Source organism: Dermacentor variabilis, chromosome 6 (assembly GCF_050947875.1).
Source record: "Dermacentor variabilis isolate Ectoservices chromosome 6, ASM5094787v1, whole genome shotgun sequence".
NCBI lineage: Eukaryota > Metazoa > Arthropoda > Arachnida > Ixodida > Ixodidae > Dermacentor > Dermacentor variabilis.
This window is the reverse complement of record NC_134573.1, coordinates 100,306,855-100,451,033: the sequence shown is the minus strand read 5'-3', so window position 1 is coordinate 100,451,033 and position 144,179 is coordinate 100,306,855. Positions and strand designations below refer to the sequence as shown.

The 144,179-nt window shown below is 45.1% G+C and overlaps 3 protein-coding genes, 1 non-coding gene and 1 pseudogene across 10 annotated transcripts; 3 read left to right on the top strand and 2 right to left on the bottom strand.

Moving 5' to 3' along the window:
- Positions 1–5,424: 5,424 nt before the first annotated feature.
- Positions 5,425–20,166, top strand: LOC142584291 (uncharacterized). 5 transcript variants are annotated; one of them, XM_075694432.1, is made up of 7 exons: positions 5,427–5,566; positions 5,642–5,820; positions 6,884–7,122; positions 9,729–9,823; positions 11,514–11,534; positions 18,948–19,001; positions 19,707–20,166. In XM_075694432.1, exons 2-7 carry the CDS (start codon positions 5,785–5,787, stop codon positions 19,769–19,771), a joined length of 510 nt encoding a protein of 169 aa, XP_075550547.1. In that variant the 5' UTR covers positions 5,427–5,566; positions 5,642–5,784; the 3' UTR covers positions 19,772–20,166. The 5 variants fall into 5 exon arrangements, with proteins under 5 accessions (XP_075550546.1, XP_075550545.1, XP_075550550.1 ...); XM_075694433.1 differs by lacking the exon at positions 11,514–11,534; XM_075694435.1 differs by lacking the exons at positions 11,514–11,534; positions 18,948–19,001 and having other exon boundaries at positions 5,426–5,566.
- On the top strand, positions 8,859–9,051 carry LOC142586416 (U2 spliceosomal RNA). Its single transcript, XR_012829215.1, has one exon. It is a non-coding gene; the product is annotated as a U2 spliceosomal RNA (small nuclear RNA).
- Positions 20,167–57,420: 37,254 nt separating the features above from the next.
- On the top strand, positions 57,421–118,228 carry LOC142584949 (DCC-interacting protein 13-alpha-like). Of its 2 annotated transcripts, none has more exons than XM_075695317.1 (21): positions 57,421–57,837; positions 59,836–59,934; positions 61,914–61,973; positions 62,846–62,920; positions 64,146–64,233; positions 66,715–66,756; positions 68,224–68,336; positions 73,833–74,011; positions 75,308–75,466; positions 80,304–80,388; positions 80,508–80,605; positions 84,497–84,626; positions 85,646–85,722; positions 87,172–87,306; positions 89,938–90,065; positions 100,582–100,690; positions 102,375–102,461; positions 105,102–105,189; positions 106,753–106,803; positions 109,511–109,564; positions 113,528–118,228. In XM_075695317.1, exons 1-21 carry the CDS (start codon positions 57,784–57,786, stop codon positions 113,672–113,674), a joined length of 2,058 nt encoding a protein of 685 aa, XP_075551432.1. In that variant the 5' UTR covers positions 57,421–57,783; the 3' UTR covers positions 113,675–118,228. The 2 variants fall into 2 exon arrangements, with proteins under 2 accessions (XP_075551432.1, XP_075551431.1); XM_075695316.1 differs by having other exon boundaries at positions 113,525–118,228.
- A 9,618-nt stretch (positions 118,229–127,846) lies between these two features.
- Positions 127,847–130,232, bottom strand: LOC142586233 (uncharacterized; annotated as a pseudogene).
- On the bottom strand, positions 127,847–134,162 carry LOC142584951 (uncharacterized). 2 transcript variants are annotated; one of them, XM_075695319.1, is made up of 5 exons: positions 133,882–134,156; positions 133,609–133,788; positions 133,167–133,293; positions 131,745–131,975; positions 127,847–130,407 (listed from the first exon to the last, which is right to left on the bottom strand). In XM_075695319.1, the coding sequence occupies exons 1-5, from the start codon at positions 134,073–134,075 to the stop codon at positions 130,396–130,398; spliced, it is 744 nt and encodes a 247-aa protein (XP_075551434.1). In that variant the 5' UTR covers positions 134,076–134,156; the 3' UTR covers positions 127,847–130,395. The 2 variants fall into 2 exon arrangements, with proteins under 2 accessions (XP_075551434.1, XP_075551433.1); XM_075695318.1 differs by lacking the exon at positions 127,847–130,407 and having other exon boundaries at positions 131,305–131,975; positions 133,882–134,162.
- Between the last annotated feature and the right edge of the window lie 10,017 nt (positions 134,163–144,179).

Sequence of the window (144,179 nt, the reverse complement as noted above, 5' to 3'; positions counted from 1 at the left end):
TCGGCGTATAGGTACCCATGCACATACTGATGCAAAGGTACAGTACTCAGTAAAACATTAAACAGCAATGGCGATAGGACTGATCCCTGTGGTAGACCGCTTGACTGTTGATAAGTTAATGAAGACAAACCGCGCAGAGAGCAGCAATGTTCCCTGCCGTTTAAAGATTCATAAACCCACGCGACAAAATATTTTGGCAGACTATCATTCTGAATCACGTTTATTAGGCTTACATCATCTGCGCTGTCATATGCCTTAGTGATATACAAAGTGACTAAGGCTGCACATTTTTTCTGACATCGAGCTAGTTGAATACGACTTTCTAGGTCGACATTGGCACACCAAATCGAGCACCCACATCTGAAGCCAATTGGGCACGGGCTCAAAATCATGTTCTTTATCAGCCAACTATCTATGCGGTCGTGTAAGATTCTTTCGACGAGTTTTACTAGGTTAGATGTAAGAGATATTGGCCAAATGTTATCTAATTCGTAACCGGCACCTTGCTTTTTTTAATAATGGGGTAACTTTAGCAACTCTCCGTTCCGGGAGAATCCACGAATTTTGATAGAATGGTTTTACCCTGGTAAGTAATGCGTGTGGTGATATCTTAAATAAAGCTTTTATTATTGCCGTGCTAATGCCACCGGGGCCTGGCGCTCAATTAGACAGCTGGCTTAGTGCATTGTCCAGCTCCGAAATCGTAACTTGCTAGAAGTCTTCATCATGAGTAGGCGACGTAGCATGATTGGGCAAAATCAACTTAAAGCGACATTCTAGACCTTCAGCAGTATCTTTCAGCAATATGGCCAATTCTCAGGGTGTTGGAACGACAGAGTCGACGCTTATTTGTGCTGGAAGGACCGTTTTATTTCTTGGAAATCGAAAGAGTGCTTTTTTGTCGGTGACCTTTCAAAGAAATTCGAAGGGCTCACAATCAAAGGTATCTTTCGCATTTGCAACCGTTCTTTCAAATGTTGCTGCCGCGAACTATGCAATTGCTAGAACACTGGTTATGAAGTTAGTCTTACAACGCTGCTTTTCTTATCCTGTAAATGTGGGAGCACTCTGCGTTCCACCAAGGGGTAGAAGATCCACTTTTAGTGGAGCGCACAATGAATTGTAATTTTTTTACGGAATCTTTTAAAACAGACAATAAATCTATGGCCTTTTCTTCTTCATTATCCAATTGCTGATTCGATAAGGGCATGTGTAAGTGAATGTGCTGAAATTAACAAAAATAGTTGAATGCATAGTAATTTGAGTCAATGGGCATGCAATCTCAAAAAGAACAGGAAGATGGTCACTACTAGTGCCCCAGTTTATAGGAGACCGAGTGGAGATAAATTAGTACTAGCGAAGGTGAGATCTATTGCGGAAAGTGACCTACTACAAATAAGTGTGGGTGTTCGTGCGTTTATGCGTAATAACTTATTGGTCGCGGCTCAATCCCACAAACGTTTACCACTCATATCGGTATTCTACACCTACGAAGTATGGTGGGAGTTAAAGTCTCCGACAAAACTTATTTTCTGCAGGACGTAATTACTGTATGTAGGACACCAGTATACAGAATACCTCCTGGGGAATGAACACTAACCGTTGCTCAACGGATGTTTCGCTTCTTTTCCTTCTATTAAAATGTGTGTTGGTTTGTTAACACAAGACAGTTACCCACTAGTGGGCTGAAAGAAACCTAAAGAAGCACTAACAATGATCTGAAAATTGTAATCTTTTGCGAAATTAGATAAGTTTCTGCAATTCTGCTGAGAAGAGTTCCCTTCACCCGCTGTGGTGGCGTAGTTGCCTCAGCATTGTTCTGGGAAGCCCGAGGGCGCAGCATCAAATCCAGGCCGCGGCGGCCGCATATCGATGGGGGCGGAATGCAGAAAACGCCCGTGTACCGCGAAGGTGGTACACGTTGAAGAACTCCAGGTGGTCAAAATTAACCCCCGAGTCCCCCCACTACGGCATGTCTCATAATTATATCGTGGTTCGGGCTCATAAAACACCATAATTTGTTTTCTTTTTTTTTTTTTACTTTCGTTCTAGTTCTCGCCAACAAATTTTATTCTATTTGTTTTCCACATTGATGTAGGTCGTCACTTCCCCACTAATGAAGAAATTGAAAGCGCGATTAAAATTTTTGCGAAACTAGAAAAGCTGCTACAAATCTGCTCGCAACAATTTTCTTTTCTGCTTTTCGCTTACAACCTATACACTAGTTCTGTTCCGCGTAGATGTTGGTCATGCTGTATTTAGTATGCAATTACTACAGTTATCTTTAGTTACAAGTAAAAAAAAATGATGCTTCCAAAGCATAACTTACTGACCGACTGCCCTTATAACGATTGCATTCGCAAAATCGTACATTGAAGGACGATATCAAAAGACCGACTTGTATGTTTCCGTGAAACGGACTGATACAGGTAGCGGCTTCGTGAAACGCCAAATGGCTTTCGTGTGTATAGATAAGTTCGCAATTGTCATTTGGTCGCTGAAGACACCTCCGCTACCTTGCGTGGAACTGGACACCTGTGCGATAAAGTCGAGAGCCTCACAAAATCTACTCTGTTCGGGAAGAATCGTGGCGAGAAAGAAAACAGACGCCGACCAAGGTGAAAATAACAATCGAGAACTTGATGCTCCGGCCCACACAGAGAAGCCTTGCTCCCAATGAAGGTTTTGAACAAGGCAACACGATAAGAAGATTGTGACTGATTGTGAACAGGGCTGCCATGTTGGGATCGAAACGTCAGGTTTTAGTTCATCTTTTCACCTTCGACGGCGTCTGTTTTCTTTCTTTCTCGGCGCGGACATGTGCGTTTACGCTACAGCTAGCAGGCACTCGAATGTTGTTCGAATCTCGCTTTTGGGAGAGTGGCACCCCAATGAGGACTTCATTCAAGGTAACTAAAGAGGTTGACTGGTGGGCATCTGCACGGGGGGGGGGGGGGGGGCGCTGTAGAGAATGTGAGAAAACGGAGGGCAGCTTCGATACACACAAAACGAACTTATAAATACGAAAGAAAGGCAAAATAAATAGAGAAAATCATCAACGAATAGTAACTCGAAATTAACTGGAAGAGCATTCACGAGAGTCGACTTGCAATCTAAACCAACGGTAATCGACCGCATTCTTCTTGAGCTGCTGTACCAGAGGCTTAAGTAGTCTACCGTGCAGCCTGCATCATCCTGAACTTCTTCATAGCCCCCTTCTCCCTGTTCACATTTGCCTCCCGTCTTCCCCGAAAGCCCTTCCCTAGAGTGTAGTAGCAGCCTAGAGGTAATTCACGCCGGCGACAACTCCAGTTTTCTGCCATTAACTATCTGTCGCTCTCACTCCCGAAATGTGCTCTGCGTTGCTCTCAACACATGACGTGAAATGGGCCAAACAAGAAGTTACGCTGCAATCCGAGCCCTCGTTTACAGATGACTAACATTTCAGGCAGACAGTCCCTTCCGTCGAGTCCTCACCTCTGCCTTTCCCTGTTTTGCGCTGCTTGCCGCAATAAGGTGCCCTGTAATTTTGAAAGAAGGTCTCATCGGCATAGGCCTCGACAACGTTTGATCCCTACAAGCGTATGTAAACGAAATTGATTGCGAATGACCCAGCAATGTCTATAATTTTAGTGCCACTAATACAGATTAAAATGGCATGTATCTACATTCCGATCGCTTTACCTTCCTCTTCCTCTGCTCTTCTCAGAAGATTATGACGCATGCCCCGAGCAAGAGAATAACCAAGCGTTATAATTTACGCATTCATAAAACCATTAAAGAAGGACAAGTGGGAATGGTATTGCTTTGTTGATATAAGCGTTAGTGCTTTGATTAATATGGCTTCTGGTTTGATGCCTACAATACCTCATAATATAAGGAGGAGGAGGAAAAACTTTATTTGCTCTAATTGGTTAGAAATTAGCGGTGGCAGATGCGGTCGGCCGTCTTCACGGTCTTCTTCCCCATCTGCGCAGGGTCGACGCCCCTATTCCAGGGCACCACTGAGGGTGGCTACTCGGCGAGCGTGCCTTACTAGTCCATGCTGGACTTTCGGGTCGCTGCTGGAGAGCACCCTCTCCCACTGCTCCGCACTGGGGTCTTTTATTTGAAGGAATTGTTGATTCTGAACGCATTCCCATGTAATGTGATATAAGGTGGGCTTGGCGCCGCACCAGGTGCAAATGTCTCTATACTGGGTGGGAAACATCTTGCTTAGTGTGTTTAGGTTTGGATATGTTCCTGTCTGCAGCCTCCTCCAAGAGGTTGCTTCATACTGATTTAGGCTGTTGTGGGGTGGAGGGTATTTGATTCGGACCCCCTTATAGTAATTCAAAATGTCTGAGTAGCTTGGGTTGACTGGTATGGGTTCCTCAGGGTCGGTGCTTGTGGCCGCTCGGTTTGTGTGCTCTCGAGCTGCCTTGTCCGCCCTTAGGTTCCCTTCTATTCCAGCGTGTCCCGGTACCCAGAAAATTGTATGCCTGACTTTGTTGTTAGCCCTGCAGGAGCGGAGGATGTGAAGCGCTCTGCGTCCTATTCTGCCGTTCATGTAATTCCGACACGTAGTTTGCGAGTCGGTGAGTATTGTTAAAGACCTTTCGGATCGGTAGCCCTCCACTGCCGCTAGAGCTACGGCTATTTCCTCAGCTTCCGTTACCGAGCAGTCCTTCATTGACGCGCTGCTGATCTCTTTGTAGTCCTGGCTTATTACTATCGCAGCTGTCTTTACTATGTTTGTGCCTCTTTGCTTGGCGTATACTGCAGCATCTGTGTATACTTAAAACAATAAGGCCATACACCGCCTGGTACACCAATTCGAGGCACCGGACTCGGAACTGCTAGAGCAGGTCAGAGTCAAATGTTTCGGACATGACCACCCGGCGTCCTACACACAACAATACAAAGGGAAAGAAAACGAGCTGCTGGACAGGCCAATCACAAAAGAAGAGGTGTACGCGGCCATAAGAAGCGTAAAAAAGAATACAGCAGCGGGCGCGGACAAAATCAGAAATTCACTTATTCGAAACCTAGGGGACGAACAGGTGGAACAACTCACCGCCTTCCTCAACCAACACTGGGCTGCGGAAACGGTACCAGAGGAATGGAAACACGCCGAGATTGTAATGATTCCCAAACCAGGTAAAAAGCTACAGGTAACAAACTTACGACCAATCTCCCTGACCTCATAATATAATCTACCCTGCAACTTCCTCGTCTACCTCCACACACTTGCCGAGAAATCGTCGGCTACTAACCTAGTTCTGTCCATCCCACTGATCTGTACCATGCCCCTTGCAATAGAGATCCATACCCCGTGAGATTCGTCACTGTACTGAGTATGCTTAGAGCCAAGCCATACGGGGACACGAGCCCACCTACGCGCTCACGAGAGCGCGCGCTTACGTTGCCAAACCGACTTGCTCGAGCAACTGCTACGGTCGAGCAAAGAGGACGACAAAGAAGTGCGTTCGGTGGCGTTCTTTCCTGTCGGGGCGGCTTCTGCAACCAGGGAACAGCGTTTTCTTTTAGTAGCAAGTCCTGGGGAGAACAGAGTCGAGTTCGGTCGGTGAGCAGACATTGCCCGTTTACGGCAACGTGCCGCCGCGTCCAACGACATTCGCTTCGTTTTTTTTGAACGCAGGGGAAGCAGCCGGACGAGCCGCTCGCTGAGCCAGCTCCACTCGAACGAGTCGTTCCAAGGCGGCAACAGGAAACGGCCGCCGACCGAAGTGAACTCTTAACTGACGTTTGGGAGTCCACGCGGGTGCCTTGTTCACGGGAGTCATGTCAGTCGATTTAAAACCAGGGACTTCTAGCGTGGTGAGTACGGATCCAGGCACGTTGCGACGTTGTTTCATGCGCATTCTTGAGGATCGTGCTATTTGAGCCATCGCTATTATTTGAGTGAACGTTTACTTCCTGGCAATACTTAATGTACGTTGCGTAACGCATAGTGATAGGTTTGAATTTGATGTGGTACGCACCAGCGAGTGTCTTCTCAGGCAATATAAAAAAAACGTAAAACTACTTTAAAAACGCCCTGCTACGTAAACGTACGTGACTCAATTATCACAATTATAATTATATATCACAATTATAGCGATAGCAATGATATGGACATACCGAGCAAATTCTTCGCCGTCGGCGTTGGCGTCGCCGACGGCGAAAGGTGTATGTATGCTGCATTAAGGTGTATGTATGCTGCATGCATATTCATGCCGTATTTGAGAGTTATATTGATACACTATTCAGTCACTAATGTTACTAATACTCATACCATACCATGCTCATACCAGGTCTTACGTTCTTGACTTTGATTTTGATAATGGCAGTCCGCAAACAATAGTAATAAAAAAAACAGCATTCTACGCGCATACCTTTTAAGTCTTCTCAGATTGGCAAATATTAAGAAAATTCCATACCAGTGTAAATTTCTTGCTGTTTTTATTTTTCACGGTGGCATTACTCATGCGAACATATTTGTAAGATATTCCTTGTCATTCTTGTTCTGCTGTCCTATTTTCAGTATGATTACACTTTGCGCATTTGTCAATATGAGTGAATTGTATGTAGTTTGCAACGTCAGGTATCCTTCAACATCTGTGTGCCCTGATGCTGATACCTGTCCGAGATGCACAGCGTGATAGCTTCGCCAAGCTGTCCAAAAGCAGCTTTTTCTCTCAGTCTTAACGTTCTTTATTGCGCGTCAAAGAACGAAGTTCTACTTCTAGCGAAACTGTTGATACAGTAAAAGCGACCATTATTTGGCATTGTAGAAGCCTAAACAACAAATACACGTCAAACCTATTATGCGCCTATATTGGCCCTTCAATCACGCGGAAGGAAGCTTTTTCTATCCTTCTCAATATATCCTCGTTCGCAGTCAAGCACACGCTCCGAAGATTGGCCCAGCCGTAGGACTTCCGACACTCAAAGTCGAACGGAAACGACGTCCGGCACCACGACCAGCAGCGCATCCTCCGTTTCGTCTCGCAAACCGTCCGGCACCTCGCCCGCAAATCCGCCCAGCGCTCCCATGTTTTCGGGCACCACGCCAAAGTCTCAGTCCTTGCTCGTCACGGACAAATCAAAGACCTCGGATTTGAAAGAGCGCTTCGAGCCGTGAGTTCAACTTGACAGCAAACTTTTAGCACGCGAAATAGAGATCCTGCATATATATCCGCAACGCAGGCAGTGTGTCATATACTAGGCGCATGAAATGCGTCAGTGGCACAAGGAAACTAATCATCGTTGTCATAGCCACAGTGGTCCAGTTCTCCTTGACGTTGCACTGGTACGGTAAACTGCCAGTACAACGCACGTGTGTGGATAAACAAAAAGCACCAAGCCTTTGAAATGTATCGACAGTGGTACTCCGCAGCAGTGGATAGCGGAGGTGTGTACCCCGTCGTTATGGGCCTCCTATAACCGTGGTTGAAAAAGGAGGAAAGAAACTTCGTGTTGTGACGTCATCCGTTCATTGGCTTGCCTGCACATCAGAGCAACTTGAAACGTTTTTCACAATTTCGACAGAATATGGCCGCTCAGGGACTACCAGAATCCTTGTCAGCTATGAAACAACGGCGGATGCAGCTAAGACGGCAGATAAAGGTGCTGCGCAGGCACCTTGCTTGTATGGAGGCGAAATGGGTCGCTGTGGTAACACCAGGCTAACAGTCTTTGGCGGCGTTCTATGGCGGTAGCATTGTTTTGGAGGTAACTCTACTCATTTGAAACGTACAGTGCCATACGCAACGTCTAGGGGATGCTGCGTCCTCACGAGCTTATTGGAGGCCAAAAAGACTATACAGTATCCCACTAAATTTGCTAAAGAGAAGCCTGTCGTTCAGACCATTGAGCTAACATGAGAGCATTCAGTAGTAGATAGAGTTGCCTAATCTTGGTGCCTGCGACTCCAAACGTTCTCGTGACCTTGCCTATCACGTTTTATCTTTTTAATTGAGCAAGCAAAAGAAAACCCATGATGAAAATTACTTTTCGCTGCACATGCAGACGAATTAGAAAGTACCGTTTCAGCTATGTGAATCTTTTGAATACACATGCCACGCATTTATTTTTTATCACGTAAATAAAATTAGACTTGATCTGACGGCATTTCAGTTCTATTTATAGCGCAACATCTTGTTGAAATTGATCGGTCAGCACAGTGAGAAAGTCATTTGAATCCACGAGCACCAAGTTTATTCAATTCCAACTATTAAGCATTATTCCCTAGCTGCAGCTGAACGACGCTTGTGGCTGCCATGGACACCAGTGCTAAATATCTCTCGTAAATTGTAAAAAGCACTACAGCATATGCTATGAGGTACTTGGCAGTCAGCCACAAACATTACTCTCTCTGGTATGTGTTGTACGACAAGTTGGTGGTGGCCTACATAGCGCTGCATAATCCCCACATGTGTTCGGTATACACTGAAGAGCTCGGCGCTCTAGGCCGGGCGGGGACGTAAAGAAGTTCTGTTACCCCACTGACTTGAGAGAACCAGCAGGAGTGTCTGTAGAACGGTGAGGATCGGCTATGACAGTCACGATAGCGGTGTCACCCATTTTATCTCGACGGCCACATACACTTATCTTCAATGTTGGAGAATTGCATAGGCGCTGAACACAAAAAAGCGCCCTTAATTGCTTCAATTTTGGTTTACAGCGGCAGGCTTTCGCTCTTTCTGTTGATTTCGACATGTACAAGTGTGGCATCTCAATTATCGCCAGCAACGTGGTGTTACAAGGATGGCCGTCGCGGTGGTTTCCGGGGGCGTTTATCGCTCCTGCTCCAAGCCACGAGTCCTTTCTTTCCGAATAATGTCTTAGACTGCGGCAGTGGTTCGTAGACACGTATACATGGCCGACGCGGCCGGGTCAAAGTGTATACTATAATATCTGTTCTTATCAGCTTAATATCTGATACTCGTTCTATTTAGACCCACGATATTACTTATTTTGACAAGTTGCTTGAGTGCTTGAAGCCTGCTTCACCACCGCCACGGGTAGGCCCGGTATTGCACTATCTCTGGAATCGGCCCACGGTTTTTGGTCTATGGACATAGATCCGCTGGAAACTAGCCATATGCAGCTTTGCTGTAAAAACGCTCGTGTCCTTACACTTAGATGCTCCTTAGAGAACCCATTTGGTCGAAATAAATCCGGAGTTCCTCATTCTGGCGCACTTAATGATAGTACAGTGGTTTTGGCAAGTAAACCCGCATAATTTAAGTTCAAGGTTAGCATACAAAAATCTTTCTTAGTCTCGGAATTTGCGCATACGTCAATTGCTTACGGTAACTGGGGAATCTATTAAATGAATAAATAAATGAATAGTGGGCTTTTACGAAGCAAAACCACGATTTGATTGTGAAGCACGCCGTAGTGGCGGAGTCCGAATAAAGTTTGACCACCAGAGGATCTTTAACGTACCCCCACTACACGAGAAAATGGTGGTTTCGTTCTTTCTTTCTTTTTTTCTTGCTTTTTTTTTGCATTTCGCCCCTATCGCAATGCGGCCGCCGCGGTCGGGATATGTTACGGTGACCTCGTGCTTGGCAGCGCAACACCACAACCGCTAAGGCACCGCGGCGGGTGAATCTAGGAAAGAGTTGACCATCAATCAATATCTGTCACGGGAAAAAGTTGTGAATGTGCAAAGTTAAATAATGAAAGCGATTCTGTCACCTCACCGCCTTGCGATTTCTCTCTCTCTCTCTCTACAGAAGAGGAGGGGAAGGCGCGCTGTTGCCATACTGCGGGTGCATCCTGGCCCCCCTGGTTTCGCACATCCTTCTCTTGCTCATACTGACGGCTACTTGTAAGCATCAAATATTCCTGCTCATTACTTCCGCTGCTTAATGAGCGAATAGTGAGCTTCGCCGCGATGCCGAAACCAACTTTGGCTCACCGTACTGCCATCTTACGGACAAATAACTGTAAACGCCACATATAAGTGGTGGCACTTAGTGTGACTTCGTGTTTGACAAAAGTCAGTTTCCTGCTAAGTCAAATCTGTGCTCAAGCAATATCTCAGACGAGAAAAGAAGGAAAAAACTTCATATTAATGTAGGTTTCTTTTCACAGAAGTTCTTGGTGGGGTAATATCTTGGCATTACAATGCGCAAAGTCATTTTAGAACTTTTGCTTCAGCGGACTTGTACCTTAACCACGTCGCGAATATTCATTTGGCGTGTTTTCTGTCCTCAGACAGTCAGCTCGGGCCTGGAACAGCAAGTCGCTGCCCTTCGTGTTAATATATAGATAAAGCGCCCCTCATTTCTTGCTTCAACAGCGCCGCTTTTCCGCGGAATAAAACGCGATGGTGTAACAAACCACCTCCTTGATTCCTGCACCACGGAGAAGTTTCTGAAGCAAGCCCTCACTCCAGTGTATTTAAAATATCGCCAGAATGCAAGGGTAAGAGGTATTTCCCGGAAGGCTTATCGTTTGGTGTCGAGGCATAGTGACTACTTCAGCCGATTATCGGCGCTGTCATTCACCCTGAGTCGAGGTTGAAGATCTAGTGGAGTAATCGTGCTGAAATCGCGGATTAAAACTGGGACCTCATTGAAAGACAAAAGTCGCGTAATTGGGGAAATACCTGTCGCTCAGTGCTCTTGGATGAACGAGCAGTCTTTCGGTTGTCATTACATTATGGTCAGGCTAAGAAGATATTTCTTTTCAACTGAGCTAAGAAAAAATTGTTATGTATGCTTTTCCTGCATTTCTTTATTGTAGCGTACACTGTACTACTAATAATAAATTACGATTGATCTGTGAGCGTTAAGATGATTTCAATTTCCGACACTGATAAGCATCCGGCAATATCGCGATCAGTTTGAGTGACGCTATGGAAAAGGGTAGTTTAATTTTTACCTGTTTACGTCACTCTTAGCGCTTTTATTTCAAGCAGTGCCACTTGCGGGAAGCATTTAGTGTCTTGTCTTTTTTCTAAGCTTTATCTCTGATGTCGCACAACAGTTATTATATGTGAGCCTTTTCGTACTGCTTTTTCTCACTGATAATTATACTTATATTATAATTATAATTATAATTAATTGCGAGTCACTGCGGCTGTCATGCCCTACCTGATGAATTCCTATTCTTGAGGCAACTAGTTTCTCTATTATTATTGGCTCGTCGTTATTGAAGTGTACATTTTATTGGATGAATGAATCCAATAAACGAACGCCCACACTTAAAAATGTGTCAGGCATGCATTGGCACCTTAAATTTAAAAACTAGAAACTATCCCAATAATTGTTTCATATTGACCTACAATAAACACTGGCTCAATGAAAATGTTTACTTATGTCAGATGCTATGCGGCAAGATTAGGATCCTGGAAAAAAGATATAAAAATTGCTTGTTTTCGCTCAAACGTAACGCGCGAAAATTGCAAAGGAGAATTATAAACGAAAGCTTAAGATATGCATTGCCTTGCTGTAATTTTTACCTGAGCTGCCACTAATTAGGTTGTGCTTTATTTGCCTCGTGTCTCCCTCCAGATCCTACTCCACTTCACGTCTGTAAGTATGATGCTGCATGAAAATGGTTAAGTCTTGCAGACTTTATGCCCCAATGAATGGTCGCCTTGTTCAGCCTAAACCCTCAACATGTAGATTTACAAGGGCCGTTTTCTATAAATGTAAGATGCCTCAATGACTGTAATTATGACTGCCACATCGTGAAACAGCACTAAGCACAGCCGTATTGCTGTGCTGGGTTGTGATATTTCCAAGGCGTTTCCGGACGGTAACGTTATTATTTCGAATATTATCCCCAATTTTTTTAATTGTTAAAAGGGCCTCCTTAACGCAGCAGTCGCCATTTTGAGAATTATGGTTGGGCCCGTTGCATAAAGAAGCGAAATTGCTTTAGTGTGATCAAGCAATGCTTTATGAATGGCCGTAATAAAGGCGCTCTGCAATTCACTCATTGGAAGCAATTCTCTTATAGCATGAATACCATGTCATGCTCATGCCAAATACTGGGAAAATCATTTATAGTTCGTTGCGTTTCTGCTGACTTTCTGATGCATACAACAAAAAAGTGTTGGGATGCCCACTTGAATGTCAGTCATTATTGTTAAAAGGGAAGTTTGACATTAGGCCTATGGTCTTGACGTAAGACAAAGTGATCCGAGATCAGAACAAGTTTTAATAACAAAGATACGGATCTATAAAGGGACGCTGACGGTAACTATTAGGTGAAGCTAGATTGAAATATATAGACTTTCGTAATAATAAAGTCATTATTAACTGCGATAACACAGCCTTTGCAAGCAGGAAAAAGACAAGTAGGAAAAAATATAACGAAGGGGGACACCGATTTTTTGGCTACAGCACCTCTCATCTAACATCAGCATTGGCGAATTCACAGAGTCGCAGAGAGAGAGGTCACGTGAGGATTACGTCAACTGATCCGTTTAGATGGCGGGGAATCATATTGAGGAGCAGGAGCAGGAAGTTGTGAGTAATTTTCTACGCGAGAAAGTAATTTAATCGCACACAGAAAACTATGATACACTTCTAAATTATTTATCTAACTGGGCACCATAGTTCCTTTATGCTTCCTTTAAGTGTTTCGGCACAGAATTAACGTTACTGATACGTTCTGCCGCTTATTGTACGTCCGTGAAGTTCACCGTGCAAGCAAAGTTGTCTGGAAATGATAGCATTAACGAAAACGGTAATAGGGTAATGTTACGCTAATAAGCTTTATTATGATGGATCTCACTTGAAGGTCACAACTTGTCTAGTAAAGAGTAACGTTCTATGTAATTCGTATGACCCGCCGCGATTGCTTAGTGGCTTTGGTGTTGCACTGCTAAGCACAAGAGGACGGGATCAAATCCCGGCCACGGCGCCCGCATTTCGATAGGATTGAAATGCAAAAGTACCCATCCAGATATCATCATCATCATCATCATCAGCCTAGTTACGCCCACTGCAGGGCAAAGGCCTCTCCCATACTTCTCCAACTACCCCGGTCATGTACTAATTGTGGCCATGTTGTCCCTGCAAACGTCTTAATGTCATCCGCCCACCTAACTTTCTGCCGCCCCCTGCTACGCATCCCTTCCCTTGGAATCCAGTCCGTAACCCTTAGTGACCATCGGTTATCTTCCCTCCTCATTACATGTCCGGCCCATGCCCATTTCTTTTTCTTGATTTCAACTAAGATGTCGTTTACCCGCGTTTGTTGCCTCACCCAATCTGCTCTTTTCTTATCCCTTAACGTCACACCCATCATTCTTCTTTCCATAGCTCGTTGCGTCGTCCTCAATTTCAGCAGAACCCTTTTCGTAAGTCTCCAGGTTTCTGCCCCATATGTGAGTACTGGTAACACACAGCTGTTATACACTTTCCTTTTGAGGGATAGTGGCAACCTGCTGTTCATGATTTGAGAATGCCTCCCAAACGCACCCCAGCCCATTCTTATTCTTCTGGTTATTTCAGTCTCATGATCCGGATCCGTGGTCACTACCTGCCCTAAGTAGATGTAGTCCCTTACTCCTTCCAGTGCTTCGCTACCTATCGTAAACTGCTGTTCTCTTCCGAGCCTGTTAAACATTACTTTAGTTTTCTGCAGATTAATTTTCAGACCCACCCTTCTGCTTTGCCTCTCCAGGTCAGTGAGCATGCATTGCAATTGGTCTCCTGAGTTACTAAGCAAGGCAATATCATCAGCGAATCGCAAGTTGCTAAGGTATTCTCCATCAACTTTTATCCCCAATTCTTCCCACTCCAGGCCTCTGAATACCTCCTGTAAACATGCTGTGAATAGCATTGGAGATATCGTATCTCCCTGTCTGACGCCTTTCTTTATAGGGATTTTGTTGTTTTCTTTGTGGAGGACTACGGTGGCTGTGGAGCCGCTATAGATATCTTCCAGTATCTTTACATATGGCTCATCTACACCCTGATTCCGTAATGCCTCCATGACTGCTGAGGTTTCGACTGAATCAAACGCTTTCTCGTAATCAATGAAAGCTATATATAAGGGTTGGTTATATTCTGCACATTTCTCTATCACTTGATTGATAGTGTGAATATGGTCTATTGTTGAGCAGCCTTTACGGAATCCTGCCTGGTCCTTTGGTTGACAGAAGTCTAAGGTGTTCCTGATTCTATTTGCGATTACCTTAGTAAATACTTTGTAGGCAACGGACAGTAAGCTGATCAGTCTATAATTTTTCAAGTCTTTGGCGTCCCCTTTCTTATGGATTAGGATTATGTTAGCGTTCTTCCAAGATTCCGGTACGCTCGAGGTTATGAGGCATTGCGTATACAGGGTGGCCAGTTTCTCTAGAACAATCTGACCACCATCCTTCAACAAATCTGCTGTTACCTGATCCTCCCCGGCTGCCTTCCCCCTTTGCATAGCTCCTAAGGCTTTCTTTACTTCTTCTGGCGTTACCTGTGGGATTTCGAATTCCTCTAGGCTATTCTCTCTTCCACTATCGTCGTGGGTGCCACTGGTACTGTATAAATCTCTATAGAACTCCTCAGCCACTTGAACTATCTCATCCATATTAGTAACGATATTGCCGGCTTTGTCTCTTAACGCACACATCTGATTCTTGCCTATTCCTAGTTTCTTCTTCACTGTTTTTAGGCTTCCTCCGTTCCTGAGAGCCTGTTCAATTCTATCCATATTATAGTTCCTGATGTCCGCTGTCTTACGCTTGTTGATTAACTTAGAAAGTTCTGCCAGTTCTATTCTAGCTGTAGGGTTAGAGGCTTTCATACATTGGCGTTTCTTGATCAGATCTTTCGTCTCCTGCGATAGCTTACTGGTTTCCTGTCTAACGGAGTTACCACCGACTTCTATTGCGCACTCCTTAATGGTTCCCATGAGATAGTCGTTCATTGCTTCAACACTAAGGTCCTCTTCCTGAGTTAAAGCCGAATACCTGTTCTGTAGCTTGATCCGGAATTCCTCTAGTTTCCCTCTTACCGCTAACTCATTGATTGGCTTCTTGCGTACCAGTTTCTTCCGTTCCCTCCTCAAGTCTAGGCTAATTCGAGTTCTTACCATCCTATGGTCACTGCAGCGTACCTTGCCGAGTACGTATACATCTTGTATGATGCCAGGGTTCGCGCAGAGTATGAAGTCGATTTCATTTCTAGTCTCACCATTCGGGCTCCTCCACGTCCACTTTCGACTAACCCGCTTGCGGAAAAAGGTGTTCATTATCCGCATATTATTCTGTTCTGCAAACTCTACTAATAATTCTCCTCTGCTATTCCTAGAGCCTATGCCATATTCCCCCACTGACTTGTCTCCAGCCTGCTTCTTGCCTACCCTGGCATTGAAGTCGCCCATCAGTATAGTGTATTTTGTTTTGACTTTACCCATCGCCGATTCCACGTCTTCATAAAAGCTTTCGACTTCCTGGTCATCATGACTGCATGTAGGGGCATAGACTTGTACCACCTTCAATTTGTACCTCTTATTAAGTTTCACAACAAGACCTGCCACACTCTCGTTAATGCTATAGAATTCCTGTATGTTACCAGCTATTTCCTTATTAATCAGGAATCCGACTCCTAGTTCTCGCCTCTCCGCTAAGCCCCGGTAACACAGTACATGCCCGCTTTTTAGCACTGTATATGCTTCTTTTGTCCTCCTAACCTCACTGAGCCCTATTATATCCCATTTACTACCGTCTAATTCCTCCAATAATACTGCTAGACTCGCCTCACTAGATAGCGTTCTAACGTTAAACGTTGCCAGGTTCAGATTCCAATGGCGGCCTGTCCGGAGCCAGGTATTCTTAGCACCCTCTGCAGCGTTACAGATCTGACCGCCGCCGTGGTCAGTTGCTTCGCGGCTGCTGGGGACTGAGGGCCGGGGTTTGATTGTTTTATTCATATAGGAGGTTGTGGCCAAGTACTGCACCAGGGTGGCCAATCCTGCTCTGGTGAGAGAGTGCGTTACCGGTTCTGGTCACCGGGATCAGGCCGCACTCCAGGCCTGTTTGTGCAATTTCTCAACACACGGTTTCTTCTTTCTTTTTTTTTTTTGTATTTCCCGGAGGAGAATTGCGCGGCACCGGGATTTGAATCACGGTCCCCTTGCACTGGAGACGGATACTCTACCGTCCCCGCAGGAGTTAAATTAAAATTTGAATTATGGTGTTTTGCGTGACAAAAACCACTTTCTGATTATGCACGCCGTAGTGGAGGACTCCGAAAATTTCGACCACCTGGGGTTCTTTAACGTGCACCTAATTCTAAGTACACGGGTGTTTTCGCATTTCGCCCCCATCGAAATGCGGCCGCCGTGGCCGGGGTCCGATCCCGCGACCTCGTGCTCAGCAGTCTAACACCATGACCACTGAGCAACCACGGCGGGTCCCGCAGGAGTTGTACGCCTCTTTTAACCTACAGTGGTGCCCTATTTGATCAGTCAAGGTGGACCAATCTGAGCTCGGTTATACCGCATGGATGGCACTCGGCTAGAGAACCTGGTATTTATGACCTGCACATGTGTGGCCACACATAATTGAGAATATAGAATTTTTTTTTTTAGGAGGGTTTCCGTACTGTGATAAAAGGAAGGAAAATACCTTTAAAAAAAAAAGGGAACATAACATGTGATTTGAACTCGTGATCCTTCAATGTTGCCCGGAAAGGTAGCTCAGTCGGTTGGTTCGTCAAGCCAGCGGTTACTTTCAAGCGCTATAGCTCCTGCTCCGAGCCTCATACTTATGTGGAAAGGGGCTGGTGTTGTCCGCGACAGTGGTTGGAAGGCATAATTTCTTGGAAAAATGGCCGCCAGAGGAGCAGCGTGAACTCGAGCGGCTTTAGAGACTAGGAAAACTGCCTTAAGGTATTTAGAATTGAGGGGTAGTTTCGTTAACAAACTATAACACGGCAATCAGCACTTGAATATAATTATAACCCTAATAATAATTGTAAATATTCATCTCATCTATAGTATCTAAAGCGCGCGTTGTTTCTTGCCTCTGCGTGTAGTAGTTAAGAGAGCCAGTTTAAGGGCGGAGAAGAGGGAAGGAAAAGAAAGCAAACTTGCAGCGCCGTGGTTTTAAAGCGCAACCGTGGTAGAGAAACGGAAAGGCGATATAAGCATGCGTGGCCATGATACGCACACGACAAACTGCCTTACAATATTTAGACTTGAGGGGAAGCTTCGTTAACAAACTATAACACGGCAATGAGCACTCGAATACGACGAGAGAAATAATTGAGACGTGGAAAATTCCCTTGAAATAAATCTGGTTTGCGAGACAAATGCTTGTATGTATTGAATCTCTTAAAAGATGAGGGGGGAAATATGCGCTCACCGAGAGGGCATCGTCCGCACGAGACCACCGCCAGGCTCCTTACGGGGATGTGGAGAGCTTCGCGGCCGGAACGAAGCCCCCCCTCTCCGCTCCAGATATAGGTACACATTAAATAACCAGAGGTGATCAAAATTAACCTGAAGTCCTACGACGTGCCTCATAATCAGATTGTGGGTTTGGCACATCAAAACCACATAATTCTATTTAAAAATCTTATGCTTCGTGTCACTTCGTAATAATTTGTTATCAGAATAACAAAAAATAAGTCTTAGAACACTGATACGGTTATATTGCTAAAGTCATTACTCCCTAATAGAATGATACGAAGGTAATGATATAGAAGAATAACGAAAACCGCTCTCTGCATAACGAGGCTCTCGACTTTGGCAACCTCCATGCAATTCAATTTATTGACCATTTTCCTTTTCTTAAGTTGATGTACTATGCGTGACGCATACTATCTAAAGTATAATAATATTGACACGTGTACCTGTTTGTCTTTATTGGGTGACACGTTTCACCGCCTAACAAATATCGCACAGGGCAAGACGCGCTTGCATGTGTGGGAAGTTTCTGGAATGTTATCGATGGTTCCATCCACTGACTGTCTGTCTGTAACCGAAACTTGTGTAATCTGATTGCATGTGTGCGCGACGCGAATAGTGTAGAACTTTAATAATATTTGGGGTTTTACGTGCCAAAACCACTTTCTGATTATGAGGCACGCCGTAGTGGAGGACTCCGGAAATTTTGACCACCTGGGGTTCTTTAACGTGCACCTAAATCTAAGCACACGGGTGTTTTCGCATTTCGCCCCCATCGAAATGCGGCCGCCGTGGCCGGGATTCGATCCCGCGACCTCGTGCTCAGCAGCCCAACACCATAGCCACTGAGCAACCACGGCGGGTGGTGTAGAACTTTGTGGAAGGCGCGCGGGTCCCAGCGATTAGTCTGGAACATTCGACGATTGATGTATGAAAGCCAACGCGCTTGACCCGTTGATCAGATTTTCGACGATCGCCGACCGTGCTCATCACCACGATCATGTGACAATATTGTCACGTGATCACCACCACGTGACAATATTGCACTCCAGTCTTACAGAAGCGTTCAACAGTTTGAACGGCTGTGAGCGGCGGTGACCAACGCTTGCAAGTATAGACCTATAGTAAACGTGAACAAATACTCATGCTTCCGATGGCTTCACTGTTAACTTCGTGAAGGTATTTCGACAATATGGAGCTGTCAGTTTAACAGCTATTCACTCCAGTGGCGCCGCTTAATCGGTGTGATAGAAAACACATTGCCGCCATCTGCGTCACCGCCTTTACGTCGCCAATGGTGATTACACCAGGCTTAACGTCACCTTTTGAGATCGCCGGCGTACCGCTGTAGTCATACGCGCAGGCTTAAGGATAAGCCACCCTGTACCGTTTGGGAAACTCATTTGGCCCACGAAAGGGCCGATGCATGCTTCCCTTCGCTGGCGGCATATTTCGCGAGCAAGCCGTCTCTTGGCGCATATGGAGCGCTCGGATATTTCCGGGCGCATAAGCTATATCAATGCAGCTAGAATAAAAACTTGCTACTATTCTGTCTATCGCTTACGTCCGGACTTTATTTGCAGACGCTGAAACTCCTCGACCTACTGACATTTCCGAGCGCACTCAGAAGCCGAATCGTAAGTCGCCTTGCTTTTGGAAGAAAGGTTGCTTTGCTCACGAAGATAACTTCCGCGCTGGAAGCGCTGCTGCTGCTGCTCAGTGTCCAGAACATACTGCCGAGTGCGATTCGAGGCCGCAGCGTCTGAATTGCGTCTGTCACCTTTATCCCGAGTATACACGCGTTAACTCAATATACCATTATGTGCACTTCAGCCAAAGAAGCACACCATAAAGCCCTACGTCGCTCCAACTTGAGATTAAACAGGGAGATTTTAGCGCAATGATAAAACCTGCTGGTTCATCCATCCTCTAAAGATCACTTGCGACCTTAATGCAATTAGCGATCTATGTTGTGGTTGATGCATTATTATAGATGGCTTGTTTTAAATAATGGTTATAAAGGCGTCGCATACCCGTTGACACATACACTGCGATCCAAGTTGGCATCAGATTTGCTTATTGAAGAGCAGCACATTGCCCGGCATTTTATACCCAGGGGCTCAAATTGACCGGACAGATGGTTTTTGAAGCTGATTGCCTCTGCACCGCAGCCCGACACTCTGCCCATTTGACCAAGGGCTACCCAGTGACTCAAGTTAAAGGGAAGCAGTTTAGACGTGGGCGTTCATGCATACACACAACTAGATATAACGCAAGCACAATTAAGTTCCCAAAGAAATTCTTAATAGCGATAATATATTCCTTGTCACTTGGTCTTGCAGGGGTTCAAGCGCGAAGACCCTCCCATCGACGGTGCGGCTCTCGTTCGTGCGTACCGTACGTCTAGGCACCACTCCGACTAATACCGAGACTGTGGCCGCGTCCGTGACCACAGAAGACGACGTCGGTCTGAACACCTCGGAGACGGACGGGAGTGCCCGAAATGGGAGGACTCGCGTGGCACCATGGCGCCGAATGTCACTGCCCAATGGGATGAGGAGGAAGCGGTGCAGAAGCGTGAAGCCCGAGCGGAATAGACATTTGCCAGGGACAGTTCAATTCGGCCACTTATAACGCGCGCGAATTTGTGACCGCCAAAATGTTGTAGAATTTAAGTTGTATAGCATATTTGTAAGTTTTTCGCTTTTATTTTTTTGTAACTGGATCAAAGATCTGTTTCTGTCGCAGGTCTTGATTCAGTTTCTGTCGCAGGTCTCGCAATAAAGATTAATTTTGTCGAAATCTCGGACTTTTCTTCTACAGTGGTAAAGTGCTTGAATCACGAACGACAACAATAGCTGCAACAACAACCAGTTGACTTGTGCATTGCCCTTGCATGTTACCGTGATTGCTTTTGGCGTATTACCACGATAGTGTTAAGAGCCCCGTGTCGCAGAAAAGCCGGCGTCTGAGTCCCGTATCCAGCCTCAAACGCCATCTCGGCAAAAAAAATATAAAAAATAAAAATAATAATTGCATTACGCATGCCTAATCACGCAGGCGTTCCGTGTGGCACAATGAAGTGACTGAACTAATTGAATTTCTCAAGGTAAAATACGTAGAAAAAATCTAAGTACGACTTACATACAACCTACAGACATGATAGCATATGATTGTATATGTTGAATATACGAGAAAACACAATTCTGTAATGCGAAAACTAAACGTTTGGCTTACGTTTAGTACGTGGTAGGCATCTAAATCAGAACTCATGGCGTCCGCATTGACATCGAAAAGTTAATTTTAACTGCTTGCAACGGTAATATTTAGAAGGTGTAGCTTTGTGGGGTACGCCCCACTCCGCCGTAGCCTTCGCAGTGCAAGGCATTGAAGGAGCGGCGACACAGCAGAGGATGTGTTTTATTGCCAATACCTGCGCTTCTGCTGAACGCGTTGAAGTATTTCTTGTGGCAAAGTATTTCATAAATGGCTTAATTTCACTTCAAATTCCTTTCTTCACTTCCATAAGAAGTGGTTCAGGGCCCCTTTAATATGCGGTTATACTGCACGAGGCGACTTTTTAATGCGTTAGCATTGTAAGGGTACTTTACACACTCTCCGAGGCTACCTACCTACCTACCTACCTACAATACCTCTACAGTTGTTTCTAACCATTTTTTCCGCATACCTTTGTCACTGGGTAGTCAGGGATAGGGTTGGCTGGTTAGTTGGAGTTTAATGGCACAAAGGCAACTAAGGCCATGCTGCGCCAGTCACAAGACAAAAGGAAACGAAAGGTTAAAGCAGGCAAACCTGCATTGCATTATAGTTCGCGTAAATAACCAGTTGTCTCTAAAAAGTGGAATAGGTTAATAAATGGCACTAGTGGGTCATCTGCCAGTAATAGGGAAGGGTGTAAAGGCATATTTAAATTATATAGGTTGTGTAAAAGCTTCCGTCGCTGTGTTTCAAACTGTGGACATGTTATAAGGATATGTATTACTGTAAGAGGTTGATTGCATTTTTCGCAAGTCGGCGGGTTTTCTTTACGGAGGAGAAAGTTGTGTGTTAAATGTGTGTGTCCGATCCGAAGTTGACACAGGATAACCTCATAGAACCGTTGCTGGTGAGTGCATGACTTCCACTCACCAATTACGGGTTTAGTAAGATGTAGCTTTTTGCTTAAGCAATGGTCCCATTTCTGTTGCCATTTGGACGTCAAGGCCTTCCTAATAGCCGTGATACTATCCCGATATGGAAGCGCCGTGTCTGTTGTGTATTTGTGCACTGCCATTGATGCACACCTATCCGCTGCTTCATTTCCCGGTATACCGACATGGCTTGGTACCCAGCAAAACCTAATTGACCGGCCGTATTTGTTTAATGTTACCATGTTTAAAATGTCCCCTATCAGGGGTTCACATTCGGATATCGCGTGTAGAGCCTTCAGAGTGCTTAATGAATCAGTGTATATTACTGTGTTTTCGTGTTTGTCAGCGATGCTCTTTTTAACTACAGTCCATATTGCGCATACTTCGGCTGTGTAGACAGAGGCATGTTGTGGTAATCGAATTCTTGTTTCCCAATTTTCCGTCACGGCCCCCACACCCACGTGATCTTTTGTTTTCGAGCCATCAGTGTAATATTGCATGTTATTTTGATATTTGTCCTGAAGTGCACGGAATTCTTGTATAATGTGTTCGTGTGGGATGTCTCTTTTCTTTAGCTGTGTTAACGTCCAATCACATAAGTGTGTGAAATCGTACCACGGGGCCAACCGTTGTGGTTTCTTGGCAACCTGGAGGACTTCGTGGGGAATGTCATAGTCCCGACAGTATTGCTCATACCGCAGGACAAGTGGCCTAATCGTGTTCGGTTTATTTGTGTAGTGTAAGCGTGTGTTGCATTGTGTGAGGATGTTGTAGCATATGTGTTGTGGTGAAGACTGAATTCTGAGTACGTAGGAAAAAGTGAGGAATGCTCTGCGCTGCTGTAAGGAGGGTTCTTACACTCGACGTATAAACTTGGAATAGGTGAAGTTCGGTAGGCACCACTTGCCAGTCGCAGTCCAAGGTTATGTACCGGATCAAGTCGAGTCGTCGGATGTAGGACTGTCTGGCTGAGCCGTAAACCACGGAGCCGTAGTCTAAAAGGCTGCGCACAAGAGACCGGTAAACACGTAAAACGCACGTTCGGTCGGATCCCCAGTGCTTATGAGACAAAATTTTAAGGATATTTAGAGCTTTATTTGCTTTAATCTTTAGTGCTTTTATGTGAGTTAGGAAGTTAAGTTTGGTGTCAAAGGTTACTCCTAAAAACTTATGGTCTTGTTTCACCGGCAGTATGGTGTCGTTCAGTTTTAGGACTGGATCGCTGTGTAGCCCTCGTTTCTGAGAGAACAAAACAGTAACTGTTTTCTGTGTGGAGAAGCGGAAGCTATTTTTGTTAGCCCATTGTGTAAGTTTATTTATTGTCGTTTGAAGCTGTCTCTCACAGGTTGGCAAATTTGAGGCACGGCAAGCCACTTGGAGATCGTCTACGTAAACAGAGTGCATAAGAGACGGCGGTATAATCTTATTAACTGAGTTCATTTTCACTATAAACAGTGTCGTGCTGAGAACACAGCCTTGCGGAACGCCATTTTCCTGAGTAAATGTATGAGAATGTACTGTACCCAGACGTACATGAAATGTTCTGTTAGACATAAAATCAGCTAGGCAATTTAGCAATTTACCACGGATGCCGAGGTCAGCCAGGTCTCTTAAGATTCCATATCTCTATGTGGTATCATAGGCTTTTTCTAAATCGAAGAAAACTGCAAGACAGTGTTGTTTGTATAAAAATGCATACCAAATTTCATGTTCTAGACGGACAAGATGGTCAGTGGTTGAACAACCCTTTCTATATCCACACTGATGGGGGTCAATAAGGTTTCTTGATTCTAAAATAAATGAAAGTCTTACATTGATTATGCTTTCATATGATTTTGCCAAACAGCTTGTGAGGGCAATAGGTCTGTAGTTGCTTGCTGATGTGGGGAATTTATCGGCTTTTAGAAATGGAACTACTATTGCCTTTTTCCATTCTTCCGGCATTATGCCAGATTCCCAGATTAAGTTAAAAAATTTAAGGAGAGCGTTTACAGATGCTTGAGATAGATGAGCCAGCATGGCGTAGTGAATACGGTCGTGACCTGGCGCTGTGTTTTTCCCTGCAGAAAGAACTGTTTATTTCTTGTTGTGTGAGGGGGGAATTGTACGGTTCATTTGATGCACCAGTAGTGGGCAGCTTCTGTTTTTCAGCAGACTGTTTGTATTGCAAAAATTCCTTTGTATAATTCCCTGAACTGGATACATCGCGCTAATGTTCTCCAAGTATATCTGCCTGTTCTTGTATTGTTGTTTGTGTGCCTGGACTTGTAAGTAACGGTATTGTGTAAGATGAGTATTGTCCTCTAAATTTCCTAACATGGTCCCACATTCGTTTCGACGTTACCGTACTATTAATTGAAGAGATGTATTTTTGCCATGATGATTTTTCAGCATGTCTTCGAATGAAACGTGCTTTGGCTTTGGCTCGTTTGAAGTTTACCATGTTGCTATAGGTGGGGTACCTCCGTAGGATTCCCCAGGCCTTATTTTGCTCTTTTTTAGCGTCGGTACACTCCTTCGTCCACCAGGGGTTTAGCTTTTTGTGCACTGTACCCGATGACAGGGGTATCGCCTTTTCTGCCGCTGTGATTATGACTTCAGTGATTTTTTATTAAGTTCATCAATATTAAGCTCTGGCGAAAAGACATTTTCCAGTTTCGCGTTCTCCATAAAAACCTGCCAGTCAGCGAGCTGTAATTTCCATCGGCGTGGTCTAGTTACTAAAGTTTGTGGTGATGGTAGGAGTTTGATGAGTGCGGGTAAGTGGTCGCTACCATATGACGTGTCGAGAGCTTCCCATTTAAAATCAGTAATAAGAGAGGGCGAACAAAAAGCTGAATCTAAACAACTAACTGCGCGGGAAGTCGGTGAGAAATAAGTTGGCGCACCTGAGTTTAAAAGACAGATATCATTTGATAGAATAAAATCTTCAACGAGTTGTCCTCTTTGGTCAGTCTTGACACTGCCCCAAAGAGTAACATGAGCATTAAAATCTCCTACTAGGACGAATGGCTCCGGCAACTGATCTGTTAGTTTTTCTAAGTCTTTAATAGTAAAATGTGTGTGGGGTGGAATATATAGTGAGCAAATGGTGATTGTTTTGTAGGATAGAATGGTGACAGCTACGGCTTCTAAAGATGTATTTAATTGGACATTTCGGGTGGGAGTGCCGCCCTGTACGACTATAGCCACTCCTCCCGACAAACGGCTGGAACATTCGCGGTCCCTTCGGACAACGGTGAAGCCTCTAAGGAATTGACTGTGTTTAGGGCCTAAGTTTGTTTCTTGTAGGCAAAATGCGATTGGCGAAAAGTTATTTGTTATGTCTTTAATGTCACCTAAATTGCGAATCAGTCCTCTACAATTCCAATGCACGATAAAAGCCATAGTGGCAGAATTGAGAATGGTAATTTATATATATGTACTAAGTAACTGTAGGTGACATTTGTTAGTGGGAATGTACTATTGGAAGAACGGTAACCGTTCAGGTTACCGGTCCCTTTGTTCGCGTAGTTATTGTGAGCTTGTCTTTCTTAGTGCGCTCCAGGGAGCGCTGATGTTTTGGCGTCGATGACGCAGGAGTTTTGGTGTCGACATCCATAACCTTCTCCGAGGCGCTGGATTATCGAGAACCAGGCGCTGAGACGCGCGTCTCAGGCCTGGGAGTTCGATTTAGCCTGCTGCCCTGGGGAACCGGGGTCTGCAGGCCTGTCTGTGATGATGATGATGGAGCCGCACTGGCTGCTGCCACCAAGGGGACGGATGGAGTTACTACTGGGCCACTGACTGCGGTCCCTGTAGACTCCTGAGACCACTGCGGTGCTGTCCCCTGCCGCACCGCACTGGCGTAGGTTGTTTGAGGTAAGTATGCTAGTTTCTTTCTAGCTTCATAAAAAGAAATCTTCTCTTTCACTGTAAGTGCAATTATCTCTTTCTCTTTCTTCCAGCAGGGGCAAGATCGTGAATATGCTGGATGATCTCATTTGCAGTTTGTACAGTGTGGAGCAGCATTACAGTTTTCCGACTGATGGTCATTGGCACTACACCTTGCACATGTCGATTTACCTCTGCATGATTGCGATGCATGTCCGAATCTCTGGCACTTGAAACCGCCTCGGGTTTGGGATATACGGTCTTACGTTGATCTTGAGATAGCCTGCATCAAGTGTAGTAGGTACAATACTGGTACCAAAGGTAAGTATAACGTGTTTGGTCAGGATTTGTTCGTCATTTCTTCGGAGAGTTATTCTTTGAACTTTGATTACATTTTGTTCTTGGAAACCTTCCAGGAGTTCTTCATCGCTTAGGTTTAAGAAATCTTCTTCTGATATTACACCCCTGCTTGTCTTGAGAGAACGGTGAGCTGAGATTGTGACTTTGGTGTTACCGACACTGGTGAGATCAGCGAGCTTTGCGACTTGGTCTTTTGTTTTGAGTTCAAGGAGGAGGTCCCCACTTGACATCTTTGCAGCTTTGTATCGCTTTCCGATTTTCTCTACTAGACATTTTGCTATTAGGAATGGCGATAGTTTTCTCATTGGCAGAGATCCTTCACTGTGGATCACATGGTAGCGTGGGAACATTTCTCCGTTGGTTTTCAAAGTGAAATCGAAAATTGCTTCGGTGCGCCCTCTTTTGTTAGGACGATCTGCAAGGAGAGGGAATGCATTTGCCATGTATTCTTAGAATATTCAGCGGCGATGGCAGCCACCCACCACCGAGGGGACGCTACGAGGTTAGGAACATACCTGTATACGTCAGCTATACAACGCCGCTATAACCTAATATATGTACCCAGGGTTGGGTAGATACACACGGTTAACCCTTGCTGCCTGGAAAATGAGAAGTAAACTGAAGTGAGCAGAAGACAGGAAAGATTCAAAGTGAGAGAGAAAGATGAAGAGTGGAGAGGGGGACAGGAAAAGGCAACTACCGATTTCCTCCGGGTGGGTCAGTCCGGGGGTGCCGTCTACGTGAAGCCGAGGCCAAAGAGGTGTGTTGCCGCCGCCGGGGGGCCGTATAGGTCCAAACACCCGGCATTTGCTCAACCCCCAGGATCCCCTTTTCCCCGGACACGACTAAGCCGCGCACGGCTACACGCGGGAGGGTCTAACCCTCGTGTGCTCGGGTACGTGGTGTCGCAACACACCAAACGCCTGCTCACGCAGACGCCCCTGCGGGGCAGGGATAGGGGTCGAATGGATAGCGCATGGGGCTGGTGCGCTGAGTTAAGAGAGTTTGAGACCAGCTATCGGACCAGCTTGAGTCACTGAGTATGTGCTAACGTGTACATACGTGCCTCCACTCAAAAGAGCTCTTTCACGCCCACATGGGTCACTGAAGATCTGGGACAGGGTAGGCACTGCTGTTCGAACTCTTTGACGCCGACTTGGAGCGCTGGATATGTCCCATTCGGTCTGCGCTGGTCGTCAGTTAACGTATTTCGTGCCAACTTGGGTCACTACGGCTATGTGCCAGTAGATGTGTGCCACACTATATACAGTGAATGTGCTTGACGCCAACTTCGGTAACTATAGGTATGTGCCATTGGGAATATGCCGCGCTACAAGAACGAAAAATGTACCTGAGATTCCTTCGATGCGGACCGGAATCGAGCCCGCGTCACAATGGTTCCTCAAGGACCGCAGCCCGACGCATCAGCAGACTGCGCTACAAATGTACTGGGTGTGTGCCATTTTTTTCAATGAACTTGTCGCCAAGATGGCTCACTGAGTATGTGCCACGGAATGTGCGGAAAACGAGGGAGCCATTGTAAGGGTTTGCACTCACCGGTGCGACATGCATTTCAAAGGCCAGGCGTAGACTTCGCAATGACGGCGCTGCTGGCGCCGAGTTATCTTAGGGATTATAATTATTATTTGATTTGAAAACATATATACACACGGCAGGACAGGGAATTCGCGAAAGAGGAATCCCGTTGCAGTACACGCCTCGTACACAACTCGTTTCGACGGTGGCAATACGTTGTGTCGCTATATTGATTCAATGCTAAATGCAGTACGGTAAACAGTCGACGTGAGAAAGCGTTCTGTCGCAATTTATTCCTTGCCTCAGAGTATCCAAACGTACTTATCCTCTCATCACACCACTTGCAATCACCACAAGACTCGTCGTGCGGCGAATGTTCGAGGCCTGGCTTCTGGGAAGTGGTGGGTCTAACTCTGGCGGGTCAAAGTGTGGCCCCTGTTGGACGGGGTCACGTGCACTTTCGTGTCGAGAATGAGTGCACTGCCGGTGCGGTTGTGGGCTTAATTGTAAGATGGGCGAGTCTTTCGAGGGAGAGGCAGTACGCGGCTGGCTCCGAGCCGTAAGCGCTTTCGTGCTTCGCGGATCTCGGGTAGGTGAGGAGCCAACACAGCACACTACCACTCAAGTTCTTTTGTTTAATAGCATGACTTCTTCCAAAATCGACTTTCCATCTGCGCCGCCATGCCATGAATGGATCGCGACCAGAGACTAAAACTAGAATCAGTGGTGCAACAGGCAGTGCCGCGTTGCTTTGTGCTACAACAGTCACATACGTGAAAGAAAAACGTAAAAGCCCGTAATACGATATCAATCATCAGAAGGAAGGCGAAAGAAAATAGGACAATCATACCAAACAGGTGTCTTGGACACCGCATCGGCTACTTTTTGCGACGTAATAAAGTGAGGAACAATACTCAGCGTTCGCAGGCACTTGTGCACCACACTTTTCGTCTTGTAAACCACGCGTGGACTTCTTGGCGGCGCCACTAGATGGCACAGCGCGTCCAAAGGGTCCGCGAGAGAGGAGCGTGGTTGCCGCAATGCGCGTTTCTCAGCCGTCACGCGCACCGGCGCGCCATGCATTTCGCAGACCACGTGCAGGCTTCGAGGCGGCTCCGCGAGATGGCGCCGAGCGTTCTTAAAGGTACTCTGAAACGATTTTGACTATTTTCTACAAACGTACTGAGTGATTTGAGTAGGTCCTTCTGATCATTAATTGACGATCTAAGTGCTCCGCGTAAAGCGTGTAATTTATTATAAGGCCTTAAATATATACATCGCTGCTGATCGCAGCACACTGCTCGGCAGAATTTTCAGCCGCCCCTACCCATATGGCGTAAATCACCCATGTGATGTCATGTCGGTGAGCTATACGAGTGCCTGCCCAAGGCGCTCCATCGATAATTTTTCCGCCTATATGGTGAACAAATGATGTTCGTAGTAGTTGGAATGTTAGTTAATTTGTTTCTATAAAAAGAAAGTAACAGAAATAATGCACAAGAACAATTTCTCACTACACTGCAGGCGCCACCCGCACATTGCCACTATAACCTAATATATTATACCCAAGGGAGGGCACATACACAAGGTTAACCCTAGCCGCCTAGGAAAATTGGGAAGTGACGGAAGAGAAGAGATGAAAGGGCAGTAAAAGAAAGAAGATAGGAAATAAAATGGTTGAAGAGGTGGACAGGAAAAGGCGACTGCCGATTTCCCCCGGGTGGGTCAGTCCGGAGGGGCCGTCTAAGTGAAGCAGAGGCCAAAGAGGTGTGTTGCCTCCGCCGGGGGGCCTTAAAGGTCCGAACACCCGGCATTGGCACAGCCTCCGGGATCCCCCTTTCCCCGGACACGGCTAAGCCGCGCACGGTTAGACGCGTGAGGGTTCAACCCCCATGTGCTCGGGTACGTGGTGTCGCAACACACCAAACGCCTGCTGACGCAGACGCCCCTGCGGGGACAATTGAGTTAAAACTTCTGTTAGTGCCTGTAGGTTTCGTGACGGGTCGTCTTTCCTTTGCTTGTAGTCTGTTGTATTCACATTGCAGGTACAAAAAATGCAGCCTTCAGTCTGCATTCATTCTGACAAAAAACGTCACATACCTGAACCAGTGAAGAGTGAAACCATTCCTGAACACTTCCAGAAATAGATGTCATGCATTTTACAAGGCGTCAGTAGGGTTGTCTGTCACATGGACGACATCCTTTTTTGGGGTTCGAATCAGCATGAGCACAATTAGTTCCACCTCTTAGTTCCACCAAGCTGACATCCCTACTGCCGGATCAAGAGAGCCTTCGGAAGTTCGAGGAACAGTACCGGAAACGTCAAAGGAAAGACTTCGACAGACGTCACGGAGTCCGCGACCTGCCGGAGATATCCTACGGAGACGACGTCTGGTTGACAGACCTCAAGAGCAAAGCGACGGTACAAGCCCCAGCGGATGAGCCTCGGTCGTACTGTGTTTACACCGACACTGGTGCTGTACGCAGGAACAGGACCCAGCTAGTTCGCTATTTTCCTGCTAAAACCAACGCAGAAAATGTTTGTATCAGTGACGGTGTAGCAGACGCCCGTTCGTGTTGCAGTGCCGCCTTCTGCAGTGAACTTCGCTTGCTCTGTTGGGATGGATGGATGAATGGATCCCCGTGACTGCACGTGGCCGGCAATCTGGCAGCGCGTGCTCTTCTTGATATAGAAAGTCTGAGAGACCATTAAAGGGACCCTAAAGGTTACGATTAAATCAACGTGGACTGTTGAAATATCATCCCAGAAACTTCGAAAGGCTTGTTTCGTGCCCAAGAAGAGACTTATTTTAAGAGAAAATGCGATCTGAAGCGTCCGCGTACATCTAGCGCAGTTCAAATCACCCGCTCTCCGATTTAGGAGTGATGACGTCATGGTCTCATAGTGACGTTGCGCTGTCAGTGAGTCAAACGGCGCCCGCAGACGGCGCTAGGGCTTTTCTGCGCAAGACGCAAACGCGTGGCCAGAAACAGAGCCGAGACAGAGCCAACAGCAGCGCGAAAGCGGGACTATGGTGGCTAGCGGAAGGAAAAACGCGCGACGATAAGCTGGTTATTTTATGACGCCAACTTCGACGCTCGTTGCAATGGACGACCCTGAGAACGACACATTGGCTCGCGATACTGGGCTCGACTTCAGCGATTTAAGCACCAATGAACGTGACCTGCTGCTGAGGGCTCGCGCTGCCGACGTCGTTGCGTACTACTGCGACGGCAACTGTATGTCATGGCTGTACATATTCGCACATTTGTATCTTTTCCTTCGTGAAAACCAAATGTCGCACTCACCCGCCTTCACCCCGTCTTCGACCTGCAGTTGTTCTTGCACTTCGGAGAATGCAGGCAAGACCGACGGAACAGCGCTACGGGAAAGCATTGCTTTGAAATGTACTCCACACGACTTGAGTAAGTCGGTGTATAGAACTCGTAATCCTCTGAACGAAAGTGCAGCGAGCACACTATGCGATTTTTCGGCTCTTTGCCAACGCGCTGTGGCAGAGGTATGGCACTTAACCACTTCGAACGGAGAAGTTCTCTCGTTGGCACAGAGTGATAAGTAACGTTTTATTCGCCGCTGCAACTGCCCTTGGCCAAGTTCCGCCGACCGTTCGCGCATGCCACGACATCACATGGACGTGGCATTCTCGCTGCTTGTTCCAAATGCAAGTTTCGCGAGCCAGCAGAACCAGCGCAGCACGACGCGATAACAAAACAATTGAAACTCCAAAGCGCGCGCGGCGCAGAGTCGAGCGAAAACGAGACCTTTCGACCACCCATACTACTCACGAGTAACGTCGAAACGTTATTTCTTAGAATCGTATTGTAGTAGAATAGTAGCATTTTCTTCCGTATTATAATCTCATGAAATGATCTTTTTAATATGAGTAGTAGAGTACTAATCACATAAGTTATGATGGGGAGTGCCTTCGTCATCGGGCTAGTACCAGAATGTCGCTGGAGGGTCTCAAATCGTGCCATGCTTTTACCTCAATTTCTCGGTTACTAAAGCTCTGTTCGCGATTATATTGACGCCTTAGGCGTTCTAGAGCATTGCTTTATCACTTTAACTTGACTTCATAGTAACCTTTAGTGCCCCTTTAAACGTGTGCGTATGCGACTCCTCGTCTGGCCGTCTCGCTGTTCCTTCCTGGCTACAACACATTGTGTCGCCGAACAACTCAAGATTTCATCAAGAATTATCAGGTGGAAATTCTCTCCGGAAAACGCACCGTGTGGGAGCGGTTTCTACGAAAGGCTCAACCGTAGTTTTCAAGTCAACTGTGAAAAGCGATCGTGCGATATGCACTGCATAATGGAGAACTATATACCTTAATATGCAAAGTAGGCCGTATCATAAACAACCAATCGTTAACAAAAGTTTACGAAGGACCTGGAGAACCCACTCCTTTTAACTCCTGCGGACCCGGCGGGCCCAAACAGAAAACTGAGAGAAGACATTAAAGAATAAAACGGCAATCATCGACAAAAGTGGAGACTACGTGAAGTTACAAAGGCACGGTGAAAAATATGGCACTCCGAGTAGACGAAAGAAATCAGGGATGCGGAAAGGAAATCAGCCAGGAAATATATCACCAGGAACTGAATAAATGCAACGTCGCCTTACTCGGAGAGTGACATTTAAGCGACTTTTGGAAAATCTGCGTGGCGAAGGGAGTTTTCCGAAGCATGGACCAAACCTCGAGTCTCCGCATAGGAAATACATTCGACAGCAAATTTCTTCGGAAGCCCATGAAGTTTATTTACTAGTGGCACAGGGAAGATGTAGCAACAGGATTAAGAGCACTGAGAGAACACGAACAGGAACTGTCATTGGAAAAACTCCATCTTCAAACAAGGCTTCATTCAAAAGCAGACGCTCAGAACCTTAAATGCCACAGGGCTTGTACACCACACAAGAACACATCCGTAGTGCAATTAGAGTCTACATGGAACTTGCCAGAAGTATTGCAGGAAGTCGAACGACACCGTCTCCGGCCACCGGCGACAAAAATGCACACGTAACACAGCCGGCCATAGGACGAGTAGAGCTCACAGAGTTGACCTCTGTACCGTAGACCGAAGACTAGATGTGCAGAAGCGCGCGCTGGATATGATTGTGAATATCCGCAATGGAAAGCAGACGGCAGGAACCGGAAATCACGCAGAGGTTGGTAACACTTGAGAACACAGCCGTAGTATGATTCTAGTACACATGGTATTTGCCAGTAGTAGTGCCGGGTGAGGAACGAAGTCCAGTCCACCAGCAATACTTCACCGACGAGGGAATGCCAAGGAGTAAGCCCTGTCGGTGACGCCACGAGTGGTGCTCAAGGTCATCCTCTGCAACGCAAGGAGGAAAGTACACAAAGCTAAAAGCTGGAATCGCAAAGAAATTGACCACTTACTGTAGCTGCTGCACGGCCCAGACCGTAGGCGACGTAAGGTCGCCGCAATAGCTAAAAGCTGGTGAGGCAATTTCTGAATGCCGTTTGCCTCCGTGATTCCACATTTCGCTCGATAGCACTGATGCGCCCGGGCTACCTTGTCACGAAATAGTGGGGTCGAGTCGCAAGGCAATTTAGAAGGGTCCATGTCCCTGACGCAGTCGTAAGAGGACGGCTGTCAGCTAGCCTGCCTAGTGTGAGCTAAGCCTTGTGTCAGCTAAGCCTGGAGCTAGGCACGCCGCCACCCCGCACACGTGGCCCGTCCTCTTCGATTCCGGCACGGAGAAGACCCATGTGGCCGCAAGCCATGCCCACGAAGCCTCGAGCTTACAGCTAAGCAACGAAATTTTACGTAACTTCTAATGTAGCTATACAATTCTAGTACGTGCTAACTAGTGGAACTGAACGAACAGTTAACTGATCTAACGCGTGCTCCACCCTCGCCAGCTAGACCATCTAGAATATGCACAAAGTGCACCTGATGAGCGTTTACGACGCTCGATGCGAAGCTCGCAGAGTCGACGCTCGCCGTGACGAGGGACTGCCGCGCAGGTAGTGGGTTAGCGGCCACGGTCAGAGTTCCTCATCCACAGTTCGATAGTACAGGTGTGACCGACAAGTGGGAACGCACACAAACAAAAACGAGTACTCGGCAGGGACGGCTTGCGACATACGCTGCGCCGGCTCGACCGGAGTGTCGTTGGCGTATAGTAACGTAGCATACGCCCCAAGGGGTGTAATGCGGCCTGGCCGTCACATACACTCCGGGAGCTTGAAAGCGGGGCGAGGAATCGCCGAGACGGAGACTGCAGGTGGGCCGGGCAACAAGACTCTCGAAGCGCGCCTCACATTTTGCAGAGCCGGGGTCTAGGGCCGGGGCATGAAGCCAGTGCTTCCAGAGTTAAGGCGGGAACACGAGTAGCGTGCAACTTCGTCAAGCACTGCCACTGTTAGCGCGTAATCAGGACCAGCAGGACCTCGGGGTATGGTGCGACGCAGAAGGCAGCCGACCCGAGGCACGCCGAAGTGGACAGAAAATGCAAAATGGCGGCACAAGCCCCCGGATGCTCACTATACGCCCACGACGACCACTCTTCGGCGCATGCGTTGATACGCCGGGCATTTCTTTTCTTCTCGCATTGGTCTATACGTCACTGGCTCGATAGCCACCGCACAGCCGTTATAACAGCGATCGGCGCGAGGGGATGACGGTAAACCAAAAGAATAAAAAGACAAAAAAAAATGTCGTAGCTTGCGTAGAGTTGCCGAGCTCGGAATGTTCTAGAAGCTTCCACATGCTTGCACTGTGTTCTTGGGCAGCAATGGCGTTAGCGCTGCCGCCGTCGTTTTATCGATGTGTACACAACACACACGCACACGCGCACATATAACCCGCCGACGGAACATTTGCGGTTCCTTGGCCGCCTTCGCATCCGTGTTGGCCTCTGGCCTCGAGCATGACTTGCAACTCACGCGCACGCGTCGCAACATGTTTCGAGTTCTCTGTACACGTCGTCGCCCGCTCCTGCCGCCCCTCCCCCTGTCTTGTCGAACTAAAAGGAAAAATCTAGGCGTCGAGCCTATCGCTTATCAGGGACGACGGCGCTTCCTTTCCGTGTGCCACCATGGTGCCACCGCCAAAGGTGCTCCTCAGTTAGCCTATGACTAGAGCCACGGCCGCTCACTTAGGCACGGTCCGCACACGCGGTTCTTTCGCACGAACCGCGATTGGGAGCGCTGCAATACGATAGCGCACGAGCGCAGTCGCGTCGTTTTATATTTCGCGGGCTTTAAAAGCCGAAAAAAATCGTCACGCAGCATGTATACGTTGCCACAAAAAAAATGGATCGGTTGTTTCTGAACCCCTTCTCCAACGTAATAAAACACACTTGGCCCTAAAGTTAATATTAAAAATTTTGCATAATTCACCTTCGTTAACTAACTAATTAAGCGGAATACGAGAAAAGATACTCTAATTAAGGAGCGCCACATGGCGGCAAACCATATGTCGTTGGTTTGATTCGGCTGCGACTAACCACTTTTCTTTTTTATCCTTGGCACAAGTTACGTGAAACACCGTGTATAGAGTTATCCGAGGAGACTAGCAAGAGCTGCTGAAAACCGCCCTATGGGCCTTTTCACGATGCTCTTCTTTTTTTTTCATAAAGAATTGTTTGTAAAAGCCTCAAACACCTGATGCTCTTAAATCTGTGCCCGCTCGTCACACATAGTATGCCCCCCCCCTTTTTTTTTCTACAAATGCCTATTCCGTGACAAGCTTACTTCACTCGGGCAAACAAACTTCGAAGGTGGTTTGCAAAGTACGCTCCTAACGCTCTGAAACGCTCGCATCAACAGTTTTCTACAAGTAACTAGCCAACAAAGTTTGAACTTCGATCCTATATCACCCACAACATGTGCCCCTTCTCCATGGTAACTGGATTCTGCTGCCACGTTTAGTTCTCCCGAGTACACCGAACAGCATGTGCACCTTCTTAATATACCTGAACATATATGCAGAAAACGAATGTTCAGCAATTATTTGAAACGCTCCTAATTAAACTGCACCCTTGAAACCTTCGGTACGCACATAAACTTTAACACTGTGCCTATTCTCTCCGAACATAAATTTGCTGCAGCTTTTTTTGTTTCTGTCGGGGCAGTGGCGAATCGTGTAGGCTTTTCGTACACCGCCACACAAAAACAAGCAGGAAACGGGTGGGAGCAATTTTCGGTTATTTAGCATCCATTTAACCCGCAGGCCTTTGCTTGCACGTCACAGCTAACATACCGCGATGTGCGACCGCCTGCGATGCGCCATCGCGCAGTGCGCGCACCGCATCAATCACTACTGCACACCGCGCGAACACACTCCACCAAATAATGCACCACAGAAAGACTATAGCGCGAATTGGAGGCACGGCAGTTACGAAGGGAGCGGGAAGCATCGGCCACAAACAACGATCTTAAATTAATCAAACAGCGGAGTTCAATTATTCATTTCTTATTAGTTAATTTAGGGCAAATATGCAAATGTGCAAACCGCACTCGAAGTAGTCCAGAGCTGCTACGTTCTTTTTCGCAAGATCTTGCCTATGGAGCCGTAAAGTTTTCTTCGAAAATGCTATTTATATTCATCTGGCGAGAAAAGGTCTAATGTTATTGTAGAAAAAAAAAATGGCTGTGGCTTAGCTAAGGTTAAGCCCAGGATGCGAAGCATACTAGCCTTTATTTTAGTTGTTGAACCACTGTTTAGACTGGTGAACTGCTGTTGCTTGGCTATATTTGTTTCGGCTAGACGAAGAAACAACTCATGCGTTACTCTGCTTCGCCTTCAAGAGTGGAGCGCGACAGCGTTCCCGTCGACCCGCCAAGGGGTGTAAGACAATGGGCTACGGCGCAGCGACTACGCGCCCCGCATTGGACGCGGTGAGCGTCGAGCAACGCAGCGTTCGGCGCGGCAACGAAATGTGCGCCCGAGCAAGCGACGCACGCCTGAGCCTTAGAAACAGCTCGTTTCTAAGGCAACACCGCATTCACTAAAGGCGCTTTTGTACCGCTTTGAAGCATCGTACTCGTGGCTCAGTGGTAGCGTCTCCGTCTCACACTCCGGAGACCCTGGTTCGATTCCCACCCAGCCCATCTTTCAAGAGTTGAGCCAAAGCCACCTAGAAACAAGCGCAGCTGCTTATATACCGCCGCGACGGCGCGAGTTGGAGCCCCGTTTCTCCTCTGTCGTGACGTTATGGTGTCACGTGGTCAGCCTTGAAGGCGACGCCGCGAGCGACGGCGCGAGTTGGAGCCCCGTTTCTCCTCTGTCGTGACGTCACGGTGCCACGTGGTATTGAAGGCGACACCGCCGCGCCTGAGGAGCTGGGTTGAGCTCTAGTAATATGCTTCGCATAAAAGGACGGCAGACTTATGCGACCTCGCTGAATCACGACCCAATTTTCAGATAAGCTGCTTATTTCGAGCAGTAGCAACAAGAATATGAGATGCCTGTAATCAAATCACATAATTTAGAATGTTGCCCCTACATGACTCGTCCGTTTGAAACCTTGATTGCTTGTAACGCTTTCGAACACTCGTTGATTTTTTTTTTTTTTTTTTACGAGAACAGTCATTCAGCCATGGCACACTTAGTGAGAACATTGAGCACAGTTTTATCTCAATTTTTGCTAGGTGGGATCTTGGTGGCATATATAGTTACCCGGTGGCAGGAAGGTTAATTTCGAGCTGTTTGTAAAAACACACTTTTAACGCTTCGTGTAACTTGTATACGTAATTTGTTGCTAGTAATTTGTCCACCCACTTTGAACTTTCTCTACACGTTACCCATAACCTTTCCTCATCTTAAAGAAATACAAACAAGCTTCTTTTTTTCTTTTTTTTTTAGTTCATCGAGGACACAGGAGAAACGTGCTTTGAACGTCGCATAAGAAAGCGCAGAAAAAAAGACGGACTCACTAATTATTTGCAACACTTCTAATCGAGCCAGGAATTTTTAACTTTCCAATAAATACTGCACGTAGCATTACCCTCATTTCCACCGAACGTCATATAGACGTTAGAGAGTTTTAGAATAGGGGCCCCAAAAGTTTTGGGGCCCCGAAGAAATAGCGCCGAAGCCACTGCGCATGCGCGAGACGCGAACTGCGTTTGGGTTTTGCGTTGGGAACGCTATTTCACCGATTTAGCGGAAGCCAAACCAGCGGCCCCAAAAGCTTCGCGTCAGCAAACATGGCGGCACCCATCGAAGCGACGGCTCTAACCTAGCACCAAACTGGGTTCGATTCGTGGTAACGCGTGAAGTTCGCAAGCTTGGAAAAGTGACTGCGGTTATCGCTTTTTCTCAACTAGCGTGTGTTATGAAGATTGATTCCTTAGATGCCGCTGATTCTGAATTCGATTCCCCTTGTGTTCTTCTCCACTTGCTCAGAACATTCGGTGTAATAGATGCCTCAGCGCTTGCTTTGTGGATGAGAACCTGGGCTGTTCTAGGGAGGCGAGTGGGAATGGGAGGAAGGATGCTAGGAATGGACTCCCGTAGTAGAGCCTTCCTCTCATGTTTCAACCGGGCAATCTGGAGGTGTGGTCCAGCAGGGACGGGCTTACTTCACGGCTGCGATGGCGGTCTTCTCTAATTTTCTCGCCTGCAGCTTCACAGGCCGCCCTGTTCCCCGCTCCCCTCATGTTGTGACCAGGTGATGATGATGATGATGTTTGAGGATTAATGGCGCAAGGGCCAGGTATGGCCAAAGAGTGCCATGCTAGTGGTAATGAATATGTCGTGGTCTGATGGGCTCTGTGAATTTAATGTGACTTGGCTGTAGAGGGGCCTAAAAGAGTTTGTGTAAATTGCATAAAAATTACCCGTAATAAAATTATGGCAATGATTAAAGACATGTACTGTGATCACTAAAATACATTAAAAAGAATGATGCATTATATAAAATATGCGAGAGACTAAAATTGTCTAAGAGCACTACTGCCTCGCCAGAGCCCTTGAAACGCAAGGGCCGAGAGGCATGTGCTATACAAAATAGCTATCACAGCGGCTTCCTCTGGAGAGAGGAGACGCTATGAACGTAAAGGGCTAATTACATGTAACACAACATCTTTCAGGAAGTCTAGTACTGCGTTAGTGTCAAAGAGTGGTTCTGGGCCGAGTAACATTACAGGATGAAGGGGAATGCGCTGCCGGTATGCTAATGGAAAATGTTTCTTTCTCTCAGATTCGGCTTTCCGACACTCCAGGAGGACATGGAGAACGGTCAGCCTCTCCCCGCATCTCCCACAGGTTGGGGGCTCATTTCCAGTAAGTAAAAAGTTATGCGTGCCAAAAGTGTGTCCTATTCTTAGACGACAGAATAGGACATCTGTCCGGCGTGATTTTGTTACAGGAGGCCAGAAACCTAGTTGTGGCTTTATTACATGCAGCTTATTATTTGTTTCCAGGTCCCACAAGCGCTGCCAGTAGTTTCGCAGTTTCCTTCTTAGGAAAGGCTTCAGGTCTGCGACAGGGACTGTAGCGGCAGAATTAACAGTGTGTGATGCAATTGATGTGGCCATTTGGTCCACTAACACGTTACCCTGGATGCCCCTATGTCCAGGCACCCAGCATATTATCACATGCTGGTTAGATACATATGCTTTACTTAGGGCGGAATAGAGTTCAATGATTATAGGATTTTTGTGCTTACAGAACGATATCAAAGACTTCACCACACTTAGGGAGTCCGTATATATAATTGATTTTTTGAGTTTTGATTTCCTTATATGCTTCACGGTCGACAGTATTGCGTAGGCCTCAGCCGTGAAGATACTAGTTTCCGGATGCAGTAAATCGGATTCCGAGAAGGATGGACCGGCGGCTGCATAGGACACCCCGTCGCGTGACTTCGATGCATCTGTGTAGAACTCAGTGCAGGAGTATTTGTACTGGAGTTCCCGGAAATGCATTTGGATTTCGATCTCTGGAGCATGCTTTGTGACTTCCACGAAAGATATATCACATTGTATGAGCTGCCACTCCCACGGAGGCAGCAGCTTGGCTGGATGCATTAGGGGAAGCTCGAGGAGTGGAACGTGCATTTCTTCACTAAGCTCCCTCACACGCAGCGAGAAAGGCTGTCTTACGGAGGGACGATTGCGAAAGAGTGTAGCATATGTCATGTCATTAATGGTATTAAAACAGGGATGTTGTGGATTTGAGTGGACATTCAGAAAATATGTTTGGCTGATGTATGTTCTCTGCAGATGAAGTGACCACTCATTTGATTCTACATATAAACTTTGTATGGGACTCGTTCTGAAAGCGCCAGTGGCCAGTCGGATTCCTTGATGGTGGACCGGATCTAGCATCTTTAGCGCGCTCGGGGCTGCAGAATGATAGATCACGGTACCATAGTCTAGTCGTGATCGAATGAGGCTGTTATAGATATTCATTAAACACTTTCTGTCACTACCCCATGTAGTCTGGGATAGAAGTTTGATTATGTTCATTGTTTTCAGACATTTTTCTTTAAGATATTTAATGTGGGGGACGAAAGTGAGTCTGTAGTCAAGTATGATACCTAGGAATTTGTGCTCTTTGCTGATAGGTATTCGTTGTCCACACAGTTCTAAGGAAGGATCCGGAACCAGTCCTCTCTTTCGTGTAAAAAGAACGCAAGAGCTTTTGTTAGGATTGATCTTAAATCCATTCTTGTCTGCCCACACTGAGACTTTGTTCAGGCCATGCTGTACCTGTCTCTCGCAGACTGCGAGGTTACACGATTTGAAAGCTATTTGAATGTCGTCCACGTAGACAGAGTAAAAGATGGCGGGTGGTAATGAAACACGAAGCGTGTTCATCTTCACGATAAAGAGCGTGCAGCTCAGCACGCCTCCTTGGGGTACACCCGTTTCTTGCGTAAAAGGGCGTGAGAATGCATTGCCGACTTTTACCCGGAAGGTACGATTTGACAGATAGCTTTCTATTATATTATGCATATTACCGTGGATGCCCATTTCTGACAAGTCTCTTAAGATTCCGTAACGCCACGTGGTGTCATACGCCTTTTCCATATCGAGAAATATCGATAGGAAGAACTGTTTATGTATAAATGCGTCCCGGATATTCCCTTCAACACGCACGAGATGATCGGTTGTGGAGCGCCCTTCTCGGAAGCCGCACTGATAGGGATCAAGGATTTTGCTCAGTTCAAGGAAATGAATGAGTCGCCGATTAATCATTTTTTCAAACACCTTACAAATGCAACTTGTGAGGGCTATCGGGCGGTAACTTGCCACTGAGGAAGGGTCCTTGCCTTGTTTCAAAACAGGGACCACAATGGCTTCCTTCCATGCAGTTGGAAGGTACCCTGCATCCCAAATGGTGTTGAAAAGTGTGAGTAGTGTATCCTGCGTGTCATTGTGTAAGTTTTTGAGCATTTCATACATGATTCTATCAGATCCTGGTGCGGAGCTGTTGCATGCGCTCAAGGCAGCTCTCAATTCGGCAATACAAAAAGGACGGTTGTACGGCTCATTCTCTCGACCTTTTCTTGTTAATGGCTTACGTTCTTCTGTTTGTTTGTATTTGAGAAAGGATTCTGTATAATTTGTTTGACTTGACACGCTCTCAAAATATTCCCCAAGTGAGTCTGCCTGGTCTTGCAGTGTATCGCCCTGTGTGTTTACCAGGGGGAGCGAATGTGTTTCCCGCCCTCTAATCCTATTAACTCGGTTCCAGGCTTTGGCCTCATCCCTAAACGAGTTAATACTCGATAAAAACTTGTGCCAGCTTTCTCTTCTGGCCTGTCGGCGGGTTCGCCTGCCTTGGGATTTTACTTGCTTAAAGTTGACTAGATTCTCTGCAGTGGGAGAAGCGCGTAGCAACCCCCACGCTTTGTTTTGTTTCTTACGAGCGATCCTGCAGTCTTCGTTCCACCACGGGACCCGCCGTTTACATGCCAAGCCATTTACTTCTGATATGCATTTAGATGCAATATCTATAATGAAGGCTGTGAGATACTGCACAGCAGCATCAATTCCTAAACAAGACATGTCATTCCATGAGATATTAGTTAAGTTTCGGAACTTCTCCCAGTCGGCTGTATCGGTATTCCACCTAGGAGCCTGTGGTAGACATTCTTTTTCTTTATGTGTTTTTAGCAGTATGGGGAAGTGGTCGCTTCCGTAAGGATTCTTGGTGACTTCCCATTCGAGTTCAGACAGTATACAAGGGGAAACTAGGCTGAGGTCAATTGAAGAAAATGTTCTGTTTGCGAGAGAATAATATGTGGGTGTCTTCTTATTCAGCAGACACGCACCGGACGAAAAAAGAAATTGTTCAACGAGGCGACCTCGCGCATCGATACGAGAGTCTCCCCACAGGCTGCTGTGCGCATTGAGATCGCCAAGAACAACATAGGGTTCTGGCAATTGATCTATCAAGGACTGAAATTCATGTTTGTTTAGTTGGTAATGCGGGGGTATGTAAAGCGAGCAAATGGTTATGAGTTTGTTTAGTAGGACAGCTCGAACCGCCACTGCTTCAAGGGGCGTTTGTAGCTGTAAAGGTTGGCACGCTATATTTCTATGAATGACTATGGCAACACCGCCCGATGATGCGACGGCATCATCGCGATCTTTGCGAAAAGTTAGATACTGTCGTAGAAAGTTTTTGTGTTTGTTTTTTTAAATGTGTTTCCTGTAAACACAGCACTTTTGGATTGTGTTTTTGTATAAGTTCCTGCACATCATCAAGGTTTCTGAGAAGACCTCTGACGTTCCATTGAATTATTTGTGTATCCATATTGGGAGTTAATATGTGCTGTGTGTACAGAAACAGAAGTAGTGATTATGGAAATTACAGTGATTAAATTACAGAGCCCTTTCGAGGCCCTGTAACGGGAGTTTTGCTCTTTCTGGAGCGTTCGAGGGAGCCTCGCCGCTCCTTAGGCGCTTGGCGCGCCGTGGGGATAGGTGTTGTGTCCATTGTCTCTTGTGAGGCGCCGGACACGTGCTCTTGCGAGCGAGAAGTTATCAGGGAGAGTCCCGCCTTGGAGGGCAAGACCGCTGCGCCCACCAGCCCGGGGGTCGTTGGGGCTCCCTGGGGGATTTGGCTGCGCCGGCCGTTGCCAGCGCTGGAAGGGACCTGGGAGGTTGAGGCAGCCTCGGCTGCGCCCACCTTCGGGATCGATGGTCCCTTCTCGACGGTTGACGGAGCAGCGCTAGCTGCAACCGCCGCAGGGGCAGACGGCGTAACTGCCGACTCACTGCTTGTGGGTCGGACAGCCGCCGGAGGCCGTTGTGACGCTGCCCCCTGACGCGCCACTTCGGCAAAGCTTTTCTTGGGCAGGTATGAAACCCGCCTGCGTGCCTCTTTGAAAGTGATATTTTCCTTGACTTTAATTGTAACAATTTCCTTTTCTTTCTTCCAGGATGGGCACGACCGCGAGTACGCGGCGTGCTCCCCATCGCAGTTTACACAGCGGAGAGGGTTCTCACAGGTTTCAGTGGTGTGTTCTTTGGCACTGCATTTAGCACAAGTTTGGCGGCCTCGGCAGCTCTGCGAGCTGTGGCCGAAGCGCTGGCATTTGAAACATCGGAGTGGATTAGGCACGTAAGGCCTGACACGGAGCTTTATGTACCCGGCCTCGATTGATTCGGGCAGGACACTTGAATTGAAGGTGAGAATTAGGTGTTTGGTTGCAATTTCTTTACCATCGCGCCTCATTTTTATTCTTTTCACATTAACAACATTTTGCTCATTGAAGCCCTCTAGGAGCTCTTCCTCTGTCAGCTGAAGCAGGTCATCATCTGAGACAACGCCGCGTGTAGTGTTCATAGTGCGGTGTGGAGTCACTGTCACTTGAAAGTCACCAAAAGACACTAGATTAGGTAGCTTTTCGTATTGTTTCAGGTCACGGAGCTCCAAAAGGAGATCTCCACTTGCCATCCTTGATGCCTTGTAACCTGGACCAAGAGCCTCAGTTAAAGACTTAGAAACTAGAAATGGGGAGATTGTGCGTACTTGTTTATCTGGCTTTTCTGAATGAACGACGTGAAATCGTGGGAAGTTGGGCCTTTGTCGTCCAAAAAACTGAAATACATCTTCGGTGCGCCCTCTTTTCTGAGGGCGATCAGGAAGCGGAGGGAAAGAGGTTGCCATAAAGGAATTGAATTTTCGGCAATAACGCCAGCCACCCACCGGGGAGTCCTACAAGGGGACGCTACAGGGACTGTAAGGACAGGTCCTGCAAACGCCAGCTGTACGTTATCACTATAACCAAATATGAGATAACCTAGGTTGGTTATTCACACAAGGTTAACCCTTGCTGCCTGGAAAATTGGAAGTGAGAGGAAGATAGGAGAAGACAGGAAAGATGGAAAGTAAGAAAAAGACGAAGGTTGGAGGGAGAGCGAGAGACAGGAAAAGGCAACTACCGATTTCCCCCGGGTGGGTCAGTCCGGGGGTGCCGTCTACGTGAAGCAGAGGCCAAAGAGGTGTGTTGCCTCCGCCGGGGGGCCTTAAAGGTCCTAACACCCGGCATCGGCTCAACCTCCAGGATCCCCTTTTCCCCGGACACGGCTAAGCCGCGCACGGCTACACGCGGGAGGGTCCAACCCTCGTGTGCTCGGGTACGTGGTGTCGCAACACACCAAACGCCTGCTTGCGCAGACGCCCCTGCGGGGATGTGACCAGGTGTCCAGTGTGCGAAAATGCGTGCATGTCTATTGTCCCGCAGGTGGCGGCAGGCTTGTTTTATGCGGTGCGCTATGGTGGTCGTGTAGGATCGGGAGTTCATTTGCTTGACGGCCTCTTGGCTGTCGGTGTAAATGTGAACCGTGTCTTCGGTGCGCGCCTCACAGAGTTGAATGGCTTCTTCGATGGCCAGTAGTTCAAGATCGGTGGCTGTCCAGGAAGCATAGCCGCTGTGGCTCACGGCGTGTGCTTGCCCGTTTTCTCTGTAAAAAGCGGGAGCAGCATACGTTTTTCCTGAATGTTCACGAGGAGGAGAGCGGCGCGGCGCGCTGGTTCAACCCCTCCTGTCTAGGTGTTGTTGGCTGGTTCGAGACTACGTTCCTCCTCGCCAATAGAGAGCGTCCCCTAAACTAAAACTCTCTTATAAAACGGTCACTACGAACACAACAGCGCTTTACGTGCGTCTGGGGAGGCGCTGTTCCCTTTTGTTTCATTGCTGTCGCTGTCATAGTGTACCAGATATATAAATGAAAGCAGTTTGCTCATTTAGTAGCTCCTCAGACGACCGAACATCTTGTTGCGAACGGCATTACAGGATGAGGCCAGACGGCGTACACACAAAATGTTAAATAGTGTAAAAGTAAATCGTAGAACCGCCACTAGCTAGCTGTAACACAAGTTAAGCATGTAAGCTAATTTCTAATGCGTGGATATATGTGCATAACTTGTGTATTTTGTTACGTCCATTTCTGTACCATATTGCCCATGCACACTTTCAGCGCGCGAGAGACGCTTCGCGTAACCCCACTGCGGCGGCGTCCCTGGTACAGCCTACCCATTTTTTTTTCTTATTCATTTCTTTTCTTTCACGAAAAGGACCGCTTTGTTTATAAAGGGAAAAAAATTGATTAGATTTCCACGGACAAAAGTTGTTGCAGAAACCATCGAAGATGATTTTCAATGTACGCGAATGGCTGCATGGTAGGACCGCAGAAATCCAATGGAAACTAACTATACCAATGCTTCTGAAGGATATTGCTGACGTGGATAACACTATCTGATACAAGCCGCGGTAGCTCAGTGGCTATGACGTTACTCTGATCAACGCGAAGTCCGGATCACACAGGGCAGTTGCCCCCCTCCCCTATTACTTATATATATATATATATATATATATATATATATATATATATATATATATATATATATATATAGACGAGAAGAAAGGGGGTTAACCGAGGGTCCCGATTTTATTAGTCATATCATAAAAAGCCAACAAACATCGATACCAAGGACAACATAGGGGAAATTACTTGTGCTTAATAAATGAAAATAAAGAAACTGTAGCGAAGAGATTGTAGAAGAGACGCTAGTGGGTTCAGCGCTACTGGCTCTAAACGCTAGTGGGTCGAGCGCTCCTGCTCAGCAACGGCTCTCGTGCTTGGAAGCTGTGACTGCCCTGCCCGTCGACGTTGCGCTGCTCCCGAACTCTGCCAAATAAACACCTTTAGAATTGGTGGAGGTGCGGGGTAACCTCAGACGATCATCCTGGAACTCCGGTCCCGTACCCTACCATCTACCATGCCCCAAGACGCCTCCCAGCAAACGCCTCCTCCTGCACCCACTGCGTGTCCCGGGGTGCCTCGTCATCGCGACCCTCCTATCTACACTGGAGCGGACGACACTGACGTGGACGAATGGCTCACGGCGTACGACAGGGTAGGCGACCATAACAAGTGGGATGAAGCAGCCAAATTGAGCCATGTTCTGTTCTACCTCGCTGGAGTGGCCAGCCTGTGGTATAACAACCATCAAGCAGATTTCCAGACATGGTCGGAATTTAAGACTTCCCTCGCCGATGTATTTGGTCGCCCTGCTGTTCGCAAGCTGCGTGCCGAGCAACGTTTGCGAGAACGAGCTCAACAGCCAGGCGAAACATTCACCAGTTATATCGAAGATGTCCTGGATCTATGCAGGAAAGTCGATTCGACCATGGCGGAGTCTGATCGAATCCGAAACATACTGAAGGGCATAGAAGACGACGCCTTTAACATGTTGCTGGCCAAAAGTCCACGCTCTGTGGCTGAAATTGTCACGCTGTGCCAGAGCTATGAAGAACTCCGCAGGCAGCGGTCACTGACCCGTCGATCTCTACCGCGTGACGAACACCTCGCTGGTTTGGCTGCCATGTCCACCCAGGCAGCGTTGCTCGCAGAAATGGAGGCGTTCGTCTTGCGTGCGGCTATGCAGGCCACGTCGCACGCTACTGTAGTCGCGTGCAGTCACCTAGCGCTACACCTTATGGGCCAAGTTCTATGGCGGGTTCTCCGCGCCCTTATTACGACGAAGAACCTCGGGCTGCGTCACCACCATTCCGCCGGTCCGCCAACATCCGCCGCTCAACTTCTCCACGCCGACGCTCCCCATCACCGATGCGGCCTCGTCCCGAAGCTCGGGATGAGGAAAACTAATTGTCGCAGTCCATGAGGCAAGGGCTGCGACGCCGTCGAAACGCGGAAGTCCTCAACGTAGCCCGACCAATGTGATAGACGTGTTAGTTGACGGTGTGCGCACATATGCCCTCGTGGATACCGGAGCCGCTGTATCAGTTATGGACGCAAAGCTTTGTCGCTTCCTTCGAAAGGTTACGACGCCCATTACTGGATTCGCCCTCCGCACAGCAGGCGCACAGCGTATTCACCCGATTGCGGCGTGCACCGCTCGTGTTCTCATCGAGGACGTTGTATACGCCGTCGAATTTATTGTGATTTCCTCGTGCTCCCACGAAGTTATCCTGGGGTGGGACTTTCTCGCCCGCCACGATGCCGTCATTCATTGCGCACGGGCCGAACTAGAACTGTCGCCGATCTCAGATAAGACGCTTGCCGAAAATGCTTCTTTTGCAAACAAACTACTCGTCAGACACGACACCAACGTTCCTCCCAACTCGTCAGTGATTGTATCAATGCATTGCAGCAGCCTCTCTGACGCCATCGCACTACTTTCTCCATCAGGCCGCTTTTACACTCGAAAACGTCTGCTGCTGCCTTTTGCGACTGTGAACGTCAAACAGGGCTCCACAGCTATTTTTGTCTATAACCCCTTCTCATACCCTGTGATGCTGCTTCAAGGCGAATGTCTTGGCCACGTGGAAGTGATCGACGCCGTACAAATTACGGATGTTCCCGAAGACACGTCCTGCGCCTTTTACAACACGCTCGGTTCTCTCGCGACGTCCGACCCTTTGCCCACAGGTGTGTTCGATTCATCTATTGCCGATGGCCTCACCCCACCTCAGCGTTCGCAGCTTCTGCGCATCTTAGAAGAATTTCGTTCTTCTTTTGATGTCGAGCAACCTTGCTTGGGCCGGGCGTCTGCTGTCACGCACCATATTGACACTGGCTCCCAACCGCCATTGCGGCAACGACCATATCGCGTCTCGGCCACGGAACGTCGTGTGATTAATGAGCAAGTGGACGATATGCTTCGCCGCGAAGTGATCCGACCCTCGAACAGTCCATGGGCATCCCCTGTCGTCCTTGTTACGAAAAAAGACGGCTCGGTACGGTTCTGTGTAGACTATCGCCGCCTGAACAAGATCACTCGCAAAGATGTATACCCGCTGCCGCGAATTGATGACGCCATCGATAGCCTACAAGGAGCAGAATTCTTTTCATCTCTAGATTTACGCTCCGGCTATTGGCAAGTACCCATGGCTGACGTCGATAGGCCGAAGACAGCCTTTGTCACACCCGACGGCTTATACGAATTTAACGTCATGCCGTTTGGACTTTGTAATGCGCCAGCAACTTTTGAACGCATGATGGACACAGTGCTCCGCGGTTTGAAGTGGCACACGTGCTTATGTTATCTCGACGACGTTGTTGTTTTTGCCTCTGACTTCACCACGCACCTTCAACGCCTACGGCATGTTTTGACTTGCTTAGCGAACGCTGGCCTTCAACTGAACCTAAAGAAGTGCCGATTTGCAACGCGGCAGCTCATGATACTAGGTTATGTCGTCTCGAAGGATGGAATCCTCCCCGATCCAGCCAAACTTCGTGCCGTAGCTGAATTTCCTAAACCGACGTCCGTCAAAGAACTGCGCAGTTTTGTAGGTTTGTGTTCCTATTTCAGGCGCTTCATTCGCAATTTCGCCGCCGTCATATCACCCCTGACGAAGCTCCTTGGCAGCAACGGACCTCTCCATTCGTGGTCGTCCGAGTGCGACGAGGCGTTCACTAAGCTCCGTCGTTTGCTGACGTCTCCTCCCATTTTGCGCCACTACGATCCAACGGCACCTATTGAGGTACACACAGATGCCAGCGGTGTTGGCCTCGGCGCTGTCTTAGCCCAGCGCAAAGAAGGGTTTCCTGAATATGTTGTGGCATATGCCAGCCGTATGCTTACTAAAGCCGAGACCAATTACACCGTCACGGAAAAAGAATGTCTGGCGATCATCTGGGCGCTTACCAAGTTCCGGCCCTATTTGTATGGTCGCCAATTTGATGTCGTCACGGACCACCATGCACTATGCTGGCTGTCGTCATTGAAGGATCCCTCAGGCCGTCTCGCCCGCTGGGCGCTTCGCTTACAGGATTACGATATCCGCGTACTGTACCGCAACGGACGCCAGCATGCTGATGCTGACGCCCTCTCACGTTCTCCCTTGCCAGACGACAATGCCTGCTGCGCAATATCCCAGCTTGACGTCTCTTCCGTCGACATTGGGACCATCGCTTCTGAGCAGCGCAAGGACCCCTGGATTGCCTCCATCATAGACTGCCTTGCTGATCCGTCATCGCAGCCAACCACTCGTGCACTGCGCCGTCAAGCTCGCCATTTCGCCATTCGCGACGACCTGCTTCATCGACGCAATTACACCTCTGACGGCCGCCAGTGGTTATTAGTTGTACCTCGAACCCTGCGTTCTGAAATCTGCGCATCGTTCCACTCTGATCCACAGTGTGCGCATTCGGGACTTTTCAAAACCTACCAGCGCCTCCGACGACGCTACTACTGGCGAGGAATGTACAACTACATTCAAAAGTTTGTTCGTTCATGCCCCGACTGCCAGCGCCGAAAATCTCCACCCCACCTCTCGCCAGCTGGCCTGCAGCCTCTACCCTGCCCTACCCAACCGTTCGGGCGCGTTGGCATCGATTTGTATGGACCACTTCCCCTGACGTCGGCTGGTAACCGCTGGGCCATTGTGGCAGTAGATCACTTTACCCGATACGCTGAAACCGCCGCTCTCCCAGCAGCTACAGCGCGCGATGTTGCATCATTCCTGCTTCGCCGATTCATCCTGCGGCATGGTCCACCCCAAGAATTGCTCAGCGATCGCGGACGCGTCTTCCTGTCGGAGGTAGTTGAAGCGATTCTCAAAGAGTGCCACGTTGTTCATCGTACGACTACGGCGTACCACCCTCAAACGAATGGCCTCACAGAACGCTTCAACCGTACGCTCGGCGACATGCTTTCAATGTACGTTGCCTCCGACCACACGAACTGGGACGCCATTCTGCCATTCGTCACCTACGCGTATAATACCGCTACGCAGAGCACCACTGGATTTTCCCCCTATTTCTTGCTGTATGGTCGACACCCTTCGCACACCATCGACACCATTCTTCCGTACCGGCCGGATGCATCCGAGTACGTCCCTATTTCTGACACGGTCCGACATGCAGAAGAGTGCCGCGACCTCGCACGGGCCTTTACTTCCGATGATCAAGAGCGCCGGCGGAGCACTCGCGGTGACGCCACTGCCACGGTCACCTTCGATCCGGGAGCGCTCGTATGGCTCTCCGTCCCTTTAACTGCCCCTGGCCTCTCATCAAAACTGGTCCCTAAGTATGAAGGCCCTTATCGTGTTCTCGAACGCGCATCTCCTGTAAACTATGTCATCGAACCAGTTGAGCCATCTGAAGACATGCGCCGCCGTGGACGAGACATTGTCCATGTCGACCGTTTAAAGCCTTACTACGACCCGCTCATAGTGACGAGCTCTTAGGTCGCCGGACGGCTCCCTTCTCGCTCCCGGGGGGTGGTTGTAGCGAAGAGATTGTAGAAGAGACGCTAGTGGGTTCAGCGCTACTGGCTCTAAACGCTAGTGGGTCGAGCGCTCCTGCTCAGCAACGGCTCTCGTGCTTGGAAGCTGTGACTGCCCTGCCCGTCGACGTTGCGCTGCTCCCGAGCTCTGCCAAATAAACACCTTTAGAAAACGAAGAATTAATGGAAATTAAAGTGAATGAAAAAACAACTTGCCGCAGGTGGGAACCGAACCCACAACCTTCGCATTTCGCGTGCGTGCGCGCGTGCATTTCGCGTGCGATATATATATATATATATATATATATATATATATATATATATATATATATATATATATATATATATATATAGCGGAGCTGTCTATGGAAACCGGAATTTTTCGCGCCCATCACGTCGATAGAACATGTAGTGGGCCTATCGGGGCCGCAGTGCAGGGCCAGGAGCAATGGCTGAGGCGCGAAGCGAACGTGCAGCACAGCTTTCGTTTCAATACGAAACGCACAAATGAATACAGCCGTCAAACCACGTGATTGATGACGAGGCACGCGCATTTCCGCGTTGATCGACGCACGTTGCGTCCAAAATCACTCGCCGCGGTGGTCGTTGTCGGAGACATTCTCCAAACCGGAAACAAAGCAGAGCTACACCAACTTCGTGGAAGAGTTCGGCCTCGCGGTTGCTTCAACTATCCGATTCAACCAACTACAGCAAACGGGGCATGCATCGATTTAACTTCGGCGAAAAACATTTCTCAAATAACAACGGGAAATGTACGTGTCATAGCGACCACAAAGCAGTTATAGCAGTAATTTCAAGGTAATAAATAAAAGAAAGGTTGTGTAAACTTCATTGAAACGTGTTTTTTTCATGTGTCACCTTCAAGAGCAACGTGCGTAATGGGCACACATCATGGGATCGGCGTTTGACAAGTTGCCCTACATTAGGCGCAACATACATCTGCCGCTTCGATAACGAACCACTTCCACAAGAATGGATTGACGGTGATTTTCGTTTATCAGGGTGCCTGAGCATAAAATGATATGCGAAAAAAAAGATACCCGCGAATACGCAGATATGCAGCGGCTAGGACTCCATATGCAGCAAGATCACATACGTTGTGTGTACACGTATGTGTATACAGGCGGGAGCAAACGTCGAAGTGCATGCAGCAGGCATGTACCCAGGATTTTTTTTCAGAGGGGGGGGGGGGGGGGGTGATAGCCCCAAGGTAACTTTTCTGTGCACATGAGGGGGAGGGGTGGGTGTACTTTTACTAGTATAAACGTTAATAATGCCCACCCTTCGCTATAAAACCGCGTGAACCCGCAAAATAGAAATTAAATAAGGTGTATCTCACAAGTACGCCTATGATGTACACGTATCCTTTACTTGGTAAACCAGGAATCACATCAGACTGACTCGCGCAGGAAAGAAACGCAGGAAGGACACAGACAAGAACAAGTAAACAAACGAAAGCATAAAATGAAGATAAATGAAGAAAGCATAAATGAAGCATAAATGAAGTAGTGTTTCTTCTAATTAGCTCTGGAATAATTATCGAGAAAGATATATTTGCGGAATAATCACAGTTCTTTTGTATCCATCGTTTACTGCTCTACCAAGTTAGGTGCCAAAACCGACTCGTATTGTTATTTGGGAACTTGCGTAATGAAGCGTGGCCGCCAGTCCCGTAGAACCGCGCACAGCGCAGGACGCTGCGGTTCTATACGTACTGCGCCCACCGCGGAAGGTTAGAAAAACACCTACATAAGCACAGCAGAGAAGTGACTACGTCAGGCGGCTCGAATGATAACTGTAGAAGCGTCATTCAAAATACAGGGAACCATTCTCCACTTCCGGCGGCGTTTTAAAAGGATTCCCGTGCATAAATATTTTCACAAACAATGGTTAAATTCGTTAATTTTTGCTTTTCCTTCCTGTTTGGCTGTTGTCTCTCCATTAGTAGATCGCTTAACTTTTCAAGTTCTTGCGGCTCTTTTCTGCCGTGGCCAATTTTGCACGGAAAGCGCTGTGTAATTAAGGGGGAAAACAAGAAGAGGTAACGGGTGACATTCATATTGCTTATGGTTTCAACGGTTATTGCTGGGTTTGATTGGAATTATGAATTTTGGGGGGATGGCTGTGAAACGTAGATCGTTGAAAATATATCTGTGGGGCCTTTCCAGCGGCAGCACTTTGAGATTTCGAAATAAACATTGAAATAATGAGAAAGGCGAGAACATTCCGCCATCTTTTAGCCGCGAGAATATTTCACGCCCTCAATTAAGTAGCCTTTCCCTCGACCCGATGAGCGATCGCTCGAGCGACTCGGCCGTGATAATATTGTAACAGCAGTCCATTGTTATTTATTTATTTTTATTTTATTGTACCCTCAAGACCGAAGTATTACAGACGGGAGTGGGTAAGAAACATATACATAAGTAAATAACAAAGACAGCAAAAGGTGTTTAGCTATTACAGCAAAATTGATTAGTTATTTGCATCCGGGAATGATGATGTCTGATATGGCCGAACGAAACTTTGACTTGTTCTTGATTGCGACATGCCTGGCATGCAGTGTACGCTTCCTTCCAGGCTTTCCGCCATGCGCAAGTGGTTGAACCATGTGAAGTCTTCAAGTTAAATTGCGCTAAAAAAAAAGATAAAGAAAACGCTAGGCAGCTGCAAGATGTACGCTTGAGCGGCAAACGTATTACATGCTCGGCTTAATTGCAATGCGAAAAACGTGATTCTGCCACGAGAAAACTGAAAGTAGTAGCCTCTGGCATTACCAAACCACGTGCGGGCCGAAAGAAAGGTCCAGATACAATATACTTCGGACGTACGTCCTCGATAGGATATTCGAAGTTGCATGTCCTGCGGATTTACTATTTGTCTCCAAAACAGCGCAGTGGAGAAATTGGGACACGATGTGAATGCCTTGCGGACAGTGTGTTGTCACTGGTGTATTGGTACGCATTAGAACTTAAAGGGACTGACAACTGGCCAGAATGTGTTGTGAGACGTTGATGGAAATTAAATGACCATGATTTATAGTGATAGAATCCAGCACCCTGTTCGCGATTTAAGCAGTAATTATAATTTTAAATTGGCAAAGAAAATCTCGAAAACCGGTAAGTAGCGAGGCCTGGCGGTGAAATCTTGGTACTTCGAATGTAGTCTATGAGATTACGTAAGTCGGCTGTTATTAAGTACAACATAATTGTTCCTTAATATTGACGCCGCTATATTATTATACACTTGTGCTTTATCCTATGCTTCGGAAATCAAAAGCGCACGCATGGCTGCAGCAAAACGTTGGCGCTGAACTGCGTATCACGTGTAAAAGCGCCGTTTCGTTTTTGATCCGATTGGTTTCGTTTTTACTGGTTAAATAACAAAGCAGTATTATAGGAAACCACGAAAACACGTAGATATTATTGCAGAGATACTTTATCACTTGGCAAAACATTAATCGCAGGAACATCGGCTTTATAAACAAAATAATACTTTATCACAGATGCGGCTACACTTGTCGTCTGCCTCTCACTAATGCCGGCGTATAATCGCTACGGCGCTCATATCACCTATCACTGTTTTCAGCATGCTTCCAGTGAACGACTACATCCTCACTGCAGGTCGAAAAATTATGATAAAAAATGTTCGACAGCATTTTCCGCGTTACCACTTAATGATTAGGCACTCTGACCGGTAAGCATTCCATTGCTTTAAAAAGATATAGAGGCACCATGAAAATTGCTTGTCAGTCCCTTTAATATATTCGATTTATAAAGTCGCAATCACAGAGCCTTCACACGTAGTTTTCTACTGATCCACTGATTCTAAAGCCACACTCGTTTACGACCGCTTTGGGACTCCTCTCTTTCCACGGCGTGTCGTTGCTTTTAATTATTGGCGGGGAGGAGTTACGGTGTCGCCAGCTATCGGAAGCGCCTCGCTGGCGTAGTATGAGGAATCACGGGGCGCTCCTTATAGGTTTTGCTGTCAGCGCTCACTGAAAACACCACGCACGAGCTCTTCCGGACATTTCTGTACGTACTTTCGAAACGAGAGAAGTTTTTTACTGTCTAAATAATAATCTTGGGCAAACTGAAAGCACAGAATCGTTTACAGGCGCTATCTCTTTACCGAATACGTACAGTGAACGCCACTGCGCGCTGTCGCCGCGATGGAGTCTCCCGAACCTCCTCCTTGCGTGGAAGGTAGGTAAGCGCTGAGAGCAAACTATGTGAAATACGTTCTTATAGTGTTTGTATAACTAAATGGAGCGTAATAGAATGAAGCCTCAATGTAGCGGTAGCACAGATTCGCAGCGACCGACTGCGCATCTGCATGCTTGTCCGTGCACTGTTTCGCTTTGGCCGCGTGCGCGTTTTTGCACCGTGTCATGAGCTTTAGGCCGCAGAATATGAGCATTTCACAGTATACAAGCAACCATTGTTGCGTGGGCGCTATCGGAGCTGTTCAAAAATAATTTCATTGTAGAGACTTCGACGCCTACGGGGACTGTGACGTGCCGTCGCGACGATTCAATCTTCTTTTTTTTTCTAAGTTCTTGGACGTTTCAATATTATTTCTCGAGTTGCGTCGCACTATATATTTATTGGTGTTCTCAGCCAGCGATTTCCCGCGGCTTCTTTTTTGTTATCCAGTGCATTAATTCATAACACAAACATGACCATATGCCATACTTTTTTTTTAATGTGCTTCTTACCGCTCCCTCTCCACTCCAGTGAACTTGCCAGTATCTACAGCATCGACAAGTTGATAGACCAAACCGTCAGTCGGGCAGCGGACTCGGGCGAGCGTCTCAGTGCGCGTTTTTCGAGCATCGCAGACCCGGCACCGTAGCAGAAGTCTTTCTCGTGTCTGTGCTTGCTGCATACGCGAGTTGTAGCTGATGACTGTTTGCCGGTTTTATGTTTCGCGAGCCACGCTTCACGCAGCTTCTTGTCCTGCGGCTACGTATGAACAAGGCTGACACCGGGCTCCATTGCGTACGTGCGGCACTGCGGCACCGAGCAGTAGTCTACCATGTTCATCATCATCATCATCATCATCAGCCTGGTTACGCCCACTGCAGGGCAAAGGCCTCTCCCATACTTCTCCAACAACCCCGGTCATGTACTAATTGTGGCCATGCCGTCCCTGCAAACTTCTTAATCTCATCCGCCCACCTAACTTTCTGCCGCCCCCTGCTACGCTTCCCTTCCCTTGGGATCCAGTCCGTAACCCTTAATGACCATCGGTTATCTTCCCTCCTCATTACATGTCCTGCCCATGCCCATTTCTTTTTCTTGATTTGAACTAAGATGTCATTAACTCGCGTTTGTTCCCTCACCCAATCTGCTCTTTTCTTATCCCTTAACGTTACACCTATCATTCTTCTTTCCATAGCTCGTTGTGTCGTCCTCAATTTGAGTAGAACCCTTTTCGTAAGCCTCCAGGTTTCTGCCCCGTAGGTGAGTACTGGTAAGACACAGCTATTATATACTTTTCTCTTGAGGGATAACGGCAACCTGCTGTTCATGATTTGGGAATGCCTGCCAAACGCACTCCAGCCCATTCTTATTCTTCTGATTATTTCCGTCTCATGATCCGGATCCGCCGTCACTACCTGCCCTAAGTAGATGTATTCCCTTACGACTTCCAGTGCCTCGCTGCCTATTGTAAATGGCTGTTCTCTCCCGAGACTGTTAAGCATTACTTTAGTTTTCTGCATATTAATTTTTAGACCCACTCTTCTGCTTTGCCTCTCCAGGTCAGTGAGCATGCATTGCAATTGGTCCCCTGAGTTACTAAGCAAGGCAATATCATCAGCGAATCGCAAGTTACTAAGGTATTCTCCATTAACTTTTATCCCCAATTCTTCCCAATCCAGGTCTCTGAATACCTCCTGTAAACACGCTGTGAATAGCATTGGAGATATCGTATCTCCCTGCCTGACGCCTTTCTTTATTGGGATTCGGTTGCTTGCTTTATGGAGGACTACGGTGGCTGTGGAGCCGCTATAGATATCTTCCAGTATTTTTACATATGGCTCATCTACACCCTGATTCCGTAATGCCTCCATGACTGCTGAGGTTTCGACTGAATCAAACGCTTTCTCGTAATCAATGAAAGCTATATATAACGGTTGCTTATATTCTGCACATTTCTCTATCACTTGATTGATAGTGTGAATATGGTCTATTGTTGAGTAGCCTTTACGGAATCCTGCCTGGTCCTTTGGTTGACAGAAGTCTAAGGTGTTCCTGATTCTATTTGCAATTACCTTAGTAAATACTTTGTAGGCAACAGACAGTAAGCTGATCGGTCTATAATTTTTCAAGTCTTTGGCGTCCCCTTTCTTATGGATTAGGATTATGTTAGCGTTCTTCCAAGATTCCGGTACGCTCGAGGTCATGAGGCATTGCGTATACAGGGTGGCCAGTTTCTCTAGAACAATCTGTCCACCATCCTTCAACAAATCTGCTGTTACCTGATCCTCCCCAGCTGCCTTCCCCCTTTGCATATCTCCTAAGGCTTTCTTTACCTCTTCCGGCGTTACCTTCGGGATTTCGAATTCCTCTAGACTATTTTCTCTTCCATTATCGTCGTGGGTGCCACTAGTACTGTATAAATCTCTATAAAACTCCTCCACCACTTCAACTATCTCATCCATATTAGTAATGATATTGCCGGCTTTGTCTCTTAACGCATACATCTGATTCTTGCCAATTCCTAGTTTCTTCTTCACTGTTTCTAGGCTTCCTCCGTTCCTGAGAGCGTGTTCAATTCTATCCATATTATACTTCCTTATGTCAGCTGTCTTACGCTTGTTGATTAACTTCGAAAGTTCTGCCAGTTCTATTCTAGCTGTAGGGTTAGATGCTTTCTACCATGTTGCGCGCCTTCAAAGGCAGCCACTACCTATTGTGCTTTCAAGCGTTGTAAAGAAGACACTCGAAGCGGGAAAATCTCGCCACTAAATGATGACCGCAGCGTACGAATTTAAACCCTCGTCTTCAGCTCGCTTCGGCGCTCCCGAAGCAGCCGACGCGGCCGCTATGTCCACGTGATCCCTAATAGGACGTCACGCCGACGGTGACGCCAGCCTTTCCAGTGGTGGAGCTCAAGGCCAATAGTGCCGCAACGTCCGTAAGCGGACCTTCCGTAGATAGAAAATTAGGTAAACGACTGAGGGATTAGTCATTTTCGACAATATTAGTTGGCCGTTCCTAATCAAAGCCAAACGGTTCTACCTCTTCCGGTTCAATTTTACTGCAACAAGCACCGCAGCACGTGAAAAAACGTCGCAAACCGCTCGGCGAGCACTTTCCAAAGCAAAACCGAAACTAGCGCGTTGTCGAAAGTTAATACGAATGTTCGTTCAATCCAATCCGTTCGATGAGCCAGCTGTTGTCAGTGGCTGCTCTGCGAGGATGCTGCTTGTCGGCAGGGGCGAAGCAGTGAAATCTGTGTGCGCAATTCCGTAAACAAGTTTCGCTGTGCAAAGCCAGGGTGAAGGGGGCAATTGCTCCGAACCCGCCGTCACTCGGAGCTGCGCGCCGCTTCGACAGCAGCTGTACGGGGATTCGTTCTGTCACCAATGGGTGGCGACCCTGCGCGGTGATCGAGCCCCTCGTCGACAAGCAGGTGTGCGCGTGTGTGCCAACATTCGCGAGAGCCCGGCAACATCACGGTGTCCCGTGAGAAAGATCCATATCGTCGCTGGCGCCCACCACGCTGCCGCTAGTGTTTTCTTTCATTTACCGCCAAGATGCAGGGACCAGAAGCTCTTCATCTGGAAGACGCGCTGGAGGATAATCCGCAGGTTGGTGATTGCTAATCGGCAATCTTCCCGAGCCTTAGCGATTTTAATATCTCGTGGGCGTGCCCGCCAGTAGCATCGTTTTTATCTTAATCCCTAGCCTTTTCTGTCTCAGTGTGATTCCCGCATATTTTCTCGCGAGCTCATAACAGCTTGCCAGCTCGGTCACCCTGTACTTTCGCTTCTGCCTGGCGCGCACGCATTTCTAGTTCGTGCCAAGCCCACTCGCCTTTATTTACGCGCCGTGTCCTTCGCTTTGGCGCCGAAGAGGACGACGTGATTGGCCTCGGCATCACATCTACAGTAGCTTTCGCAAAGACTTTTCTGCGTGCAAGGAATAGGCAGGGTAGTCGACAACAAACGCGTGATTGTAGGGTAAAAAAAACGAAAAAAACATATTGTTATCGTATTTGCATTGTTCAGGCTTGGCAGGAAGTGCCGCACTTCGCGCTTTGCTTGTCAGCGCTACGGTTCCTGTGTAGATCTCCGCTACAATAGGGAACGTTGTAATTACTTGCGATAATATCTAATAATGGTTGCAGCAGAGAAGGAGGAAGAGCTGTGCGTCAACTAAGTAAACTAACAGTAAATAATGCTTTTGCTGTGAAGGAACGCAATAACATGCAGATGGTTACACCATCGCTAACATTCGTTCAAGTTTGTAGCTCGAAGTCCCGGCATTTGCAGGTTTAGGAAAACACGTAAATGCACCACTTTATCATGCTTTAGACAGTAAACAAGTCCTTTCATCATTGACGATCTTTGCTTTGCAAGTGTACTTAAGAAGTGACTTCTGAGAGGCCAGGGTCATAGATCTGGTGCTAAGGTTATCAACAGTTGACATTTCAAACTGCACTTTGCCCAGATTATGGAGCTTGAAAATGATAGCAATGTTTTTCTTGTACTTGCACACAAAAATATATATTGCACATGGTGCCTAATGGTTAGCATTCATGAGTGAACCGACAGGTTACCATCCAGAATTCATATGAGTTACATTTGAAGCAATTGATTTTGCTAAATTTTCCACAGCAATATCCGGACCATAAATTTGTGTTGAAATTGCAGCCCGAAAAGTAGACAACAACAGAATTAAAGACCACACGACACAAGGGCTGACTATCATTTAATGCAGAAAATTTAAACGTGGAGGAACTGAAGCCGCAAGTATCCATTACTGGCTTCACGACAGTTTAGCTATAAATGTTTTGTTTCACAGAACAAGGTACATAACAGCTCTTTTTTTCACCGCTATCCATGTTCATGGGAAGCTCCTTTGTCTTGCCTGAGGCGACAGCTTCCAATGGATTGTAGATGTTCTGCACCGAGCACCTGAGTGAGCTGCATATGGTTTTACTCAGTACATATGTGCTCGTTGTTGCCTTGAAAAAAAAAAGGAAAAAAAAAGCAATGTACAAGCTAGTACATCACTGCATCTAACAGCTGTGTTGAAAAGATATGAACGAAACCAAAAATGGTTACAATAGAAGGTTTGAAACATCTACATGGAATATGCTCTTCTTGTTTATATTTAATTTCATGTCCTTGTATATCAGTGATGTACAAATCAAAGTATTGCAGGAGTAGGTTTTGTCGTAAAATCTACCAGCCTGGAAGTACATATATACATAAAGAAATGTGAACAAAGTAAGCCAGTTCATGTTATGTCAGGTGTAACAAAATGCATAGTGATACACAGTAGCATACAATCCAAGTTGACCAGCCAACAATCCAGAATTACACATATGGTAAAAATAAATGAATTATTATAGATAATACAGGTAATTTAACAATTTGTAGCAGAAAAATTGCTGATGTTAAATGCATAACATTTTACGCATCAGGTTAATAGCAAACACGTCGCGGAACAGGCGCTACAAGATTTAAATTTCATCAGCAAGCATATGTTAACCTGTCATACTGCTCGATGCTCTACCTATAGGCCACAGAACTTTTTGCATTCTTTCATGGTGGTTACTTTTGCATTCATGGCTTGTGCAGACGCGGTCTCTGGTCCATCTCTTCGAGCAAGATGCTCACCACCTTGACAAATACGTCAGAGTGATGTACGAGCATGCCAACCGCATATGGAACGCCGAGGTGAGTGTCTGTTGCATTTTAAATTCGAGAGTATCTCTTTAGCTACCCTACCTTGTTTTGGTCTATCTGGCCTCGATATGATGACCACATAAAAATACTGAATAAAATCTGGTCCCTACAAAAAATCGACTTTGGGCCTGCAGCATTATAAGCAAGTGCCTAGCCTTGGTGTTGTGTCAATGGTTGAGAAGGCGTGCACAATACATGCAACCGTAGAGCGGAATAACACTGCCACCATCATACCATCACAATATCGACACACAATGTGTTTGGCTGCAAAAGCAACAAAGCCAAATGCCTTGCTCCTCTCAGTCGGCTGTAATCGAAGTTGAATAAAGTGTTTGTTTGTTGTGTGAATGGGGCTCTTGCATAACTTAGCCTTAGACAATTATTGTAGCTGGTTTCTGCCAGAAATTTTCTTTAATTTTTTTCATTTTTTTTTTCATAACTCGTATAGGCTGTGTTCACATTGAATGTAGAGTGGAACTGCACTGGAGATGAGAAACTAGAGCATTGAGTCTCTTTCACCAACCTATATTTATGTGTGTGATGATCACTGTTCATTAGGTTACCTTTCTCCAAAAATTGTAGTGTCCATCAATCAAGTTTGTGCCAATGGACTTCATATCTGATATGCTGTTTTTACATTGTATTGAAGGTTTTACTGTTAGAATACAATTTCTACAATGTAGATTCAACACTGAAATATAGCTCTACATAGATGTTTAGGCTCTATCATCATCAAAAATCACGCTCTTCTTATGTTTAGTGATGAAAGTGCTGGAAAAGAACATTACTCTCAAGTAGCCTACAACTATTCTTCAGCTGCTGTTTTAACTTTAATCACAGTGACAACCATTGTGAAAGCATTATGTGTAGCTTGCACTTTACCTCTTGGTGTTTCCGTTTTAAGCAGATTTTATGGCATAAGGTCTGAAGGACAAATTGAACATAGCAGTAACAGATCCCGCTTAGCTGCTGCCTTATTGAAAAATCCTTCAATTAGAGCAGATGTATTGTTAAAATTCAGGTTTAAAAACCAGGCTTATGCAGACTGTCTGTATGTATCAACAGTCACATAAGTTGCATGTGCTTTCAATATATGAAATATTTTTCAAGTTCTTGAAGTACGGGGGGAGGAGGGGGAAATGTTGCATTTCTTCAGCTGGCAAGGCTATCACCCACCAATTACAAGAGAAGCTGTACAAACAGCACACACAGTTTCACACAGTAAAATAATTCAACACTTTATGTGAATAGCTCCACAGTCGACAAGACAACAATGACAGAGTTAGAGTTATGCACCAGTGCTAAGTCTTCTTTATGTCGACCTTGAAAATATAGCAAGCAACAAACTCAAAATTGTAAAAGTTATTTATTAATCCTTTTTACATGAAGCACTCAATGTTGCAGTGTTCCCTAATATGGAAGTTTAGTATGAAAGCTTAAAATGTAATTACTGGATTTTGTCCTCAAACATGTGTTCACCATATTTGGTTCTGTCAACAGGCCTACTATTGAAGTGCTGTGAACATCACATAATGTGCATGTGCTCATTAGGAAGCAAATGTGCAAGTTTTCTTCACAAGTAATGTAATTTTTACACTTTGTGCACAGCACTTCATATAAATCACTCATACTGATCTGTTAAAATTTTCTTGCCAGAACATAAATTTTTGCTTTGAATAGGCAAAAATGAATGATTAAAAGGTTTCTTCATGAATGTAGTTTACTGCGGAGTCATCAGCTGTCTTTTGTGTATGTGTACGTCCATGTGTATGGTATTGCACTTTTTAAATTGTTTTTGTTTTTGTGTTTTACTTCTTGTGTTTCAAGAACACCCTTGTGTCACTCATTTTCGTTATGCGCTGCTGTTCCTGTCACGCTAATGCGTGCGGTTTTTTTCATCTACTTATATGGTGGCTTACGTGCTCTTGTACATGTCTTGATTCTTTTGGCAACTGCTTCATAACTTGCAGAAGGAACTGGCTGATGCCACAGCAAGCTTGGCGTTCCATATGAGGCAGTATGACTCTCAGGTGAGGGCGCAACATGAGTCTCTTCTATAGTAGGCACATAGCAGCTTTGCTTAGCAGCCAAGCACAGGCACGTTCATACTCACGACTACTCGCACACTTCGTCACTCACTCATACTTATGCATTTGAGATGAGTATGAGTGGGTATGCCAACCTGTGCAGCCATGAACCGATAGTGTGATACCTTACACTAGCTCAGGAGGTGGGACATTGTGCATACGTGTGTGTGTGCATATGTGATTGCGTGCGTGCAATGCCACTCTTGCCTTCTCTTTCTTCCAGTAATTCTACTAAAAACAAATTCAATACCTAATAAACATTACCGCAGATTCACCAAAAGTTCACTAAAAAGCTTCGACAAGAATTAAGATCAAATGTAGTAGAAAAGCTCTTTTAAGTAATTTTTGAATAGCTTAGCTAGCAGACCCACAAATGCTGAAAAGAGTTCAAAAGACACATCTAAGACCTGTCAACTTTGTTATGCTGCATCATTTACTTGTGCCAAATGTGAAATGCCAGTTGGACACCTTTCACGAAACACTCTTTGTCTTGTAGAATAAAAATTTACCAACAGACATTTTACTGCAGCATTTAAGGCATTGACTGCAGGTACTGGGAAAGATTGTCAGCGTTGTTGTTTTCTTGTAAACAGGCAACCAAAAATAACAGAATGTTCATTATGCATTAATTGTTTTTGTGAAACTGGTAAGCATTGTTGACAGCAATTTCACTCGAAATACTCTTTTGGTTAAATAGACATTTATGCTACCGAAGAAGCTTAAAAGATGTAGCAGAAAATCTGCTAGGGTGGCAACAGTGTTTGGTTGTGTCCACTAAACCATGATTGAGAGTGGACTGGAACGTCAATGTGCAGGACTTTCCTCTGGACACAGATCCGGATAGCATCCTCCGGTCGACACTCAGGCAACTTTCCTGCAGCCTAGAAGAGGTAGGAGGCACTACTACCCCTTTTCTAGTTATGCTGTAAAACCTTTGATTTTTTTCTCTACGCTTAATCTTTCACACATTTTATGAATGAAAGATTTTCACCAGTTTATAGGTACCCATCACAGAATATCTCAGAATTTCGAAAGTCCAGTGTTGTCTAGAACTTTTTAAGTTTATGTGGAATGTTACATGGAATGCAAAGGTAACATAGTACAGAAGGAGGCTCAGAAGTGTAAATCGTCAGGAAAGCTTAAAAAAAGGAAGGGGTGGTCTGTGAAGAACATCTATTCTATAAAACGCTTATGGTTGTCAACATAAGTGTAAAGCTGCAGAGCAAATAAATGTACACACTGTGGAAGTACATATTGTGTGTCAGAAATTAGCTTAGTAATATATAGAAATAAACAGGGAGCAATTCCTTATGTCGTTGGTGGCATGAGCTGCAGCAGTAATCTACTAAGCATAATAGTTGTACAAAATAATTCTTGATATGGGTTTTGTTATTTGTATTTGTTATACAAAGCGATTTTTGTTATCTTTAAAGGTTGGAACTTTTCAAAAAACATTTGCATGTGAATTACATTGTGGCACACTTTGCTTAGAAAGCATGTTATCATTAAAAAAAGAGCTCACTTATGGACGAGCTGCAAAATGTGACATCATGGCGCTACTGCATCACATTCGGTGCAGGAAAAAAAGAAAATGTCGGAGGCAACATGAGTAAGTGCACCCACATTTTAAAATGTCACTTGGCAAATATAATTGTTTAAGATTGCTAATAGCGAAGCATAAAATAGTCAACGTGTTAGTCTGGTGTTCTTCCTGCACGATTCCTTTTTCACTTACAATCGCCTACAAACAAGCATATTGTCCTAATGAGTGTGAAGAGTTTAGCATGTGATAGTTTGGTAACACATTCTCATTTTCAGTCTTATGCTCCGTGCAAGAGGGCAAAACTTGTGCTGGTGGTGGCATAGTAAGGACTGAATAATTTCGGTTCACTTGTATTGGAAAACGGTCACTCAGAAACAGTTAGTGAAATTTCTTATTGAATTTTCTTGCTCGCTTGAACCAATACCCGATTAATTGAAAGGGAGCCAATACTATACTATACAATACTGTAAATACTAGTTATTTCGTATTCAGTCAATTTTTATGTGCAGTAAGCCTGACGTGCACCAGTGAATACCACCTGACCGATGCGTACACCCGCTGCCCTTTTGCAGATAAGCTCGTGGCACCAAATGTGCAGTGCCCACATAGGGGACGGCATGGTCTACCCTCTCTCCAGGTTTCTGGAGTCCGACCTCAGAGGCAAGTCTTGTCTTATGAAAATGCATGTATTTCACTCGAGGTTTCAAAAACAATAACAATAGGCCCAAATAACGTAGATGTCACTTGAAAATGGAGACTCGATTTAATCAACAGTGGGTGAACAGGAGAAGCCTTAGCCTGAAGCTAACATTGCAACATGGGGACTTGCATCAACGAAGACCTCGTGAAATGTTGACTTTACATTGAAATTTCCCTTGTTCGACCATTGTTCAACCATGGTTGAGAGGTTTCTTTGTGAGATTTTGAGATGCACTAAAGACTTCCAGGTAATTGGGGTTTGCGAACACTCAAAACTTTCCCATAACAAATTGAATATTGCCCTATTCGATTGGGTCTTTGAATTGAATATTCACTATTTGTAACTACCAATATTTCTTTAATAGTTCTTGAATATTTTAAATTGGCAACTGTATTCATAGACTGAGCAACGGTGCAAGAATTTTCATCCAGGCAGCCATATTAGACATAAAATATGAGAAGTTGTATAGTGGAGTGCGCTACATTGCTCAGGAAGACAGAGTTTTCCGGCTAAACTGCTATCATTTGCACACACCAGTGAGTCCTGAGTGTTCAAATACTAAGCTGATTATTTACTTCTATGCTCCAGTTGTGCTTTTGTTAAACAATGCTTTATTACGTGCAGTGTTATTGCAGGAAATTAGTAAGTTTGTGAGCAGCATACTGGGAAATGAACATTACATTGTCTTATGTTTATGGTGAAAACAGATTTTGTAATTCAAAAGCTATTTGAAAAGAATTCAATATTTGATTTGGTCTAAAAAATTGCTATGCGCACACCAACACCAGGGAGTTAAAAATTAGTCTGGAGGATTTTCCCTATAGCACACAGTTAAATTGTGACTTTGTGATATAAAAAATTCACCTGTTAGTAATATATAGTCAAATGTCATTGTAGCAAAGCCGCATGTGACATGAAAATACCTTCATTACAGTACAGTAGAACCTTGTTCATGCATCTTGGGGAACAAAACACAAGGAAAAACATCAGCAGCAGTAACGGCGGCCTTTTTTTATGTCCACTACAAGATAAAGGCCTCTCCCAGTGATCTCCAGCTACCGTAGTTACCAAATTACCAATACCCAAAGGCATACTAACCGGGGAAACGTACATTCCAATGACACTAAAGAATATGACAGATTCAACTGTCGTTGACATATAGGCGATGTGAAACGTTGCGAGATTAGTTGTAGCACGAGATGCCGACGCACACCAAGGTGGTTAGGCTCGAGAAGCTAGCAATGCGCTTTGTCGTTTTTGTAGCTTCGGCAAGGTTACGTTTGCACTCCTCAAGTTCAGCCTGGGTAAGCAACTTGTTCAAGCGAAGAATTTTGGCGGGAAGTTTCGATGGGGCCCAGTCGGAAGCACATCACTGCGGCATGGGACGCCGAGGTGTTTTGAGCTGGTGGGGCCTGACATGCTGTGTTGTTTTCCTACTGTGCAGTGTTTTGAATTTGAAGCAGCATCGGGAAACTGAAACAAAATTGAGCTGGTGGTTAACGCTGGAATATGATGCCTCTATACCGCCAGAGCGAAACGTGATGCTTGCTATGCAACCTGCAGCAGGGAACGGCGGCAGGCGTGTGTTACTGCCTATCTGAAGTGTGCACTACGCTTCCAACAGCAATACACCCCACGCACTCTGAAACCGATAGGTGAAGGCGCTTATTGCAATAAGGGTTGGCAGCAATAGCTGTGAATGCAGCTTGAAAGACTTAGGAGGCGATGTGCTGGTACCGGAATGGGAAACTGAGTATGCGCCAGCATTTTTTATGCGAGATAGACGGGCGAGTATGCCCCGCACCTTTTCTTGTTTACTTGGGATCTAGTGGCCGGAAAATGTATATGATCACAGTTTGGGGATGTACAGAATGTTGGTGTGGAAATATAGTCTTTTCCAGGAATCTTCCAGGAACCGGTAAAAAAGAAACGTAACTGTATTGGGTCACTCTTTGTTTTCTCGATTGTGAATCTTGGCACTGAGAAATTGTATGTAATGGAGTTGTATTGACAAGTCTCTATTGTGTTTTTTGCAACATATATTTATTTATAATGATATTGGCAAGAAACATTTTAGATTTACATCATTATATCTGATAGTTTGTTGTATTTAGGTTTGACTGTATTATTACTTTCACTAGAGGGAAATGTTCCACCAGCATATGTGTGCTTTTCTCCATCAATGCTTCAACTAGAATGGAAAGGTCGGCAAGCTGTAGTATTCGCTTATTTCATATTATGGCCTCGCACACAATGCCTTTTTGGGAGGGTCGCCTAGCTAGCTTTTCATGAACTATGAGCCAGCACAGCCTGTGTTTCTAGACTAGCAATGTCGTTCCATTACATTATCTTCAATAAATAGCTGCACGTTGCTTTTGGCCATTTGGTAACTGGTATTTGTATTATTTATTCATATTTTATATTTTCGTTCTTGCTTTTAGAAATTTTCACCCTTGAAGAACAGTACAACAAGGCCACTGCAGGTAAGTTGATGCGCTCTCATGCAAAACAGGCAAATATCCTGACCAGTTCCTGCAACTAGCATTTACAAAATAGGCTGATTCTTACTTTCAATGCGACAAAACTTCACGGCAGTGCTGCCATGAGGCCATATCTTAAGGCAGTGCGGTGTGCGCTGCCGTGAAGCCACACCTCAATTCAAGGTTCTCTTCCACTCAAAGTTTCATTATCTCCTAGGGAATCCTACCCTCTCCCTTCTCCTGCCTCCGTGGTCGCCCATTCTCCTCCCCTTCACAAGTTGCCATTTTGCATTAAGTAGTTTCGAAGTGCACGTGGCGATAGCGATAAGCCGCTGGCCGAAGATATGACTTAGACAAGTTGTGCATCTGCAAATGGAAATTGTTTTTGCTAAGATGTGAGCATTATTGTATGCATTTATTTCTGCGGGTTATACGCACAGATTATTATTTTGTTCTTTCTAGGCTATTGTAATTGGGGATGCAGTTATACATGGTGGCAGGTTATATGCAGCAAAAGAAGGTATATTTGGATGCTGTATTGGGAATGAAGAAGAAGGAATGTGCCGATGGGCGGCATGCTACAACAGCTAGAGCTTGAAGCAAAATAGTATAGGGCATCATGCTTTCTTGCACATGCAAAAAAAGAGCCGCAACCATGTTACATATGCAGCTTGGACATATCTCAACAGGCAATCACAAAATGCAGCTATGTCTCAAAGCAGGCATAGGTTAAACTGACACTGAGTAGGCGAACTAGTGGTGGCGTACACCTCTTTTTCGTTCCATGTAGCACGAGCCAGCGTACATTCTGTGTAAAGAAAGCAGTTGTAGAGAGCATAAAAAAAGCAGTTATAAATGTGTAGGATAAACAGTTGTATGCTTTCAACTGTATTGTAAGCAATTTGTATCCCATTAATAGATTGGAAAATAATAACAGTGTTGTTTAATTTTGCTTCTCTGGTGTAACAGTAGCTTGTTTTCAGTATAACTTTAGTAATAGCCATATTTGGGATTTTGACAGTTCAGGAGAACAATGCAAATCATTTGCCCCCCGAAAAAAAGAAGTAGTTCCAAAAAAGCATAAACTGAATATTTTAAGTCAGTTATCAAAAGTCTTTTGGTGACATCGGCTTTGCCAAACTTTGTGAACCTTGAAAAATCAGTACATACTCTATTAACAAGTAAGTGACCTGTCACAATACTATTGATTACATACTATCAATAGTCCTTTTTACGCTATCAATAGTCGATATACTGATATCCTTGCATCACTACTATGACTTCATGCATAAAATTCATGCCTTGAAGTTTTTGACATGGAAAGGAATACCGCAAGTGCATGGTTATGCAGATCACACTCCATACTAATTGGGGCCAATATGAACAAGGGAGGCACTCACACTGGAAACTTTTTAATGCTCATAGCATAGTGTGAATGACATAGTGCGTGCTGTTGTTTTAAATATGCAGAGCGGGAGCAAGCAATGGGACGCTACTGCAAGCAGTCACGGCGAAAAGACACTGATCGGCAGCGACTAGACCTGAGCGAGGAGCTGTACCTGGCAAACCGCCGATTCCACACAGTCAGTTCATTGTCATTCTGACCACAATCATTTTCTGGCTGAAGCCTGCTAGTCTGTGAAGAGCTTCAATGTGCTAATGACAGTGTGTCAAAAAATTGGTATTTTGAGAGAATTGGCCTGTGGATACCGCATTCTTTTATTCATGGCCACATATTCGTCTTCCACAGTGTTACTGGTCACTGCTTCTAGTAGCAGAGTTAAAGGCATCATCTAGATGCACCATAAACATGCCGAGGTTTAAAGTGCATTGCTTTTTATGCTGTCTAAAGGAACAGACATAATTTTTGGTGCTTTAATGAATGCCTAAAACATTTATAGAAAGCTTACCTTTTTTCCTTGGATACGGAACTTGACATAAGTACTTGTCTTGTTGAACCATGTATGCTCGTTGGCAGCTTTCTGAAGAAAGAACATACTACAAAAGTCTAAGATGCCTCTTTTGTTTTCGTTATAATTCTTGATCAGAAACATACATTAATGCTCAACCTAAAGTAAGTATGCAGTCACTAAACATAGTCACCCTGATCCTAAAGCACTGCAATTCAGACTGAAGGAGTCACTCTCGTGCAACTTGATTATAGTAATGTGGTCTGTGGACCATTGTGTCCCTCAGCACTTTATATGCTTAGCCCAGCGCACAATTCTGGCATGCAACTATACATGGGGGCATACGTCATCATCTTCAGCCTGTTTTACATTCCTCTGTCAGACAAAGTCTATGGTGACGATGGACTCGCATATTCTGACACATGTTCTCTGCACAGCTCACATTTTACCTGAGGTTTGGCTTCTCCACATGACATCTGCTAGCCAGAATCAACGTTGTAGTTATGCAGCTATGAGAATAAATGATGTGAGCACTCGCATGAAAGAAGGCAGGAAGAATTCATTCTAAAGAAGACAGGGACTACATTTTGATTTCCTAACTCCTATAGCTGGTTAGTTTTCATTGATAGAATAAAGTGCCTTATCAATGTCAATAATATTGTTATCATGCCTATAATGTGGCGAGTGCAAGCAAAAGAACATAGTTTTACTATTATACATATGCACACATTTAATTACTGTCTGGCCAGCAAGCACATCAAACAAGCCATTGTGGACATTCTGCACACTGTTGGACACTTATAAAACACATGAAGCACATTGCCATCTCACCCACATAAAAGAAAGGGCTAACTGTTAGATGGAAACATGCACAAACAAAATTTCAATCAATCAAATCACACTCGCATATGATTATTTGAGAAAACACAAAATTAAACCTTTGAGGATCAAAGACGTAAATACAGTAGAACCTCGTTGACACGTTCCTGTTATGTCCATTTTCCTGGCGCCAACATTCGCAATCGAGAACACAAAAAATGACCCAATAGAGTTATACTCATTTTTGATCGGTTCATACATTCCCGGAAAACATGATCTTTCGGCACCAACGTTCAGTATGTCACCAAACTGCGATCGTATGATACGTTTTCTGTCTGCTGGATCCCATATAAACATGAAAATGCACAAGGCGTGCTCAATCGAGAAGAGTATATAGCTGCCCACTATGGCAGCTTCACTGCAATACTCGCCTGCCGGTCTCACATGAAAACGCCAGCATGTGCTCAGTTTCTCATTTTGGTACCAGCAAATCTTCTCTGGGATCGTCAGACACGACATTCACAGCTATCGCCACCAATCCCATTGCGATAAACATCTTCGCCTATCTGTTTCATAGCGCGCAGTACCGTCAGAAGTGTAGCGCATGCTTTTAATAGGCGATAACCGAAACGCGCTGCCATTCCCTGCTACAGACTGCGATCATATGTTTTCCAGCCGAAAGAACCCATGTGAACAAGAAGCGGCGCGAGGTGCACGCGATCGTGAGCAGTATATAGCCTCCTTTCTCACATGAAAACGATGGCATGCACAGTTTCTTATTCCGGTACCAGCAAATCTCTGCCCCGGTCATCACAAGCCACACTCGCAGCTGTCGCCGCCAAAGCTATTGCTATAAACATCTTCACCCATCTGTTTTACAGTGTGGGGTGCATATACATAGTGCCATTGGTAGCGTACTGCACGTTTTTAGTAGGCGATAATCCAATCGCGCCACCGGTCCCTGCTACAGGAGGCACGACGTAGGCATCATGTTTCACTTCAGCAGCATCTGGCGTCACCCACCAGCTCGATTTCGTCTCGGTTTCCCATTGCCCTCTTCAAACACCACACAATAGGAAAACAACAAAATGTATCTTGGACCACTGGAGCACCACCAGCTTGACGCGCGTCGGCGTCACCTGCCGCAACGATCCGCGCGACGCTTTGCATTACTTAGATGTCAACAATAGTTGAATCTGTCAAATTTCTTATAGTTACTTCAGATCATACGTTTTCTTGGTTAGTACATTTTCCCTTGCTGTTTTTTCCAAAATGTGTGAACGGGGTTCTAGTCTATATGGTGTCGTGATTATATCCCAAATGGTCGATGCCGTACATTTATGACACTGTCTGTATGTTTGAAGAACGCACCAATTTTTCGACTCTCTGTTGCCAAAGAAGTGCTGCCACCCTGTGTGGAGATAAGGATATTTCTTTTTTTGCTCCGTAGTCTCTTAGTTTTAATTACATGGTTTCTTTGTGCCGGCACAGTTGTAAGTGCGCAGTGGTTAGTTTTGGTTTCATCTCACGGGCTGTTCCGTTTGTCACGCTCGCAATAACTAATGTCTATCTTATTTCTAATCTCTCAAAGAATCACCATGTGAGGCGCGCTCGCTTCTTGCTCACAGGGGTGGGATTACATCTGTTCACAGGCAAGCTGGTGTATACAAATAATTCCGCCGTATGGCAGACGATGCTGCCATGCATGCATTTCTTTTCATGAGACTCACGAAAATTGGTTGCCCCTCATTGGTGATGGAATGAAAATTTTCTGGCTCGTTTGTTTTTTTTTTTTTTTGGTGACAGGCGCACAACCATCGAGTTTTCTTGTGAGCACTCGTATACACAGTTTGATTATGCTGTGGATATGCAAGGAAAGTAGTTCTTGTTCCAGTGAGTCGAGCGATGATTCCTTTGATGCAAACTACTGCCCAAGTACCGAATCGGAATGTGTCTATTCCACTCTGTCTATTTTCTTTGCAATAGCAACTATACAGACCCTCCAGGCACATTTCCACCGTCAGTGTCATCGCACGCTGTATGCTGTATGTGGAAGAGAAAGCGTGCGAGGGTGTGCAACAATGTTGTGGGTGGGGAGGTGTTCTACTTCGGCAACTGCGTACGGTGCTGCCGCGCGTGGGCCCTATCTTGAACGCAATATGCGATGGGGACAGAGTGTGCTGAGTGCTGATAGCTTCGTGTACGCTGTGTTCTCGCCGCTAAGTTCACCTTGAAGTGTTGAAGCACGAAAGGCAGTTCGCTCGCTTCTGCTGCTGTGCTTCCTCACTCCAGCATTTTGACAGTGAGTGTACATGGTCAACGAGTGAGATATGTTCATATTTGCTTGTGCACACGTGACACCATGCTTGTCATTTTAGTTAGTCAACGAATGCTTACAATTTTATACAGCCAATAAAACTACCATCCTTACTTCATAAAGCTGTCTACTAATTTACTATTGCGATCAATGCATTGTCTTTCCTGAGAAGCTGCAACCTTTTAAGACGAAAGCTTTAAGTGGCTCATGTGTTGATAAATCTGTTGTCCAGCGTTATTGAAAAATTGACTGTCTGGCGTTATGGCACTAAAATTCAGTGGCACCAAAATTTATGGCGCCACCCACGACCATTGGTGCGACAAGAACCCACAACCTTTGGTCGGAGTTGAACCCATGACCTTTGATGGTAATTAAGGCAGAGTCAGTTAAGGCACCTGAACCCTGAACCTTTGGTGGGGCCAAAATTCAGTGGCACCAGAATTGATGGTGCCACCATTGATGGTTGAACCCACAATCCTTGTTGTTAATTATGACAAAGGTAATTATGATACAGTTAATCTAGATACAGTCAATTGAGGTACTCGCACCCACAACCATTGGTGGTAGTCAAACACATGACCTTTGGTGGGAGTCAAACCCACGACCACTGGTGGAAGTTGACCCCTTGACTTCTGGTGTTAATTTAAGGCACATTTAATTAAGGTAAAGTTATATAAGACATTCAAATGCTCGACCTTTAGGGGGAGTCGAACTCTCAACCTCTGTTGGGGCCAAAATTCAATGGCACCAAAGTTGATAATGCCACCATTGGGAGGGGGGGGGGGGGGGGCGGACGAACCCATGACCTTTGATGGTAATTAAGGCACAGTTAACTAAGATAGAGTTAATGAAGGCAATCGAACCCACGACCTTTCGGGAGAGTCGAACCCTCAACCTTTAGTGGCACCAAAATTCAATGGCAACAAAATTGAAGATGCCACCATTGGTGGGAGTTGAACCCATGACCTTTGGTGTTAATTAAGGCACAGTTAATTAAGATAGAATTAATTAAGGCACTCAAACACATGACTTTTGGTGGTAAAAAACAAGTAATAGGAAGTAACAACACATCCAAATGATAACGTCACGTAATTTAATTAATGTCTTGTGAGCACGCAGGTTTTCGCGTTCATCCTCTTTAGCGTATACTAAAGGACTGTCAACATTTTATTATTCTTATAAGTATTTATGCAAGCCCATCTGAAGTCATGAATAAACAATGCGTGTTTACTCCTAAAAAATATTTTTGGTGGCTTTATTGTCAGCGTTAAAAATTGCAATAATTTTTTTTTCAAACATAGGTCACTCTGAGGATTTAAAATCTGCAATAAGAAAATAGACCCTGGGGGCTGCATTTGGTGAAAAAAATTCCCATCAGAAAGTTAATATGAGAATGCCAAGCATTCTATATTTTGATATGGTGAGTTTGATACCTGAAAATGCTGATTTAAGCATGTGAAACCTAATGCCAAACCCATAGTAACATCTTTACACTCTGAAAGGAAGTTTCAGTTTTGGATAGCTCAACAAATCAGTTATAATGAATTACTGCAGTAATTAATATTCAATGTAAGTAGACATCTCTTTCTTTATATGAATGTACTCCCGTGGCCGGAAATAAAGGTGAACAAACTGTCTTAATTTTCTTTGGCATGGAATAATGTTTGGTCTTTGTGAGCTGACGCTAACTGATGCTGATTTGATGTTGATTCTCCCTCCTATCCCTTTTCCAAATACAATTAACCTGCAAGGTGCTTCTGTGTCACACTTACGCACTCATCACCCAAGCGCACTGCTTGCACGGTATCAATAATTTCTGTACTAGTATTAAAGCTGCACGGTATACATTTTGTGTCATTCATTTCCTTTTTCATGTATGTTCCTAAACCAGCATTGTGCATGCTTCGGCTAACATCTTCCAGTTCGGCTAATCAACTGATATGTTAAGCTATGCATCGGATAAGGTTTTGAACCCAGGGTGCCTGACGCGCTGAATAAAAACAAAGTTGCTGTTTCCCGTTTGGACCATGCAGGTGGCGCTGCAGTTTTATGCCCAGCTGAACGCGTTGCAGTACCGCCGCAAGGTGGCACTGATCGAGCCACTCTTGGGCTACGTGCACTCCATGAAGTCCCTGTTTGGCGTCGCTCACGAGACGATGCACACAGCCGAGCAGGATGAGTTCCTCGCCAACATAGCCACCAGCCTGGGAGAGTGAGTGCCACCATCGTAGCGGCGAACTCTGCCGTATTTTCTGCAATTTTTACGAATTCGGATTCATTCTACAGTTTTGCAAGGGTTTCGTCAAGGTGCCATTTTGCCATTTAACTTCACACACACACACACACACCAACTGTCTGGCTGATTGACCAACCAGACCCAAGAAAGGCAAGAGACAAACGCCTATTTTTTATGGTTATGACCACTAAGAAATGGTGAACACAAGCATGATGGTTATACAACAGCACAACAGCATAGCTGTAAACACTTCTGAATTTTCTGTAAAGTTTATGAATTTGGGCTCATTTTACATTAGTAGTACAAAGATTTTGTTAAGTTTGATGAAAAATCATTTTTGCAAAAAGTCGTTCTCTGAACCTTTCGTTGGACGTGCTCTCATGATAAAGGGGTACTTTCTTTAGTTTATCCAGACATTTTTCAGGAGGAGGCAACATCGTCAATAGCAAAGTAGCTGAAATGGTCGCTGTATTGTAAAAACAATGCTTTACTTGTCAGTCCTAGCCCATTCAAGCTTGCTGCTGCTTGTATGCTGCATTTATGCTGCATGTAAAGGTAAATCATCATTGTAAAAATTCACATTTATTCTTCAAACTGCGTGTGCTCAAGGCAAGTTTGCATGATCCCTCCTTCCCCCCTCGATATCATGTCCACAGAACCTTTACAAATTTTAATCTTCACAGGTTGGCAGGTACCGTATTTGCTCCTGTAAGACTCACACCCCCCTCTTTAGTGTTCCAAATTCTAAAAAAAAAGTTTCACCAAAGATTGGGTCTTGAATGCATAGCATTCAGTATCAGCTTATACCATTGCTAAAAGCTTTATAGCTACAGACATATCTCACAGCATGGATGGAACCAAGGGCAACCATTTTTTTTAGTGTTCTGACGAGGCTGTAAGCGCCGGTGACGACTGGCGCAACAATGAGAGTGATCATGAGTGTAATGGAACCTGATCGGTGGTTCTCAATCTGAATACCAGCGCTTAGGGCATTATTCTGCACATCATTCGTCTTGTCGTTCGAGGTTTTAGCAGGTACTAGCCATACGCCCAACTCATGTAAAAGCCACACACTGCTAAGATTCAGAAAGAAAAGTGCGGATCTTACACAAGTAAGTGCGGTATATGCCTGTGAAAGACACCGCAAAAATATGTCTAGTGTAGAAAGCCAAAACAACTGTCACTGTATGCGACTTATTGCAGAAATGTGCATAGGAGGAGGCCTGTGTGCTATAAGTTTAAAGGTTTGCTAAACAGCCACTGACATTGCAGGGTGCAACGAGAGCTGCAGGCCCAGACAGAAAAAGCAGCACTGCAGGCGGGCACGTTGGCGCGGCAAGGGGAAGAGAATGCCGCCTATCTCGCTGAGGGTGCCTCGGCACCTGCCCAGACAAGCATGTCCCATAAGTCTGGCTACCTGTTCCATCGGACGTGAGTGTGCCCTACGGTGACTTTGCACTGGCTTACTTTGTCCGTGTACAACTGTGAACAAAACTGTGACAAGGACCCAAACTCTTAGGAAGTAGGCTGTATGAACTAGCGTGTTGGCCCCAACATTTAATGTGTTAGCATTCTTTGGGTGCTTCACGCACTTTCCGGGGGCTATGTTTATATCTATGTATGTTTCTCTCTAACCGTTTTCCCGCCTACCTGGCTCACTGGGTAGTCCGCGGTCGAATGGGTAGCACATCGGACTGCTGTGCTGAGGGAACAGGGTTCACAACCATCTGACCAACACTTTGGTCACTGAGTATGTGGCAGTGTGTACATGCATGCCACTCTTGAATGAGTTTTTTTCACACCATTAGTTGTAAGGTGTGAAACTGGGTAGGTACCACTGTTCGAAGAAATTCTTTGACGCCAACTTGAACATCTAGATACTAACTTGAGTCACTGGGTACGTGCCAGTAGACGTGTGCTGCTTGCTCTTCAGTGAACATCCTTCATGCCAGCTTGAGTAACTAGGTACAATAATATTCCGTTGATATATACCCACTTAATAGGTAAGCAAGAGGCGGACTAAGCATTCGCTCCCCGCTGCCAGCGCTTTTTACGATAACGTTGTCCCCGTGTGGGCTGCGCTATCAGCCCCGGAGGTGGAATGCACATGAAAGCATGGCTGACTTCGCTTAATTTGTGCTACCAGTGTGAAGACAGACGTGGCATAAAACTGTATCATTCATCGCCCAACTCCTAAATTAATCAAAATTAGGGGTGTGCAAATATTGAAATTTTTTAATACAAATCGAATACAAGTAGGGCGAAAAACTGTCTTCGAATATCGAATCGAATATATGTGTAGTATTAAAATATTGCAAGATGAGGTAAGAATAGCTTTATTACCCTTTTAAATATAATATTGCATTTTACAAAGCTGCTACAGGTTAAATAGGCACTCACTATAGTTAATGTACTCAGGTAATGTCAGGTAATGCTCTCAGTCAGGTAAGATGCTCGTTCCAGATTATCGTGAAGGAAAATTAACTGCTCAACATGTTCAGAAAGTAAACGCTCTCTACGCACTGTGACAACATTTCCACCGGTAGAAAAGACTTTTACTAGGAACTGAAGTGGCAGGGATGTCCAAGTACTTCTGGGCGAGTGCACTTAAAAGCGGTTACTTGAAGCAGCCGATGGACTGCCGCCACTCACAAGGATTCTTGCCCATTTCCTGAAGAGGCTTTTCCGCATAGTCTGTAACTTCCCTCTCAGGGTCAGATGCCAAATGTGTCTTCTCCTTGTTCATCACTAGATCGTCAAAAGCATTCCATACATTGGATGTCACCAGTAGACAGGAAGTCGACACTCGTACGGCAGTGTCCCCACTGGGTTCCAAGTAAGTTGCCTGGAGCTCCCTTGTCACAAGGTCTTTCAGCCAGATCATCAGACCAGATGCCTGATGAACTGTGGCCTTAAAACGCTGATCAAGAAACATGGTCAGGCTGGCCACTTCGTCAAATTTGCACTCCGCAAAACGGGTCTTGATACATTTTGCAAGATTGTTAGCAAACCCTGAGTTGCCTTTGCAACCTTCAAGGCAATGCAGTATTCCAAAAATAATTGGAATTTGACATGACAAGGAGGGATACTTTTCAGCACTTAAGATCACATTTGCGTCAAATAAAGGTATCTGTGCTCGTGTCCAAAGTGGTGAGCTCAAGTGTGATGGACTCTTTGACTTCAAGGAGCCTCAAGCTCCTTCAAGGAGCATGAGGTACTGACTGTTCCATCTTGTGTCAACATCCTGCACAACATAGAGTACGTCTTTGTTCAACTGCCTCTGCAGATCATTCAGTCTTCTCTGTGCACTAAGGCTATACATGTAGTGTCCTACAATCGCTTTCGCCTTCTTGCAGAGTCTGTTGATTGCCGAAGTACACGACAGCACATCGCTGATCACCAGCTGCAGAGTATGCGCAAAGCAGGCTCGCTGGATCCATGGCAGTCTCCTGGCTGCCGCACAGATATTGCGTTCGTTGTCCGTCACGATGTACTTCACGCACTCGATTGGTATGTCCCAGTCGGTGCGTAGCTGCTCCAGTGAGGCAGCTATGTTCACAGCCGTATGACTATCCGGCATATGTCGCGTGTTCAAAGTGAACTTTTTCATCTCGAACTTCACCGAAAGAAAATGACACGTGAGGCTTATAAAGCCCTCGTTGGCACATGACGTCCAGATATCGCTTGTAAAAGCGAGAGTGCTTGTTCCTTGTTCAAGTGCTTTTCGCAGATCGTGTCGTACGTTTGGTCTTGTTTCGTCGTACAGGCGCAGGACGAGCACATGCGACAGTATTTGGAGCCGGCAGACTGTAGCACGGTACAGCTGCTTTGATCACTGCTTTGAAGCCCCGGTTTTCTACAAAGCTGTAAGGAAGAAGATCTAAGGCGACCATTTCTGCCACTGTCTGGTTAAGTTCGCTTTGTTTCTTCTGAGACAACGGCTGCTGTCTCTGCTGTAGTATATCGTGCAGTGTCGGTTGATTCTTCAATTGCGTGTTTGCGGCGGCGTCTTTTTTGTATTCTTCCGTCAACAAAGGGTGCTGTTTCATGTGATTTTGAAGAGTAGTAGTCGTTCCCGTTGGCGTTTGTAGAACCCATTCGCACGACTTGCACCGAGCTGTCGACGGCGAGAGTCTTGTGTAGTACTGCAAAAGAAGGCTTCTTCCAGCTTTCTTTTCTTACTTGCTCGGTAGCTCGTCTTCTGCAGTTGATGCCATTCTCAGAGAACACGCTTGAACGAGGGCTGTATCAGCACTCAGATAGTTACAAATAGCGCAGCTGCGAATTTAGCATGGTTGGCATTTGCCTCAGAGAGCAGCAGCGCAGCACGTAGCAAAGAGCCAGCGACCACCTCACAACAGCGGGAACACAAGGTGGGAGTTGTCGATGGCGATACAATGCTCTCCTCGTTCATATATTATCTTCTTTTTAATTTCCAAACATCTAAAGATTGTCCAGGTAACATTTTCTAGATGCATATTTTATATCGTTACGAAAGAGCCCTGGAATAAAGCTGGTAAAAAAGAAACCGAGCTGATCATGTGTCATGGGCCTGATGCGGATAGACTGGAACAGAGCATACAGATAATGAGCGTATTGTGCAAAGTTCTCAGTGAATAAACATGTTCTTAGGAGAATGCGGAGCAAGCATAATTCGTTAATTGCTCAATTATTTGCAGTCTGTTCGAATATTTGCCGTTTCCACTGTTATTTGGCCGTCCTATAATATTCGGGAATTTCCGAATATGCATTTCTCGAATCAAATACGCTTCAAATAAGGAAAATATTCGATTCGTATTCGAAATTTCTAATATTCGCACACCCCTAATCAAAATGAATCGCTTTCTCATTCAGATTTGTTATTTTCAATTGCCCGATAAAAAAGAAAATTCTGCAGCCCCTTTTCGTGTAAAACAAAAAAATCGATCAGTGACTTTACTTATTTGCATATAGGGTTGAATTTCAGTACAACAAAATTTCGATATAACGAAGCAAATTGCAGATTTTACCTACTTCGTTACATCAAGGTTTAACTGTACATCGCTTAGTGCATACCTGATTCACATTCCCCCGCCAACTACTTACTAACGAGGTTTTACTGCATGGGCCACTAGTAATGTACCGCTCTACAATGACGAAAAAGATCCCTTAAATTTCTCTGATGCTGAGAGGAATTGAACCCACATCGCAAGGGTTCCTCAAGGGCAGTAACCCGGCACATTAGCAGGCTGCGCCACAAATGTGCCTGGTATGTGCCACTTTCAATGAACGCTTTTCACGCCAAGGCTTTAGCAAGCTGTGCCATGAGGTCACAGAGTACGTGCTGCTCTTTAATGAGCCTGTCACCAACTTGGATCCCCGAGTATGCGCCACTGAGGGCACAGCAAGCGAGGGAGCAAGTCTCACCATTCGCAGGCGCCAGTGCGCCACACTTCTCGTCTTGAAGGCCATGTGCACACTTCGTGGAAGTGCCACTACATGACACAGCATGTCCGTAAAGAAGGGTAAGAAAGGAGCCTGGTTGCCGCATAACACATTTCTCACCGTTTGCACACACCAGCGTGACATGCATTTCAGAGGCCACATGCAGGCTTCGGGGCTGCGGCGCTAGATGGTACTAAGTGTTCTTAGAGAAGGTGAATGAGTAGTCCCACTGCAGGACACGCCCCACAGACAACTCATTTTGACGGTGGCAGTACGTTGTGTCAATAGATTGATTCAATGCTAATGCATTACCGTTGACAGTCATTGGGAGTTGGTTTCAATCAATTTTTTTTTATATCATTCTCCTGAGCAAAAATATTTGGTTAGATTCCAAAAAATATAAATGCAGAGCTTGCCTTTTTTTTTTTTTGCTTAAGATTTCTGTTCATAAATGGTACAATTCTTTTCCTCTAGTTCTGCTCTTTCTCTTATCATCTGTTGAATGGGATGGCTGATTCCAGGAATGATAATACTAGTTACGCAGGTGCTTGCAAACAGTACTGCACTTGTAGCACTTAAACTACGCTGCTAACAAGGAAGGGAAAACAAAGATGTAGCTTGTTAAATCACTGCAACACTTGTGGACTGCCTTTTAATAGGTGTAATTTAACTAGTCTTGGCCACAGATTACCGCAATAGATTGCTGCAATTTGTCACACTGCAAGGAGGCTATGTGGTGAATTATGTTGTTCACTTCCACTACAAGTCACTAAACTTGGTTCAAAAAGTGTGATCTATCTAGTGTAACCTCACCCTTTAAGTTTGCTGCATACTATCTGTGCAGGAAGATTGCGGGCATGGTAAGCCGCTGGGACCGAGCATACTTCTACACCCTTGGATGCCACCTCATGCACATTCCACGGGGGGAGGTGAGTTTCCCTTGAGCAACACTTTTGATGCACACGTACGTCACGTGCATGCATACATGCACACACACGTAAACTGCTACACGTCATACATGTGTGGCATCTTTTCACTCTGTGCCCAGAGCGTTGGCAGCGCGGTGATGGAGATCGACCGGGGTAGCGTGGCACACGCCCTGGATGAAGACCGCCGCAACGTCTTCCAGATCAGCAACGGCAAAAAGTAGGTCCACGCCCCTGCCACTCTTCCCTTTGCAACTCTCTCTTGTGACCTCTCAAATTCAATTCACTTCAGTTTCAATTTTATTTTCGTCGTCTTACAGTATGCAGTGCAAATCAGTGTTGCTAGCAGCTGAGATAGATAGATTCATGGAGAACTTATCTGAAAAATCTGGAGGTCTTAATGAGAAATGTGTAAACAAATTTGATCCCTTTTGCTCAAAGTTCACTTAATCCGACACACTAGTGCTTTTTATAAATGCCTAGTATTTTTCGCAACTGAATCAGCAGAGCGGTAGATGCTGAAACCGTCTTTCAAGATAATTTGAATGCTGGTTGGGGGTTTACGTAATGGTCACAAATGCACTATATGGCTTGAAGGCAATGTCGCAAAGTAATAGGAGACCCTCCGACTAACAAGTCTGCAACTGTATCCTGTATCTGAAGTATGCGCAGGCATGCAATGCCTATCTATTTGAATACTGTCTCTAGTGGTGGAACTATATTGTGAATGTAGTATCGTCGAACCTACATATAACAACATTCAAGTGCCACGAAAATTCCATTGTTATAACTGGGTGGCATGAAAAAATCAAAATAGGGGGATGGCAGAGCACATGTGAAAAAATATATAGGCGGGGAAGCTAGTGCCCCTCCCCACCACCTTCCTCCACCCGGCTGCTGATTGCGTCGCTCATTTAACTGCTTCCTGGGTGGGCGGATGAGATTAAGAAGTTTGCAGGGACAACATGGCCACAATTAGTACATGACCGGGGTTGTTGGAGAAGTATGGGAGAGGCCTTTGCCCTGCAGTGGGCGTAACCAGGCTGATGATGATGGGTGCTCGGATCACCTGTAACAAGCCGCGGCTGTTGGCGTTAAAGAATAGCACTGCTATAACTGGAAAGAGGTGTCACGGGTGGCAAGCAATATGCGTGCGAGCACCACCGAGGCATCGCTTTGGTGGCTCCAAAAGGGGCCTTTTAAAAATTGCGAGAGAAATCAACTTGAGAAATCCAGAAGAAATGCTGAGGAGAGATCGCCGCAAGCATCTCGTCACATACTTCTCACTGGCTTGCATGAGAAAAGCCTATGTCTGTCAGCCATGCATGCTTTACGCGAAGCTTGGCGGTATCCTTCTCCAAGGCATCCAAGTGCTTTGCATAGTGCAGCAGAAGGTTCCTCGCGAGAACGAAGCCCCGGAGAGACTGAATAATTTCCTGGGCCTCCTGTGAGGACACCGTTGGAGCAGCCTGCTCTACCGCTTTACCGCTGCCGTAGTCGCCGTCGCCATCTCATGCAAGCACGTTCACGACGATCGTCTCATCGGTTAGGAGCATTTAGTTTCCAAATCTATAGCCGTGCGCTTTCTTTTCACCGGCAATGTCATGCATTGGTGATGATCAGCGGGTGGATCAGCCATCTTCCGTTTCGGCAGCGAGTCAAGCGAAGCTGAGAAACCGCGTGGCCAGGAACGACTTCGACGCAACCAACAAAGGCAAACGCGAGTGATTAAGCTGTTCATAGAACTGCACTGAATGAAAAGCCAGCATGAGCCAGCGAACAACATGCGAGCAATCTGCTTGCAGCACAGTTGGCGCGGTCCATTCATGTTTTGGACGGTGGGGCGGCGTAGAGCTATGGGCACAGCCCATTCGTGTTCGGAGGGGTAGAAGGGTGACGGGAGAGAGCCGTGCGGAGATGGCTGGAAAATGAGCATGCGGCAGCTGTTGGAGCAGCAGCCCATCGTGCAGTGGCTCAAATTTCTCGTTTTATTTTTTTCTTTTCGAGGATTTCGCATTTCACTAGCTTTCGGCTTGGAAACCCAGCAGCCAGACTTCATTGTTATAACCGATAATGCGGCGTCTGGGCATTGTAGTAAGCGGGTCATTTCACCATGGAAAACATACAACAGTCGACGGTGCAGCAGGTTCTCATCGTTATAACCGATATATTGTTAAAACCGGTATCATAACCGAAGCAGATATTTAACATGCAATACTGTCAGTTTCTGCAGATCTTTTCCTGCATGAGGGCTCCCCTATTGGTACAGATCAAGATGTTCTGCCTCGCATTAGTTCTGCATATATTTGTTTTTTCATTTGCAACCTCTCTTCCTAGTTCATCATTTGCATCATCTCTATTTTTTCACCTTCCAATGTCTTGATATAAAAAGGGATGTCAGTGTAATTTGTTCATACTACTTGTTTTCACATTCAGAAATGTCCAGGAACTAAAGAGCACTCAGGCCGTGCTGTGCACATATTGTACTGTGCATTAAGAACATGATTTATCCTTTGCCCATGTTATTCAAATACAAGAAATGTCTACATTCTGGCCCAATGCAACAATGGAACGTGAATGCTGTCGCTCCTACGGACACGTGTGGTGCTAGTCTCGTGAAATCTTATGCAAGTGAAAGTATCTCTGAAAGTGATCACCTCATAATACTGCCCCGGTCACTGTCGAGAACAGATATAGTTGACTGAGAAACTCTCTTTGTTCTTTATTTCTTTTCTTCTTTGTGCAAAAGTGCGCAGTCATAGATGAGTTGTAAAAAAATTGCTGCATCAAGTTCACAACTTTGTAACTGTGCAGTGAAAACAGGTAGCATTATTTTGGGAGAAAGCAGCCGCTATTTACAGAATGGAGTAAAAACTTGACTTCATCAGTCTAGTGTACTCAAAGTGCTTACTTGGTCTATCCTAGCTTTTGAAAAGTCCTTTTCAGAAACTAGTATTTTCTAGAGCCACATGAAATACACTGAACTCTGCTTATTTGGAGGCATCGTGAAAGGAAAGTGATCTATTCATCATTAAGTAGAACACAGGAGTCTTAAGGTGTCATTGTCCTCTTCTTTCTTTCTTTTTTGAAGCATCGGTGGTTGCTAATATTACCAGAATGCTGCTAGAAAGGACGTAACTGACCTTTGCTTCAGTTTTCACACATTCTTTGCCAAAGCCATCAGTCCAAGCATGAATGGTTAACAAGTGGGGAGGTTTCAGATCTCTGAAATTAATCCAGAGCCCCCCCCCCCCCCCCCCCCAACTATGACGTCTCAAAGCCAACATGTGGCTTTGACATGTTAAACTTCAGAATTAAATAGCAATCGAAGGCAATAAAAGATAAGGATTTGTCCAAATTATTGTGCATGTTAATTGAATAACTTGAACTTGACCAGTCAGCACGCATGTGCCTGACCTCTTTGGTGACCCCGACAGCGACCTCTTTAGTGGCAGCATGTGTCTCAGAGGAGCTTAGGGGACATTGAATGCGTTGCAAGCATCTTATTCAATTCGACCCACCGAATAATTCGGTCAAGTTCGTCGCTCCTGTCAGGGTCGAACTAACGGAAGTCAACTGTGGGTACGAAATGATTATGCTACTGCAACATGCCACGCAGGAACCACTCTGCACTTACCTTTTCACACATGTATATACATTTGGAGGTGATATAAAATGTATCTGCCAGTGGAATCTTTGCTCCTTCCCAGAATGTTGATTCCCTTGAAGTAGCAGGTTCAACAGTATGCAGGCAAGTGGGAAATACTATTGTTTTTTATTGAAATTTCATGCTCTCTTGTACGATCATTGACATAGCGTCCAGCTTTTCTGATATATTGTGGCATGTTGTAGTGATGCAATCATTTTGTACGTATTTCACAGTTTTATTGTTTTGTTTTTTTTTTCTCATAGCAAATGTGTGCTGCCTCGCTGTGCAAGTGTAGTAACGTGTTTGTGTTGACGAGTCTGGCTGAAATAAAATTAGCTGAAAGGCTGTGCTAGTCCATGTCTCGGCCCTCTTGTTCTTGTCTGTTTTTCGCAGTATCTGTTTCCTAAGCATTACGAACCAACTAGCCCGACAGCAAGCTTTATTTCATATTTTGTACCGTAGGTCGGTGGTGCTTCAGGCATTGAGTGAGCCAGAACGGGATGAGTGGATCACCACAGTGATGAATGTTGCTGCCGAATGCTACCCGGGTGGCAGATCACACTCTGTTCCCAAAGAGGCACCAACAGCCAAGGTATGGAGGGCTGCAGTCGTGAATTCTTTGCCCTGTGGGATGACATTATAGTGGAAAAAGATTCTACAGCTCTGGGGAAGTTGGCGGACTGGCAGAATCTCATCTAAATGAAATGAATCGCTTAGAAAACATAACAGTTGCTGATCAAGATAAAATAATTATAGATGACCTCACACCGTTCCTGTTCCCCCTTCATCATGAACAGTGCTTCCATGTGGGCACCTAAACATAGTTCCTTTATAATTTCTTGCAAGGGGCGATTCTTTTTTTTTTATTTTTTCACTCTACAGCTCTTGTAGCACTTATGCAGTGGCACCAGTGTTTTTTGTTAGGAGAAGTTGTATGCGCTATCACATCGAAATGAAGTACAATTACTAGAGCACCAACTAGATGACACATTCCCCTTTCCCTTTTTGTTTGTGTGTGGGACGCTGGTGCCATTCATTCACAGGTGCCTTGCTTTTGAGGCTGGACCATACCTAGCTCCTGGTTATGCCATGATCACATCACACAATTTCAAGCTGTTACATGCACAAAGCACTGCACTTTAATTTTAATGTTTGCATTTCCTTTTGGCATTGTAATGCACCTATCGTGCACATTAAAAGCCTTTTTTTATAGCGTGGAACCTAGGCACAAAGAAACGAACTGCAAACAAACCGTTAGCTAGCCATTATTTTATGTTTGCGAATATATCGCCAATTTTCGTTCTGTGTTGTGTCAAATATGAACCTTGACTGCTGGGTTTACGGTAGATAACCTGCCCTCCCCCCCTCCCCCCCCCCAAAATAAAAAATGCACTTGCATATGGAGTGAGCCGGTCAAGGGGCTTGCAACAGCTAGGTTGTTTGAACACCACTGAACTAGAGCAATAGATGAAGGACACTAGGTTTCTGCTGAAAGACAACTGAAGAAATTATACGTACTTACTGGGACAGAAAAAGAGCGATGTGTTGTTGGACTATTTTCCAGCGTTCCTACATTTACCCTTGCCAACCTGTCTCGTACCTACGACGCAGACGGAGAGAACCCCGTCGCTACCCAATGCAGCAGCACCCGGTTCTATGCCTGCTGCTGCTGCTCAGAGTCAAGAACGGTAAGTGTCAAGTCACATAACTGCAGAGTGGTCAGTGTAATGCCTTGAACTTAATTTTGAGAAGTACAGCGTGACATTTTTAAACTTTTCATATCTTGTTTTAAATGAAAGTCCTCGAAACCCTAGAGAATAATATTGGCAAGCTTGAGAGTGTCCTGAACAATTTACTACAGTTGCTCTTGTACAACACTTTCAATTTAATTTCCCAGGAAATGTGTGTGTCGGGATGTCACAACTCATAATGTGGTCTCATGAGAGCAGAACATCACGACGTCTTGGCACTTGCTTTGGCTAGCTCATTTGTCTGGTATGCTGCTACTCGTTGCATGGCTCAATGTAGCAGCATACCAGATGACCAAGCAAGCCGGAGCAAGTGCCAAAATGTCGCAGTGTTCCGCTCCCTCCACAGTCCTTCTCTCCACCACGCACCACTCTCCACATTGCCTCTTCACAATCCCACCACTGCAGCATCGAAACACACCCCACTCCACAAAAAAAGCCTTGCTTTAAAAAAATGTGGAAATAAACCTGTGGGCTTAGATTTCAATGCATGGTGCACAACCCAAGCACGTCAAATACGGTAAACCCTCATTTATTCGAACTACGATATATCGAAATATTGCCTAACTCAAAACTTTTTCCGGGCTCAGTGTCCACGTATATTTAACGTCTCATCTCGAAATTATTTTGCACTGCTGAAGCATATCTAGAAATCTTGAGTGTGAAAATGTCAGAAAAAAAGGTCGCTACCCAAAGGTTTCCATGCTTTGTGTGCCACTGCAATATCGTCAAAAAGTGACAGGGCTGCAAAGTTTGTTGCAAATTCCACTTGATTTTGTGCCACTCTTATCTCCTTACTCTATGCCACTCTTTTACACTGCCGGCATGAGCGTTGTTCACAAGCACACTGGCATTCCCGCACGGATGTTGTGCGGAGATTGCTAGCATATGCTGCAAGCTCTACTAAAACACTTTAATTAAGGCGGACTGTCACTGTAACCCAACTGAGCCACTTTCACAATAAATTCACTTTGCTAGGCTTTGGACACCTCAATGCCTAAATTCAAGAGCATTTGCTTGGCTCTTTGCGAGGATCCATCAAACTTAACAGCATACGGTTTAGTTTCGTTTCGTTGTGACCTGCTGTGGATGGCTTAGTGGCTATGGCTTTCTGTTGTTGAGCGTGCAATCACGGGACCGATTCCTAGCTGCAACGGCCACATTCCGACTAGCGCAGACTGTGAAAAGGCTATTGGACTTATACATACTTAAGTGCACATGAAAAAAACCCTGTGTTATTGAAGTTCACCTGTAGGTGCCCCTCCCCCCCCCCTTTCCCTTGGCATCTTCATGGCGTCCTCATGGCATCCCTCATGGCCTATGTGTTGGTTTGGGATGTAAAAACTCGTACTTTGATTTTGTTTGATGTTCTTGCTGTTGTCTATGCAGGAAAACGGCACGGCCAAGGCCAGTAACGCAACAGGACATGAAGGAACTGGCAAACACGCCCATTCAGTTCGACATGTTCTCCCCATCCGAGGACAAGGTTTCGTCTGGGCACTCGCCAAAAGATGGACCTGCTGTGTGCGTACGAGAAAAATCTTTGTTCTGCTGCTTGTTGAAATGCTGTGTGTTGATTGTCAGCCATTTGTGGCAAGAAATGTACCGGTGTTGTGTTGTGTCACATTTATGTCTACGCCGCTCGGGGAAAATGCCCAGTCCGCCTGCATTAACTTGAGTACTGGACAAGCCGAAACTCTCCAGTATTGGTGGTTTACATTCACTGGCAATCATGTCATGCAGTTTGTTCTGCATTTCTGCGGCAGTAGGTAAAAATTATCGATTGAATGAGTTAGTTGAACCATAATGACGAAAAATAGTGCAACACACAAGGGCAAGAAAGTATCTCGACACGAGCACAGACATGAGCACATCTGCGCTCGTGCCTGATTTGTTCCTTGTGAGTCGCAATGTTCTTCGTCAGCATGAAATATAGCAGCTCGCCCCCCATTCCGCACTTCTAATTTGGAACTATGTACGTAATGGACGCCGCAAGAGTTCAAAAGGCAACAGGATGTGTGGGCTGGAGGAGTCAGTATCTTTTCCATACATAGGCTTGGGACAAAACGATTCTCCTTTCTGTTCTCTTTTCTTAATTCTCCCTAACCTTTCTTTGGCTTCATTATACGTTGACTTCATATGGTTTTAAAGGCCAACTGCAACGAAATTTCGGACTGCATGAAAAGCCTAGTTTAAGATGATGTACTTGTAGAGAAGCCTCCATGCAAACTTTTACATATGAAGTCGAAGTGTCGCAAGAAGCTTGCAAGAAATAGCCATTCTTGATACCAACGAAAAAAATACCACCGCTGTGTGAATATTCAAAACTTTCAAATAACAAATCAAGTACAGCTCTGACCACTTATAACGTAAGCGCTTAGAGTGCAAGACCAAATATAATGCGATCTCTTCTGACTCCCGTTTATCTTCCCATAGAACTCACTGTATAAGCATACCGCTTGTAGTGAAACCACACGAGATGAAATATTGGTTATAACGTGGTTACCGGAAATTCCCGCAGACAAGCGATGCAGGAGTACACTTCTCAATGAGGTGTGCCGGCCAAGGGGACAGTGACGAGCGGGACGCAGAGGAAGAGGAGGAGATGCAGCACAAGCAAACAAACTAGGCATGAAGAGAAGAAAATATCACAGTTTCGTCATAAGGGCAAAGCAATGAATGCGATAGCAGCATGTTAGAAATAACACACTAAGTGTAAGAAAACTCGGAGCTGTAGTGACAGTATGATTTGAAGTAAACGTGAGCTAAGTAAAAACAAGCTGTTGCGCTAGGGGTCCTCTGTTTGAATCCTGCCATCGGACAGTTTTACTTATGTTTATTAATTAAAGCCAGTGCCTTTTTTAGCAACTTACCACCACATTTCTGTATCAGGTATGTTTCAAACCTCTTTCCTAGGCCGATCCCGGAGGTAATGTACAGCTGCGCCAATAAAATTACATGATTTTCAGGTCAGAGCTCAGATATTGTTGAACACTTCTAATATTTGAGTCTGAAAAGATTTAAGACAAAAGGCATGCGCTGCCGGTGTTTTGTTTCATGGCATTAGTTTGTAGGCTGCCACTGAGGAATAATTTTGTCAAGAATGTAAGACCTGGCCTGAGCAACTTTAGTGATAGAATCGTGTGGCAGTATAACCCGCATATACTGTATGTCATATAGCATGGCATGGCATGGCTTATGTCATACATTTGCCTGACTATATACGGAACCTCATGGCGACGTCAAAAATACGCTTGGAGTGTCCATATAATTGTTATCGCAATAAAAAAATATGAGGCGGCAGTATGCCGACACGGCACGCACACCGGAGTTACCTAGGTAATGAAGAAGGATAAGTCTTTTGCTCTGGCCGCTTGTCAGCAGCAAGCGTTCCACACCGAACGTGTGCGCGTTGTTGTTCTTTGGCTCTTCACTTCGTAAATATAGTTGGCGACCAATATTTTTGGATACGGACAGGGTTTAAAAAGATGTCTGAATTATCGGGCAGGCCAGAAAAGCTATTTTCAACGGTAAAGTAATTTTGTTGTTTTTTTACAATGCCAGCACCAAGAAAAGATCGGTTTATGCCACAAGTGCGTTTCGTATTGGCTCGTTGCAGTGTGCGTGATCGCGAAGTGCAGATGCTACGAAAGACTGCAAAAATGCAACATAGCAGCCACGAAAACAAAGCCAGGAACTAATCAATGAAATTCCACTTTAGTCACAAAACAACACGAAGCACACTGTGTTGCTCAGGGAATCAAACTTTTTCGGCTAAACTGCCCTCATGCGCACTCACTAATGAGTCCTGAGTATACAAATAAGCTTATTCACTCCAAATGCTCCGTTTGGGCTTTTAAAAACCAACACTTCATTACTTGCTAATTTTGCTATGTAATGACTGAAACTTGCTAACACTGTGAAAATACTAGGATGTGTAGATTTTTTTATTTTCCTAATGGTGAAAACGACTTCTCATTATTCAAAAACTATTCAGAATGTATACTTGTTTCATTTTGATTTGGCTCTGACACTATTCAATTCGTATTTGATTCGGTCTCTGAAATTACTGTTCACATACCCTTGGCCATTTTCATGCAAATAAGATGCTAACTAGCCCACTAGCCCTCAATGCTTTGTCTTCATCTGGTGCAGGCGGATCAACCCTTTTGACCAGTGCGGTTCTTCTATCACAATGGAGTCGGCCAAGGATGCGTCGTGCTCCTTCTGGGAGGCCTTCACCGTGCGATTCCTCGGCTCCATGCAAGTGCCCTGTGACAGAGGTGGGTGTGGCGGGGCATCTCGCAGGCTGCTGCAGAAACTAAAGCTGCGTCATTTTATGTCTCGAGCCGTGCTCAGAACGCCCAGCTCGTCGCAGCTTGCCTGGCTTCATCAGAAGATTGAACCTCGGCTCTCTCTGGTCTCAGTGTCAGTCGGGAGAAACCATGGCCGATTCCAAGTGCCCTCACCTCCAAAGTAACTTCCTGGCCCTTGGGAGCCTTGAGAGCCTCGCATGGCTTCACAAAAAGTGGCTGATATTTCTTTGCATTATTTGCCAGGTATCTTGTACCGAAATCTCATGTACAGGTGTGGCATATCACAGTACATCTTGTTTGACAACTACAACAGCACCTGTAGCTAAGTGGTACAAACCATTTAATACTAGGGGTGTGCGAGTACCCAAATATTTCCAAATCAAATTGAATAGAGGGCGTTCAAATAATTCGATTCGCTAATGAAATATCTACTGTTAAATTTTCCAAATATTCAGTATATTCAATTCGTGCAGCACCACATGTCGCTTGAGCACTGCGGAGCCCTTCTTGCTCGATGCCACCCAGGCAAGCGTTTCACTTCGTTTTCGGCGCAAAAGGATCGCCGAGAGTGCCACGGATAGGCCGCTGTGAGCGCTCTCCCAAGTTGACCCGATGCCCACCTCAGTCGGTACAAAGTTCATCCGGGTCGTCAGGACCACTCAAAATGATAATGCGAGACGTGGACAGAGGGAATGACAACGTAGGCAGCGCATATTTTAAGTGCAAAAGCATGTGCAAAGATCAGGCTGATTAGGCGTCGAAAGGCGCGCAGATCATTTTGCATACGTGGTGACAAAGTTACTGCCATTTCAACATCCCATTAGCCTAAATGTCACGAATGATTTTGGGACCGATCACTGATGGGACACCCATATGAGCATATTAGCGGCAAGCATTCCGTGATGGCTTGCGGCCCATTACCACATTGACCAGCGATGAATTTTCATCACGACCACGCTGCCTAGGCCTAATAGGCGCTGCTACATAAGGCGTCGGCAATTAAAGTAATGATTTGGTGCCGAATTGATGCAAATCTATTCACAGCAGCCACGTGACACTCTGAAGGTCAATAAACCACCTTGTAAACGAAAGCAAGCGCAGGGCATGGCAACAAAGTTGTTCACAACCGTCATTTTTGCAAGACATTGTATGACAGCCTCCCGTTCCCAACGCCATTCGTAGACTAACATTGATCTCTTTTTGTAGCTTCAAGCAACCTGTCACAAGACTTGCTTTGGATTTATACAGCGGGTGCATGCATGCATTTGTGTAGACAGCAAATGAATAAGGCAGTGATGAAAATTCGCTGCTGGCCGATGTAGAAGTGTGTGACAGTCGCACGAACTTGCCATGGCCTTCCAGATTTTAGATTCTTTGACAGGTGGCAAATCACGGCAAACCTGACAAGGAGTCGGTGCCGGCTACGCGCGGAGCGGTTAACAAGTCGCATGATGCGCGGCTCTTCTGTCATGCAGATTGGCCTTCAGATAATTCACCTGCAGTAAAGTTGTAATAGCTCTTCTGTATTTTGCAAAAAAACTGGAAAGCAAAACTTTCTATGCAATAAAGGATTGCAGCAAAACGCAGGTCTGCAAATAAACTGAAAACCTCATTGGTATTAGTACACTGGAAAGTCACCAATTCATCAGTTCCAGTAGAATAAAGCTCTTGATTGTATTCAGCAGAAATTCTATTGATAAAATAATATTCTCCAGACCTTCATATAAGAGACCAGAGCTGTCATCAGTGCTGGCATACTAATTTGACGTTTCCTTTAATAAGAGTAGATTGATCATACTGTTTATCTTGACTTCTACATGCATAAGTTACTGATAGCTTGCTACATTCTTGTTATGCGATGCTAGGAGACTCCCAAGCATGCACAGCACCACATTTTCTTGCTAAATATTTGTAGCATTCAAGTTTGTGAAGATTTCTCTGAGATTCGATATTCTCCTTCTTTATTTGATTTGATTTAAAATCTACTATTCAATATTTCCATACATAGTCCTACTCAACCCAGATGGCTCTCAAGTCCCCGATCATCAATGCAGCAATGCCATGAGTGTAAGCATTTATGCGGACTTCATCTTCATCTGTACAAAGTCATCATCAATCATCGGCTCGTGTTCGTTTTTGCATCGGTGCCATTTTTCCTTCTTGGAATAAAGCGTCGTCTCGACCGTGGTATTTCATGAGTTCTTTTTTTTTTTTTTTTTTCGAGTTTCACTCGGGAACCTAACCAAGTGAGATCTCCCTTACCGCTCCTCAACCTCACACACATGCCACCCATAACAACTATAGTAGAAGGTATAGCCAAGCTTATCGGTGACCTGAAGACTTCAAGTACGCCTGTCCCCGATAACATACCTGTTAAACTCCGAAAAGGAACCAAATCAACTTCCAATGCCATATTGCAAATTAATTTCGATCAATCCATCACCACCAGCCGGATTCCCAAAGGCTGGAAGATCAGCCATGTCATTCCAATATACAAATGTGGCAGCCATTCCGATCCATCAAATTATCACCCCATTTCTCTGACATGCATAGCTTGTAAACTCTTAGAACATATTATACAGTAGGACCTCATTCATACGTTTTGGAACAAAATGTGAGAAAAACACGTATTAACCAGGAAAACGCACGATCCAAAGTAACTAAAAAATTTTGACAGACTCAACTATTGTTGGCATCTATGTAATACTAAGCATCGTACGGATCATTACGGCATGAGATGCTGACGCGCGTCGAGCTGGTGGTGCGTCGAGCTGCCCTAGACGTATTTTGTTGTTTTCTTATTGCGTGTTGTTTTCGAGGGTGATGAGAAACTGAAACGAAATCGAGCTTGTAGGCGACACCGGATGCCGTCGAAGCAAAACATGATGCCCGCATTGTGCCGCCTGTAGCAGGGAACAGCGGTGCATTTGGATTAGCGCTCTATGCACCACACACTTTAAAACAGATGTGTGAAGACGCTTATTGCAATATATTTGGCAGCGATAGCTGTGAATGTGGCTTGCGATGACTTCGGAAAAGATTGTCTGGCACCAAAATGAGAAACTGAGTGCACAGCAGAGCTTTTACATGAGACGGTGCAGGCAAGTCTTGTGATCGCAGTCTGGTGACGTACTGTCAACAATAGTGCAAAATATTGTTGCTTTCCGGTAACAATGAACCGGTAAAAAAAGAGTGCAACCCTATTGGGTCATTTATTTGTGTTCTCGATTGTGAATGTTGGCGCCGGGAAAACATACGTAATGGGATCGTATCAACAAGGTTCTATTGTATATTGCCATGTAGCTTCCGATCTAGGTGACCACTCGTTCTTCTTTCCTAACCAACATGGTTTCCAGCGAGGTCTTTCATGTGAAACACAACTTTTCGAGTTCACCACGGACATTCACCAAAATCTTGATTGTGGCTTCCAAATAGACGTTATCTATCTCGACTTCTCAAAAGCATTTGATTGTGTATTCCATTGTCTACTATTAAGCAAGCTTTCTTGCCTCAGTCTTGACCCTTTATCTTACCATGGATCCATTGCATTCTTTATCATTGGTCACAGTACACAGTCACTGACAACCACAGCTTGGCTATTAAGACCATGCAATCCAGCGTTCCTCAAGGTTCGGTCCTTGGTCCCCTGTAGTATTTAATTTTTTATTAATGACCTCCCTAACGACTTATAATCCTCAGTTAGTTTATTTGCAGGTGACTGCATCCTGTACCTGTGCATAACTTTGGAAACTGGTCATTCATCGGTGCAAGACGACCTCAACAATATAACTAACTGGTTCTCACGTTGGCTTATAGTACTTAACACTTCAATATGTAAATTTATGCATATCTCTTACACGAAAAAGCAGCATTTACCCATATTCCCTAAATTCAGTGGTCCTTTCACCCAGTCAATGTCACCCACTCCTATTCGCAAGCTTGCCTATGAAACTTTCATCTGCACTAAACTCGAATATGCATCATCAGACTTACTTGATTAACAAATTCGAACCTATACAGAATTGGGCTGCGCAATTTATAACTTCGAAATACGATTGGCACGCAAGTATCAGCAGCATTAAATCTAACCTCCCGGCCTTGTCAACTCGCCACGCCATTGCACAACTGTCTTTTTCACAGTCTCTACTACAATTTTCCCCATTCGCATAACACACTTCTTTTCCCTCCTTGTCACACTTCCTGTCGACTTTTCAACAGCTTAAGCATACAGCGTCTTCATGGAACTACCACTGCATTTCATAAATCTTTCCTGCCCATCACAGTATAGCACTGGAACAAGCTGCTGTAAACAGTAGTTAATGAGCACGATGTCCCAAAATTTAGGCGATTACTGGCAGTCCATTTTCAAACATAATCACCTTGCTCACACTTGTGCCCAGTCTTATTTTCTTTCTTACTTTCTTATATATTTTATTTTATTTATTCATTTTTATGGCCTTTAACATCCATACCAGTTTTGTTGTGACTACTCTGTATTTCTATTTTTTAACCCCCCCCCCTCTTATGTAATACCTCAAAAGGGGCCTTTAAGGGTTAAGTGATGATGATGATGCCTGTCTTCTCACACAATGAAGGCATCTTTGTGTTTATTTAGAGACACTGATCTCAATGACACATTTTAGTCAAGGGCTAAGTATTGTGTTTTGTGTATGTTATGTATCAGTTGTTGTGATCTTTGCATATAATTTTGTTTTTCATCATACCCATATGGAGTAGCATGCTAGGCATGCTGCCAGGCACCTCTCTCCAGTATTCAGTAAAGAGCCTTCCTCTCTCTCGCTCTCTAATAAACTCTTGTGTGCTAGTTCATGACATCAAGGCTGCCAAAGTGAAGGCTATTGCTACGCAATGAGTGAGACGCATAAGGCAAACTGAGAGGCTTGATTTTAATCTGATTAGCATATTTAGGACACTTCATGCACTTTCTGGGATGTTTCTGTCTTTGTTTCTATGGTATGGTATGAAGAACTTTATTGGGTCCTGAAGGTCAACCCTACGTTGACACAGGCCGCTCCCATGTTGGGACTGTCAGGCCGAGCCCTTCAGCCACATCACGGGCCTTCTGGACTACTCATAATTGGTTAGAGAGTGATTCGCTGTGTAGCATTTGCCACCACCATTCTTGTTCCTTGTCACAGTCTGTGAAGACTGCAGGGCACTGCCAAAGCATGTGGTCAAGAGTAATGATGCCATTGCACTTATTACAGTTGGTTTGAGTTTCCTTCTCCGGATAGATCCTGTTAATAAAATCCGGACTTGGGTATGTTCTTGTCTGTAGCAAACGTAATGTAACCGCTTGGGCTCTGCAAAGCTTACCATGTGGCAATGGGTATTCCCTTCTGCTTAAATAATAATGCTTCGTGATTTCGTGATATGTTAATAATCGATTCCTGTGTTCCCTGGGTGAAGTGTAAGTTGCTCGGTCTTGAAGAGCACAGCTAGAAAGTCCTCGTGCTGCTTCATTTGCCACCTCATTGAGGTTTCTCCGAGCTACGTCCACCACCCCCAGATGTGCAGGAGAGCAGCGGATTTCAATCCTCTCACTGTTGACCTTCTCTAGTAATTTTGTTGCTATCCATGTCACATATCCGTTGGTAAAGTTGCATATGGCTGTTCTAGAGTTGCTGTAAATATGTGTCCACTGATTAGCCCGGATGGCTAAGGCGATTGCTACTTGTTCTGCTACTGTTGGGTCCTTGGTATAGACGGTGATGGCATCCCGTATGTTACCTTTAGTGTCTACAACAACAGAGGTATACGCATCCTTATTTTTAACCCAGGCAGCATCAACGAACACCGCCTGCTGCTTATGTTGATCTATGTCTTGAAGGAGTGCCTTCACCCTTGCTTTCTGTCTCTCTAGGTTATGTGTCGGGTGCATGTTCCTAGGGAACGGGGTCGTCTTTATTGTTTCTCTTAGTCCCGCTTGCAATTGTGTTAATAATTTTCCTTCGTTGGTGTGGTTGTTAATTTCTACGCCAATTTCTTCAAGTAGCGCCCTCCCAGGTCGTGTCCCCATTAGTCCCTCTTGGTGGGCCACCTGTTGAGCCTCAGCTATCTCTTTTAGTGTGTTATGCAGCCCTAGGCGCAATAAGCTATCATTGGCCGTGCTGATGGGAAGTCCTAGTGCAGTCTTTATAAGTCGTCTGATTAAAGCGTTTAGCTTGTTGTTATCAGCCTGTGTCCATTGTAGCATGCCAGCCACGTACGAGAAGTGGCAAAAAAGCGAATGCATGTACCAGTCTTATGGCACTGTCTTCTCTTAGCCGCTTATGCTTGTTGGTAACTCTACGCAGAAGCCTAATGACTTCTTCTGACTTGTTAGAGATGTGTTGTATCATCCTGCAATTAGATCCATTTGCTTTCAGGAGAAGTCCTAGCACTCTAATAGTCTCCACCTGCCTGATTGGTTCTCCATTCTTGGCGTATATGTCAATGCGGGGTTCTTCCTCTGAGATATATCCGTTCGGCTTGCGCCCACGCTTACTGCTCCGTAGTGCCAGTAGTTCTGATTTTTTAGCAGAGCAGTTCAGTCCCATACCCTCAAGTGTTTCCACCACATAAATGCTTTCCTGTAGTTTGGTCTCTGTTCGTCCCATATTACCTTCGGCACTTCAGATTGTTACATCATCTGCATATATAGCAAAGTGGATACCCTCAATCTGCGCGAGACCTCGAGCCACTTTTGACATTGCCAAATTAAATAACATGAGAGATAGGACAGACCCTTGTGGTGTCCCACGATTCCCAAGTTCCAGAGTTGTCGATTGGAGTTCGCCTAACCTAAGACAAGCAGAACGGCCACTGAGAAAGGCTTTGACTATATTGTGCAATCGTTTACCCAATCCCACCTCCGAGAAGATATCCAATATGGCCCTGTGCTTGATGCGATCAAAGGCCTTTTCTACATCTAGGCCTAGAAGAGCTCTCGTATGCTGCGGGCTAGCAAGAGTAAGGTGATGTTTGATTAAAAGCATTGCATCTTGAGTCGAAAGTCCTAATAAGCCTCTAATAATTTTCCCGCCCAACTTGGGTCATTGAGTGTGAGGCATTGGGTAGGTGCCGCTCTTCAATTAGCCCCTTTAACACCTACTAGGGTCAAAGGGGTTAAGGAGGAGTTAATGAGGAGTTAATGCATAACTTTTACTGGCTTCAAGGGCTCAAATCACCACAGGCACGTCAGGAATGGCTCTGAAGGCCTGCCAGTACACTAATTAGACATACCAGTGCTCGTACTGTGACAGGAGACGGCGGGTGCACACGTGTATAATTAAGGAATACATACTGCATCATGTGACAATCGCCCCTTCCCACTCCTTGTATGCTTCACTGCGTAACACTGCTGTACTGAGACGAACCTGACTTGGGAACCTGCATTGTGCAACGAGTCGTGCTTTCCGAGCTTCGAAGCCATTGAAAACGATTACAGAGGCGGGGTTGGTGCCACTGATAACAGCGACGAATTGTTCTAATGAGAAAAGTTGCAGTTTCGCCTGAAAGGCGAAGCATCGATTGTGATAGCAAATTAGTGGACAGCAGTACAAAGTAAAGATAGTAGTTTTATGTAAACGTAGGCATGCGAACTAAATTAACAAGCATGGTGTCATGCGTGCACAGGCAAACATGAACACATCTGACTCAATGACCGCGGAAACTCGCTGTCGAAATGCTGGAGCAAGGAAGCATGGCAGCAGCAGCAAGCAAATTGACTTTCATGTTGCGTCTTGCATCAACACAAACTAAGGCGCGAAATCGCAGCGCATGGCAGTCTCTGTCGCCCTCGCAGATGGCTTTCATGATATGAAATATTCCGTGTGCAAGATTGAATCGCGATTGCCGGCTCACCCTCGCACACTTTCATCGCACATACAGCATGCAGCATACAGCAACGATTTTAAAACAAAAGCTTTACTGGCTTAGTCGAGCGAGTTTCGCTGTACATGACAGTTTGACCTTGAAGTGAAGAAGTGATACCACGTGACTTGCCGCAGATGCAGCTGTGCACCGGCCGCCACCACTGCACCGACCGCCACCTCGCCAGCTGTGTCCGCGTGACTCACAGATTTCTTGAAAGGGAGACAGCGCTGCTCTCTCTGCCACTTAGCAGTTTCTCGCTATAGCCGGGCCTGTGCTTCAGTTCAGCCGTTGTGTGATGGAAGGAGGGAGCGAGGACGCTGGTCCATCTGTGCCAAAGTTGTCCGCGTGGTCCCAGTGGCGAACACGGCAAACTGTGTCGGACCATCCTGCAGATGTCGCTTGGCTTGCTAATGAGTTACAAGCGGAAACCTGAGTATGAGCGCACAAAGCGACAGGCTGAAATGAGTGAAGAACGGGAACTTCGGTGAGCTAAGCATAGGGAGAAGGATGCAGAAAGACGACAGTGATGAGACCAAGCCTTGAAAAACAATGCAAACAATGCAAAACATGTGGTTGTCTATATGAAACTAACCCAGCTTGGCAACGCAGCATAACCAAGTATAACAAGCTTTCGCTTGCATAACCGAGCCTAGTCGAGCTAAGCTGTAGCCATTTTATTGCCATTGGTCTTCATACGGAACCTCACGGCGGCGATAATGGCAAAAATGCACCTGGAGGGGCCATATAATTACTATCGCAGTAAAACACGGCAATGAAAAGCAGGAAGCTTGATAGCGAACGTTGCAGCACCTAGGCCTAGCGTTGCCGCGGTGGTAGCTGCGGCTTCCAGCAGATATGCCTGCAAGGGCACCTGTTCGAGCAGCGAGATAATAAAAATGGTGGTGGCTCTGGCTTTGATAACACTGTTTCAAATCTGCAGTCATGGCAAAAAGTCCAGAAAATCAGATCCCCACGCACATCACCACGAAAGGCGACGCGCTCCCAAACCTAAACGAGACGACGCACCGGGCAACGCGAGACATGACTCGCTGCGCCAAACAGGGCAACGCCTCTCGCACGATAGCGAACACTCCTTGTGAAAATGCCAGAAGGATATACCCACCGCTGAGTCCCAAATTGAACAGGAGGCAGGCCGTCGCCTGGAGGCAGCTCCAGACGAACACCTGCCCTAACCCATTCCATCTGAAACGTATCTTCCCAGATAAGCATCAGAACGACTCACGCAAATTGTTCCAGGAAGGACCAGCAACACCCAAACACATGCTGTATGAGTGCTATGTAGTTATAGAAAGGATGGCAGTTGCTCCGAAGACCCTGTCGTCGAAGTGGGCCGCCATTCTGCACAGCTCAGACCTCGGCATCCAGACATGGGCAGTCCAGCAAGCCCTCGAGGCAGCGTTGAGGCAGGGCCTTGACATTCCACTGCGGGAAACCTGAGCCTAGGTCGCGTTAAACCTTGCCGGACGTACAGTAAAGTTGTATCCATCCATCCATTCTGATGCACTGGCTATATGGGATACATGGCAATGCCGCGAGGGCATTCGAATTATCGGGCATGTCCAACAAATCAGCTGTCCGGAAAATCGGTCGTTAAATGTATATTCAGACACATGTCAAAAGTGGACTTTACAGTGGTGATACTAGAGGGCTCAACATATCCAGCAAGTTGTACAATAGAGAGCAAAGCTGCGTACGTGCTCATATATGACATGTTTCAGCAGTGGCAGTATGGTGTGTCGCTACATTGGTTCGGTGCTAGTCGCATTAGTGCCAACATTCACCAGGAGATGGTTTCTGTCAATATTTTTTTTGCCTACTGCATATGAAGCAAACAATGCAATGAAACCAGGGAAAGCGTAAAAGAAATTGCCTTTTTAAGCATGCTGCTGGAAAGCTTGAGTGACTGAACATTTCCTCAGTGCGCTGGTTGATTAATTGCAAGAATTTAGGCAATTTAATATTGTATACATATTTAGAAGTTAGCTTCATGCAGAACCAAGGGCACAGAGTGGTATGTGCAGTCAGCCAAAATAGTTTACAGGACATGAGTTCCATGACAAATGTGAATTTCTGCTCCATTAATAAGGCATAGCAATTCTCATTTAATGGATCACTGTGTAGGTCACAAAGGCTTGATGTACACATAGAAACATTGAATTCAAGTCTATGTGCCCAGGCATGGTGGGGGTTCTAATTTTTCACAAATGCTGTGGCCTGTGTCCTGTAAACTTTTTTGGCAGACTGTACAATCAACCGCGCCTTTTCTCCCTTCCTCTTTGAACTCTGCATTGTTGTCTATTTGTGCATTCAGTTCGAATAGTGTATGCCACTTCACTGTTTCCCGTCTATTGAAGTGCCCCATGTTTGGTGTGGGGGAGCTCATCCCAGAAAATCAAACGGCCACTTACCTTGCTCACTTTCGCATATAATTTTCCTGTTTGCTTTTGTGGCGACTGTCATTTTCGTGAAATAACAAGGAAAAAATTGTCAACAAGCCTTTGCTGCAAAGTTTGGCACTTCACCTTTGTCGTGGCCCCGCTTTGAGACCGTACCCGACATGTTTGGGCGGTCCATCTTCCTGCAGGAGACCAGCTGGTCTGCGAGACCATGCGCCTGATCCTGGCTGCCCGCATGGCACACAACGTCTTCAAGATGGCCGAGTCACACATGGTGGTCAGCCAGAAGGAACTGAGGTCAGTTGCTGCTGGCCAGCTGCAACCAGCCGTCACTGCATTTTGCAGGCTGGTTGAACGGTTTCTGCGAGTTACAGCTGCACATCTGCATTACCTGTGGGGCAACGCCTGAGCGATCTACAAGTGGCAAAAAGGTTCACAGGAAGGTGGAGACAATGCATACCTGCCAACTCTCCCTAATTTTTGTAAAGTATACGAATTTGGGCTATTTTTAAAACTTTAGGAATGCTCAGTCACTATTATGAAAAGGAATTTCTGTTCACAAAAATGCTTTGCTTGTCAATCTGAACCTTCTATTGTAAGTCTCCTGATGACGAAAGGATAAAAGCAGGGCACTTGCTTTGAGCAAGTTTCTATGGACAAGTTCCTGAAGAAGGTGAAATTAACAATAGCAATGTTGCTTAGAAAGTCACTGTGATAAAAAAAAATTGTGCTGCTTATCAGTCTTCGCTGTTCCTTCAAGGTTTGCTGCTGCTGCTTGTGTGCTGCGCTTCATCAACATCGTTGTTGATGAAGTTCATAGGTATCCCTCAATATCCCTCAACCTTTTAATGGCAAGCTCCTCACGAGTTGTAATGTTCACAAGTTGCCAGGTATGTTTATCGAAAAGTCAATTGCCCACTTGGAGTTGCCAACATTGATTTGTTGGATTACTTTTTTAGCTATCCTGTGCATGCTAATGGAATGCTAAAATAGCATGTGGAGTTGAAGTAGACTAGTAGGCTACAGGTCTGCAAAACCAGCCTTAGCAGAAGCTTAGTAAGCCAAAACAGACAAAGAAATACATGTGGCAGCGCTACCTTGAAATTTCATGACTAGATCAATTTTGATTATGCTAGGAGAATGCCAGCAAACTTGAGAGTAGGAAAAAATTGAGAGCCTCTCAATTTTTTCCTACTCTCAAGTTTGCTGGCATTCTCCTAGCATAACCATGTACCAACTAGCCCAACAGGCCACTCTCGTCAATTTTGAATGCATGCTGAGGAAAGATTACTTGATTATTAATAAAAAGTGATTACATTATAAACACGTGAGTAAGCAATGGCTCAGCCCAGAGCTTTTGGGGATTTCTTTTCTGCATAGAATGGCCCAAGATGTACTAAAATGTCGTGGTATCTGTGATGTTGTCTGTGCCAAGGTTTGAGCACAAAATTTTTAAAATCTGCAGATGTTGGGAATTCCTATGGCTCTAAACTCATTTACTGTGACAACAGCAGGTCCTCACAGCAGGTGCCTTCTTCTGAAGAACAACTTCTTTGCGATGCAGACGACATCAACATTGTGATGTTGTCCCATGATGTTGTTGAAGGTGGTAGACAAAGTTTCTTTTTTTCCTTTACCATAGGCATGAGCGAAGGATGAGGGTGCCTGACAACTGGACAGTGATAACTATGGTGGTCATCATCAGCATTACGGGAAGAAAGGATGAACATACAAACTCAACAATTCCAGCTTGAAGCTTTAATCTTTTGTTGCAGTAAAGGGGGAAAAAAAACATTTGTCCTTTAGGTATTTTCCATAATCAGCCTTTTCCCATCACAGGAGAGTACATAGAAGTGTGAAAGAATGACCTTGCAATCTGAATTGATTCTTTGTTTCTCTTTGCCATCAGTTTAAGAAAATAACTCCCTGGCACTGTCCACTGTAACAAGGCAGTCCTTTCTTTATTTTTTGCATTTTGCAGGGTTTTAGATCCTTCCCATCAGGCCGTGCGTGCCTGCTTCCCATTGGCTGATGTGTCCTTTTGGACAGTCCACAAGGAGAACAACAGGCAAGTGGCTTAGTTCACTGTAGTGCTAAAGAGTTTGCTGTGTACAGTCAAAGGGAGGCTGAGGAGTTTTCCAGAAAAAATGAGTGAAGAACTGCAAGTAATGGTCTTCAACCCTCCGAATTTGAATATCGCATCGAAATTGAGCGAAAGAAAGCGCAAACACATTTTATTTCGACAAAAAGTGCAGCAGCAGACTCGGGCACCTCGCGCGCCTCGGGATGTCAACATTGGTGTTCGTCCGGACCGGCTGCTGCCGCCACACATGAAGCATGGTGCAAGGTGGTTTGGCACTGTGGTTTGGTGAAACGGTAATGGTAAATTTCGAGAGCTTGCATTTCTCTGAGGAGTTCAGCGTTGCTCCCTACATGTATACGTAGTCGGCCTCTCCAAGAAGCAAAAGATGCTGGTAGCAAGCAGTACTTTCGACGCGAACGAAAGCGAAGTGTTAGCATCTCCTTGTGTTAGAAATGTTCTTTGGGGAGTATGTTTTTTGCAAAGCTGTATTCAGCGATCCAGTGAGTTCGTTTCCGGGCAAACAACTGTACTGTTATGTTCCTGCATGCCTCCTCGTGGAGCGTAAGGAAGGATGCGATCGTCAGCATTTGTGTGCTGCCCCAAAGCTGTCGGCAATCTACACAGACAGTTTACATGCGGGAAAAGTTTTGCAGCTCTTGTAACACGTGTAGTGGCCTTCATCAGCGTGCCATCTGGATGCTACTCGTAACCGGAGCCGTAAAGGTGGCGAATTCCGTCAGCTACGTGAGACAGCCGCTTTCTCTCTGTGCGCGAGGGGGAGCGCAGCGTCCTGGCGTGCGCCTGCTTTCAAACACATGAAAACTTTACACTTGCACTGCATTATGGTAGCTGCATGTTGCGTATGGCACACAGCGTATGGCACGTGAGGATGACGTTATGACAAGACAAACTCGTTATGTACATATCGCAAACAAAACCTGTAGCAACTGCCATAAGAGGACAACTCGGCACGCGTCTGCCTACCTTCGTCGTCTGAGACGCTTCACCTCGTTTCTCCTTCCCCACTTCGCTCACCATCACCTAGACTTTCCTGTAGGTTGCGTTGCTTTGCCGCATGCTCAGCATGCTCCTTCTTACTTACGCTAGCTCGCAGCTGGCACCGATGACCTGTGAAGCGGCTAATGCCTGCTTAAACTCCCTAGTGAACTTTTTCCAGCAGCACAAAGTTACAGAAGGATTACTTCACTTGCCATTTTGAAGTAAGATATCTGGATGCACCTGGTCATGTTGCCAATTATTCTTCTGATAAGACAAATTTTCATGGTCCCTTCGAGTTTGTTTTAAAGGGAGTCTACTGTACTTTGATATCACCAATAGTGGACGTTCGAATATTCGATATGTTCGACCTACACAGTGCCCCATATTGCATGCGCTGTGGAGCTCCTCATGCCCGATTCCACCGAAGCAGGCGTTTAACTTCATTCTCGGTGCAAAAGGAGTGCCAAGCACACTGCGTATGGGCCACCTGCTGACATGGTAGCAGACTTTGTCAATATGAGCGCTCCCCGACATTGGCCCGACGCAGGGATCCAACACACAATGTCCGAATGCCGCAATTCGCAGAATAGCGCCACGTCGGCTGGTGCCACTTCTGTCGGTACAGGGTTCACCCGGGTTGACAGGTCCGATCAAAATGATAATGCGTTGTGGACAGAGGGAATGGCAACAAAAGCAGCGTGTATTTCATAAAATGCGAAGATCTGGCCGATTACCTGCCAACATGCATACAGATCGTATTGGATATGCAGCAATGAGCTTCACACCGCTTCAACAGCTGTTAAGTCTAGACCGCACGCATGATCTCGGGACTGATCACTGCTGGGCCACCCATACGAAGATATTGTCGACAGGCATTCCGTGATGGTTTGTGGCCCGTAACCACATTGGCCAGCGGTGAACTTTCATCACTATTGATCAAAAAATATTTTTCAGACCTTCACATACTAGAACTGAGCTGTAATCAGTGCTAGAGTACTAATTTGGTGTTTCCTTTTATAGAAGTATGCCTTACTGTATATCTTGATTTCTACATGCATAAGTTACTGAGAGCTTGCTACATGCTTGTTATGCAATGCTAGGAGACTCCCTAGCATGTACAGCGCCATTTTTTCTTGTCCAGAATTTAAAAGCATAAGATTTTGTGAGAATTTTTCTAATATTTGATATTCAATTCAAATATTTGGCTTCCTTTTTTTCTCTTGATTAGGTTCAGTATTCAATTGGAAATCTACCTATTTGGCATTTGCACACCCCTAATAATATGTGCTTTTTCTAGCTTTTTATTGTGGAAGCGAGTTGACGTCCAGTCACAGAGACATCTTCCGGATGCATTCCATTCCTTGGGCTCGAAGTTGCTGTCTTAGCGATCAGCTTAGACTATCTTCAGTGCTGGCCAGAATTGAAACACACCTTTTTTATTGAATTCGTGGGCGTCATTTGCGAGTTTGATATGAACGTAAGCTTCAGCCTGGAGCCAACATTTCGACTAGGGGACTTGTCGATACATTTGCTCGAGGCTAAAGCTTCCCTTTTTCGTCCACGAGAAAGTACAGTGTGTCGCGAAACAGCGACTCAACAGAGGTTCCACTTTGTGGCCTTATGCAGACTGCTGGGCTTCATCACGATAAACTCAGGCGAAGGACCACCCACGTACAGGTGCCACGTCTTTGAAGTGAATACAAGCGCAGAAGAGGTGAGTGCTGACACAAGTACTTTTTTTAGAGAGCCCTGGCTCTTGCTGTTGCCAGTACTGTCTCACTTCCTGCCCAGTCTGAAAACTCCACACCTCTTGTGCCTCGCTTTCTTTACAGAAAGTGTGGTATTCACCAGGTTGTAATACACCTCCTAGACTAGTGCACACCCACTGTTTAGAGATTCGATGTAGAGAGATAATGTGCACCTGAATCTGCTGCACACCTGATTTTATAACACAAAATAAGTAGCATGCCTCCACCTTTCATAATCGAAACAAGAAGAATCCTGAAGAATTTGTCTTCGTAGAGTGTCAATTTACAGACAAATCTTTATTGCTGCCTCTGGATCAGGACTTTCAGACTGACTCCAACCAAATAACTGAGTCAGTCTGAAAGTCCTAATCAATTTCCCAAACAGACAGGCAATTCTGTCGAAATGTTTGGCTTCATGCCTCTGGATCGCATGTCATTCTCCGTGGGGTCCACTGAGTTTTGCATTTAACCACCCTGCAGCAATCATGAACAGAATGGTCACTTACACCTCAGCTAACCATTCCATCAGTTGTCCTGCAACACATGCAAGTCTCTGAAACTGCAAAAACATGTGACACGGCTCTGCTAAGCTTAATAACTTTCTTTAATGAGCTTTCATAATGAAAGCTTCATGCTGTCATTGCGAAACTTGTTCTGTTGCCATTTTCTGATGACATACAGTGATGACGTTGGCTTTAACAGTAGCCAATGCCATGAGCACGGCTTTTGTTTTGTATGCAATTGTAATGTGCAGGGAATTTCCAAACTCATTTTCTTTGAAGAAAGCGTTACGTTAGAATCATATAATATTGCAAATAGGAAGGGCAGTGTTAGCTGTAACTTGTCACAGCTCTGCACCATGATGGATGAGGCATACGTAATCTAGAAATGATGTGAAAATGTTAAGAAATGCTAACAGCTTTTCATTGTATCTCCTGGAATTTTTCCATATAATGTTCCCAGCCTGGCTTTATTATCTTTCAATGCCTTAAGAGAGAGATTTCGAGCTGGAAAATGTATGTTTTCTTATTAATTTTTTTGATGAGAAGGTTTCTTTCATTGACGTAATTTTGAAAGAAGGCATCCAAATTGATTCATATCAGTGGGAATGCACTGTAGAAAGCCTCTCACATTTATAGCAGCTTTCCTGTGTGCTTGTTAGTACTGTGTCATTCATGTCTTTTGACGTTATGGCCATGACTTTCTATTTGGTTGTTACCACTGAGAGAGCATTAAGAGCCAGGTAGACAGCAGTATATAGTGGAATCTTGTTGATACGATTCTGAATGATACGTTTTTCAGAATATAATACTTTTTCTTCTTTTTCTTGGCCAACGTCTAATAGAAGCAATGTATTTTCACAAAGTTTTTGGGATCACGTTTTGTCCTGAAATTGGATAGTACGAGTGCAGAAGTGGGGTTTTCCTGGTGTTTCTAAAACGAGAAATTGTATAGTATTTTTCAAATTTAAAGTTTTAAGGTTGTACACGACAGCTTGCCTGATCATTTTTTTCTCTGTCTACCTCCAGGTGTGCAATGCCCTCTCGGTGGCTGCCAACATTGCCCTCAAGGCTCTCATGGTAAGAAGACATATCTGCATGTCCGCATCACTCATCGTGGTGTCTCAGTGGCTATGGCATTGTGCTTTTGATCACGAGGTCACGAGTTCAATCGCAGCCACAGCAGCCACATTAGGACGGAGGCTTTGAGGCTTTGTTGAAGAAAGTTTGTGTACAGTGCATTGAGTGCACGTTAAAGAGACGTTAAAGGAAAATAGTAAGTCAAGCTAGATAAAACATTAGGCTTCTGTAATGACGAATTCTTCATTCAAAGTGAAAACAGAGATTTTGTAAGTGAGAAAATTATGAAAATAAAAATCGGTGCGGTACAACCTGTTGTGGGCTATAGTACAGTTAAACTTCCATATAATGAAGCCGCTAAAATCAGACATTTGCTTCGTTATATTGAAATTTCTTTATTTTAAAATTCAATCCTTTACCAACAAAATTTCCCAAATGATCGGGCAGTCAGAAAAAGCAAATTTGAAAGAGGAAATACACTAGACGTTTTTGTTGAACTTAACAGCTGGTGATGATAGATACGGTTTCATGCTGTGTCGACGATATCTTAAGATCAGCGGTATGAAGCGAAGCCAGCCACACTTTCGCATCCTCTCCGCGCCCGTGACTGAAAGGTTCGCCTGCAGTGAGATGATGCTATCATGAAAAGCACCTGCAGCAGGGAGCGAATGCTTCGTCTGCATCTTGCATTAATGCGTTTTCGAAGCTCTAGATTATGCAACCTCCAGCACTAAATGTGCAGGAAGACAGTGCACGATGTCACGTCATCTCAGCTCACCTAGTCTTTGCACACACGGCAAATTATCTCTAAAACAGGACATGCGGGCTGCATATGCACACAGGCATTCTGACAACCATCCACAGCCAGGACTTCATTAAAAAAAGGAGACCCGCCAGCCTGCCCCCCACTTCCATCACACCCTGCCCTCACGTGCACTTAACCACGTTACTGCAATTTGCTCCCCACCCACTGTGGTTGCTTAGTGGCTGTGGTGTTGGGCTGCTAGGTATGAGGTCACAGAATTAAATCCAGGCCACAGTGGCCCTATTTTGATGGCAAAATGCGAAAACACCCGTGTATTACATTTAGATGCAGGTTAAAGAACCCCAGGTGCTCCAGATTTCTGGAATCCCCCACTACAGCATGCCTCATTATCAGATCGTAGTTTTGGCACATAAAACCCCATAATTTAATTTTTATTTGCTCCCCTTTCCCTCTTTCCTCTTGCTAGCACTGGAAGAGAGCACCCCCCCAAGCCACCATCCTTCTCTGATCACCCTCGCAAGCTTTCACTCGTGCCTAAAGCACACGGCACGCGGGGTTCAATAGGATCTAATTGCACGTGGAATTTATACAGAAAGCGATACTGCTCCACTTGGCCAGGTGCTCTCTGTCGCGCAATTTGGGAAGTGCATTCGCAAGCAGCTGCATGTCATTCAACCATTTAACTATGTGCGTCTGCGCATGTTGGTGTTCTATGGACAAGAAGTTGTGAAAAGTTAAATACAGTCAACGACCGATTTTCTGGACACACCCGATAATTCGGACACCTTCGCGGCATCGCCACAGAAACCCGTATAGTCAATGTATAAGAACGTCTGAAATTTCAGATGCAAGAACCCTTCGCCGTCTGATTTTCTGGACCTTTTGCCATGACCGCAGGTCCCAACCATCATTGATCAAAGCCACCATCGCTGCCATTTTGGTTATATCGCCGCCTCGAACAGGCGCTCTCGTACGCAGAACTGCTGGCAGCCGTAGCCACCACTGCAGCAATGCTAGGCCTAGCTGCTTTGACGTTTGCTACCAAGCTTCTTGCTGTTCGCTGCAGTGTTTTTCATTTAAAACAATTCGCCGCAGTTAGCAATGGCGCCGACTCCGCCTTTGTAATCCCCACCAGTGGCTTCGAAGCTTGGAAAGCACGACGCGTTGCCTAATGCCGGGTCCCGAAAGTTAGTTTCGCCTCAATACAGGGTGTTAACGCGGTGAAGCATATGCATAGTATGGCAGTGAAGCATACCAAGAGTGTACTAATAATAATAATAATACTAATAATAATAAGTGTACTAATAACAAATGTACTGGCAGGTCTTCATAGCTATGTCGGACGTGCCTGTGGCAATTTGAGCCCTTGGGAAGAGAGCGCTCTGTTCTCGGCATGCATTCGTTTTTTCTGACTGCCTGATCTTTCGGACGTTTTCGTGGCCTCTAGGAAGTCCGCAAAATTGGACGTATACTGTGCTTCGTCATCGCGAAAATTTCCTTATATTGAAGCTTGTTATGTCGAGGTTTAACTGTACCTCACATGTGACATCAGCACTGGCTGATTCTCAGAGTGGCATAGAGGGAGATCATGTGGAGATTTTACATCAACTTATCCATACAGGCAGAGGCGGTTCAAATTGAGAATCAGCAACATGACTCTTGGCGGCAATTTTCTATGCAACAAAGTGAAATATCTGCACAGAGAAAATGATGATAGACTTCTAGATGTATAATCCATCGATGTAGCTAACCTAATATTTTTTCTTTAGTGTCCAGAAATCCCAGACAGTCAAAATTATCCTGGGATTTCCCAGCACTGCACATCTCATAGTCGGAAGGTTTTAGCACGTAAAGTTTCAGAATTTAATTTAATTTCTTTGCCTGTATTCATGATGGCAGCTTTGCTCAAATGGGCTGTTATACACTTTTTGTTTTCTCCAGGGCCAGCAGCAGCAGCAACAGCAAGAAAAGCAAGCACAGAAAGAAGATGAAAAGGTAAGTGGTGAGGTCTCACAGCCGTGTGGCAAGACCACAAAAGAAGATAGACAGGAGCATCTACTTGCCTGTCTCGCAGTTCATTTGGCATGGCCAGCTTTCATAATGGCTGCTCCTAACTTTATACAATGCGCTCATTCACCACTCCCCTCTCTTTGCACATTTGAAACATGCTCTCTTCTCCTTGTTCCTCTGCTAGCTATTAGTGTTAAATGTGTATGCCACCGTGCGGATAGGGCAGCGAGAAAAAGAAATTGCACTGAGGAACAAGCAGTGCCCATCGGCCAGTCTGGCCAAGCCAGCTTCTTGAAACCTGGCTGCAATTGCATCTAAGTGTGTCACCTTGTTATCTTCAGCTGGAAAAAATCGCGACAGACACATTGCTGTGCCAAGAGCTCACATCATTGTTGGTGTTGGGAAAGGACATAGGCACCATGTTGTGCAGAACTTGCTAGGCGTAGCTGTGAATTTCAATGCCACCTATGCAACTAATGCAATGGCGTGAAAAATAATAAAAGGACGACAATAGAGACGGATGGAAAAGGCCACTGACTTCCAACTGTTTATTCTACTGACAGTGCTAGGCATATATGCTCATACAAAGCACCAGCAGGAAAGGGGAAAAAAAGAGGAGGACAGGAGAAAGAAAAAGAACAATCAGCATGCATGGCACAAGTTGATTATCACTATAGTCCTAATCACCAACCATAAAAATATCTTACCTTAGCTCTTCCTTGATCAATGTAAGTGATGGCATGCTTACACACCCCTCTCTTGCATAAGCAAGTCAATGCTCTTTTCACTGTCTCTGTCGTTGTCCTTTCCCTATTTTTCATGCTGTTGCATAAGTTGTAGTGAACTGACTAGCCCAGCACGCAACCATCCTGCCTCCTATGTGTTGCTCCACAAATTGTGAGTTGGCAGGACATTTGGTGGACTGCTTGCTTTGTCAGGCAAGCCAGCTACTGCTGTTTGTCTTACTTCATGGACGAGGCTATGAGTTTTCTCACGCACAATGCAGTGCCAATTTTGCATCTTATCTGCAACTGGAATTGGTGCGTGTAATATCTTTGTTGAAAGCAATATGCCTTTGCTAAGTTCTAGATTTTTTCAAGTACCAAAATATTTTTTCTTGCATCAACATTGCATATAATATCATATGCAGATCAGGGAAAACGTGGGGAAGGCGGGAGATGGAAATTCAAGACGATGAGCAAAACATGAACAAGGTGAAAGCGGGAGTGAATGTTTCGATAAGTGGACTCAGCTTTCTTCAAGGCAACATATGCTTTTTTTCGGCACAGAATATATAGGCAGGGTTCTTCTAAAGGGGAGAGGGGGTATGGCGGGTGGGTGCGGCAATGAGTGAAGGTGTGTTAGCGGCAAGGGTGTAGAATTGAGAATAAAGGAGTGCTGTGCACAAGGCCGGTGACCCAGCCGTCTCTCAGTCACATGTCAACTGCCGTGTGTCAGCTGGTGTGTCAACGGCGTGCACATTACCCATCTATTACCCGCTTCACCAGTGGTCACGAGCTATCATGTGTCTGAAACAGATAATAGAAGGAGGGGCAGAAACTGGTGCTCGTGAAAAAAATACTGAAATGGAATAAAGAGATAAATAAAAGGAAAAAAAGAAACAGAAAAAAAAACAATAAGCAACCAAACTAAGCGTCGTTGCCTATAGCTTTAAATTTATCATAGTGAATAGATTCTAAAGCTTCCTTTTAAACATTTATGCCTATTGGTTCCAATGTCTAAAACTTAAGGATAAGGTATGAGTCTGTATTTTCTTTCTCGTTCAGAACGGAAATTTGACTGTAAGATGTAGAGTTTAAGTTCATCAAAGTTATGACCTGGTTAGTTGAAATGATCAGCGACAGGTTTCGGAAGCCTTTTAGCTGTGTCCGCGCAATGTCCGTTTAATCTGATCTTCATTGATTGTCCCGTTTCACCGATATATTGTTTCTTACAGAAGGAACATTCAAGCATATAAATCACATCCGAATTTGTACAAGTAAAGCTAGTCTTGACTTCATTTGTATAACTGTTTGCGGTGCTTTTAATTTTAATGTCACTTTGAAGTTGCCTGCAGGTTTTGCACCTGGGGAGACAACACACTTTTATTACGAGGGAATGATGTTGGCTGGCATTTGTGTGCACCAACATGTCTTTGATGATTCTGTTGCAGCGATATGTAACCCTCGGTACACCTGGGAACGCTTTTTTCAGACTCTCATTACTTGCTAATATTGGTTGGTAGTTTCGTAGGATGTTGTTTATGTTTGGGAGTGCATTAGAATATTTTGTTCTAAAGGCTGGCGGTCTGCCAGATTCTGGTGTATGCTGCTTCTTAGCTAATTTCGGCTGTCTCTCCGATCTTGACGCGACATCATAAGCTCTGTCGAGAGCAACTTGTAGATAGTTTCTTTCTGCTGCATTGTTTTAAGGTAATTTAGGTAGTGGATATAATCATCGTCTTCACTGCTGATTCTTCTTATTCATTTCGCTTGTCTGACAAAAATTCCTTGCTTGCAGTGTCGCGGGTGATGATTGTTGTAGTCTAAATATTGCTGGCTATCCGTAGTCTTCCGATAAAGTGTCGTTCTCAGTTTTCCGTTTTCTATGTAGACCGTCATGTCAAGAAAGTTGATTTGACTAAGAGAGTGATGAGCAGTAAATTTAATACTCAGGTAAAAGTGATTGAAATGGCTAATTAAGTCGGTTAACATGCTTGTGCTGTGTTCCCATATTATAAATATGTCATCAATGTAACGAGGATAGATGTGGGGTTTTAAAGAGTAGGATTTCAGCAAGTCTGCTTCAAGCTGTCCCATGAAAATGTTCGCTTACATGGGAGTGAATGGTGTTCCCATGCTAGTGTGGAAAGTTTGCAGTTAGTGAATAGAAACGAATTCAGCCAGTTAAGGAGACTTTCATAAGCATTGCATGGATTTAAGGAAAAAATATCAAACCTCTTCTTTTTTTCAAATTTTATTTTCTGTTTCTTAAGAAACATGAAAAATGTTTGGCACTCGATGTCGAAAACCCATATTTACAGATTATTATTATTTTGTTTGATTTGAAAGTTTCACTATTCAGTGCTATGAATTCTGCCTGAGCTCGACATTCAGACAAAGGCTCATTATTTTATAACTACCAACTACCCTTCCACTCGCACCACTACTTGGACTTGAACCCATCATCCCACTTAACTACAGTTTTATTGTCATACTCCCGGCAAATTTTCACCACTGTCGTTCCTGTCACTGTGATGTTCTGCATAAAGTCCAAGTGCGATGAGATCATAGTGTGCCTGTGGGTGTTAGGGAAAGTGTGGGAGAGCAAGTCAGGGAAGTATGGTGCATTGATGTGCACAGTCTTCCTACATGTCAAGTGTTGGAGGTCATGTGATCAAGTGCGTACGAGGGGGATGGGAGGGAGCGCACACTAGGGGAGGGGGGCAGGTGAGTGCGGGTCTCTTTTACGGATCCAACACAACGTTTTCGTGTCACAGGTTTTAGAATTAAACTTGAATGTCTTTGCAAATTTTATGGGGGATTATTATATCAGTACTCAGCCAAAGGTAATACTTAGAAACAACAATCTTCTATTTTCCAATTAGCTTAGCATTTACATCAGCAGAACAAAGGCACTTAACCTGGAAGCAGGCTCCAGCTGGTGTGTGTGGCTGTCGTTCAAATGTGAAGTAGAGGCAAGCGCTGGCTTCACCTCTGCTTGTTGGAAGATGCAGGGGCTGCCACTGCAGAATGTTTTTATTTGTAACTTCCTTGCACATAGGCCACATTACAGTGCAGGTGGTATGCACATGCAATTTCGAGATTTCTTGCGCAGCACAGTGCTGTAAAAGATATCTGCTGTGTACAATAAGGCCAGAGTGTGGCTAAAGCCTTACGCCTTCCATCACCTTATCTTCTTTCTTTTTTTCACTATATTTTTTAGCAGAACGAGGAGCTCCTACAGAAACTGAAGCTCTCAGCAGATGAAAACGCCCTTTTTCCTTCTACCACCAAGAAAGTTGAGTCGGGCGCTACTGCAGGAGAAGGCGCGACAACTGTACCTTTAGAGATGGGCGACGTCAAGGCAACCTGACCACACGCGCATTCTTGAGCAGTTTCTCTTTTTGTTGGTTTCTTTGGACTGCCAATTTAAAATAGCTTTTGAGTGACTGGGCATCTTTGCCAGTCTTTGTTAGGTTGCCCGTCTAGACTGGACAGTGTGCACAGCTTTCCAGCTGGAAACACTTATTTCTGTTGGCCATGCAGAGCGACTTCTTATGTTGATCAGCTGTGCAAGCTCAGTAAAAGTTGTCAACAGTGGACGTTTCCCGAGGAGGTCGACATGAAACTGTCCTCCAATGCAATGTGGTGACACGGCTAAATGTCTGGTGCATTTTTGTTGTTGTTGTTAGATTACCTTGTGATTGTGTTAACTAAACATACCACAGAATGGTTTCATGAATTGTTTCGATATAGGTGCCATGGAACCATTTTTGTGGGCATGTGTGTATTAGGCAGACTCAATGGTTAGAAGGTAACGAAATGTAGATTTCATCTTACGAGATCGAAACTAAATTTTGAAAGTGACTGTAAGCCCCTAAAAAACATTCCCAGTAATACTTTCAAGGAAGTCTTGTCAATGTGCCATTATAGCATGCTCCTGCTGTCAATCTTATATTTTGCCTTTAACTGTAAAGGTGTAATGGCATGGAAGCTGGCTGGGAAGTGCAGGGGCAAGAATATTAGTGTAGGACTCTGTTTAGAAAGTCTATTTATGTTCAGTGATTTTGCACACACAGTCACTGTCAAAAGTTTTGAAGCCACTGCACTGTTGACAAGTCTTGCTTCAGTGATTCTGAGCACAAAGGGCACACCAAACCCCAAGAGAGTAACCAGTGGAGGTGTGAACGCCACAGGGATTCAGTCGCTTCGTGCCCAGTCACATGCATAGCAGGCGCATAAAAGTTATATACTGCTATGTCAAATGTGGTCATATTCGTGATAGCTTGAGAGCTGCAGAAGTTGGTCTTGACGGGCCTGATCACATGCGTCGTGGCTTTATACCTTTGGCAAATACTTTTTGCAGTCAGCGTCAAAAGTTAAGGAGACGCGAAATCTCTGAAGAATCTGACCGTCTCCTCAGCCTGGGCATGCAGCCTGTAATTTAGATTGGCAGTTGCGTGCACAACCAACACAATACTGGGTTGCAAGCAAGAATACAGCATTTTCGCTAAATGTATTTCCTGTAAACTATGAATGCCAACTGTTACTTGTGCTGAATATAAGCTGCACAGTGTGAAGAAAGGTAACTGTAACATTTGCAAGTAGGTGTTTTATGCCATGTACACTACATTACGTATCATCGAGTCACTTGCAAGTCTTTGCAACACTATGAACTTGTGAACACCAATTACATCTGCTTAAGATGAGTTCTTTAAGCTCACTGAGACACTTCCCTGTGGCCTGAAGAATCCTATCCAGCCATCTCGTGCTATGTATGCAGAAGCTGTAGAGAAAGCTCAAAAATAGCATGGTTCATGCATGTGGCTTGCATCTTACCATTCAGGGTTGTGTTACTTACAAGCAGATATCCTTCAGAACACGCCTCCTCCCTTCGGGCTGGAAACCAATGTTGCCAAGTTATCGAGCACTCTTGCAGTTTTCATATTCCAAAAAAAGCTTTGTACGCAGCCATGCCTGACAGAAACACACACAAGTTGTATCAGAGTCTTCATAAATAAGCATGGAGCAGGTGTGAAAAAATGCACGTCAGCCACCACAGTGTGCTTCATTGAGATCTCCGAGGAAAGAAATATGTATGCACCATTGTCATAGTGCAAAACTTCCAGTGGTTGACTAGGAGCAGCTTTCCTCAGCACTGAGATGGGAGAGGCATGTTTTTCTAGTCAGGTCAGCGCAGGTGTGGCGCATTTAGCTGGCACATGTTTAACGAGTCTCCTCGAATCTGCCAACAAGAGGAACGCATCGCCTCGCACCGAGTCATCCAGACGAATGTGTGTTCCAATCTACAGAGCTGGATAAAAAGCAGCTTCGAGTCAATCGCCGAGATTTACCAGTGTACCTTCTGTGTCGTCGAGTAGCTCGCAAACTTCTGTTAGCACGAATTGACATGCAAACAAGTTACAGCAAGCTAGAGTGCTTTTTTTTTTCTTTCTTATTTTCCCCCTAAATAGGAACTTACGATAAAAATAAATTTAGCTGTACTAGTAAATTACGCTTCTACAACGCCAGAGGTGCCACTGTTACAGTGAAGAGTGGCTTGATAAGCCACCAAAGATGCAGGAACGAAGATGGGTGGTGACACTGCCTTGAAGTTTCCACACCAGCTTGAAGTGACGTCATGGACATTTCATGGCACGTGCTCTGGCCTATTTAATCTTTTATTGGAAATAACGGACCACATTGTATCTTAAAAGAGTCAAGGACTGAACTTGGCAAGTTTCTATTACATTTGCAGCACTGAAAATGGCCTAAATACAAAACAGATACGTTTAAATCTGTGATGCCACACATGATGTACCAGCACTGGCGTTGTTTCAGCACATCATTCAATAATATTAAGTTTAACCTTCACTTTATCTTGTAATAATCAGCCTCTTACTGCAAAATTAGTGGAAATGTGGTTTTAAATATCAGTTTAGACTGATAGTGTTTCTCTCTAGTGTCCCTTTAAGCAGTGTGTGCAATGTTGGGATGCTTCGTTCCCAGATGTAGCTTTGTGGCTTAAGTCTGTTTATTCATCGGATGCACAGTGGTGCCACATAAGGGATACAGTAAGGCGAGCTAATTGGTAATAATTCATACTTCACCACAATGCAGTACGGAGTAACACGCAGAGAAGTCTTGTGATACCCATGTCGAAAAGTTTCCTTACGAAAGCAAAGCAGCAAGGCACTTAGTATGGCTTGCATACAAAGGCTTTGCTACCCATAACCCAAATTCTATCAGTGACATGTATACAGTGCTGCATGAAGAGACCCATTAAAGTTTACAGCACCATCTACTGACCACTGAAAACAGAAGGAAACCTTAAGGTGCTCAAGCAAGAAACACTAGTCATCACTTGGAAGTGCCAATAATATTGCGAAAATTGCAGCCATTGAGTGCCAAGAGGTTCCAAAAATATCCAGATAGTATAAAACAGCAAAAAGCTGCAAACTGTTTGTACATCCTTTCAATGGCATCACTCTAGCAACACGTCCTCCATTAGGTTTAGAAGCACCAGTAATTGAGAATGCTACAAAAAATGTGGGGCAAAGTCCTTGCCGACACTTTCTCACCAAATTAAAATGACGTGAAGTGAAAGCCATTGCTACTACCACTACTACTACCATCTACTGTCGATCAGCGAGTCCAACAGTTCAACACAGCAAGTTGATGATTGGTGTTACACATGTTGCCATCACTTTGAAGGGCACCAGCATGTATCCATGCTGGGCATCATTTGGGCACATGGCTTCCGATGCCAACTTTCTAGAATAGCAGAAGTTTGCAATACACAAAACTGGCTTTGCATTCTATGCAAGTACTGCAAGTCCCCTCTGTTTATTTGCACTTTGCATGCCACTTTACAAGGTGCTAAAACTCTGTCATCATTTTCGTGGGAGTTCTCTGTGTGCTTGCTGATGTTGTGCTGTGGTCAAGTGTAGTCGGCTTCAATAGTTTACGGACCACCAGATCTGAAAAAAAATATACTGAATATCTCAATACCTTGGTCTCACAGCCTGGTATTTAAATTTCCAGCCTGTACTATCGTGTATATAAACAACGCAGTCGTGCGCAGTTTTACTGGCTACTGTCGCATACTTCTAGGAAAACTAAATGTTGTCCGAGATTCCTTGGTCTGTAAACTTTAGACAAAGACTGTACAAGTGATGCCACTTTTCACTTTTTTGAGTAACCACACGTAAGAAGTGCTGCAATTTATATTTGCCTATCTCTTGTTGCAACGTGTGCATATGGTACACTGTTTAATTGTTTGGTTATATGGTACGGGTCAGCCACTTCCTTTTAGCTGTCTAAACTGGGCCTGAATGTTCCTCTGTGTATGTTTTAAGGATTGTATAACTCTTGCAGACCATATAAACGAAGTTGCTAAAGATCTCTAGCATGATTGCAGTTACATTTTGCTCCATTCTATTAGAAGAAGGTTGTGTTCTTCCGCCATTATATCCTCTCTGGTTTTTTTGCATTTATTTTACTTGGCATCACTTTTCGAATGGACATAAAGGATCCAATAAGCTCTACAAGAAGCTCTTGCTTTTGCTTGGTTTTGTTCATGTTGTGAGCTCTTTCGTTTTTTGACACCACTGTGATGTTAACGCAATGTGCAAAACAAATGTACGGCACGTAACGAGTTAAGCTGCCTCTGGTTTTGACAGGGTTTGTCAGAAGATGGCATTACATAGCCTCAATTTAATCGCAGGCAGCTGAACTTAACAGAGTTTGATGCCATTTGTGTTATGCATGTAGAAAATGCACCTGAGTCCTTAGTAGTTGTGTATTAGCCCTAAAATTTGCTTTCTGGTGTGTTTATGGTGCCATAGCTTTGACATTATATCTACAGAAAGGCAAGGCCTGCTTGTATGTAAATATATACTTGGGAAAAAAAAAGCTAACTGCTGGCTATCTGTGTTTGTATTCCTCATTATAAACCGCTGAGTTAGTGACATTTAACAAACCTCGCTTGTGAAGGAGAAACACGTGTTCACATTGTTCTTGCCGAAGATAAGAGAATTAAATGGGTGTCAGCAAGGGCATGTAATGCATAGAGCTAGCAATTAACAGCATGTTAGGGCAGCACAGTGGATGCCAAGAGAAGGGTGTCCTCCCTGAATGCAATTGTCTGTCAAATGCAGACATGAAAGAGGATCAAATGGAGTGACAAGCTCGTGCGGTTCAGTATACATATAGTTGGCCTGCAGTAAGCACAGGATGGGAATAAGTAGACAACTGTGGGTGAGCCTTTGTTCTGCAGTGAACACAATTAAGCTGCTGCTAATAACGATGGTGCTCTCTTGCTCAGTGTCACTTTATTTGCAGCTTCTCCCCTTCTTACTCTGACCAAATAAAACTGTGGTGAAGATCAGGCTTTAGATGTCATGCAGGTCCTCTTACCGCGTGGGGCATTCACGAACATGCCTGCAAAAATGTCCTGGTAAATGTTTTTTTTTTAATCAATGCCATGAAATACCATATACACGTGTATGCGACAAGACAGGCTGATTTTAGGACATCTTGAAAGGAGCAAAGTAAAATGTAAAGTTTGTGATTATAACGCATATTGATGTTGTGCATGACAACCACAGCCATTGTCTTGGAACAGTGATACAAATCGTCTTGAAATACCATCTGGCTGTAACTTGATTTATTTTGCCTGTTACTTCTGTTCACTTGCTCCTCACCACATGTGAACAGCGCAACCAGAGAAGTCAGGCATTGTCACTGCTATGCTTTCTTGGTTGTGCCATGCTACACCACTGAGATACTGTGTGTGTAAGAAAGTGAATTAAACAAATATTATATAAGATACGCCATCTTTATTCCAATAGCTCACGTACTTGTTAAGCAATTCCAGCACGGTGCTCTGAAAAAAAAAAAAACAGCCTTGCTTTACATAGCAGTATGCTTCAGATCACAGTATGGGGTAGGTTTTTCAAACTGCAAAATACCTGAAAACGAAAGCGTGTGCTCATGTACACGCACAAATATATTACTGAAGTGCTTTGTATCACATTCGTAAACGGGAAGCGCAAAGCAACATGGGCAAGAAAATGAACATGTCCTTACTCTCCACAAAAGTTGACTGAAAAGGTATAAAACAATCAGGACAGGCAAGAAAAATCAGAAGCATCAACAGAGAATTAAAAAATATTAACGATGATAGCAGCCACGTCTTCAGCAGAATTGTCAGGCCATGTGCTTCAAGTGTAGCACATGTACCAAAGGTGTCTAATTTCATTTTTCAGGTAGCACAACTTGTGGCTGTTTAACACAGTATGCTTTAACACCACTATGCTTGATGAAGGAGGCTTCAAGAATTTTTCTGGTTTTTTGCTGTATATGCCAAGACAAAATTGCAGCATTCTGAAAGTCTTGAATAGACCCACACAAAATCCAAGTGATCCAACTGTTTTGCACTTCCTGTTTTCCCTATATACATGCTCAAACTAGTTCACCTATCCTCTACCTCCTGTCTGTGCATGTTCTGAACTTCTCAGCAAACACCAGGTGTGTAAAAGTGCCCTTGTGAACTTGCAGCTGCTACAGTTATGACAGTGTGAAGTGCCAATGATCATATATGATTGGGCTATCTAATGAGTCGCAACTGTCGCATGCAGTAGTGTAGACCTTGTAGCACCATTGCTGTTGTTGTTATGTTTACATGGAAATTGACCTAGTACATACTTGTAACACGCTCGGTGCATGGCTGGACCAGCAGCCATCTTCACCACATTCTTCACAGGTCCAGACACTGCTAAGATGACTTCAGAATCACCCCCCCCCCCACCCCCCACGTGCACCAATGCATCTTGAATCGCCAAGCCAGCTCAAATTCTGGCGACAACGACCTTGTAGCCACCAATTTGGCTCAAGAAGTCCAAGAACACGATCACAAGTTGAATCCCATTTTTAACTAAATCGTGCTCCCCGGCTTGTGCCACTCAACCCTACTCAACACTCCTAGCATGTTCCTTTGCACTTGTGATCACCCCGACTTTGCACATTGGTGCCACTGAACAATACAAGAAACGTCTGAGGATTGCATCTGTCTTGCATCTGCCTCTAGGCCCCCGCCTCGATGCTGCAGTTATGAAACATTCTGAATAAGTTCCTAAGAAAAGCCATTGATAGAGCATATGGTGGTGTAATGTTGAGGTAGCAGATATTTCCTGCATTGTTGCAAGTTTTCAACAGTTTGCACGATATGATGGCATCGGCAGCTGCAACCAGGTGGTAATGCCCTAAAAAATGAAAACAATCTGATGCAAACAAGACATGCTGCTCGCGTGAACAAACAGTTCAATGATATAGAATACACACCACAGAGGTATCCAAAAAAAGGCACCTTTTCTTGTTTTTCCTTTAACGCGATAGCGTTAAAGGCCCCATGTCACAGAAAATCTGACGGTGAGATGTCGTTTTGACAAAAATTTTAGAACCACACATACCCAGGGCCCTTCATGTGGTGCAAGGAAGTTACTGAACTAATGAATTTCTCACGCTAAAATACATTGAAAAATTGTAAAGTACAACTTGCACACAACCTACAGATATGATATCAGCGGATTTCAATTTAAATATACGAGAGAACATAATTCTGTTATGCGAACACTCAAACAAACTCCTGTTCTAGTGTTTCTACCATTCATAGACTGGCCACAGCGTCCGTCATTTACGTGCGAATATCTTGGAGGCCATGGAGCGGCACGCATGGTTCCTTGCAACACCTCCAGATGGCGCTCGCCTCCGCCGCATGGCGGCCCGCGCAAGAGGTCGCATTTCTACCAGAAAATTCTTTGTGCATAGCATTCGCCGTGAGCGTTTCCACAGTTACATACGCTGCAGCTGGCAGGAAGTGTAAAAAGAAATCGGGGATCTTTCGATGCTATCATGTCCCCCTCTTAAAGGCAGAGCTTAAGCCTACTCCAATTTTTTTTTTATTGCCAAAAAGAAAAAAGAGCTATTTGATATAAAGCCATAAATTCTTCAGCATAAGAGATGAGCATTAAATAGGACACCGTTTGTGTCCTTTCTGGAAAATTAGGTTGCCACACAACAGAGCCAGCTGTTGACAAAAGATGTTCGTAACATCTGAAGGTGCAGAAGTGGTTATTAAGGGGGCAGTAATATCCTGCTGTGGGCAGGGCAACTGTACCGCTCTACTTATATACCTTAATGCTTTAACCCCCAATCCCGAGCTGTACTGTCATGGGAGTTTGTCCAAGAACCAATATCGCCTATGACGAGTCACACTCATTCAGCCCAATGTTGTGCTGCTCCCACCGCCAAAAACGAGTTGCGGTCGGTAATTGCCTTTGGCTTAAACTTTCAGCATTGGAGGGGTGTGGAAGTCTGGAAAAAACATGTAGTCAAGTAAAAAGAATCAAGTAATATATTTGCAGAATCATAATGACAGAAAAATCCATGGCTACATTTAACAAAAAGGGAGGTAAATTTGGTACATTTTTTAGTAATTATTTGGGGGGTTAAAGGGTTGGCCTATTTTGTCTCAGAAGAGCGTTTGCCAGCTCAAAGTGTTCTCAGGTAGTTTACCTTCCTTCCAAAGATGTAGCTCCATGATGTTTAGTTCGCGATTTGACAAGAAGCGGTGCGTACAATTTAATGTTGCTGGCAGCAAATGACATTGCTTCAATTTCTCTTTTCATGGGTTTTCTGAAGTTTTCTCAGAGCTTTTCAAAGCACTTTCATTCTTGTGCTCACCGAACTCACAGCAAAGCTCACAGAGTAGTACAATTGTAGCTTGCAAGCAGTCACTCCAGCGTATGTAGATTTAGGTGCAGGTTAAAGAAGGCCAAAATTAATCCACGGTCCTCCACTATGGCGTACCCCATAATGTGGTTTTGGCACGTAATGCCTCGGAATTTAAATGAAATACTGTGGCAGTTTGGTCGTTTTGGAAGAAAAATACTTATACAGTGATGCATGCTTTTATTTGCTAGTATAAGTTTTGATGTGAAAAGGTTGTTTGTCAACAGGCTTTCTTTAGTGGCCACTGAACACAGCCGTATGGTGGCAGTGGAATCCACCAATTAGCAAAAGTGTTGAGTTGACACTGGTATTAAACAGTTTGTAAGCACGGTTGCACACACACATCAAGTAGTCATAGTAATTGCAATGTACTGTAAAGCCAGCAGTCACCGAAGACAAGAAGAGCAAGGTGTCTGTTGTCTCGATATGGTTGTTACCGGCCAAATAACCCTCCCCGCCCCACCCAAAGTTCCCCCGACTCTTCATGCGTAAGCACAGTGACATACCCTACTTTTCACATCACTGCAACTGCAGGCTTGGAGCATATGGAAGTTTTACTATTCGTCACCTTCTCCAGTTTTAGGCTTCTAAATTTTGATTCAAGGTATTCTATAGCTTTGTTTGTGTATACTCTTGCACTTGTTAGATCTTTCAATATTTGTGTGCACCAGATTTTTTTTGTTGTTCTTTCCTGAATGTTGTCTTTCTCTGAAACTGCAGCGTCTTGCATCGTTTCTAGCAGCATGTAAAAATGTCCTCAGGATCCCACATTGCCATTATCAATGTGGGAAGTTACAGTTAACGTTGATGCAGTGTCAAGGCACATTGCACATAAAATTTGTGTTCTGCTCAAGTCTGCTAATGTTTCAACTGAACCCTACGTTGTTAGGTTAAGTGTGTGCTGGCAGGTCTTGTTCCTAAGCTTTCACACATGTTTAATGAACTCCAAGAAGTCTAAGCTGATGCAGGGCTGTCTACTGTGCCATCCTTCACGGCCACTGTGTGCTTAAAACGAATGAATAGTTATGCAAAACAACTTGCCTAAGGTTTGGCAATAATGGGACATCCCACAGCATAATTAGTTTTCAGGTAATGTTTTCATGCAATGCTGACAATAAAAATTATTTTAGAAGTGATTCTTCACATACATCCCAGCCATTTTAACTGTTCAAGAACCAGGATCCTCCGCTCACAACCAATAGTAGCGACCCAAAGCATCAGTAGCTTCACACCAATGAAGCCCAATAGCCGAGGACTATAGGAAGATTTAGAGGACAAGACATACAGCAAGCATTTGTCCCGTCCGTCTTCCTTTGGCCTTGTGCTTTTGCTCCAGAGTGTCATCAGATATGCTTCACCGACTGGCCAAAAAGAATATGCTTCTTGAAGTCAGTAGTTGTGGGGAACTGGACACGAATAAAGGCTTGACCTATGTGCAACTATATCATCCACGAAGCACCTCTGCACAGCACCTGTTTTGGCTTCAATTGCATGCACTGCTGTTGCTTTATGTGCAAAAGTAGAACATCCTGTTTTAAAGCCTTCAGTAAAGATTCTTAGAAAACGCACATTGACAGCTGTGGTTCCTGCAACACATTTTGAACACAATAAGAAAAGTTTCGCATCCTGTAGACAGTGAATCCATGAACATGCCAGCCCAATATTCTGCTGCATGCAGCAGGAGACCCACAATCTCGCATCGCATAAGAGATTGCTCACTCTCGCCTGAGGTTTTCAAGGACTCCTCTATTATGATTTACCTATGATGTCTTGAATAGCGGACAACAGCCCACAGATGCCAGTCATTAGTCAATCCTTCGTGACCATGCACTGAGGGAAAGATCGCAGATGCATGCGCACTCCTCCAATCTTCTTGCAAACTGGGAAACTGAGGCTGCAAACATGTACGTCCCCACCCCTCCTTCGGCCTGTCACCGTTCCTTTGCCACTCTCTGGCAGCTTTGTCAGGTGTCAACCTTGAGTCAGTCTTTTCCACAGTGCACTTAAGGTAACCACCTTAAGTGCACTGTGGAAAAAAGTGTGAGAACAGAGCAATAAGCAGGGCATTGCTCTTGGCATTGCTCTTGGCAGTGAACCAGCTTAGGGTAACATGTTGAGGAGGAATGGGAAAGGTAAATGTTGCACTCTTTATATCTCCATTATTGGTAGGTCCTTTCACAAATTTGTGCAGGCGTATATTCGTTGAATGGCATCACACTCACGCCGTGGTGTTCTCAGTATTTCAGCGTTCCTCCAACATGACTACTTCAGTTTGTTATTGCTTCATGCTGCTGCCTTTTTGGACTGCAGAGCCATGGTTGTGTAGCGATTCCTTCTGCTTAATTTCATGATGACACTTACTATGCACCGTTCACAACCACCCGCTCCCATTGATAATGGGGGCAGAGCGTCACTCTGACAACTAACAAAGTGCAAAAGTAATAGCATCTGGCGTCACTACCAAATCCCAGCCCTGCACGTTTGGCTGCCTTTCCCAATTCTTTTCTGTGGCTATGTTCAGAAGCTAAATTACCCACCGAGTTCTTTGCACGTAAGGGACTGTTGGCACCCCGTTTGGTGGCTTAAATTGTAAATCAAGCTGGTTTTTTTTTTTTTGCTTCCTTCCTTTAGTCCAATGTGAGGTCTTAAGGCTTTTCCTTCTTCTATCCCTCTTCCCATTTTTGTACTGTCTACAACGTATAAACACAGATAATGCCTGCTTCAATAACACACAACTAACACAATAACAAACAGTCTCAGGTCTAGGAATCAATTATGTACTAATTGTATTTTCATAAGGCACTTGTCACACCACCATGTGTTTACTGATCTGCATTGCTTTTACCCAGAAATGTATCACCTCAACAAGAAAGTTGTCGGACAAGGACACTTATGTGAGCCTAGACAGACAGTATTGTTTTTTAACTGCCACAGAAACAAATGCTGTTATGTCCTTTTATTGTCTACTTCACCATTCATAGTCTTTGTCATTCAGAGTCTGTTAGATTTCATTAGAATTCCGTTTGGACCTTCCCCGAATGTGATTCATGGAACTTGTATGTCATTGCATAAGAGCACTACATGCACTATTGAAGTGAATTATAAGTCAATACATATGAGTAATACCAATTGTGAAAAGCCGCTAAACAGTGTGAAACACTGTTTTGGAACAGCCAGTGTGCTCATGTCAATGCACACAGTTTATTTGATGGCTAAGCTCCTATGGCCACTTTGCCACGGTTCACTCAAATGCAAGCATCTGCGCACCCATGCAAGGAAAAATTGTGCTATGCTTGCAACAATGTGTTGTTTGGCAGTGTCTTGTACTTTCAGTTGTCGCTTCATACCAGGATGTGAGCTGTCGTTGAAGTGCTGTAAACTATGCACTGTGCTTTAAATGCATCTGGCCTCGCCCTGCACTGTTTGGAACGTGCCTCAGTGAAAGGAAGTGTATTCAGCTGTGTTTTTCTGTATTTATATGAATCTCTTAGTTGTGCATTCTTGTACCTAGAGGCTTTCTACAAGAGCATTTCTTTGGAATAAAACTGAATGATTACAGCTATGAGCCCCTTCGTGTTCTCTTTCACAAGTGCCGAGCAACCGTAGGAACTTTGTAGATTCCGCAAGGGAACTGCAGTTGAAACGACAGCTCGCATTCTTTTCTCTTGAAATATAGGAGTCCCACCGTTCATCATGGAGGGCAATGTCTAATTCCTGAACACACTCAAGATATCCTCTAATTTTATACTCTTTTAATTGAGCGGCATCAATTCACTGACAGCATGCATGCAGTAAAACTTAAATGAAGCCAGTGGTGGCACACCAATGTGATCATGAATGTTTTTGAAAGAATGCTGTAGCACTTTGTTCTGCATTTCAATGCTGCATATGTTTCATCATGTGAAAGGCATCACTGGAGAGTCACTTGTCACCGCCGAGTGCTGCTTTTCCAACTAGCCGATTGGCGAGCAAGAAAACAAAATTGCTCAAGTCTTGTGCACTGCACATAAGCTCGGACAGCCTTATCTAAATATGCGCCTTTCAAAAACTGCCTTTAAGCACTTGTTGAGCTACTATTCTGCTTCATGGCTGGCATGAGCACTTAGAGTTCCAAAGCAAGTGCCAGTGATGACTGTGACACAAAGCTGTGGTGGTTACGATCACTGGAAATTCCAGCGCCGGACATGTATACGGAAAACACCAGCCAGGGAATCGGTCAGTTGAAAAGCTGGACATGCGCGGAACAGGTAGTGAAAATGTTCTTTAGCTGTGCCAGAAGGTCCACGAAGTAATGAAAGTTCTACGAGGCATGTAGTATTACATCACGAAAGCCATTGCTACAGAAATATGCAAATCAAGATCTGAGAGTTGCCTTGTACATCTTTTATACAGCTATGTTCGCTTACACTAGTTGCAAGCTTCACTCTTAGTGCTTCACACTGTCTCATTCGTTTTTATTTACAGATACTGCAGGCCTGTTTCAGGCCCATGCAGGAGTGGTGCAATCAACAAAACACAACAAATATGAGTACAAAGTACAAATATTCTAAATTAAACGTACGCTGAGCACAACTTAACCTATCACTCCAAAGGACAATGCAGTTCGTGAGTCACACTGTGGTCATTACTCTAGGTGTGATCAAGCATGACTGGTTGGGTTAAAAATAGGAACAGCAGGTTAAAGCAAAAAAGTAGCTATTGCAACGAAAGGTGCCAAAGGCCATCTAAAGTAAGACCAGAGAAGCATGGAGTTCAGGTAGAATGTTTAGATCACCCTTCTGGGAACGCTTTCAGTTTCCGCTTGGTGCAAGAAGGCGACTCAAATAGACGACCTGCCTGCATCTCCGCAGTCATGCCAACTGTCTAGTTTATGAACCAACACTGCAGCTGGGTCTGTCTAGCTCGTGTTTACCAGTTCAACCCCCCGAATGGTATGTACATATTTACCAGTTTTCTAGCCTTTGTCCAATGAAGAACATAAAAATTGCATTGCAAGAGTAATCCTGCATGTGTATAGAGTGAATGGATTGCATTCAATTTCTGGGCTCTGATGCACCAACTTTTACAGCGAGGCTGTGTAAGGGAGTTCCACAATGGTTTTGGTGGGGCAGCGACAATGTCAGTATCAAGGAGGAACAGGCGAATTGTACAGAGTAGAGCGCACTCTACTCTGTACACAGTAAAGCCAGAGCAGCATACAGGAATGAACATCCATTATGGGAGAGAGTGTGGAAGTCCTACCAAGCTCAGGTGTTAAACATTTGAAAAGTGAAGGAACTGCACCATGAAGGAACTGCATTGGATATAGTAAAGCACTTGCAGTCTTGGGGTTGTTTCGGGTAATTCCTTAAAGTGTGCACAAGACCTCGAGTGCAACAAGGGTTAAATTGAATAAAAGTGCAAGAGACAAGTCAGACAGAAGGAAATGGACGAAGCGCACTGAATGTAATGAATAATTTCAATGCACCTTGGATAGACATTGGGCAGTAAGCCAGAAGGTATGAGAACTCATATTTGCATAGATTTACAAAGGTTTCCTTAAAAGTACAGCAGCTACAGCAGTGTATTATGTGAATTGAATTTCCTTGTTATGCAAATTTCAGATGCATCTATTTAACCTGGAACCCAACGAAAACTAACCATATAATGCGAAGGCATTATATGGTTCACAAGGTGTGAAATCTGGCATTGTCAAGACCAATGATGATCCAAAAAGTCCAAATGGTCTACGTGACCCAATAGAGGCAGTTGATGAAGTCAATTAAGACAGGTTTAATTATATAATTCATTATGGCACATGAACCCACGACCTCTGGTGTTAAGGCACAATTAATTGAGATACAGTTAAGGCATTCGAACCCGCGACTTTTGGTGCTAAGGTGAATGTAATGAAGGCAGAGTTAAGGTTGAGTTATTTAAAGAAATTTAACCTACGACCATTGTTGGGAATCAAGTCCTCAACAGTTAGTGGGAATCGAACTCACGACCTCGGATATTAATTAAGGTGAAGTTAAATTACGATTGAATTAGCATAGGCATTGCGCGGTGGTGACAACGCTTTATCATTCATCTACATAGGCATAAGCAGGTGCTCCTTTTTTATGATGTCTCTATATACGGTAGTCATATTTAAATTTTGCGGAATTTCCTCTGGCAGATAGCATAATTCTTGAGCTGGATTATTCAAAGAAAGAGACATTACTAGCATGAGAAATCGAAACACAGATTCAACTAATTAGCAAAAATTGCAAATTAACTTATTGATTATTTTACGGCATATATGGCAATTCACGAATTGTAGCCGGTGGATTTGCAAGCTGTAGCCACTTGAACCAAATCTCCAGAATGACACCAGTTTCGATATATTTCCCGAAGTGTGGGACAAAACATATGGATATTCCAGTTACTTTTGTGCTTCAACACATGATACAGCATTTTGTTAAAAAAGTAGGCGGAGCAAAAGTGCATTTTTATGGCGAGTTTGATGGCACACGTCTCTGAACTGGTGTCACTCTGGAAATTCATTCCAAGTGGATTCGTCTGGCAAACTCAGCAGCTACAATTAGTACATTGCAATATGTACCATAAGGTAATTAATATGCGAGTTAGTGATTTTTGAGCCAGTTGAATGTGTTTCAATTTCTCATGCAAATAATGTCTGCCGCTGAATAATCCAGCTCAAGGACAAGAATTTATGTCAAAATTCGGAAAACTTATATATGATCTCCCCGTATAGTTGGCATTGAGTACAAATGTGTAATACAGCATCACCAGGGCCATGGGGTGCACCTTCTTGTCGTGATGTTTGAGCAAGGGGCAATCCTTCTACTCGTACCGATACTGCAGCAATTGAACGCTTCATCGTAAAACACCTCATTGTTAGAGAAATCAATGACAGGCATTCTTGACATGGTCTAGTTTCGTAAGTACTTGACAGCCGTAGAGTCCATGTCACCCATGAAGATTTTCTTGACCATGTGAAACCAGATGACTCACAGTTCGGTTTGTTCCCCACCAGTACGTGGTGGCCGACCGTATCTCTGAGCAGAAAGTTTGAAAAGTGGTTAAAGTTGCAGATAGTTCCTCGACTAATACAAAAGGGAAGCATAGCATGTCCCCAACCCCCTCTCCCGAAAAAGAAGTCATTTCCAACAATCAGGGGCAGACGCCACTTCCATGCAGTTCTTGTGCACAAGTTTCTCAGTGAGACCGTACAAGTTTTACATGGTCACAAATTTCTACTTGGTTTTCATCAAATTCAAGGTTTAAGAGTTCAAGCATGGCATGAATTAGGTGAGCAACTCCACTCATGTAGTAGGCAGCCAAGGCGCTGTGGGGAGCATCGAAGAGTGGCTGTGTGTTTTTACATACACATCTGATTATCAAAAACTTCAATAGCTCTGTGCAAACGTTTATCATTGAGCACGAGAAATCTAAAGTGAGGATCGGTGAGCTACTTTGGAGTGGAGACAATGCTAGTTAATGGCAATACTGGGTTTTCCCAGAGCCAATTGCAGAAGGATTCTTCCGCTTGTCATTTTGTACCTTTCCAGGCTTTTGCTTGGCCATTTTCTTGTAGGCATGCCGACTACGTAGTCCTGGACGGCTGTATTGTCCTACAACTTGAACTCAACAGTCACGACGCCAGTCTGCTGCTCCCACTTTGAAGTATTCCAGAATTTGGAGCTGGCCATACAAATAGCTGATAAGATGGAAGAAATACCATGCTGTGGCACTTGTAGACCAAATAGATGAGCAGTTTAGTTCTCGAACAAAAGCCACTGAATGTCTGAATGTAACACATCAGCAGCTTCCATTGCTCCAGCTGCAGTCACAGATGGCATGGACGTAGGGGATGCGTGTGTCTTGAGTGTGAAGAGAGATTGCGGGGACTCTGTATTGTTTGGATCCAAGTTCAAATCTACTTTCACGACAAATGTTCTGAGCCTCTCCGTTGCCTCCTGTGGGAAGCACATTTAGCACACTTACTGTTCCGTTTGTGAATGTGCTGTAATGCAGTGCCCACAGCAGACGGGATTGTAAATTTTCGGATACTCTTCTTCGTGATCTTCCTTTTCGCCCAGCATCTGTTCTTGAAGTTTCGTCCGTTCTAAATTGGCTGCCTCAAGTTCCTCCATGCTCTCATTAGACTAGTTGGGTCATTTTCGTCGTCTGTACCAACATTATGCAGCCTGTCCCCTGATATTAAGGTATCATCAACAAAATATAACTCGAAGAGGTGCGGCAGAGGTCCCTTATTTTTGCTATTGCTGTTGCTGTCGTCCTTGCGCCTTCTCCGAGTCAGGCATGCTTCTGTAAAGAATGAATCGAAAATGCCCCCTTAAGTTGGGTCGTTGAAAAGCAACCCTAACAACACAAAATAATGACGTACTGTTACAACTGGCAAAAAAAAAACAAGTACAGATACACGATAGAAATATAATCCCACCAGGCTGCCTCCTTACGACTAAGTTCAGTGCTACTGCAACCCCACAACTTAGGACAAGCAGAAATGCTACCACTTTGGATCTTTTTAAATAAAATGTGTTGCATTTCAGAGAGAAAGTTGATAGTACCGATTGTTGGAAGCAGAATCTGGTTTAGTACCTCAGAGCTTCTAAAGAAGTGTTGAGAAAAGTATAAAATAAATTGAAGCACTAAATTTACTTAGTCACAACTCTGCACCATGAACAAATATTTAAGCTTTGTATCTAAAATAATTTGTTCACGGGCTAGTAGGTACATTTTCTTGAAAAAATGAGTTAGTGCAGTAAACATACAGGCCATAAGGCAGCACAAGCCATGTAGCCATAACAATGCAGCACCCGCTTACATCGTCTGTGCTTCTGTATCCTGCATGCTTGCACAAACTCCATTTTGAATAACTGTATCTGTTCAAATTTTGATGGGTGAAATAAAAGGAATTTGCTCCATGCAGTTGACGAATTTTAACCTCTTTTAAATGTAACAAACCTCATCAATTGAAGTGCTGAACAAAATAATTTGAAATTAATGTTAACTACCTGAATAATGTTAACTACCTGAAACTGCACAATGGGTTATGAGGAATGCAGTAGTAGCGAGCTCCTCATTAACACGTGCCACTGGAGCTCTTTAACGTGCGGCCAAAATATGGCACACGAGCAATTTTGCATTTTGCCTTTATTGAATGCGGGGCCACGGATGGTGCGGCCACTGTAGGCATGTGATACAAATGTCACAACACCATTTGGCAGAATTCCTATCAAGAACTTCAAAGTATAGCAACCTTTATAGAGTGAAAACAGTGCCCTTTTTTAGTTCTACAGTAGGTAACTTTTCAGTTTGAATTTCCGTGCAGTCTATAATATAGCGGCAGCGAGGATACTGCAACTTAACACTGGCTTTCATTGACGCCTGAACAACAGAAAGAGAAGGATCAAGTATCCACTCCTTCATCACAGTTAGCAAGTGGACCAATAAAAGAAAAATATATGCGGCTTACTGCTATGCGGTGAAAACCAAAAAGCACTATGAGGCTTGTGAATGATATGCCAAGCTTCAGTTTCATCAAGAAAATGACGAGCTTCTGCGAAATTGGTGCATCGACCCACCAAACATTTATGGATGAAAGTACAAACATCAGCAAAAAAGCAAACATCAGTACTAACGCCACAAAGTTCCCTGAAGGCATGTGTGCACTCAATGAGAGAGTCGTAACCAAGGGACACGCAACCGCACTCTTCTGATCCAGTGCTTGTCGTCAAAGTGGTTGGCACTGCTTGTACAGCTGCATCAATGGTGTTTGAATGGCGCACTTGCGTACACGCCGAGCCTCCTGATGACACAGAAAGGAACAGGCTGCAACAACCGCTGCTTTGATCTTCTTCTGTTTGCGTCATCTGGAAGTATTAAACAGCTAATTATTACATGTTTTAATTGTTACTTTATTAATAGAGGACTGTGGTATAAAGTTTTGGAAATAGAGACGAGAGAGAAAGCAAGTCAGTTAAAACTTATATGCAGACACAAAGCTGAAATCATGCTTCCACTGTAAGCACCCCTACTCACCACACGTGTACAAGTACAAACACTATAATGGCTGCATTACTCAATTCACGCCCTGAAAGTTTTTGATGACTGATGACACTCCAAACGTGATGCAAATCAAAGCAGTAAGCACTCAAGTCGTCAGTACAGTGATTTGAGTAATAAAGAAACAGAAAGCGTGCCAGAAGTTGTTTCGTCCCTACATATTGTGCTGAGTGGAAGCTATCAGGAAAAAGAATTATTATATAGTACGACCTTACCACGAATGTACTTTTATATGAAGTGAGCACAAACATTGTGCTTCAAGCAAACCTATCTAGGAATATTGAAAAGTGAACTTTTTTTCGACAGGAACATCTGTCTCACATTTTCACTATGCATAAGCATTTGTTTGGTATATCCACGAAGAGAAGTTGAAGCAATCAAGTTTTTTTGGACTATGAACTGTTTTCATGCCACTCATTAACATCTAGCATCACATTCACTAGCTTCTAGTGGAATGCACTTTGCATGTGAAGTTGTACAGGCGCACTTTTTATTACTAAGAATTGATCCTGAACCCGCACACTTACGGTAGGCAGGTCTGTTACTGCTGTGTACTGGCATAGAGAACCTTGTATGTCCTTACATTGGCACAATTGCGGCAAGTGAAATAATAGCACTAGCCTCGTTTACGTAGAACAATGGTATAAGGACATTAACTCAAGGCGAGAGACAATTTTACCTGCACTAAGATTCTCACCTCTTCATTGGAAACATGACAGTTTTTCACTCATGTTGCTAACATAACTTTTATTATCTAGCTCGACAAGTTAATATTTTATAAGTGCGACTGCTTAAGGTACAACTGGTATCTGTGACATGTTAGAGTAATATATTTTGCACATACCATGCATTCATTTATCATGGCAGAAAATCGCACCATTAGCCTTGTCTCAGAGCTGTATGGTTTTACGTGCCGCATTAATAAGTTGTAAAGTAACTGCAATCAAGGTACCCCGCCTCCCCGTAAAGCCCATATTAAAGGAATACAGGGAGCTTACCACAGATGCAAAGGCAATGGGCTTCTCAGCAATACCAAGAAGCAACTCCTCCTGCGGCAAAGCTTCACCGGATGCTGCAGTGTGTATGGGTGGCCCTCCCACAGCTGCTGACCCACGCAGCTCCAGTCTAGCATGGTCAAAGATACATGGTATGCAATGAGATACTGCAGTGTAAGCATGCCTGGCACATTCAACTATGCAAACAAAATGAGCTTCCCCGCATAGCTCATGCAATGTTTTTTTTTTTTTTTTTTCACTGTCGGAATGCGGCTATCGCGCATGCTTGCCCTTTAATTCTTCCCCCTAGTTTAGGACCAATGACGCAGTGCGCGTGCTTAGCGTGATGACGGCGACGAGGTAACGAAGAAAGCCCCCAAAAAAGCAAAGAATACCGTAATGAAAATCAGGATTATAAATGTAGCCTCAGAACATTCTTACTCACTGCTGAAATCTTTCAGGCTTCGTTGCTGGTGCCACGTCATCGCCTTTCCCATAGCACGCAGGAAAAATCGTAGGAACGTAGGCAGGGTGTCGGTCTATCGAGCTTCTCTCGTTGCCGACGAAGTGGGCGCTGCATATACGGGTTCGATTCTTCACAGGTTGCCAAAGGCCTCCTTCGGGCCTAAAGAAAGGCAAAGTTCATGATCGCTATGAGCAAATTTCCAGTGACACCAAGAAAAAACTTTTTTAAAAAATGAAGAGCGTCTTTGTTTACCTCGCCCGTCGCACGGCCAGGATCCAGCGCTCCCGTCGTTCCTTCTCGTACGACTTCCAAGGAAATCCATAAAATTTTATCCGTGGGAGCTTACCGGCGGTGTTTCGGTAGCTGTTGTGGCAGCCGTACACGCAACAGTAAACAGTTCCATTCTTGCTTGACCGCGATTCTGCACCGTTCTTTCGAAGTGCCATCGTGCCATCATGCACTCGCCCGCACGCGCTTGGCAACGACTGATTAGTGGCGCTCTGCGTCGCATGTGGCGCCACTTGTACAGCTCAAAGCCATAGAGTTAGTAGAACAACTGCTCAAAGCTGCTGCAGCTGCAGTATTAGCCCCGAGAACGAACTACAGGGGCGCTGCGAGCGCCGCTCGCGTGACGTCAGGGCAATGACTCGCGCCTGTCGTCTGCTACAGTTCGAGCCGTGTCCTGGCGCTTTCTGCGGTGTTTTCGCTTGTTCGCCCTCGTTCTCTCTGCTTGTATACGTATGGCGGTAATCTCAAATATATTTTTACGACGTCTTCAGTCACGAAAATTTATTCAAAGAGCTTATTTCTTAGACGACAATGCGCTCCCAAAGGCAACGCTGCAGTGCCAGCCGAAGGAGCGTAGACCAGCCCATCGCGGGTTTTTCATGCGCGGATCGACAACTGCAAATACATAGCATATAATAATACCGTTATGGTACCATACCTGCCGCGGTGCTACAAGTACGTCACAAACGCTGGCTATATATGACCTCTACAACAGTTACCGTGATTTTATAATCCGCTAAAACAGGTTTGCTCATGACGAGTGGTTCGTGGTGTAATATCGAATTTTTGCATTTCTTCAAGGAAGCGCTCGGCAGTAATACGAGGACTTAACACTGCAGCTTAGATTCTACAAGCACTACTTGCTTCTTTAACTGCTTCTCAAAATTAGGTGGTTCTTCGCGTGTTTATTTTAAGTGGCGGTAACTTGAAGTAAAGCTAATGAAGGCTCACAGCTATTTGCAGAATACGAAAAGGAATGTACCAATATATATTCCCTTTTCCGTGCTACACGTTCAACTCACTCGAGAAATTTACTGGTGCTTGTTGCTCGAGGAATATACATGACGAATCTGTTTGGCGAACTGACACAGGCTGCTCGGCCCAAATTTTTTAGTGAAATATGCCTTTTGGACCGTATGGCTGCAGCCGGAAAGAAGTCGAAGCGTCAAGCATTAGTAGTATGGGACAATGTGAAGATATCATAATTTCCCGGTGGAGGGTCAAAAAACAAGTGATATATGTAAGGCTTGTGGTGTTTTCTTTAGGAAGGTTTGCTAGGTTCTCTTTTATGTACTGATGAAGCGGATAGTTCTCCGTTTGTATAATTAAACAACGCTGCATCGAGGCATGGTGAGGCAGAAAAACCTTGAATTTGCCTTTTCTAGGCAATCTAAGCTGCGCTGTAGTCGAGAATACTTAGGCATTCCAATTGGTGCCGTAAAAAAAAATGCCACTATGGTTTGAATTCTAAGTTGTAGTGAACTGATGGGTTTCGCATGCAATGCGTGCCTCGCCATACCGACAGTTGGTTGCTACCGTTGAAGTTTGAAGTTTAGTTTCTTTCTTAATTTCTTCTTCGGCACACCCCTCACTTCCTTGCGTGAGGGGTGTGCCATATATTGTCAATAAAGGCTACTGAGAGCCACCATGAAACATTTCATCGCTTGCAATTGATTGGCTCTCGATCTTAACCACGAAACATTTCTCACAGGTGATTGCTACTATATGTAAATGCTCTACATGACGCGCCGTCGTGTTAGCAGGCATGAGCAATTCGTTTTTTGGAGGCCTGTTTCAGAGAGGGGTGAAAATAACAGCAAACTTTTTTTCATAAGAAATGCGCGCCTCTCTCTTTTACGCATTAATAAATGCCCATATTTCACTAGAACAACTCACCAGAGTAATAAGAATCATGATGACAGTTTCGCTGGGCAGTGCCTTTCTAACACAGTTAACATGTTGACGCCAATTACCAAGATTTTTCTTCCATGTAAAATGCAATGTCTCTCATAGCTAAATACTAAGGGAATGTTAAGTGTTTAGCGAAGCATCACGCACAACTTCGCGTGTTGAATTTGCAGAAATTCTTTTTACGCAAAATTTATGGACAGACACGGCGCATATATGCATTGTAAAACCAGTAGACCCCTTCAACGCTACATAACTTGCGATAATCAAGCCGCAAATTTTCTCGACTCAAACGCTTTTGAAGAAGAAATTGTGGTTCAGGCATGGCAGCAGAAACAAGCCGTCATACCCTTCAACAAGTACGGCTTGTTACGTTTCGCCTACGACGCGCGGTAAAGCCGGCGAGGATGCAACAGACGCCAGGGCTTCGTTCAAAGCGGCAGACATTTTGGCCCGTTCGGCGCCGCCGCTACGCCTCCCTGCCAAGCGCGTCCAGGCATGTTCCAATGCCACGTGTCTTCATGTGCGTGTGTGTGTGTGTATGTGCATGTTGGTGCCCACGCTTGTCGAAGCGCGGCAGCCGGGGAGAGGAGCTCCCAACAACTGTGAAGCGAGGGGGTCCGAGCGGCGCCGACACGACGGCTGCTCCACCTTCTCTTCCCATTGTGCCCGAGTGGCGCCGACACGACGCTGCGCCACCTTATCCCATTGTGCCCGAGCGGCACAGTCACGTGCTCGTCTATAGAGGGGTTCCTTCTTGCCCTCAACTGCGAGAGTATAAAAGCAGCTGCCCCCGGACGCCAAGGGGGGCTCCGATTTCTTCTGTTGAGTAACGTGCTCTCCCGTCTCTCTACTTCGGTCAACCTGACCGCCAACTCTATGCGATGTTAGAATAAACAAGTTGTTTTGTTGTTACCAGTCGACTCATGCTTTGCCGGGACCTTCGGATGCTTCCAGTTGTACCCCAGGCCGCCAGGCCAACGCTACCCTTGGGGCTTGCGACCCAGGTGCAACAACGGGCGTCAGCGCCGAGTTCCCAACAACTCGCGCCAGCGGTGCGATTACAACAGGCTCCAGCCATCCATCCCCCAAGCATACACGAAGGGAACGAACGCGCGCGGCAGCCGAGCGAGCCGCAGCGAGCGGCTTCCTGGCCGTGACGTCACTCGCGAGAGGGCGCCACTCCTAATTCTCGCCGCTAATAGAATAAAGGGCTTCGCGCGCTTCTTAATACGGGTTTGATTCGCGAAGTTGACTGTTTTTTGGTGTTTCAACCTAACGTTCGAGTCTGTTTCACGCGCAGTCCGCCGAACACGTGACGGTTTGTTCATGACTTACACTCATCCGTTGACACTGGTTTACAAGTAGATGCAGTTTTCCTTGATTTCTCCAAAGCTTTTGATCGCTTTCCGCACCACAGATTACTTCTCGAACTTGCATGCCTAAACATTCACCCTGACGTCCTCGCATGGGTTAAAGCTTTTCTTTCCTCCAGGCTCCCAGTTTACTTCCGCTAACAACTACAATTCTTCTTTTGCCCACGTTACTTCCGGTGTCCCCCAGGGCAGCGTGCTAGGTCCTTTACTTTTATTAATATATATTAACGATCTTCCTTCTTGCGTAACGTCCCGGGTTCGTCTCTTTGCCGATGATGTCGTAATTTACCGCACAATTTCCTCTGATATCGATCGCCAATGCTTGCAATCTGACCTTGATGCAATTACCTTATGGTGCTCCAAATGGCTAATGTCGCTTAAAACCAAGTTAATGACATTTAACGGCCGATAGTCTCCAATTGAAAACACTTACTTCATTAATAACAGCACGATTGAGTCTTCCACTTCCTACAAATATCTTGGCCTTCATTTCCAGTCTGACCTAACGTGGCATCACCATATAAATTTAACCCTGGCAGCTGCTAACCGTACTCTTGGAATACCTAAACGAACCCTCAAGCAAGCGCCACCACTCGTACGAAAACAGGCATATATCACAATCATTCGGCGGAAAATTGAATGTGCTGCGTCAGGTTGGGATCCCCATCAGGTATATCTAGCCTCTAACCTTGAAGCCCTGCAGAACCATGCTGCTCGATTTATTTTTTTAGACTATTCAACATTCACCAGCGTTACATCTTTAAAGAAACGTACCGGTTTGAAATCCTTGAGCCTTCGTCGAAAACATTCTCGCTTATCACTATTTCATAAAATTTTCCACCACTCCTCATTTCGTGATGATTTTTTCAGTCACCGCTAATTATCTTTCCTCGCCGCGATCACCCTAACAAAGTGAAACGCATTTTGTGTCGGTCATCAACTTTCGCTCAATCCTTCGTACCACGCACTATCATCGATTGGAACGATTTACCCCCATGGAAACTGACATAGCCAAATTTAAGGAAATAATTTGCCCTACTGTGACGTGCTGTTAAATATGTTGTTTTCTTATTAAGTGTTTCCCTGATATTTTTTATGCTTTATGAGTTGTTGCTTACTCCTGACGTTTTTATGTACGTTGATTTTTTTTTTTTTTGGTTTCTTGATTCAATATGATAACTGCACTGCCTTGTTGAGCAGAAAAAAAATCTCTTGTAAATGTTTTTCTTTTTATGTATGCTGTACCTGAATGTACACTTGTGTTTTTTTTTTCTTGTAGCCCCCCCTACCCCCCTATGTAATACCCTCCTTCGAGGGCCTTTAGGGGTATTGTAAATAAATAAGCAAATAAATAAACAAACAAATAAATAAATAAATAAATAAATAAATAAAGAAGTAGGAATGTTGTAACGTCAACGGCAACGACACTGCTTCGCTCCCAGCTGTGAAACAGGATATAAGTGGGAAAAAAGGAAAGCAGCCGTCGTTCACCGCGCCGAAAGATGAAGAAAGACGGCGAATTTGGGAGCGCAACTTGCACCGCCAAGATATAAAAAAAAAACTACTCGACGAAACATGTGCTGTTTGTGAAGTTCATTTCGACCCATCGTGTACTGTGCGAGACTATATGCACATAATAAACGGTGAAGAGATGCATACTCCACGAGGAAAGCCGCAGCTCCTGCCCGATGCCGACCTAGGAAGCGAAGCAGCGCCGACGTGACATGTTGCGAGTACAAAAGGTCCAAAGTGTGCGGTGATGAGCAATCCGACCGTCGTGAAACGGAAACAGAGGCCGATGAAGCTGCCGCGACAACGTCTGAACGTGAGCCCGGTGTGCCTGAGTATTTACTGGCTTTGAGTGTTCCCTCCATCTGAGTTGCCACCGTGTTCCCGATTACACTGGCGTTCTGTGTGTGCGTTCTCTGTGCTGACCAGGCTGCACTTCTATGTAAAATGAATCAACCAATCCCGACAGGAACGGCGTAAAAAGAAATTGCACGCGAAGATAAGCCGTTGCTCATAGTGCCTCTCTCGTAGCAGCCGTGAACCCTGAAAATGGAAACAAATTGCATGGGAACATGAGGCGCTCCTCATAGTACCTCACTCGGAGCAGCCATGCACTTTGAGAAAGGAGTAGCTGCCCATCTTTTGTACCAATAAAGAGTTGTTTTTGGCCACCACGAGTTCTCTTTATTTTGCTGTGTTACGAAATTTCGCTATCCCTGGTAACCACTACGACCGCATAATAGTGGCATCTCCATAGGATTAATTAACTCCCTAGCTTTCAGTGGATATATGCTTTCGTAAACAAAACCTCATCATATCGAACCTCTGTTCCGAATGTGTTAGTACATGCGCCACAAATGTTTGGCTCACTTGAACTTGTGAATGCGATTGGGTCCTGACCTGTATAAAAATTGTTAATGGCAGATGAATTAAGCAATTTACCCATTCACATATTTACCTCTTCTACGGTGTTCGCGAGCTTTTAGTTTAGAAATCAGTCGTGCGGCCGTTAGTTTGCACTCGTTGGGTCGGCTTTATTTTCACGCAAGCTTGAAGAACGTCCGCCTTTCCACCTTTCTCTGCGCCTTGTCTTAATTTCAGATGAAGTTTTCAGAAAACATGCTACGGAGCTGCGCGATTTCTTTTTTCGGCGCGACACCAAGCGCACATGGCTTTCTTTACTTTGAAAGTGCTCAGACTTTTGCGTTCCGTACAGCCCATTAAAGCCCCTCAATTTTTCAAAAATAGCGCCATTTTGAGATCTTTCCGCCACCCCGCTCACCCTGGCGCGTCCTCCTCCATGGCTCCTGTCGGTCGACATCCTCCGCTCCCCCATTGGCCAATCTGTGTCACGTGGAAGCAGGCGCCGCGCTTTTGTATATTTTTTTTCTTTCGAGCGCGCGCCGACCTCCATTGTTGGGCCTGCGCGACGAAAGTACGGCAGGCGGACTGACGGAGTGCGTTAGCGTAATATAATGTGTAGGGCCGAGAACTTAATTGCGATGCCATGCTGCTGCGCCTTCGGTTGCCGCAACAGACATAGCGAAGGCAAAAAGCTTTTTGCTTTGCCGTCCGGCGGGCGCAACGCAAAAAGAAGTGTGGATTCGCAGGATCAGGCGGGCTGACTTCGAGGAAGTGGCAAAGAACGCACGGCTGAGTGAAGTAAGGGCCACGGCTACTCACAACCTCTTATTTCGAGCCTAGTTCACGCCTTCCGCTTCGAAAAAGTGTGTGCTCATGCTCTGCGTGGTTTTTAGCACGCTGTTTGACTTTTTTTTTTTTTCGAATGTGCTCTCTTTGTTTCATGTAGTTTCGTCTTGCGGTGAAATGCACGCATCTGCAGCTGGCCTGTGACATAAAAGCGACTTTATTCAGGGTGTGTTTTGAGCTCCACCAGAAGTTCGCACATTCTCGACGCTTTTGCAAGGCTCAGTATGACTTACGATGCAGTCTTTTAGCTTCGAATGTACGCCCGCATGTATTGATTTGGTTTGTGGTGATTAACGTTTTTAACGTTCCGAAGCGACTAAAGCTAGGATGCAGGTCGTAGTGGACGGCTCCGGATAACTTTATCTAGCTCGCCTGGGGATGTTTAACGTGCACTTTGATCGTAGAGTCGTACGTGGGCCGGTAAATTCCTCGATGGCGTTTCATAATACTCGCGCGGGCGCTCTAGCGCTGCTTTAGAAGTTGGCGCCTCGGCGCGATTGTATTTCTTCAATAAATTTTATTTACTAGTTGTAACACCTTGTCATTATTTCGTATTATTGACGGCGCCTCCAGGGCACCAAAGCGGCAACGGGAACACCAAAGCTAGAAGCAGGGCTGGATGGGGCTCGCCGTAGCCTGTGCATGCCAAGGGGGTATAAGATCGCGGACAGCCAATTTCGCATGTGAACACTCCCTGCGACGCCTGAATTATTGTAATGTCACGTGCTCTTCAGAGGCCTCCGTTAGCCATTACATGTGCCCTCCTGGAGCAGTACTTGTTCTCACAGCCGCACACAGCCATTCCGGCTGTGTGCGGTCAGCAATCTCTCACGCACCGGCCGAACAAAAGTATCATGCAGGTACGTAAATGAACCTACGAAACCACGTACACATACTTTCACGCTGTCAACACCTGAAACTTTGGTAATTATGCGCGTGTTTGAGTACACCGCGAGCTTGCGTCGTGTTTCAGCAACACGAACTCTCAACGTCGCGCGTTTTACACCTTAAATACGCCTTGAATAATGGTCCTTTTCTCTATTTCTTCCGCAATGCCAACGCGAAATTCTAAAGGCCAGTTACCGACTGACGAAGAAAGATCTCGATTGAAAAAACTGCTCCGCAGGGCTAGAACGAACTTTTCTGCGGATTTCCTCCCGTAGTGTGTTAGCCGTCGTCTGCTACGGCAGGCCCACCACCGGCGGCGCCACCGTCGAGGCCGCGCCGAGAGGAGAAGGAGGGAAGTGAATGACGCTACTTTGGGAGATTCAGGGGTTTTACAGCCCATGCTCTAGTGGCGCCATCTAGCGGCATCGACGTGAGATGCCACACCCGCGGCCTCTCCCTGACCCCACTACCCCCTTCTAGTTCACTATTTCAGAAAAAGGTGCACGACACCTCAAACAAAAAAGTGCAGGGGGTGCCGGGCTGCACCCACCCGCTGCAAGGTTCAAGGGTGCAGTGCACCGCGGCAGCACCTTGCATTGCACCCCGTTCAATCGAGCACGGGGTGCAGGGTGCACTGCTGCACCTTGGGGAATCGAGGGTGTAGGTGCAGTGCACCGTGAATAGGTGCAGAAGGGGCAGAGAAACTTGGCTGAATCGAATAGACCTGAAGATTGAGTGCATTGCGGACGGACATACGTGCGCCGGCGACTGGCATATGGCACACCCGCTGAATGTATATATATATATATATATATATATATATATATATATATATATATATATATATATATATATATATATATATATATATATATATATATATATTACGTGGGTGTGGCTATTGCGTATAAACCGAGACCAGGCGGCTCCGAAAGGGACCAGGATATGCGAGATGAGCTCGCCTTTTTTACACGTAAAGCAACATTTATCTCGAGCAACACCTCTGTTAATGATGAGATGAGTACGCCTGGCATGAGGGGTTCTTCACTTGTACGTTTCTTGGAGTATATGGGCAGCGCGACACAGACGCGGGACAAGGAATGAACGATTCGTTGTGTTGCTTGTACGATTGTTCTGACTATACAGGTCTTGAACAATGTGATCGAAACAGAACAAATACTAGCAGATACAATTTCCCGCTGCACCCTCGTTTTGCTCTCCGCTGTCGTTCTTTTCGTTTTTTCGTCGGACGTTTGGCATTTACCGCCCGCAATATCTTGTTCGATCAGCCTTAGTCACAATGAGGAATGTAAAATTCTGCCTGCATGTTTAATAAGTGCAGTGTTATAGTAAGTGGACCTTAAAAGGGTCCTGAACCACTTTTTATCGAAGTGGCCAAAGGCATTTGAAGTGATAATAGGCTATTTCAGAAATAATTTGCCTCGAAAGGTACTTCAGTGCGTTAATTAAGCGGGGTGCCTGGCACTGCGAAGGCTACGGCGGAGTGGGACGGGCAACATAGGCGCCGACTATAATAGTAGTACACCCTAATCCGCGGTAACATAGTGTGGTGTGAAAGCTCGGGAATAACACTGCTATTTCGAAACCTCCTCTTTACCTCACAAAGGTGCGCGGACGGCGGCCCGTTGAAGTTTGCGCGACTTATCCGGTGTATATATATCTTTGCTGCACATCATGCCTGCAGGACGGCAGCGTAGGAAGGTCAACCGTAGGCGCAGCAGTTCATGACGAACAGTAGAAACAGCGCAAGAAAGCGCGCTCTTTTAACGATGCCATATAGAGAAAGAAATTCAACAAGCGGACACACCGGCCGAATGGACTTTCGTTTCCGGTTTCCGGAAACGAAACTTCCGGTTTCTTTTTCGGGCGCGCACGTTTTCAACGCCACCTGGAGCGCGTCATGGCGGCTGCGCTGATCGGCGCGGCAATTTTTTTGTTTTGTTTTGTTTCTACTGCTCAACCGCGCGCGGTCTTCGTGCGCAATCGTTTTATTAAGCAAAGATGATTGCGAACTACCTTTACAAGTCTCAATTGAATGTGTCACGTGCAATTTCATAATGAAGACGCAAGATGTCTTGTGAAATGAGGGAATGTTTATTTTGCTCTTTGTAAATGCTCGTTCCGGGCTTTGTGCATTCATCCAACGTTGTGACCCCAGGTAAGTAGCAGCTGTAGTTTCCGTATACGAAGCTCCACCGGACGACGTCAGCTGAAAAAAAAAAAAAGAATTACAATGCATGTTATATTTCGGTATTAACACCTTATAGGAACAATGCGTGTAGAGGCAAAACGTGCGAAAGTGGTGAACGGGCAGCATTACAAACAAAAGCAATTCACTTTCACATATATGACATAAAAGATACCCGACTTATTCCAAACAATACAGTACATAACATATCGCGAGAACATTCGATTTCCAAACATTCCTCCATTTCCGGGTCTTATTTTCTGTAGTTTAAGAGCGCACATACGCGGTCGACTGCGCGTTTCCAAAAGAACTTGGCTTCAACCGACACGATGGTACGCTACGTATACACAGAGGCGGCCACAACATATAGTGCATCTGGTCTAGAAAACAATTAGTCCCACTCACAGGCAAGAGCAACGGCTTGTAACAGATAATCGCCGGAATTGAAGTTAGCCGGCGGAGCCGGACTTCGATCTGGTACCAGATAAACGACGGGTCACTTGTAGACGCCGAGAACACGGGTGCTGGTCTGACCTTCGCGCTCGCCAACAGCTTGCTTGTTCCACCAGAAAGAGGGAAAGATTAAATAAAAACTCAAGAGTGTAATTGGCGGCGGCAGAGAGCTGAGCAGGAAGTAAGCGCATTGGTTTGCTCGTTACCGC

Coding starts and splice junctions, on each gene's coding strand:
- LOC142584291 (XM_075694431.1), top strand. CDS start 5,785: ATGTCAGTCGATTTAAAACCAGGGACTTCTAGCGTG. Junction 5,821..6,883: donor AACCAGGGACTTCTAGCGTG/GTGAGTACGGAT, acceptor CCTCGTTCGCAG/TCAAGCACACGCTCCGAAGA. Junction 7,123..19,706: donor TTGAAAGAGCGCTTCGAGCC/GTGAGTTCAACT, acceptor TTGGTCTTGCAG/GGGTTCAAGCGCGAAGACCC.
- LOC142584949 (XM_075695316.1), top strand. CDS start 57,784: ATGCAGGGACCAGAAGCTCTTCATCTGGAAGACGCGCTGGAGGATAAT. Junction 62,921..64,145: donor TTTCCTGCAGCCTAGAAGAG/GTAGGAGGCACT, acceptor GCCCTTTTGCAG/ATAAGCTCGTGGCACCAAAT. Junction 85,723..87,171: donor GCTGCTCAGAGTCAAGAACG/GTAAGTGTCAAG, acceptor TTGTCTATGCAG/GAAAACGGCACGGCCAAGGC.
- LOC142584951 (XM_075695318.1), bottom strand. CDS start 134,075: ATGGCACTTCGAAAGAACGGTGCAGAATCGCGGTCAAGCAAGAATGGA. Junction 133,294..133,608: donor AAGCCTGAAAGATTTCAGCA/GTGAGTAAGAAT, acceptor TGACCATGCTAG/ACTGGAGCTGCGTGGGTCAG. Junction 131,976..133,166: donor CCATTGCCTTTGCATCTGTG/GTAAGCTCCCTG, acceptor TAATACTTCCAG/ATGACGCAAACAGAAGAAGA.